This window comes from Rhinolophus hipposideros (assembly GCF_964194185.1).
Source record: "Rhinolophus hipposideros genome assembly, chromosome: 5".
NCBI classification, from domain to species: domain Eukaryota; kingdom Metazoa; phylum Chordata; class Mammalia; order Chiroptera; family Rhinolophidae; genus Rhinolophus; species Rhinolophus hipposideros.
This window is the reverse complement of record NC_138051.1, coordinates 100,843,758-100,965,653: the sequence shown is the minus strand read 5'-3', so window position 1 is coordinate 100,965,653 and position 121,896 is coordinate 100,843,758. Positions and strand designations below refer to the sequence as shown.

General features: G+C 47.7%; 3 protein-coding genes across 27 annotated transcripts; 1 reads left to right on the top strand and 2 right to left on the bottom strand.

Moving 5' to 3' along the window:
- Nucleotides 1-3,892: 3,892 nt before the first annotated feature.
- TRMT61A (tRNA methyltransferase 61A) lies at nucleotides 3,893-15,854 on the bottom strand. Of its 13 annotated transcripts, XM_081050498.1 has the most exons (5): nucleotides 15,716-15,854; nucleotides 14,614-14,758; nucleotides 10,175-10,534; nucleotides 7,172-7,438; nucleotides 3,893-5,119 (listed from the first exon to the last, which is right to left on the bottom strand). In XM_081050498.1, exons 2-5 carry the CDS (start codon nucleotides 14,651-14,653, stop codon nucleotides 4,854-4,856), a joined length of 933 nt encoding a protein of 310 aa, XP_080906624.1. In that variant the 5' UTR covers nucleotides 14,654-14,758; nucleotides 15,716-15,854; the 3' UTR covers nucleotides 3,893-4,853. The 13 variants fall into 13 exon arrangements, with proteins under 13 accessions (XP_080906624.1, XP_080906616.1, XP_080906618.1 ...); XM_081050490.1 differs by lacking the exon at nucleotides 15,716-15,854 and having other exon boundaries at nucleotides 10,175-10,250; nucleotides 10,335-15,577; XM_081050492.1 differs by lacking the exon at nucleotides 15,716-15,854 and having other exon boundaries at nucleotides 7,172-7,384; nucleotides 10,175-10,250; nucleotides 10,335-15,577.
- A 213-nt stretch (nucleotides 15,855-16,067) lies between these two features.
- On the top strand, nucleotides 16,068-19,330 carry CKB (creatine kinase B). 2 transcript variants are annotated; one of them, XM_081050486.1, is made up of 8 exons: nucleotides 16,068-16,193; nucleotides 16,488-16,696; nucleotides 16,854-17,008; nucleotides 17,079-17,211; nucleotides 17,489-17,660; nucleotides 18,322-18,445; nucleotides 18,670-18,859; nucleotides 18,940-19,330. In XM_081050486.1, exons 2-8 carry the CDS (start codon nucleotides 16,504-16,506, stop codon nucleotides 19,116-19,118), a joined length of 1,146 nt encoding a protein of 381 aa, XP_080906612.1. In that variant the 5' UTR covers nucleotides 16,068-16,193; nucleotides 16,488-16,503; the 3' UTR covers nucleotides 19,119-19,330. The 2 variants fall into 2 exon arrangements, with proteins under 2 accessions (XP_080906612.1, XP_080906613.1); XM_081050487.1 differs by having other exon boundaries at nucleotides 16,191-16,393.
- An 11,645-nt stretch (nucleotides 19,331-30,975) lies between these two features.
- On the bottom strand, nucleotides 30,976-111,555 carry MARK3 (microtubule affinity regulating kinase 3). 12 transcript variants are annotated; one of them, XR_013993285.1, is made up of 19 exons: nucleotides 110,909-111,106; nucleotides 98,020-98,211; nucleotides 86,271-86,324; nucleotides 71,882-71,930; nucleotides 68,956-69,021; nucleotides 64,758-64,828; nucleotides 60,144-60,200; nucleotides 56,215-56,451; nucleotides 55,935-56,054; nucleotides 55,589-55,688; nucleotides 55,167-55,279; nucleotides 54,459-54,612; nucleotides 49,964-50,181; nucleotides 47,281-47,384; nucleotides 40,300-40,370; nucleotides 38,576-38,833; nucleotides 35,003-35,029; nucleotides 33,616-33,660; nucleotides 30,976-31,507 (listed from the first exon to the last, which is right to left on the bottom strand). XR_013993285.1 is itself a non-coding variant. In XM_081047413.1 (19 exons), exons 1-19 carry the CDS (start codon nucleotides 110,957-110,959, stop codon nucleotides 31,162-31,164), a joined length of 2,424 nt encoding a protein of 807 aa, XP_080903539.1. In that variant the 5' UTR covers nucleotides 110,960-111,119; the 3' UTR covers nucleotides 30,976-31,161. The 12 variants fall into 12 exon arrangements, 10 of the variants coding, with proteins under 10 accessions (XP_080903539.1, XP_080903542.1, XP_080903543.1 ...); XM_081047413.1 differs by lacking the exon at nucleotides 40,300-40,370 and adding an exon at nucleotides 39,527-39,688 and having other exon boundaries at nucleotides 110,909-111,119; XM_081047416.1 differs by lacking the exon at nucleotides 40,300-40,370 and adding an exon at nucleotides 39,527-39,688 and having other exon boundaries at nucleotides 54,459-54,564; nucleotides 110,909-111,108.
- Between the last annotated feature and the right edge of the window lie 10,341 nt (nucleotides 111,556-121,896).

The following is a 121,896-nucleotide window of genomic DNA, read 5'->3' as shown; positions in this document are numbered from 1 at the left end:
GAAGTGGGAGGGATGGACGGCCAACCATTAACAGACTCCCTTCCCTGTCCCCATCTTCCAAAAATGTGCCCACACTTGGCCTGGCCCCTCTTTAAAGGGACAGATGTCGGGGAGAAAGCTGATTATCATCAAAGGCTGGAGGCTGTGACCGGAACTCTCGGTTAGCGTGACCCAATTCCGAGCTATTCTCAGCCTGGTGGGAGCTGAGTAATTCCCTCCTGCCGATGCTGTGCTTCGCAGGCAGTCTGACTTTGAAATGCCCTCAGCTGGGTCAGAGACACTGCACAGGGAGGATGGCCGGGCTGACAGGGTCCTGCAGTCCCTTCCCTGCTCGCTGAGGACCCACTGTGCAAGGCACCCACTAGGGCAGGAAAGGCCCCACTGGGTCCTGCCCTTGTGCCTGCGGCTACAGCTCCTCCCTTAAACCCACAGGGTCTCTCTCGAGGTTAGGCCATGGGACCATGGACTTGAAAAGTAACCCCCGACTGGGCTTGTCCTTGATGCTTGTGAGCCCTGGACATGAGAAGAACGTGTGCAGGCCAGTCCACGTCCTGGAGGAAGGGGACCTTCAGTCAGCTCAGCCCCCACACGTGAACAAGCCTGGCTGAGAGCAGCCAAGCCACAGATCCGAGAGGAACTGACTGTTGCTTTAAGCCTGAGTCGGGCTTTCTTTGGGGGGAGAGGGAGGGTATTTGTTATGCAGTATGTCTGTGGTGACAGCTAACTAATACACCTGCTTCGAAAGTTGTGGCGGTTAACTGAAGTGCCATCTGTCCATGCCCAGCCAAAAGTTCTCATAATTTTCAGTTTTACCACACAACTAACTATAAGCGGTGACTGGATGACCTGTATTTGTCAGAAAAGTTTCAATGTCAAACCCTCTCCCCTGATTTCCTGATAAACAATTCAAGGGTCCCTGAAACAAAAAGCTATTCAAGTACCTCAAAGCACAAAGGACATTCTCAGATGGACCCACAAGTGGCCCCAAAATTCTGGCCTTTGAGTCTGAGAGAATGGGGGGGCTTCCTAGAGGCGGTGGCAGCACAAATAATAATCAGAGATATTCTCTGACCACCAACTGTGCAAACGTTGACGGGAATAGTCTCAGGCAGGCCCCCTCCCCCCTCCTGTAGGCACTGTGCTCATACTTCTCTGTAGGAGGGAGGGAAGTGGCTTCTCACCAGTGCCAAAGGGAGGGTGTGACCCCCGAGTGCAAAGTGGTGTCTGACCATCCCTGTCAAGGGTGGGCTGCCTGCAGGATCAAGTCCAAACTCCTTGTCTTTTTGTGATGGCAGGGGCCACCTCCTGGCGAGGTCTTCCTGACGCCCCACCTCTCCTCTCAGCACACGGTCCAGCCCCCTTTCCTGGCTTTGCTCCCACCATGTGCCGGTTCCCGGGAGCCGCTCCAGATTAGGACAGGCCGCCCAGAACACCTGGGTCCTTGACACCAGAAGTGTGCGGCTCACAGCGGCTGCTCAGCCCACGTGCTAGGTGACAGGACACAACCAGCCCCCACCTGCATGCCCCACCTGGGGGCACTGGGAGCAAGGGCAGCCTGGGACCCTCTTCACCCAGACCCCGTCAGGAGGCAGAGACATCCCCAGGCTGGCATGTGAGTCTAACAGAGCCTGGGCAGAGTGGGGGACTGGGCTTGGGTGACCGGCCTGTGCAAACAGGGCAGGCGGTTGTCAGTCTAGAAGGCTGATTACAGGGACTGCTGGAGAGTCTCCTGCCTGAGGCCTGCCCATTCTGCCTGTGAAGGCCTCCTGCTTACCCTCCAATTTCCTGTAACCCTTCCAGGTCCTGCATGGTTGTCACTTGTCCTGCACCTGCTCTGGCTACAGGGGAAATCTCTCCCCTGTGGCCTCTGTGCTCACAGCCTAGGGCCCACGCAGGGTAGGAGAGTATGTGATGTGGGGTCTCGCTGGGTGGGCACAGGCAAGAGACCTGGGGCCTGGAGCCACATCTCCTCTGGGCCTGTCCCCCACCTGTGCAGTGGGATGGGGTGGGTAGGCGAGGCAGGGTCTTCTGGGCCTGGGCCCCTTTCAGCTTGCCCACCCTCAGCCTGGAGTCGGGTGTGCAGGTGGCACCGAGAGCACAGACCAGCAAGTCAATCACAGTGAGGCCAAAAGCAGCTCACAAGGAGTGCAAGGCCCCTGGGGCACTTCCTGGGGAGCCTCTCATTCTGGCCCTCGGTGGGATCCTGCCTGAGGCCCTCGGAGCTGGGGAGCCAGGGTCTGAGGCAGCTGGTCTCTAGGCCTTCTGGGGCTGACGCAGGAGTGGGAGCCGCGGGGGACTTGGATGTGCCCCATCTTGTTCAGCAGGGGTGTGGCGGGGCAGCCGGGCAGGGTGCAGGAATTTCCAAGGGAAAACTGAGTGCCAGAGGTGAGTGTCTGGGGCTCGGAGCGGGGTTTCCGGGTGACTCCTTGCCCTGTGACCAGCCCCAGGCTGCTGACTCAAGGAGGTGCCTGTCACTGACCAGGGGATCAGCCACTCCCTCACCCTGGGCCCTGACCCTGCCTCCCTGAGCATCAGGCTCCCCAGCTGCAGAACTGGGGCACCTCTGGGCTCCTGCTTTTCTGCCTGCAGGGGCTCCCAGGCTGGGGACAGGCCTGAGGGGTGACCATGTGTGGGAGCAGAGGACATTGAGCGGGACACTCCTGCCTGGCGCTGGGGGAGGCATGGAGAAGACACGTTTGAGACGGGCCTGGAAAGATGCACAGGAAGTCACTGCTGGCCCAGAGCCGAGCTGGGCCTGGATGGCCACGTGGGGTGGGGTGGATGCCCAGGGCCTACGGGGCCACCCAAACACCAGAGCAGCTCTGTGCCACGTGCACTGTCATCAGGGACAGCAATCCTGGTCCCTGACCTCTAACCTGGGGGCCCCCTGCCCTGGTCATCCATCCTGGGCTGGGCTCTGCCACTGCCCTCCAGCTCACACAGACCCAAGCGCAGGCCACGGTCTGGGCCCAGCATGCGAGTATCAGACACCCCGCCAGCCTTTCCCCAGGGCCAGGCTCTCGTCCCTCCTCCCTCCTCCCTCCCCGAGGCGGGCATTTGGTCAGAGGTCAGGACCCGGAGGGACTCTGAGGGGACACAGGTCTTGCCAGGTGGCAGCACAGGACATGGAGGAGAGGCCACCCGTGGTCCTCCCGCAGGCCACCTCATTGGCAGCCCTCCAAGGACCCACAATACCTGGGGAGTGGCCTCAAGCAGGGATGGCAGGTCTCAAGAGTTCTTGAGTTTTGGGCCCTTCAGGGAGCACGAGGCATCAAGGCCCTGCAGTGTGAATGTGAGGGCAGGTGGGGTTGTGGGGGAGGGCAGAGCTCTGGGGCACGCGCGCACGTGCACACACACACGTACACAGAAACACATGCACACACACACATACATACACACACATGCACATGCGTACACATGCATACACGCGTAGATGTACACAGAAACACACCCATACACACACATACATATACACAGAAACACACGTACACACACTCACACACGTACACAGAAACACACACCCATACACGCACACACATGCACACATACACAGAAACACACGTACACAAACACACCTACACACGCACACACAAGCACACACGTACACAGAAACACACACAAAGGCACACATACACACACCCATACGCGCACATACGCATGTTCACACATGCGAACACATGGACTCTCTCCCCTCCCCCATTCTCCAGGGACAAGTGGCCCTTTCTGCAGTCCGGTGGGGATGGCCAGACTCGCCTCTTTGTCCACTTCATCCCAGGCTGTTGGACAGGGAGAAGGAGCAGGGGCCAGGAGGGCTGCAGGGGCGGTCCAGCCAGGACACTGGTGTGGAGAAGGGGACTCTGGCCTCTGGGACCACCAGAGAGACCAGTAAGCACATGGGGGCAAGAGTGTTTATTTCTCCACCAGACATGGTCGGGGGCTCCGTGCCAGCACAGTACCCTGGGGCTCTTGCTCCAACATGGGAAAGGGGAGGTCGAGGGAGCCACCCAGGCCCTTTGTGCACAGTGGCAGGCAGGGACACCAGCCACATAGCACAGAGCTGGAGGCCAGAGCAGGTGCCATGTGCCCCCAGCCCTGGTGTCCTGCCCTCCGTCCAGGATGCACTTCCCCTGACAACCCCAGGGTTCCTGCGAGGGGCAGGAGCACCTGAGAAGCTGGGGTTGAACAGCTGGGGCCCCACCAGGGACTGGCTGGGTCACTCAAAGCATGCCACCATCCTGCTCCAGCTCCTGAGGGATGCTGTATGTTCTCACTTATTGACACAGCCGAAGGCACTTCCCAGGGGTGGGAAAAGGAGGCAGTGCACGCAGGGCTGCCCCTTCAGCGGGAGGGGAGGTGCAGCACCCAAGGGGGTGGGGTCAGGCCGGGGGCCACACAGCAGGGCCGCCTCTACGTATCCATGGAAAGGCCCTGGGGAGGGTGGGCAGAGAGGCCAGAGCACGGCTGGGCTTCCCAGCAGTCCCACAATCCGCGTCCCTGAGCCCCCAGCCCTCCTCCCTGAGTCTCTGCCCCCCACCTCCCTCCCTGTGTGGGGCCACCTGGGAAGAGGTGAGACCTGGGCCTCAGCATTCAGAAGAGCCTATGGCAGTGGGGACTCCGTGTGGCGGTGAGCAACAGCAGGACTGGGACACAGAGCTCAGTGGGACGGGTGGAGGCCTCCCTCCTGGGAACGAGGCCTGGTATGGACGGTCCCCTCTTGGCCACCCAGGAGGCCCCCAGCTCCACCCCACCATCTGTCTAAACACAGGCCCAGCAGGCATCTGTGACCATATACGGCGCCTGCAATGGACTGCGCCTTCCTGCCGGGGCTTCCAGCACTCCCAGCGGGCAGCGCACTAGGCTGGGCTCTTGGTAGCAAAGGTCAGGTAGCCAGTGTGGCCCACGGCCTCCTTCATGGGTGTGCCGCTGCGGAAGGGGCAGGCATCGGGGCCGGGGCCGGGGCCGGCTCCCAGGTCCGGCGCAGGCAGGCTGACGGTGCGTACGTTGTACACCTGGGGCAGCGCCTCCAGGGTGCTGAGCTCCGAGAAGCCTCTGGCTGCCAGCGCCTGGCACGTGCGCTGCACCTGCTCTATGCAGGGTGAGAAGGAGCAGAAGCGCCCACCTGCAGGGGCAGGAGCAGCGTCAGAGGGTGGGCGCTGCAGGGCCTCGCAGCCCTCCTGCCTGCCTGGCAGCCCCCTCTGTCTGGTGTCTATGGCTGGAATGGCAGGGCAGAGGCAATGCCACCCCCAGCCACCCCCAGACCCTCCAGGAGCAGGTGCCGGTAAAGAAACCCCACTGTGAGTGAGGAGGGTAGATGTCGGGAGCCTGACCTGGGGTCTGACTCTGGCCCTGTGCTTGGACCATAGAGAGGTAGGGTCAGGGGCCAGGGCAAAGGCTGGGTCAGGGGTGGGGTGGAGCCTTGGTATTGCAGCTGCCAGCATGCTGGGCACAGAACAGCTCTAACCAGACAGCCCTAACCAGGCAGCCCTAAGCACACAGCCCTAACTAGACAGCTCTAACCACACAGCCCTAATCACACAGCTCTCATTACACAGCTCTAACCAGACAGCCCTAACCAGACAGGCGTAACCAGATAGCTCTAACCACACAGCGCAGCACAGAGCCGGGTCGGGGAGGAGAGGGGGCCCTGGGGTTGGGGGATACGAGTGGGAGACTGCCATCACAGGGAATTAGAGGCTGTCACCAGCTCCTGGGAACTGGAAGGCTGAGGATGATGAGGTGGGGGCGGGAGCTGACAGCCCCTTCCTACCACCTCCCATTGGGAGCTGCCTGCAATGCCCCTCAGCCTGGCCCAGCGCCAGCCTAGGCTCCAATCCTGGCAGGGAGGGCACAGGAAAGCCAGGGCAGGGAAACGGGTGTGGCCCTGGCAAGTCCTCTACTCTCCGTGAGGCCTGGTCACCTCAACAATACCTGGGGACACATGTCCCCATCAAGGCTGCAGGAAGGAGGAGGAGACATGTGCAGCTTGAGGCCAACCCAGAGAGGGTATAGTGTCACTCTCAAGAGGGAACTCTGTCCCTGTGTACACTGCCAGGGAAACTGAGGCCCCACTAGGCAAGGCCCGAGCTTGCTGGCCAGCCTGAGGTCTGGAGATGGGGTGGGGAAGGGGCCAGGCTCAAGGCAGGCAGGCCCATGAGTGAGTCGAGAGCCTCTGGGCCCAGAACAAACAGATCCAGGGAAACAGCCCAGGGGAGGGCCTTAGAGGGCACAGGGATGGGAGAACAGATGGTGTGGCCCCCTGGGCCAGCTACCAGCAAGGAGTTTCAGCAGCAAGAGGGAGGCCGAGGAGTGTGACTGCCTGGGCTTGGCCAAGGCTAGGCAGCTGGCTCTAGTCTCCCTGGGACCGGGGCCTGGAACCGCCAGTGGCCTGGAGCGAGGGGGCGGTTCAGGGCGAAGCTAGTGGGGGTGGAGATGAGGGGAGCCAGGGCTGCCCCTTTCCCCAGCCCCAGGCCACCTTGGCAGAGACCAGGGACCCAGGAATCCAGGGCCAAGCCTGAGCCAGCTGGCGGGGTCCCACTAGCCTCTACCCTGCTGTGGGAACGGCCTGGCATCTGTCTTTCAAGGGACAGCCCTTCCCCCAGGGCCCAGGGCCTGCCCGCCCCCTTCACACAGGCTCAGCTGGGAGGAGGGAAGGGGCCTGGGGCCCGACTGCTCCTTCTCCAGAAAAGGGCAAAACCCAGGACCTCACCAGCACTTCCCTGGCTTGCAGCCCACTTCCCGCCTCCACACCAGCGTCTTCCCTAAAAGGGACCAGCTTGTCTGCCTCCTGGCTTGGGGGAGGGGAGACTCTGCAGGGAACTGCTGGGGTCAGGGGCTGACCTCTGACCTCAGGCACCCGGGTGGTACAGGTCCCACCATCCCCAGGGGCCTCAGACATCTACTCACCTCTACCCCCACCTCCATGCAGGCACCCAGACGGAGCCCTATTCTCACCCATCTGACTCCTCCAACCCTCACCCTCCACGGGGTGACCTCCCAGTGTCTCCCGGGCCAGCCTGACTCACCCCTACCCCAGGTTAACAGGGCTGAGGGTTGGGGCCCAGCTGCTGTGTGGCCTGGACGGTTCTGACCTCTGGGTCAGACGACGCAGAGCCGAGGGGGGTGGGCAGAGCTCGGCCCCCAGGACACCCCCCTCTCAGAACCCCAGATGCACCTTCAACCTTGAGGGCATCCCAGGCGTGGCCCACAGCCTCCCAAGGGGACGGGATGTCCAGGAAGACAGCGTCCGCCACGTGGCTCACGCCGAAGCCGCTGCGGCACACATCCTGGTTGCGCACAGTCACCCAGCGGCCCACACCGTGCTCCTGGAACTCCTCCCGCGCCTTCTCCGCCCGCTGCTGGTGGAACTCCACCGTGTGCAGGTGGCCTGTGGGCGCAATGGTGCGGATGATGGCGTGGGACACAGAGCCGCTGCCAGTGCCTGGGGGACAGGACGAGTATCAGGCGGACTGCTGGGGCCACCCAGGGAGCAGCCATCCTCACCCAGAGAGACCCACGGGGCCCACGAGGTCAGCCGGCCTAGGCTGCCAGTTGGCCTCACTTGTTAGCTGCTTGGCAGTGCTGGCTGCCGTGGGTGTGGGTCCTGAGGCTCGTCCAGGGAAACACTGGGGTCAGGGGCTGACCTCTGACCTCCAGCTCGGGAGTAGGCAAGCTGGGATTGATCCCAGATGTCTGCTGTGGGTCCGGGTGGGTGCGTGACTGCCCCACCCAGTCCCCATGCGGGAGCAAACATGGCTGCAGAGACCTAGAGATGGGGTTCTGCAAGGGGCAGAGTAGACAGAGCAGCCTGGGCCTTCCATGCAGTGCCTGGGCCCCCGCTCCCACCACCTTCCACGCAGAGCCTGGGCCCCCGCTCCCACCACCTTCCACGCAGAGCCTGGGCCCCCGCTCCCACCACCTTCCACGCAGAGCCTGGGCCCCAGCTCCTACCACCTTCCACGCAGAGCCTGGGCCCCCGCTCCCACCACCTTCCACGCAGAGCCTGGGCCCCAGCTCCTACCACCTTCCACGCAGAGCCTGGGCCCCCGCTCCCACCACCTTCCACGCAGAGCCTGGGCCCCAGCTCCCACCAACTTCCACGCAGAGCCTGGGCCCCAGCTCCCCGAGTTCCCAGCCCACTCAGGTTAGTCAATCTCTGCCCCCAATCTCCTCCTGCCACAAGGGGTGTGGCTCCGCCCTCGCCTTGCTGCACTTCCGGGACCTTGACACCACCTCAGCACAGAGCCCCTCTCCCCGCTGTGTCAGCGTCCCCCCATTTCCCACCAACCACACGGGCCATTCCTCAGCTTCCTCCCCGGTACCCCTCCGCTTGGCCTCCTAGCCTGCAGCGGCCCCCATCCAGCCCGACTTGCAGGTGCCACCTACTTGATGACAAGGGCCATGTCCCTCCACTCCTGACTCCAGCTAGTGTCCATTGAACACTCGCCACGTCCCCTCAGCACCCAAACAGTGCTCAGCACTAATAACTGCAAAGCTGCACCTGATACAAGGCCAAGTCCACTCCCTGCCAAGCCTTCCCAAGCCCGTCAACTACACAACTGCTCGGCAGACAGCACGAGGCCCCTCGACTCTGCCCACTCCCACCCACGGCGCATCCGCCAGGAACTCCTGCCACCCTTCCACGTCTCTCCAGGAGCCACTCCTTGTCTTGTCCCCACCAGCCTGCCGCACCCAGCTGGGCCCCTCCCTCCTGGCCGGCTCTGCAAAACCCACCAGACTGGCCACCTTTTGTCCTGTCTCAACACTCCCCGTTGGACCAGGCTGACTCCGCTCTGCACAAGCAGCAGAACACCCTTTCCATGCAGGGTGGAGTCAGACTACTAATGACGCTCCAAGCTGCGCCCCGTTTCCTCTGACCTCATTTCCTGCTCCTGCCATGCCAGCCTCTGCGCTGTCCCTCTCTCAGGGCCCCTGCATGACCTCCCTTGGGGTGACCCTCTCTCTCGGCTCTTGGTAGGCACCTCTTTCTCATCATTTTCAACTCAATGCCCCCCCTGCAGAGAGGTGTTCCTTAACCACCCTAACTAGAGGGACCCCTCTTGGAGTCACCCTCAAACATGAAGCCCTGTCTGACAAGCCTTCAGCATTCAACCCACTGAAATGGTCACACTGGGCTGGCTTACTATCTGTACCCCTCTGAGAAGCAGAAACCTGGTCTTTCTTGTGCACAGTTATACCCAGAAGGGAAGCCGGGACATCAGAGCAGCTTAGAAGCACGCCCACTGACCGAGTTCTCTCACCACAGGGGCGTGAGGCCCTGGCCGAAGGTGTACAGGGAGCGGCAAGGGATGGTGCTGGCTCTGAGTTGTGCTAGCTGCCCTCGTGCTGAGTACTCGGCCTCTGCCCAGCCCCATCCACTCTGACCCAGAGTCTAGAGTCTGAATCTGACTCTTTCCATTGAAAGAGTTTGGCTGGGCAACAGGGACCATCCAATTGTCCACATGGAGAAACCAAGACCCAGAGAGGCACAGGATGGACTGAAGCCCTCAGAGAGCGACAGCAGTGGTGCTGGGAAGACTTTGTGAGCCCAACTCCAGCTGTCGGGGTCCAGGCACCTCTGGCATGTTTTCTGCCAGGTTGCATGGTTCAATCTCCACCCCAGGCAGTCCTGGCACCTCTGGGTGTGTCTGTATGTGTGACGGCCCAGGAACAGCTGGCCTCAGGCACTTGTAGCTGCACCCCAGGTCCTGGGCTCAGTGACAATGTGCTGGCTGGAGATGCGCATGAGGTAGGCTCCCCACATACCATACACACCTTGGCGCCGCCCTGGACACCCTCCAGGAAGGGGCACCTCTCCGTCCTGGGGCTGGGGCTCCCACTTGCAGCAGTCAGGGACTGCTCTGCCAGGCACCCTGTGCCCTTCTGTCAGCACCTCGGTCAGCACCAAGCAGCACTCTGGCCCCGCCCACCGCGGCAGGCAGGACCCTCACAGGCCACCACCTCCTGGGGGGCTATCCTTGCCAGTCCTGTCACCTCTCACTCAGCTTCCAGCACCGGCAGCTCCCCTGCTCTGCTCTTACTCTCTGCAGTCAGTGCCCCAGAAAGATTCTGTTAAAACAGGTCGAGGGGCCACGCCTGTCCTCAGAGAGGGCATGCTGGGGGCTGTCTACACACTGGGTTTGCATCGGTGTCTCAGAGGGAGAAGCAAAGAACTCACCGGATTCACAGACCACGGCGCCGGGCCGCAGCTCCAGCATCATGGTGAGCAGCGCGATGTCCGTGGAGTAGAGGATCTGGGTGCGGTGTGGCAGGTTCAGCGTCCAGAGCTCCGGCGTGGGGTGCAGCACGTACACCCAGCCACCGCGGCCGCAGGTCACCTTGGAGCCGAAGGGGCGGCCGATGAGGTCTACTGAGTGCCTCAGGACACCGTGCCGGGTCTGCGTCTGTGCCCCACGCTGCACGCGCACTGCCACCATAGCACCATGACCCAGTGACAAGATGGCTGTGTCGCCCTCTTTGATCAGCTCCTCATAAGCCACAAAGCTCATGGTACTGCGGTCCAGCAGGTGCCAGGAACCTGGAAGGGGGTGTGTGGGGGCATGAGCACGTAAGGGCTCCAGGAGGCCGGGCATGCGTGGTGATGCCCAGACCCTGAGCCTGGGGGTGCGGAGAATGGCTCAGGCCTGGCCCTGTCCACCCGGACAGCACAAGGCTGCACCCTAGCCTGACATCTGAAGCCCTTCTTGGTCTGGGTCATGACACAGAAGCCACGAGCCCAATCACAGATGGACAGACTGAGGCCACGCAACGGCAGAGAAGGGGCCCGAGGACTCCCACAAAGTCAGGACCTGACCCTCTCATCACCCTTCTCCAGAAGCTTGGCTCCCATTCTCCACGTGTGAGATGAGAGCGGCAGCCAACGGGAAGCAGCGAAGGGTCACCTCGTTTCCAGGCTCGACTGGGCAGAACCCACCTCTCCCCAATGTCCCCGAAGGCGGGCTTCTGGGCGGACGGGTGGCAGGGGGCTGCAGTGAGGGCAGGGCCCACACGCACAGGCTGAGGACACGCCATGGGCCTTAACCACAAGCAGCCGCTCGGCCTGGGCACACGGGAGGGACGGCCGGCACGGCTGGCACCTGGCGGGGGCGGCCCACGGAGGCTGCAGGGGCGCGCAGGGCCCGCCGGGAGACCCCCGCCCGCGCACGGTCGCGTGGCCCCGCAGAGTCTCACCCGCGACGCTGTCGACTCCTGCGGCGGGAGGCTCCGCACGTGGCACCGCGACAGCGGCCACACCACTTCCGGCTCCTCGGGCCCGGCGCCCGCCGATGACGTCACGGCGCCGTGCCGTCGCTCGCGGGATCGCGGGGCGCGCGGGCTGCCCCTCCCGCCGCGGGCGCGCGCCTCCGGGCCGGCTGCCTCCCGGATGCGCGTGCCTGTGCGTACACCGCCCGCGCGCAGACGAGCCGGCAGTCCCACCGCCCCGGCCGGGCCGGCCCCGACAGCCCCGGAGTCCCAGGACCCCCCGCCCACGGCTAGCTGCCCAGTCCCGTGGGGACACTTTGCTGTGGGCACTTCGTCACTGCAAATCGCTCTGGGAGCGCCCCTGACTGGGCCCCAGGGTGCATTCCAGAAAATGGGATCACGTATCAGAGGGGTGGAGATGGGGTCTGTCTGGCAGGGTCTGCAGAAGTGGCCGCAGGGGCACATTCTCTGCAGTGCAGAAGCCGCTTACACGAGGGAGGGCGTCCTGTGTCCCCTCCTGGGACCCAGGGTGCAATGCGAGCTGAAATGGGCTCAGGACAGGGCCAGCGGCCTGAGCAGGGGGCTGGGGCTGGGGCAGAAAAGGGAAGCAGCAGCTCGGTTATTGCTCAGCAGGGCGGATTCAGAGCAGGTTCCTCTGTGGGGAGTGTATGAGAGGGCAGGGGGGCAGGCGACAGGGACTGTCTGCATCCAGCACTCCGCTGCCTGCAACGCGGGCTTAGCCTTTGGGCCTGGAGAGTGACAGATGTGCCCAGCCACTCAGCTCCCCTGTAGCCGGGCCCTAACCCAGGGCCTGGCAGCAGTGACGCTGCTAGGACACCTCTGGCCCGGCCGGGCTGCTCCAGCCTGCTCAAACGGGAGTGGCTAGGCCCCTGCAGAGCCAGCCCCTTCCCCAGCTGCCAGCCTGTGGGGCTCTCTGAACTCTTCCAGGATGGACCAGGGTGTCTGTGACCCTTGTCATGGGCCCCTCTGGGTCCATGGTGGAAACCCGGGTGCCTGGCTTCAGCCCTTCCATGCCCCTGCCCTGCTGGGCTTGGGTCTGGGAGCTCCGGGGATAGGAAGGTGAGGGGCTGTTGGCGGCTTCCCACTCTCTGGCTTCATGTCCCCGTGTGGCTGCATCATGGCCTCCCCGCCTCCTGCTCTAACACTGGGATAAGCCAGCCCCACCCATGGCTCACCAGCCTCTCTTCCCGATGACTCTGCTTCACCCCCTTGGTGATGTACCGCCTGAATCACTCTCTAATTGCTCCCCTGAGATCTCAATTTTCCACTTCTCCTGGGGGTTCCTCTTTCCCCAGCCACTTAGCTGTGGTATGGAGCTGAGGCTGGACGCCTACTAAGCCTAAATTAAGACTCGGTGACTTGGTGGTGGTTTCCTGTGGTCCTGACTTCCCACTTGCTTCTTTGTCTGTGACTGGCTGACCAGCTCCTCCAACCGCCCCTCCTCCACAGCTTCCCAGAGCTGCCCTTCTGTTCCATCTGAGCCCGCCCCAGCCCTCGGTCGGAGTCATCAAGCACTGGCCTCCTCCAGGCCCAGGGCAGAGTCTGTATACCAGCATTCCTCCAATGAGAATTGATGCTATGTAAGCCCAGCTAAGTGTCACTGCATTGAATCCTCCCCACAATCCTGTGAGGGAGGGACCACTTTACAGATGGGGAAACTAAGACTCAGGGAGGTTAAGTAATTTGTCTAAGGTCACACAGCCAACGAGACCAAAGTGGCACTGGGATTTAAAGCCAGTAAATCTAGCTGCAGAGAAACGATGGAAGGTTTGAAAAAGGTGGGGACAGGCAGGAAGGAGACCCTGGAGGAAAGGGAGAAGCTAAGGATGCCCACCGGGGAGGCTTCTCCACCCACATGCCTAGCAGGGATCAGGTGACCGAGGTCCCCTCCTCTCTGCCCAGTCCAGCCTATGCGCTGAGACCCCAAGGAAGCCCTGCCCCTCAGCTGTTCCCAGCTAACTTCCCCTCTGGATTCTGCAGAGCTTAGGGCCAGGGCACCAGGAGGAACAATGCCTATCAGACACAGATGCTGAGGATGACTAAGGCCTCCAGTGCCCTGCCCGGAGCCTGGCCCACCTCTACCTGCCCTGCACCCCTGGCTGACGGGGGTGAAGGATGGTGATCTGTGGACAAAAGGCCAGCCACTCCTTTGAGGCTCTTCAGAGGCTACGTGGTTAATGTATAACCAGTCATGATACATTACGTCTGAGGAACCTGCACCATAAACTGGCCAGGTGCTGTCACCCAGCTTTTGCCTGGATGCCACCAGACCGACTTTGGTGCACCCTGAGGAAAGTGGAGGGTCCACAGATGAGAGCCAGGTCAGCCAGGGGCAGTTCTGGCTGTGGTGGAGGCTGGCCCCTTCCAGCCCCCAACCCTTGCTGCCCTGCTCTGGGACCAACCAGTCTCCCAAGCAGCCCCCGCCTTGTTGGGGGCCTCACCTTGTCATTTGGGTCTGAAGGCCTCAGTCTCCCTTCCCTTCCCCCATCACAGCTGCTGACCACCCTGCACTCAGTCTGAGGCCCTCCCAGGTTTGGCCTGCCTGGGGTCCCAGGGTGGTCCTTGGGTGACATTAGCACAGGGCCAGTCACTCTGGAATCATTGAGTGATTGGCGTATCTCTGACCTGATCCCTCTGTCACCCACCTTCTGATTGTCCCTTTGCTTATCTGCAAAATGGGGACGAAACACCCATCTCAGAAGGCTGAGGATTGCAGGAGCCCAAGGCAGGAGTATCCCCAGGGCCTGACCCTGGGCAAGGCCACCGCAAGCCAATGGACCTCCTCTCCAGTGTGGACCTCGTTTGTAGAGGGAGCGGGGAGTGGGGGTCCTTCTTCCACCCCACAAAGCGCTCAGGTCAGGGAAGCTGGATGGCCTTCTGAGAAATTGCAGAAGCTGAAGACAAAGAGGAAGCCCTGAGTGCACCCCCCCTTCGGGGTCTGAAAGCCAAGTCAGCCTCCAGCAGCAGCAGCAGCAGCTCTGGTTTCTAGAAACAGAAACTTGAGCCCATCAGGCCTTCGGGAGTGGAGAGGTGGGGAGGGTAGCTGCAGATATTTGTAAAATTGGGGGAAGGGGCTGCAAAGGGACACAGAGTGCAGGAATTCCAGGCTTAAGGGACACCTGCTGTCTGGCCAGCCAGACCATTGGCCTTTTTACAATGGTTTGTTTTGTGGGTTTAAAAAAAACAAAAAAACACTAAACTCAAAATGCTGACTGGGAATAGGTCAAAGCATGCCAAGGTGAGCTGGGGAAGAGGCAGGCGTCCCTTCTGGTCACCACAAGGACAGCGAGGGACAGCTGGGGAGACTCCACCCCCTTTGATGAGCACACAGGCAGAGGTCACTGAATGTGCCGGTCCTCTGGGTCTCTGCTTCAGCGCCCACTCCCCACATACCTTGGAATTCCTGGCTCTGCCCTGCCCCAGCCGCGCCCATCTCCTCCCATCTCCTGCTGGTGTTCTGTGCACTTGGCTGCTCACTCAGGGCCAGTCTTCCCTCAGCAGCAGCCCGTGTTCACCTGACAGAGCTCACCATGCAGGCCTGGGAAGATTTTGTGAAATATACACATGGATAAGGGGTTCCCCCTTTCTGGCTTTACTCACGAAGCAACATATGATGGGCATTAGCTGCAGAAGCTCCAATGCACTCTCTTTAATAGCTGTATACTTGTCCACACGGCAGACATGCCTGCCTACCCGTTGGCTAGTCCCCAAATGATGGGGGATCCAGGTTGGTTTGTGTTTGTTTTTCCCACCACACAACTCTTGGCCTATCTGCAAAGAGAAATGACTGTCCTTTCTATCGGCTGGCTTCCTAGAAGTGGGATTGCTGGGTCAAGGAGTGTGAACATTTTTAATTTTAATAAATCCTGCCAGATTACTTCCCAAAAAGGATGTAGCAATTCACAGTTGCAGGCAGTGTATGAACGCCTGTCTCCCCACATTCCAACCCATAGCCAACACTGGCTGCTGTCAATCTTACATTTTTGCCAATCTGAGTGTGTTGGGGGTAATAGAATGTAGAGACATTGTTGTTTTAATTTGCCTGATTCTGATTTATAATGAATTTTTTTTTTAATCTCACATATACTTATTGTTTGTGTTTCATCTTTGCCAGTCTCTGGGGACTGCCTTTGGGGGTGGGGTGGTGAGACTGAACCTGTCCCCAGCAGAGAGGGCCTAGGGCTGGGGTCTGGAGACGGTGAGACTGTACTCCCCAGCGGCCTCTCGGGGTTACCGTGTTCCTGCGTCTGCCAGGAGGGGCAGGGCCCGGGGTCGCTGGCTCAGATCCCCTCAGGTCCCTCAGTATCCCCCCCGGGTACTTGCCCAAGGTCAAGGCAGCGCAGGTGCGGCGGGGCTGGGCCGCAGCCAGACTGCGCCTCCTGCGCCTTCGCTCTGCACCAAGATCGCCCCGGAGATGCAAGCGGGCACCTTGAGAAAGGTCGGCGGCTCAGAACCGGCTCAGACCGGGCGGGGCGCGGCGGGGCGGGGGCAGTACCTGCTGCAGAAGCCCGAGCCTCTCTCCCCGGCCTCTCGCCGCCGCCATCGCGGGGACTGGCAGAGGAAGGCAGAGGCGGGATGCAGACGAGCCCGAGCGTCCTCAAGTGCCGGGTGGCTCTCCTGCCTCAGTTTCCCGCGGTGTGGGGGGCAACTCCAGGACGTCCAAGGGTCTGAGGTTCCGGCTTCGGGGTCCTGGGCAGGCTCTGGGCGGGCCGGGTGGCTTGTGCCGGGGTCCCAGCGAGGGGACACACAGGGTGGGCGGCCTTGGGGGTGGTCGGGGGCCGCGGGCGGAGGACAAAGCAGCGGCACCACCCCGCAGTGCAGGCCAATGGAATGAATGGGCTATAAATAGCGGCCAATGGGCGGCCCGCGTTGCGTCCCTTAAGAGCCCCGGGAGCGGCGAGCGGCCGCTGTTTGCCAGCGCCGCGCCCGGAGTTGCTTAAGGACCGAGCGCTCCCCCTACGCCCGGACGCCTGGTGAGTGGGCCCGAGCGCTGGGGATGGCCGCGCTGGGCGCCGGGGCGGCGGCGACGCTCACCGAGGGGCCCCGGGCACCGTGCGCTCCGGACGCGCCCGGGCAGGCAGCCGCGAGTGCGCGCTGGCGGGTCCGCGGTCCTTGGTGGTGCCGGCGCCCTCTGCCTGCGCTGCGGACCCCGCTGCCCTTGGCCGCATCCCAGGTTGGCTGGGGGCCAGGGCCGCGGGGTCCTGAGTGGGGTGCAGTCCGGGGGAGGCCGGCGCGCCGGGTCCCGCTGATGCCGCGTCTCCCCGCAGCCCGCCGCCCGCCGCCATGCCCTTCTCCAACAGCCACAACACCCTGAAGCTGCGCTTCCCGGCGGAGGACGAGTTCCCCGACCTCAGCAGCCACAACAACCACATGGCCAAAGTGCTGACCCCCGAGATGTACGCGGAGCTGCGCGCCAAGAGCACGCCGAGCGGCTTCACGCTGGACGACATCATCCAGACCGGAGTGGACAACCCGGGTAGGCGCACCCCCATCCCGGGGTCAGGACACTCCCGGGGCTAAGGTCCAGCGCCCTCCGGAACCCCTCCCGGGCCAGGGTTCCCGCGCCCCCGCAGGGTCCTCGGCGGCTTGCTCAGGCCTGGCGGTGACGTCACTGTCCCCTTGTCGCCCCCCAGGCCACCCGTACATCATGACCGTGGGCTGCGTGGCGGGCGACGAGGAATCGTACGAGGTGTTCAAGGAGCTGTTTGACCCCATCATCGAGGACCGTCACGGCGGCTACAAGCCGGGCGACGAGCACAAGACTGACCTCAACCCCGACAACCTACAGGTGCGGGCTGGCCCGGGTGGCGGGGCGGGCGAGGCGTGGCGTCCGGGCGCTCACGCCGCTCGGCCTGCAGGGCGGAGACGACCTGGACCCCAACTACGTGCTGAGCTCGCGGGTGCGCACCGGCCGCAGCATCCGCGGCTTCTGCCTCCCCCCGCACTGCAGCCGCGGGGAACGCCGCGCCATCGAGAAGCTCGCCGTGGAAGGTAGGGGTCTGCCCGCCCCGCCCGGCCGCCGCCGCGTCCCGGCCCCGCCCCAGCTTGTTTACCAGTCACCCGAGCCACCGCCAGCTCTTATCTGCGCGCGCGGTCCGGTTTCCCGAGAGACCGAGGCCCGGCCCCGCACCGACCGCGGCCGGGCTGGGCTCCCATGGACTGGGCTCCCACGGGGCTGTGCGCGCGTGGGGAGGTGGCGGGCCCGGGCTGCCCGCGTGGGGGTGGCGTCAGGGCCCGCGGCGTGGCCCCTGAGCGCGCCCCTCCGCAGCGCTGTCGAGCCTGGATGGCGACCTGGCCGGCAGGTACTACGCGCTCAAGAGCATGACGGACGCGGAGCAGCAGCAGCTCATCGACGACCACTTCCTCTTCGACAAGCCCGTGTCGCCCCTGCTGCTGGCCTCGGGCATGGCCCGCGACTGGCCGGACGCCCGCGGCATCTGGTGCGTGACCACTCCCCGCCCCGCCGCGGCTCCCCCGCCTCTGCGCCCCGCCCTCGCCCAGGCTGACCGGGAAGCCGGGGAGGCCGCGCTCCTGGGACGGGTTTGGTGCCGCCCAGGCCTCCTGGCAGGTGACTGACCGCGCAGGTGCCCGGAGGGACCGGCTGATGGAGCCGCAGCCTCGGGATCTTAGAGGTGGGGACAGCTCGTGTCGGCGTCTCTCCTCCGCCCCCTCTTGGGAGCGGGAGCTGCTTGTTTTCTTCCTCACCCGCCTGCTTCCCCCTTCCTCTGAGGAGCTGCCAGGTGCTGGGTGACGCAGAGCTTCCCGGTGGAGGCTGGGGGAGGGCTTACAGCCTCCCGTCCCCGCTGTCCGGGTGGGGCGGGCCGCAGCGCCCAGAGACAGCGCTTTCCCCTGGGGGGCTGTCCGGGCTCCCCCGCCCCTTACCTCCTAGGTTGGTACCTGGCCCCAGGGCACGTGACTGGCAGGATGGGGACAGTTCAGGGCTTTTTGGACGCTTTCTGAAGTGTCCTGCGTGGAGGGAGCTGGGCTCTGGGTATATGTGCCAGCAGCACCTCAGGGATTTGTGAACCCCCTCGAGTTTTCCCGGATGTGCGCTGAGACCGCAGTCCCGGGAGGAGCCTTGACTGTGCCCCACCCCCCCAGGCACAATGACAGTAAGACCTTCCTGGTGTGGATCAACGAGGAGGACCACCTTCGGGTCATCTCCATGCAGAAGGGGGGCCGCATGAAGGAGGTGTTCACCCGCTTCTGCAATGGCCTCACCCAGGTCAGGCCTGCCGCCCCCACAGGGGCTGGCATGAGTGGGCTTCCGTGCCAGGGAGGGGCAGGGCCAGGCCCCAGAGCTCAGGCAGGGATGTGGGTGCCCAGTCAGCCTCCCTGGGGAGTCCGGTCGCAGTCACCTCCGGCTCCTGCCTGGGGCTTCCGGGTCCCAGCTGGTCCCGTGGGGGAGGGCGTCTCACAGGCCTTCCCTCTCACCCTCTCCACCGCCAGATTGAAACACTCTTCAAGTCTAAGAACTACGAATTCATGTGGAACCCTCACCTGGGCTACATCCTCACCTGCCCGTCCAACCTGGGCACAGGGCTGCGGGCAGGTGTGCACATCAAGCTGCCCCACCTGGGCAAGCACGAGAAGTTCGCGGAGGTGCTCAAGCGGCTGCGCCTTCAGAAGCGAGGCACAGGTGAGTGGGGCAGGGGCTGCGGGCAGCTTTCTCCCCCTGGGGCGCCCACCCCAGCCCTGCTGACCTGGCTGCCTCCCCAGGCGGTGTGGACACGGCTGCTGTGGGCGGCGTCTTTGACGTCTCCAACGCAGACCGCCTGGGCTTCTCGGAGGTGGAGCTGGTGCAGATGGTGGTGGACGGCGTGAAACTGCTCATCGAGATGGAACAGCGGCTGGAGCAGGGCCAGGCCATCGATGACCTGGTGCCCGCCCAGAAGTGAAGCCCCAGCCCGCACCTGTTACCACCACCAGCCCTGCTGCTTCCTAACTTATTGCCTGGGCAGTGCCCACCATGCACCCCTGGTGCTCGCCGCCGCCCGGCGGCTGAGCCCTTAGCCTCGCTGTAGAGACTTCCTCTGTCGCCCTTGGTAGAGTTTATTTTTGTGATGGCTAAGATTTGCTGATGTCGAAATAAACTAGGGTTTTGGCCTGCCCCGAGTCTCTGAATGCCGCCTCCCCTTTCCAAGGGCAGCCAGGCCATGGGGGCCCGAGTTCTGGGTCTGCCCCTTCCGCTTCACTTTCTGTCAGATGGGACAGTATCCAGGAGGCGGTCACCCTGCTGTTGCCACCCATTCCTATTCGGAGAACCCCTCCTGGCTAGCCTGTCTGCTTGGTGTCCCTATAGGCCTGGGGAGACTGGGCGGAGGGGCAAGGAGGAAGAGCTCCAGGGTGGCAGAGGCATTGGGGCCTGGGGGTGGAGCCTGGCACTTTGCTCAGCCCCATCTTGCAGAGTGGGGGAGGTGTGGACCCTGAGGGGAGGGGGCAGGGAGCAGGAGCCCAGAAACTCGACACCTTTCTGTTCTGTTCCTCTACACCCCCCAATGCCTACCCCACCACGCTGATCCTCCTGCAGTCATCCTGGCAGCCTCTCCCTGCCCCCCCTTCCCAACACCTATCTGCTAAATCTCTCCACTCCCTCCCAACCTCCACTCAAGCTGAACGGACACCCCCAGGCCCCTAGGCCCAGGCCTCCAGTCGCTTCCCACATGGCTCCCTCCCTGCAGGACTCTCAGGTGCCCTGGCCTCTTGGCCTCCAGGGTGGGTCCCCCTCAATAGGGTCCTGGGCCAGGAGGGGGTTGGGGGCTGTTCTCCTTGGTCTGTTTCCCTTTCCAGCCACTCCCCAGCTGCTGCTGCCCCTGACGGAATGGGCCGGGACTGGGGAGCAGAGGAGGGGCCTGTGAGCTGGCCAGGGCTGGGCTGTCTCCCTTCTCCCGCTTCACCGCTTTGAGGAGTCTGTGCTGCCACCTGCTGGCCAAGGCGCCTCTGCCCGGCCACCCCATTGCCAGGGTCGGGCGCCCCAACTCCTCCAGCTTGGGCAGGCTGGCCTTACCCTCCCTGCTGAGGTTACCCCACAACCAGGAGATGCCGGGCATGGCCTCTGCACCCACCATGTTCTGGGCTGGGCAGTCTTCCTGACCAAAGGTTGTGGGCTCTCGTGTGCCAGTACCAGTACCCGGGGGCATGTCAACCAGGCCCTGGGGCTCAGGACCAGCAGATGTGTGTGGGGGGGTGGGGGGCAGTAGTAGAGTAGGAGGTGCGTCCTGGCATCTGTCTCGGTGGCCAGGCTCGGTCTGAGGGCCCCATGTAGGCGGTGTCCGAGCTGGGCTGGCCCCCTGATGCACAAGGCTGGTGGCGGGGAACTCTGCACCCATCCTTCGGGCCCTGGGCTGACCAGCCTGGGGTCTGGGGCCTGCTCTGGGCCCACCCTTTCGCCATGAAGGGCCAGGCCAGAGGCACACATCACACAGGGCTCCCTTTTTCTTGGCTTCAGTGTACATCTCCGGCCAGTGAGGGCTGGACCAGGCCACACGGTGCTTTGCAGACTGTCAAGTCTGATGACTGGGGACAAAGGGTTGTCCGAGCACGCCCCCTGGGAAAGGCCTTGCCCTGCAGAGGGGAGGCTGAGGGTGGTGCCCACCCACACGAGGCAGCAGGAGCAGTGGGAGCTGCCTGGCCTTGCTGTGTCACCAGTACCTGAGCCACTGCCGTGCCCAGGGAGCAGCACTGACAGCACATGGCCTCAGGGGCCTGACCAGCTCTGTCTGCCCCCTCCAGCAGAAGGCCCTCCTGTGTGCTCAGCCCCTCACCTCTGCTTGGGCAGAGCCTGGCTGGGGGCACAGGCTCAGGAAGAGTGACTGTCCCCACCCACCCCGAGGTATGCACAGCACATTGCCTTTTGACAGAATGTTTCAGAGGGCATGTTTCACCGTCTCCACTATCAGGCGCCGGGGCGCTCCGGGAAGACCAGGGGCACGCCAAATGAGCTGACACCTGGACTCGCCCTGTGCAGGCCTCTCGGCCCGTCATCCAGGAAGGCGGGCGGAGTGGCAGGGCCTCACTCTGGACTTCCTCCCAGCCCTGAGGCCTGAGCCCCACCTTTCTCCTCCTCCACCCAGCTCCCAGGGACCTACAGGGCAGACTCAGAGCTACACCTGACTCTACACCAGGACTGCTCTCCTGGGCCACCTGTTTTCCTACCCAATCATTTCCCTCTGTCTCGCTGATTTCTCATTTCCTCGTGCTGTACTGAAACTTTCTGGGACAAGGCCTCAGCTCAGCAGTCCATGGACCCTTTGACTAGCGCCCCCCACAGCCCCCTTTCCTCTGGATTCCAGAGATTCAAACGGGGAGAGTTTAATTTTCCCTGAAATCACGGCCAAACGTGGGATGTCTGAGAAACGCCCTACCACACGCTATTAAGGGAACACACCATTTTCTTCATTCACTGTCTTGGGTGGAGTACAGACAGCATTCAAACCTGCCACTGCTACTGCCACCACTGGTGGGAAATGAGCCCACTGAGCAGCAGGACCATTCTGTGGGGGCCCCATCCCTGCGCACTGCTGGGCGCTTAGCAGCAGCCCTGGCCCCCAACTTCTAGATGCCAGCAGTATCACCCCACCATGTGACATGGAAAATGTCTCCAGACATTGCCAAATACCCCCTGGGGACCAAAATTGCATCCCTGCTCCTTTGAGAAACACTGCCCTGCAGAAATCATTAAGAGACACAATTGCTTAGAACAGGGGACAACTGCCAGGACTTCCAATATGAAGGGTCCATTAACAAGCCAGGCTGCCTCCCTCAGAGACACTACATGCAGCCACCAAGTGTCAGAAGTCAGTGAGACGCCGACACACTTAAAAAGCTGAAGTGTCACACCAGGTCACCAAACAGCCTGTACTCTGAGATCCCACACAGAACATGGACGGAAAAACCCCGGGAACAGCAGTGAGCTGCGTGTGCGGGGGTAACATGTGACTTCCTCCTTTCAACTTTAGCTTTCAAATTTTCTACAGTGAACATGTATTTATTACTTGTATAAGCTGAACCAAATTCTTTTTTAAAGTGTTCTTTCTTTAAAAAATGCTCTAATGTGTCAGTTTGTGGGAGGCCACCGAGGCAGCAGGATGTCACTGTCACAGCTCCTCACTTGCTCTGCTGGGATGGATCACCACCCCTGGGCTGGGGAACTGAGGCTCAGAGAGGAGAGGACGAGTCGGGTGACCAGTGAGGCTACCCGTGTCCAAGTCGAGAGCTCTGTGCACTGCTCTATGACGTTCCAGAACATTCTAGCCCTCGAGTGTGCAGGACCTGCTTTTCTATTTGGAGCGCCTCCTCCAGCACCTTCGGGGGTGCCCACTGTGCTCACACGGGATCTGAGTCCATTTCCTTTTCCACAGGTAACAAAGGGAAATAATCTTTTGATGGTAAGAAGTCAACTTTCTGGGTGTGAGGCTGCCACCAAGCAGGGGACAGTAGTTACACTGGGAGAAGTGAGGCTTTTTACCTGTGACTTGGATGACAAAAATCGTGGTTTTTCCAAGGGTGCCTGGAGGCCCTCTGCAGGACCCACTCATAGGCTGGGAGTCTTCCCACCTTCCTCCCCAACCTGTCTTTCTAGAACTGGGCCTGTTTTGCTGACAATAGAGAAGTGAAGGCGTCTGCTTGTCAGAAGCCCTGACTTTCATAGCCTCCCGAATTGGGGCCTTGTCAAAATTTAAGGCTTGACTTAATTAACATTAAGACCCAGAAAAGCTAAAAGTACTCTTTCCAGCTCCTCCAGTTTCTGCTGAATCTCTGTGCACACGGCTGCTCGTGTGCCAGCAGCCATTTTCCCTCCGCTTTCGTAACAAAGCCCTGGTTCTGAGCCTGCCGTGCAGCTGCCAGCCAGAGGAGCACGCTTCCAGGATGACCCTATGCGGCCGTAACCACAGGGTAAAACGCTGCAGTGGCCATCTTGGGGTGTGAAGACAAGGGCCACCCAAGCCTGGTAGGCCTGCAACCTGGCGACAGCCAGCACCACTCCTGACCTGGCCATGAGGACCGGGGCTGGGACCCTGCTCTGTCATCCACTAACCCTCGGCAAGGTGGGACCCAGCCAGGTGCTGGCTGGTCTGCTCCGGGTCCTGCCAGGCTAGGAGGTGAATTTGTCCAGCAATTTAATTAGAACTGAGACCAGTGGCTCCAGAAACACAGTCTGGGGCCCTGCCATGCCAATGTGCGCCCAGGCTGGCACATGCAGACCCGACACTGATGGCAGTGGCACCAGTACCTCCAGGCTTTTCCTTTGCCAGTAGGTCTAACCTGGGGCTCCCTTCTGCATGTCTGCTGTCTGCCCTGCCCACCCAAAGCCCAGGGCTACCTCTGCCCAAAGCCCCAGGGAAGACTTCCCTGCCTGGCCCAGCCCTCCTTCCGGGAAGGACTTCAGTCCTCCCCCATCGTTCTTGGCAGTTACCCTGTGTCACTCTCCTGTCACACAACTGTACTGTTATGATGTCTCTTGAGAACACAGGCTTTGGGTCTTCTCCCATTCATCCCATCCCACCCCACTGGGCTGCTCCCATTGCCAGAACACGTGGTCTGTATTAACACATGCCCAGATCATTCTGGAAATACACACTTATCAAGAAAACAAGAACAAAAAACAAACCCAAAATCTCTATTAAATTTTCACTAAAATGAAGTCTTGTTTTGTCAATACTTCTGACCCAAACTGCCCCACACACAAGGTTGCACTTCAAATGAAACACTTTCAGAAAGAAACAATACAGTGTTACATAATCTTCCATACTTGAAACAGTTGACGCTGCCGCTTGGCAGGCGTGTGTCTGGGAGAAGAGGTACTGGAGCAGGGGAGCCCAGAGCCCCCGCCGCCTCCTGCTTTCTGAGCCCACAGAGGATCGAAGCGCTCGTCTGCCTGCGGCGAGGACTGGATAACACGACTTTCTGCCCAGGTCAGTCCCAGCGTTTTGGTTCAGTTTACGAATGACACGACACAAGGAAATGCAGCCCAGCACGATGTGTGTACCTGCACACGTCATGCCACCAAGACAAAGGTGCACAACACGGCCTTTCTGGCTAAAGGGCTCCCACCCACCACGGACAGGCCAAGAGCCACAGGACAAGCCCACCAATGTGCTCCTGAGCTCAGAGCTCACGGGGACGACCCAGGGGCAGGGACTGGGGCAGCAGCGGAGGCTGGCCTGAGGACACGAGCAGAGGAGAAGTGGCCCCAACAGGGCCCAGAGCGTTCAGGGGCTAGGGACTGGCGGAGCGGCACGGCTCCCGGTGTAGGGAAATGGCTCTCAGGGGACCCTCGACCAAAGGACTCTTGGAGCCATACTAATGAACAGGACTGCATATGCTACTTCCCAGCGTATTCCCATGCAAATCACGCCTGCTCTGAGAATGCCTCACACCTACCCACGCCTGCTGCTGCTCCCTCCCCAGGGACGAGGGACGCAAGTCAGTGCAAACCTCACTCCGGAAGGAGCCGGCTGCCAGGTGCCCCCACCAGCCTGCTTCCTCTCTGGTCCCCAGGGCCTGGCTTCTCACAGCAGTGCAGTCAGTTATGGTCTGATGGCAGCAGAACTCTACCCCGAAGCCTGCCAGGTCATCCGCGAAGGAAGTGTTGGGCTGAAGTCCCCTTAATAGAACAGAGGTGCATTGTGTGAGACACAGCTTACTGGGACGGCGACAAGACAGAGCCTGCCCCCAGCCCCCCCAGCCTTGCATGTGTTGCTCCTTCCTCTTCCACTGAGCAGACGCGGGGGTGCTCCGGCCTGTACCTGTCACCCTACCTGCCTCCCCCACCCAGACCCGCATTCCTTCGTGTAGCACTGGCCATCCCAGTTTTCACGACGGCGTCTGTCTCTCTCTGCCTGTGAGAATGAGCTCCCGGAAGACAAGGTTTCATCACCTGGTTTCTCTCTGGGTCTCCACAGCTCAGCACCGCTACCCTGTCCTAACCCGCCCAAAGTACGCATGTGGACGAAAGCTCACATGAACAAACCCGTCCTCTCCTGAAACACCTGGAAAGGACTCGGAGAAGCAAAATTCAGCGAGAGAACACAATTTTATCTTCAAGTAGCTGAGTGTTGGCTAAAGTTCCCAAGAGCAGGAGACACCACCGGCTGGCACAAGCAGCTCAGCGCCTTGAGGAAAATGCAGAACCAGCCAGAACTCTCCCCCAGCTCCCTGGGTGTGGGGTGCAAGCACCCTGACACGCGGTGCCCCAGCAGAAGTTTCCAACCAGCAACAGTGACTCCCCTCCCGCCTGAGGGATGAGTTCTAGAACGCCGCTTAAAATAGCGTGCCGAGGTGGGGCAAGTGGGCAGGATGGGGAGAGAGCAGGAGCAGGAACACAAGAGGCACAGGCTGGGCGGGGGGGCCACGTGTGACCAGTTGTCTCTTCTCAGGGACACCCCAAGCGGGACCCTATTTATCAACCCACTGGGTAAGAAGGTATTTTACCACAGCTAGAAACCACAGGAAGGAATATTCAGGGAGCTGGAAAAAGACATGAGAACCTGAGAATCCAACCAATCAATCCACCATACAAATAACAGCAAAGCCTAAACACATCAACTAGGCCAAGAAACCAAAGCCAGCAGTGACCAAGGTGCACGGTGTGGCCCCATTTCCCTGCCTTCAGGTCCTCTTGGCGAGCAGAGGTGACCCTTGCCCACCAGCTGCCTACCCTGTGTGTGGCGGAAGGCGGTGCGGTGCATGGTGCGTGCAAGCGCTACGAAGCAGATCTCACCTTTGGTTTGGTGCCCGCGACACAGCACGCAGCGGCGACAGCTCCTGCCCACACCCACACGCTTCTCTGACCTTCTGACTGTACACCAGCTCTCTCTGCTGCCAAGCCCCAGGAGCTATTCTTTTAACAGACTGAAATCCAAACTACACTGACTGTGGCACGGGGCACAGATTAAGGCCCTGAGCCAGGTGTTTCAACCCCTGACGGCCAACGTCGTCCGAGGGAAGAGCCACGCCTGTCCTTCCACAGCACTCGCCTGGGGACTGGCACGTCTGCCCCACTGAGCTGAACGATACAATATGGGCACTGGCAGGGCAGGCAGCTGCTGAGAGCAGGAGCACACGGACCGCCGGGGAGACCACCTGGCACCTCGGCTGTAAAGCAGGAAGGGCTCAGGGCTGCTGGAGACCAGCGGGACCTGTTAACAGTTTTCACTGAAGCTGTGCTTTCTAGATCTCTCTTGCCCATGCTTTATTATTATTATTACTTGAATACATTTTTTGTACTATAGACCAGGCACTATTCTAGGTACTTGGGATACAGAAAAAAAAAAGACAAAGACCCTCATCCCAAAGGGCTCCCATTCTAGGAAGGATGGGGAAGGCAGACACACGGGACAAGAGAAGCTTGTCAACGATGCTGGCTGCTAATGTCAGAGGCAGCAGGCCGAGAGGGCACAGCTGGGCGAGCAGGAGGGCTGGGTACGATTTTAAACTGATGGCCCGGATAGGCCTCTTTCAGGAGACAGGCGGAAGCTGGAGGGAGGGGAGGGCGCTCTCACCAGGCTCGCTGACTCTCCCTGTTCTCTGGGGACACTAGCAGAGGCTCGGGGTCAGGTAGGTGGCAGCATAGGCCTGCCAGCTTTCCTCACAGCAGCTCCAAGATCACAACTCTACACTTGAGAAACGGGGGGAATTTCCTTCTCAAGTCTGCTGGGAGGGCAGTGTCTGTCCTCTCCTGAGAGCCTGCTGTTCCAGGACTTCCGAGGCCTGGGTAAGCTGGCAGCGGAGAGGAGGAGACGGGCAGCGTGTGCTCGTGCAAGCTGCCGTGTGCACACCTGCCCGGTCCCTGCACCTGGCAGCGGGACTCTGGCGACAGCCCAGAGCGAGGGATGATCACCACCACGCTGACTTTCTAGAGGAGGAAACCGGGGGTCACGAAGCTGACGTCTGAGAACCAGGCTGCCTCGGTCTAGGGTATACACCCCAACCGCTGGGCCACACTGCCTGCTTCCCCTTTAACCAGCTTCGACAGCGGGGTGCCGTGAACCGGAGGTCCTGGAATGAAACCCAGCCTGCAGCAGTGACGAGTGGGGACAGGCGCAGCACCTCTCGTAGCCAGCGACACACTGCTTGGCAGAGAACTTTCCTGAGCTCACCCACACCTCATGGGTCCACTCTGCTATCCCTCCTGCTCCCTAGAGCCACCCAAGCAAGCTGGCTTCCTCCGAGTGTGGCCCAAACATGAAGAAAGGTCTCGGCCCCTGCCATGCCCCCAACCTTCCCCACCTGGGCCCTTCCATTGCTGCTTCTCATCCCGTAATTTCCCTCCCCGGGGACACAGAGGGGCCCAGATGCCCTACTTGAGCTCTTTCTGACTGTGATGATCACCCTGCTGTGACACTTATCACCCTGAATCTCCCCCGCTGCCACACGGCCACACCACACAGCCGGCAGCGCCTCTAAGGAAGTGTCACCTCTGCCTGGGTTGTGGCTCACAAAGCTCAATTTACAAAGCTGTTGGGGCTGTGTCCGCCTCATGGAGGACACCAGGTTCTACTCTCAGGGACAGTGACACCGGCAAAACTGTCAGGACACCTACAAAACATGTCCTCCACGTCATAGTACTTCCCCATTATAGGATCTCAGGGCAAATTATCAATTAACCAAAACAAAACCAAAAGCCAACCAAAGATCCCCTTAAAAGGAAAGTTCTAGGCCCCTCCTCACTCCTGACCTTTCTAATACCCTGGTCTGTGCCTCGCAGCTCTGCCTCCGCACCCCTGGTCTCCCTCCCTGGCACTGTGCTGGGGCGAGGGAGTGCCCAAGGTCACCGCACATCAATTCCTGGGCACCTGAGCAGGAACTGCCAGGACCGTACGTCAGGGACGGGTTTCACGGCAACAGGAGCGCGTTCAATGCACACAAGGTTTTTCTTGTAGATATCCTTCTCTAGGCTCCTGCAGAAACCTATGCTGTGAACTAATCACAGCTGTGCTTCTTTCTGATCGTCAGTCCAGCTTCCTCAGTTCTCTGAAGGGTCTTCATTCTGAGAAATGGAAGGGTGGCCTGAGAGCTGGGCACATGATTAAGAATCGTGGTCTTGGTTCCTCTGATTTGCCAGATCCGAACGAGAGGAAAGTCAGTATAACTGGAATGTTAACCTTATTTTCTGGAGTAGGACAACTCTCTGCTTGGCAGGTAAAGAAAACCAGTAGCACCGGCCTGCCAGGTGCCTCACCTCACCAGGTTCCAGGAGAGTGGGTGAGGAAAAACTGTGGCCTTGTCTTTGCTTAAGTATTCTAGAATATTTCTTTTCAAAATTCATTGTATGCACAAGAAAATGCCGTATCCTGAGAATGCACTATCTAAAGAAAGGGCCAGGGCCCCTTAGTAACAGATGTGATTTCACGTTTTCACTTCAGTAAAGGTAACACTACCTGACTACCTATAATGCCACTAAAATCAAGCGAACGTCAATTAGTGGCAGAGCCTTTCCATAGCATCTCCTCAGACAACTTCTATGGGTGAGCACTGGTCTTACAGACACACATTCATTGCTCATGGGATCAGCAACCTAGTAAAATGCAGGCAATGCTTACGACAAATATTCAATTGAAAATAATATTTCTGTCAGCATAAAGAAGGGCCATTTCATCAGAGCACGTGGCAAACTAATTTCTCTTAATTTAACTTCTAGTGTTCCATGTGTCCTGGAGAACATAAACAAGGTAAACAATCTGAGATGGGTCCCAGGTATAAAGACAAGGAACTCAGCCAGAGCCACACCTGTACTTGGCAGAGCCGCCCCACCCCCCCTTTTCTGTGAACTTCTGCAGGGCCACCCTGCATGGGCAGCCACACGCGACCCTCTATTGGAGAGCTTGTGCTGAACAGCTGGGGTCTGGGGAAAGCAAACATCCCCACTGCAAAAGGGTGGGGGAGGGGACCTATTTAGCCATTTATTTAATAAAGTAAGTTTACAAGTTCCAGTAAGGTGAAAATGATTTGCTCTGCTGAAGAGCTCAAAGGGCATTCAGCTCTGCCCTCTTTTCCTGCCCCATGCCTGGGCTCCACCTCTTCCCCTGGCCTCTCCATGGGTGTCCTGGACTCATGGGGGTACTCTCCTCTTCTCTGGTGAACTTTAAAGAGAAGCCAGCCACCTGCCGAGGTCCTGGATGGGGGGTGTCCTCTCCCCAGTCCCCACCTGGTGTCTCAACCTGTTTTTCTGCCCCTCTTCCCACCCATCCCAAACCTTCCCATAGCAATCCCGGCCTTTCTGCTGCTCAGGCCAAACATCACAGTCACCCTTGGCTTTTTCTCACTCACCCATTTCCATCCCAGGAGCAAATGCAGTTGACTGAATTCAAAACACACCCAGAACCCAACCACCATCTCTTGCCTAATTACCAGCTGCCTCCAGACTTTCCTGGCTTCTCCTGGCTCCCTGGATAAATTTGCAACACAGGGCTCGAGCAGTTGTCCTTGGAAAACCTGCAGCCACACCACTCTGTTCGAAAGCCCCCATAGCTCCCACCTCAGAGGAAGACCGCACTGTAATGGCCTTCGGGGCCCAGGTGCTATCAGGCCCCCCAGCTCCCGGTTGCAGCACAAGGGTGCACTCTGGCCGCCGGCCTCTGCCCCGGGCCGCGCTCACAGCCCAGTCTCTGCTCAAATGCTCCACCCCCACCCCTCACCCTACGGAACACGGCACTGCCCAAAGCCCAGGCCCCCGGAACACCTCACCCTGTGCTGCGACTGTTCCCGGTATTTACCATTTTGTTCCACAGCAGGTACTTGACATCTTACTGCTGTTCTGCCGTCCTATTAGAACATAAGCTGAGACTAGGGATGTGTTTTGTTCACGAGGTGTGCCAAACACCTAGAATAGCGCCTGCCAGTGGCAGACATAAGGATCCGTGATTGAGTGACCGTCCAGACTTGCCTACTTGGACAACCAAACCCACAACCAAACAGCGTACCAATCAGTGTGACACTTTCCCTGTGAGAGTAAAGCATCAAACTGACTGGTGAGTTCACTATCCCCTCACCCACGGTGTAGGTGTTGGAAAAAAGCTGTAGGTTGGATTCATGTACTAAATCACAAAAACACAAGAGGAAAATCACATACTTCATGGAAAACCAACCCCGAACCGTCAAGAGCTGCGTTTCTCCACACGGGGGAACCGGGGCTCCCAGGCCCGTCTTTCTCAGGTGGCCAGGGCCGGCTTCTCTCTTTATTGCCTGTGGGGAAAAAAGATGCTGGTAGCCACCAGACGGCAGGAGCCACGCTGAGGACAAAGTGGCCACCGGTCTCCATGCGTCTTCCAGGTGCTCTTGTTCATCTTGGTGGTGAAGGCAAAAAACATACTTTTAGTCACTGCCTTAATCTGAGTCTTAAATACAGTACTAGGAGACAATTCGAGATTTTACTGAGAAAAAGTGAGTTTTTAATTATCTTGTGAATCTACTTAGAAAAACACACACAAGCAATGTTCACAACTATAAATTTAAACCTTTTGCACTAAAAAAAACACAAAACAACAAACACAAAACCACAGGCATGAACTGTAAACCTGTAATCATTATCAACTAGTCTTAAGGTTAATCCTTAGTAGTAATTCATATTTTCCTCCTTGGCAATTTTAACGTTGTAGCACCAAATCATCTCCCACAGAAGTCACATAAGAACTCTGGCTGCCAGGGTAAGCCAGGAGATGCTTCCGTGTGGACCACTCACACGCACAGACAGGACGCACACAGAGATGGATGTCACACGCTGACTGTCAGGGCAATGGAAATAAGACAGAGGGCACACGTGTCACACATCTTTAATGTAGTGCATTTGTAGAAAAAAGGCCAGCTTTCGCTCCCAGGCGTGCTCTCCTTAGTTTAATATCATGATTTAGAAGATGCAGACGTTATTGCCTAAATATTATTCTATACATTTCCATCTGTGTTCAGGAAAACGGCTACTTAATTTACACCATAATTACTGGGTTACAGCTTTAGCTCATTGGCAATTTTGGAAGCAATATTTTTGAAAGCTATGGATGTCCCCGAGATCCGCTTGAACCGGACCCCGTTCAGAGACAGTCTTGGCAGCTTGCACACCTCCATCTCCCACTGCACGAGGTTCTCGGCGTGCCCATCGCCGTGCACGCAGAAGAGCAGGAAGCGCTCTCTCTGCTCATAGTCGCAGTTATTGGCGTCCAGCACTTTGCGGATTTCCCGCATCATGTCGCCGGGGTCCATGGAACTAGTGGTTTTCATGCTCCAGGTGAAGCGAAGGGAGCGAGGCTTTGCTTCTTTGCTGTCATCCTTTTGCTCGGCAGATACGTTGCGACTGAAAGGCACAGTGGCAGGTTCATTTGTAAGTGCACAAGACAGCCAGCCTTCTCCACTCCAGCTAGGTCACCAGCGAGTCTGCAGCGCAGCCCGAGAAGCCACCCCACAACCCCGCAGACCCCAGGTGGCTCCCTCCCCTTTTCTAACTATGCATCCATCTCCCTCCGCCCCGCCACAATCCTAAGCCTCGCTCGCAGAAAATCTACCTGGCTATAAAATCTGCACCAGCCAGGTACTTACTCAAATTAAGAAAATAATCTGTTAAGCAGAATCCTCGCAAACGAGGGAAAGTAAAGAGCATGCTGAGCGCATCTCCAAGGCCCAATTCTCCCCTCCCCTCCAGGTTGAGTGCGGGGGGGGGGGGGGTGGTGTATGTGGGGGGGGGCAGGAGCCACCAGGCTCCCACAGGCCCCTTGGAATTCAATGCTTCACAACCTCTACCATAACTGTTACACGGGATAACTAGTGACTCAACAGTTTAAAACTGTTTTTCCTGCTAATGGCCCCAGATGCCGAACGCACAGCCGGCTGTGTGTGGGGTAAGACATTCTCTCAGTCCCCTGCACCCTCTTTGATATTTGGCCTTCTCTCTATTTTGTTAACTTACACTTCTAGTTTCAGTTAAAAAGAATTCTTATATGAAATTATCTAATACTTAAGTAGAAAAATAAAATGTTAAGGCTCATTTGCTGTTGAGCACTGAAAACAACCCGTGTGAATGCAAACTGTACGGATTTACAGAGTATATAGGTTTTACTATGCAGAGTTCTCCCTGTCGCCAAACCACTAGAATATTCAATTGGGTTCACACCTTCCAAAATTGACTGGAAACTTCCTATGTATACAATGCCGTGTTAGATACTAAATAGGTTATAAAAATGAACAAAAGCTCTACCTACCTAAGTTGGGTTAGAGGAGGGAAAGACTCCACTAAGGAAACTGCCGCAGCACAGGAGAGGCCAGGGCAGGCTCAGAAGGTCATGGGAGAGGTGGAGCCCACCTCAGGGGAGGAGTGCATAGGAAAGGCAGGACAGGATACGGAGGAAATGGCTTCCTGGACGGGCGTATCTGAGAAGAGCTCTGAAGAGCCCATGGGGTTTCACCACCACCAGAGGGGTGGGGGTGGGAGGAAGAGTGCCAGCAAAGGCCAGGAGGTCCGGAACAATGTGTGTGGGGCTGATGTAGTCAGTGGACAACTGGACGGGGACTGAGGGCAGTGTCACCCTGACAGCCGCTGGCATTACTTTGCACTGTGTGGGCAGGCCGGTGCACTGTCCTCACCACGCCAGGGGCAGGACCCGTTCCCTTCCTGGTATAAAGGGGGAATCAGGCTCATGGAGGCAGGAGCCTGCTCAAGGCTGGAAGGAGCAGGTCCGGGCTGGACTGCTGTCTGGCTCTCACCCCAACATTCTGCCTCAATTTGCAGGGAGCTGGGGCTGCTGAGGCCACACAGGGCCTCACGTGGACACGGTGGGTCAGGCAATGGGACCACTGCAGGTCTGCATTCAGAAAAGTCACATGATCATCGCCGTGCTTTTAGGAAGACCAGGAGAGCCACCAGATTCACAGGGCTGGAAATAGCATGTGGTGACTGGTATGAAAAGGGCACAAGGGGTAGACATCTCCAACTATGGAGAGCCTGGAGCCTACCCAATGACTCTCCTGCTCCCACATCCCTGCAATGACTATACAAAATTTAAAAGGAAAACACTCAACTACATCAAGTGTTCTTTTAAAAAATCTAATTTGAAATATGAAAATTCTCTATTTTGCTTTCACTCGAGACTAGCACTATGCTAGAAGACATCGAGGCGTCTAGAGTCCTATCAACTCCCAGACCTCATTTCAGGTCGGTGGGGCCCAGGCAGGAGGGGCGGTATTTTACTACCCAGACCAACAGAGGCCAGGTCAGGGGGACCAGGCTTTCACCAGGGGACAGTGCGGCGCCCTCATGTGGCCACCGGGGAGCAGCGCAGCGCGGGGCGTGGGCCGGACCCGCCGCCAGGTGGCAGCAGGGTGCACATGCTTCCGGGTCCGCAGCAATCCTACCCCAGCAGAAATGAGGTATATAGCTATAAAACATATTTAAAAAATCGTTCCCCTCACCTTGAGCCCTCATATCTCCCGTTCCTCTCATATTCAGTTGGAAGCCTCAACGAACAGAAGGGAGAAGCACAGAGAAGTGGGAAAGAGAAAAGAGATCTTAACACCAGTACACGACAGCCCGTACGGAAACACAAACGTCATAAAACGAACAGGTCCAGGGCACTCTGGGTGCTCAGTGCTGCTCAGTAACTCTCTCAGTGGTGACCCAGCTAAGGACCACTCCCCTCCGCGCGTGCCTGTGGCCGACCGGTGTCACACATGCCGCGGGAGTGAGTGCCTGCCCGGCTCTGGAAGCCAGCACGCCGCGCCTTCCCCTGCAGTTAATCGGCCCTGTTTTTAATCACTCCCCAGTAAAAGGGAAACGGATTGACCAGTTGAATTGTACACTGTTACAAATTTTTCTGTCCACGGGAAAACCTCGCAACTGGGAAGCTCAATTAAAAACTAATCAGGGAGGGGCATTTCCCGCAGGAAGAAAACAGCCTTCCCAGTTTGTGGTCAAGAACTCCCATTAACAAAGCGTCTCAGAGACCCACTGGTTTCGTCATCAGAAACCGTATACATAGCCTGGCTGGCCAGTGAGCCGAGGGACACGCAGTGTGGCCTCAACAACGGACTTTCTGCCTCATACGTGTGCATTCCAACACAGGGAACGACATTTTTGGTCTCTTATCATCAAAAAATAAGTCATCTAGTAGCAATAGCATTTACAACAGTGCTTTAAGTAGAAACAATGAGACATGCTTTCTTCAGTGGTTGGTGGAAAGTGGCTTTTAGAATACCTTTTACTCTTCAACTCTGAAAATATTAAAACATTTCTGAAAATATATGCTGCTGCCTTCCATCTTAATTTCTGAAAAATCCAAACCAAATGACGCTGTAAGGTTTGAATTTTATGCTTGTTTCCAGTATCAGAATATTGGCTAATTTCCCTGTCTTTTTAAAGCCTTTTGCTAATTCAATGAAAAAAGGGCAACTAACACCACTACCACTTACCTTCTGCATGCTTGAGGCTAACCATTAAATGCACATAATGTTACTGCACACCTCATTCTTCAAACAGAAGCATGCTAAGTGTTATTAGTATGAAGACAGAATTATTTGGATGCTAAATAATTCTACCAAAAAAAGAAAATGCAGAGCATGCGTAGGCCTCGTTACGTGGGTGCCACAGTGCCTTTAAAAATGCCTGACAGAGTTAATCTATTTCTTTCCAGCTTCCTTTCAAAGAAGTAAGTATTTAGTTCTCAGCAGAAAGTTTAGTTTTAAGGAAAACAAAACAAAACAAAAAAACACAAAACAAGGCTAGAAAGCCAAACTTGATGTTAATTGCAGGAGTCATTTTGGGGTGAGGATTGAAAAAAAAATGTGTATATATAAATCCTACCTTTTGATAAACCTGAATGACATGTTTCTAAAAGAAATTAAGCCAAAAAAAGAAATTAACAAAAATGACTTGCACAAAAGAAATAGAAAATCTAGTCAATTATAGAAAGAAAAACAATAAAACAGGGTGCCTCTTCTGTCCAATGAACAATGAAACAGTGACATTGCTGAAAAAGTAAATTATAGATAATTGAGCATGTGACCTTGTAATTAGAAATATTAAAAAGTCTGTACTGGAAGCAAAGATTTAGCAATAAACACTGACATTAGCTGGAATGGGATTTGTTGAAGGCCCTTCAAGATGGATCAACTTCAAGATAATAGAAGTCAACATCCTGTGTTAAAGTAATGACTTAAGTCATTTGCAACCAACAAGTAATACCATTTCTCAATTTTCTTCAGACTATCTTATGAAAAATCTCACCTTCTTATACAGGAACATTACAAATTTCATTATAAAATGTTTAACCATTAAAGACAATCATTACTTACTTCGGGAAGATTTGAACATTAACAGACTGTTAACAGTGGTATGATTTAAGTCACTTTTTAAGGAAAAAAGTTATTGGGGTTTATAATGAAGTCGACTTTTCAGAGTTTTTGATATTAAAATGAATGAAAATTAAATAACAAGTAACAGTGGGGGTTTCATTTTTATGCTTTAGGCAATAAACTGAGAGTTGTATTTAGAAGTGACTCAGCTTGTTAAAAAACTTAAGAAGATGCTTCAATTGTACTGAACAGATGTGACAAAAGAAGTTTCAAACTCCAGATCAGGCCTGTATGACCATGTGACCTGTGTTTCTGGGTCACCGTGCGCTGGGCTTGCCACACCATTTCTAACACCTAGTGCTGTGACTGGACACCGGAGGAAGGCGTATTATTTGCCCACTGATTTAATGAATCCCTGGACTTTTTTTCCCAATTTGGGATAACTCTGCCACTGCTTCAGTTCTGACCAATTTAAAAAGTATCTAACTGCTCTAGATAACCGTCGGCCACTTCATTATGGATCGAAAGTGGTACACAGCAAGGTCATACAGTAGAAAAGGCCACACATTGAAACTATTTTGTAAATCATTAAATCCTACATAAATATAAGGCAGTATTATTCAAAGGATTATTTTTGCTGAATACTGATATATTTTCATTTCCGAATTTTCTACCCGCGAAGTCAGGGTTCCTGTCAAGTACCACAGGGCCGGGCTGCCTTTCCTAGTCTCCCCCACGTCCTCCTGGAGGTGTGAAGAGCAGGCAGCTGCACGACGCTCCTCTGACTGCAAAGGACCTCACAGGTGGCAGAGCCCACTGCTGCCCCAAATGCACAGCATCCAGGGCAGTGCAGGTTTTCTGGTGCCAGCTCTTCCCACCAAGTATCGGCAAGTCTCCTTGCAGATTCTAAGTGCGCACCCTTGAGCCCTTCAGGTACTAGCGCTGTAACCCTAGCAGTTCTTGCTGCGGGAGGAAAAGAAGCCAAGACCGACTACGGCAGCAAGGCCTTTGATTGTTCTGAGGAATGAACCAACTACGTGTGAAGTACAGGACCAAGGGAGGCGACAGACTGCAGCCTGAAACATTAATAAACAGAAGGCTATCTTTCTGAAAAAATGTAGGGGTGGAAACTGTCTGAAAACTATAAGATAATGTCCTAGAATTTCTTTAACAAGAAACCTTAGTCTCTAATTTCAATTCAAACACAGGAAACACATTTAGAGAATGCGGGAAAGGCCCTTCACAGTTTCCCATGGGGAGCACGACACAGTGGCCTCAGGGTCTTTTCTGGAGTCACAGGCCTGGCTCAGACTTTTGCTGTAGGATCTTAAACATGTGCCTTAATCTCTCGGAGCCTCAGCTCCAGTTTCTTCTACATCTACTCCACAGGGGAGACTGTGGAGACAGAGCGAATGTGATAATGAGACTGTGTATATGTGTACACGTACGTTTTATATGCAAAACAAGTACACCCAGAATTCTACAGACATCTACTTAGCATGTAGCAAGCATTCAATAAATGGTAGCTGATATTATTTTTATCAATAATAGAATCAAGATGACTAAAAAAAGAGCACAAAAGAGAAATAAATTCCAGGATTTTGACGATGAGCCCACTGTTGATGCAGAGCCGAGTGCTGCACATCCCGCTGCGCTTGGGGCTCAAAGGGCAACACACACTGCTGTCAAGCAGGGTTACTGAGTGACGTCTGGCTCCGTGTCCTACCCCCCAAGTTCAGAGGGAGATTCCCTTTGGGACTAGTCTCCAGGAAGGCCCGGGAGACGCCATGGGCTGACCCTGAAAGGAACGTGACTTCTGGGGGTCACCGAGCTCCAAACCTGGCCAGACCCTGCAGTCTACTCTGGAAAAGGGTTCTCAGCAGAGCGGCCGGGAAGGGAGGCGGAGGGTAGCCTGGAGTCTTCTGACTGAACTGACCTCTAGTCAGTGCTAACAGATAGCAGAAGTCCTCCCTGATCTGGGTGGCATTCTCCTGATCCTGACAGCACACGATCATCTGGGGAAAGAGTTTAATGCGACTTGTGTAAGTTTTAGATGACTGATTGAAAATAAAATTACTGGAGGAATTAAGAAGACTGAAAAATGGTCTTTAGCTTATAGGCTGAATAATGAAGATGGCACGAAACACAGCAGGCTGATGGGCCAGAGGAAGGGGCGTGAACCCCTGCAGACTGAGAACCACGGTCACGCTGTGTGTGAGATACAGATGGCGACCTGTGAGGGTCTGTGACAGCAGGCCTGCAGGACACCTCGGCCATGCCAGTCCACAGTGAGGCTGAACTGCGTTTTCCTGGCTCAGGCTTCCTGGGTGTGGTGCTGGCTAAAGGGGCCTTAGAATATCTGCTGAGGGTGCAGGGTGGTACCTTCTCTTTTTCTTCTCGTAGCAGCCATTGTTTCTAGGCTTGTGCAACCTCCAATTAGATTATGGAAATAAAGTTAAAGAGCCTCAAGGGCACCAGAGAGATTTCCCAAGGTCCCAAATGACAGGCTCCTGGACACGTGAAGGATTATACATGACCAGACACTAGTTTCTTCCTGACAATAAAGCAGAGATTTTATTCCCATAATGATACCATTTAGAAAGTTACCTTGTTCTCACTGTAACTGGAGACCAACAGAGAATAATTCCAAGATTCAAACTAAGAAACGTAATGCTCCTCAATAAAAGTGAAATGAAATGAGAGATGGGCTGTATCTCTTTCCTCCGTGTCCAGAAGTGACCGCACTGCCCCTGCCCCTCAGGACTGCTGAGGGGGCACCAGCCCCTGCCTACACTGGACCCAGGCTTCCGCTAAACCGCAGTGAACATCTATGTGGACAGATGTGTGACCCAAAGGGTCAGGAATTCAAGAATCGCCACCATCTCCCAAGTACTGGAGAACTTTTACTGTTCGTGAAGGCTCTGAGCTCTGTAATTTCTCTCCTACAGGGTTTTAAAGTATAAAGTTAGACATACGAACCAGAAAAACATGAGCTAAAGACAAAAAGCTGCCAGCAGTGGCTTCACGCACAGAGAAGACATTCTCCTTTTGCTCCCAACAACCAGCGCCACCTGTCACTTACCTCCTTGTGAGTTTTGAGGTTAATTTACTGAAAAGGTTAGTGGAGCCTCGGCTTCGAGTCTGTGACAGTGGCGTGGCTTCGTGCGACAGGCTGGGCGAGGCGGGCGGGCCGTTGTACGTGGCGGTGCGCCGCTCCCGGGGCTGGCCGTGGAAAGTGCTACGACTGGCAGTGCCTCTGGGGAAGCGGATTCGATCCGGCGTGGTTGCACTGCTAATACTGTGTGTGGAAGCAACTGGGGTTCTCTGGTCAGGAATAGTGCTAGGAGATCAGAAAATACAGTTTTACATCTTTGTTCACAAGCCCTGGCTCTGGGGCAAATACGACACACGAAAAATTAGTCCCAATATACCTTTTATATACAGTGGAGAAAAAGTTTTAATAAATCCAGATCCAAGGGGGTATTTCACAGGACTTAGGAGCCAAAGGTGAGTTAAATCAGAAAAGGGACCAGAGGAATAATATACAATGAAACAAAGCCTCATGGAGCTTCAGGGAATAGTACAGACATATTTTCAAGGACAAAAAGTAGTGCAGGGAAATTCTAGGATAAAGAATGGCTAATCCAAGCTTTTTCCTTTGCTTTCCTCTCAAATTGTGTACATGCAGCGAACCTGGCCAATATAAAAGAAACAAAGGCTATGTAGGTGAAACTGAAAAGGCAACTGAAAAGTTCTGGAAGCACACGAATGGCATAAATACTGTGAACTCCACATGCTGACGGCAACGTGTGGAGGGGGGCATCGCTCACCGCACCCCCCTGCAGTGTGCAAAGGCACGAAGCTGCACACGACAAGCAAGGACAGCACGACACAGGATGTGCGTGACCAGGGCACACACAGGAAGCAGGACACTGTGGACAACTGTGACAAATCTGGGACCAGCAAATCCACAGCACGAAATTCAGAAGCAGGGGGTACACATCAGTTCCACAAGGAATGGTGTTTTTCTTACACAGCCGTGAAGTTATCGCCTTCACTGTCTACTGGAGGTAAGAACGTCTTGGGGTGCCCAGAGGCTGACATGGACATGGACTTCTGATGTCTCAGCCGACAGGTGGAAGGTATGGTACAAACTGAGGCAGGGCTAGCTGCGTGAGCGGACACTTCTGTCAGGCTGGGGGGGTGTGGGTTCGGGCAGAGGCAGAAACAACAGTGTGATGGACCAGTGACGAAAAAAGCGACCAGCTGTTCAAAGCACACACCTTCCTCCCCAGACCAGCTCATTTCTGTCAAACTCATTTTGGGGATTCTCGAGCAACTGTTAACCTATAGCTGCTTTTTCAAAAACAGCATTTTTAAGGTTATAAGCTTTAAAGAAAAGAAAACACCTTCCATGTTTGAATAGTTACGTGAGAGGGGCAATGTCTCCATTCAAACTGAAGTGGTAAAGTCAAGTGAGGTGAACATGAACACTCTGCTCCTGACCGGTTCCCAAAGCATAGCGACAACTTAAAATGGACCAGTAAAGGATAGCACGGTGTCTAGCTGTTATTTGTCACAGTGCCCTATGTCATTTAAGTAGAGCTAAGAGTCATCCTACTCAAGGACAGTTACTTCCTTATGAACAACAGTCAAAATTCCCAAGGGGTCAACGAGCCCTTTTTCAAAGTGGGAAAACTAACAAGCTAATTAACGGTTTAGAGACAGAGAAAGAGAGTGACAGAAGTGGCTGCAGTTTCACCCGGCACAGACAGCCACAGGACGAAACCACCTAGGGAGTCTCACCATGACCTCGCCATTCCTTAATTCCAGCTCGGTCACCGTGTCCTCGGAATTCCAAAGGGGCAGTTTCTTTCCTTTAAGGATAACCAGGCTTTAGTATTCTGGCCCTAGAAACTACCGGGCTCTTTTCCTCCAGAGCGAGCACGCCTCTTGCTGGCGTCGGCTTCCTAGCGCTGCAGCTGGCCCATCCTCTGCACGCCTCCTCCCCGGTCCAGAGCACAGTCTCACCTCCCTTGGCACGTCTGTACTGCTCTCTGGCCTTCACCCACACACCTTCCAATCTGTCCACCACAGCTGCGAGCTTCCGAAAATACAAGCCCAACCTTGCACTCGTGACCTTTCAAAAGCACACTGCACCTTAGGATGAAGACCACGTCGCGTCCTCAGGCGCCCACAGCTGGCCCTGCCGTCTCTTCAGGCTTTACCCTCTATTGTGACCTCCCAGAACTCGACTCTGGCCCTCCGACGGTGTGCAGTCCCTTGGTCGCATCAGGTCAAAGAACTTCTGCAGGAGCAACAGCTCTCTGTGCCTGGAGAGCTGGCATCTTTCTACTTCCATCAAAATCCAACCCAGGCCACCCCTCCACGAAGTCCCTCAGGAGTGATCCCCATCTCCTGTGTACTTAGCGTGCAGTGGCCGGCACACATTACTGGGGCATGGTGACCCTTCCCTGCTCCAGCGCCCTGAAAGCAAGAGCTGCACTCGCATCAAGGTGTCCCCAGGGTCAGCAGAAAGCCTCAGACACAGCAGGTGCTCAGTGAGTGCTCCCCTAACTGAAAAGGTAACAGAATGAAATGACCACTGGAATTTTGATGGTTTGGAGGGTGGGAAAGGAGGTGTCTTTATAATCAACTGCTCAGCAAGATGTGCTTGTCCCTGAATTTTTGTTTCAGATTCTGCCCTCTGACTTGGCAGAGTGGGTCTGCCACAGTCACAGAACTAAAAGCAAATGCCTTATAAAGATAAAAGGAGATTGTTTTTTGTTTTGGCCACTTGGCACTCACTCTTTCCTTGTGGTAACAACACCTGAATCCTGCTTTGTGGGAAGCAGGCTCCTCCTGGGCCCTGCATGTCTCTGACTCTACCCCAGACTTTCCCAGCCAGCTGGCCAGTTGGCAGGTTTAGAGGCAGAGCGAAGGGGATGGAGGGAACAGCCTGGGGCTGTGCCTGAGCAGAGCTGAGTGTGGGACAGTGGTAAGTGTACCAGTGCAGGGCCCGGCCAGGGACCAGGGATGTACCGCAGAGGAAGCAGAGCTAGGAGCTGCACCCGACTCTCCCTGGACTTCCACTTGCAGGAATTCACGGGTGCCATTTAATTGTAGCTTATTTGGACTGGGCTTCTATCTGTCACTTGCCACACAGAGAGTCTTAACTGATTTAACTATTTGAAGAAATGTTTGGCTGTTCCCAATACATACAGACATAAATACATGTAATACATACATGTAATAAATACATGTAATACATACAGACATGTAAATACATGTAATTTTATTTTATTTTTAACAAGTTACAGATAACTACAACTCTCTTGTGCTCTAGTATCTGTTCAGGGCAGGGCAAGGGTCAATATACTTTATCCCCTCCGCCAGCTGCTGACATTCTCTTGTGCAAATGAAGAGCCAGGATCAATGGATGCATTAAGAAAGGCAGGGGAAGAAGGGGGAGAGGGGAGGCAGGGTTGTTTGGCTTCTTCCCTGGAGCATATAAATGGTCCCAACGACTGGAAAAGGAGAGAGCTTTCAGTCAGCCTAACAAGCAAGAAGACGCCCATTCCATTGCCCACAAGGCATGCCACTGCCTGGCTGGGCAGTGAGGCAAGATCTCAGGGCACAGAAGCATGGCAAGAGTCTGGACACAAGCTGTGCACTAATTGGACCCCCCTCAGAGGCCTTTCTAAAAAGGAAGTGTAAATGGTATTTTCATTAGAAATGACTAAGTGTTCTGACATACTGATCTTAAAGGCAAGTACACGAATCAGTTCTTTAGAAACTGGATCCAGGCAGCACCGGAGTTCCACCAGGGAGGTAACAGCACAGACGTGCTTTGCCTTCCACAGCAGGCTGCGCCCCTTGGTTTAGGAAACAGTAAACTCAGCAAATGCCTGATTTCCAGTTTGTACAGTCCAACTCACACTGATCCCACTGACAACAGACCATCCCAATGTCACAGAAGCTGCATCTGCTAAGATAGTTCCTTGAGCTGGTTGTTGTGAAAGCTGGACAAAAATTTCCCCCGAAAATATTAAAGACGATGGTTCTAGTCCACAGACCAGCCCATAAGAATGTACAGAACCCAAAGAGCAGCTGCATTACATTTTTAGTAGTTCCGGGTCCGAGGAAGAACCATGTTTTAAACCTTAAGAGAAACAGCAAGGTGTTTCTTAAAATTCAAGTTGCATGAAGTTCCTTTCACTCTTCCTAGCTGATGTGTATTTATATCTGATTTTGTTTTGTTTTTTTAAATTTTAAACTCTATTTCACTATGGTTACTAATGGACAGGTATTTTCAATTTATTTGATATGACATCTATCCCAGATCAGTATATTCTGGTATGAAATGTTTTGGTTGCTGACTCAAACTACATCAGTGATTAGGCAGAAGCAGAATTAAAAATATAATCTGAAATATACATGTGGTAACTGATCAAGCCTTGATGCAAGATAAGTTGATAGATGGGGGAAGTAACAGCCACTTTACAATTTTAGGAATTTACCTGTGATATCAAACACCTAAAACTTGTTTGAAAAAAGTCCTGTTGTGCTTTGTTATAATGACTGACATCACACTACTCCTTTGGGGGTCCTCCAATGAATACATTTTCTATTTTTTTTCTTTGACTTTTTTTTTTTTTATTGGGGAAACAGTGTGTACTTCCAGGACTTTTTGCCAAGTCAAGTTGTTGTCCTTTCAATCTTAGTTGTGGAGGGTGCCATTAAGCTTCAAATTGTTGTCCTTTCAGTCTTAGTTGTGGAGGGCGCAGCTCAGCTCCAGGTCCAGTTGCCATTGCTAGTTGCAGGGGGCACAGCCCACCATCCCTGTGGGAGTCGAACTGGCAACCTTGTGGTTGAGAGGACATGCTCCAACCAACTGAGCCATCCGGGAGCTCAGCGGCAGCTCAGCTCAAGGTGCCGTGTTCAATCTTAGTTGCAGGGGGCGCAGCCCACCGTCCCTTGCGGGACTCGAGGAATTGAACTGGCAACCTTGTGGTTGAGAGCCCTCTGGCCCATGTGGGAATAGAACCGGCAGCTTTCGGACTTAGGAGCATGGAGCTCTAACTGCCTGAGCCACCGGGCTGGCCATGAATACATTTTCAACAGTCTCCTATAGGTATCTAAAAGCATATGAAAAAAGCAGGACAGCATGTCCAACTTACGTGGGTTGGTTCGCGACACTGCTAAGCTGAAAGGCCAAGTCCAGTTAGTGTAAACTAAGACAATTGCTCCCACTCACATCTAATAGCTCCTCAGCAATAAGAAAGGCCAGTGTTTGTAGAGCAGTGTCAGTGCTAAGGGCCAAGTGGTGCAGACTCGCAGGGGCCTATGTGACTTTCGCGGGACCACACACTGCGGGTAGTAATTATACCCGCTCAGGCCCAGCTTCTACGGACTCGTAGGCAGAGCTGGAATTGGGCCATTTTCACAGACTGACACCTGAAGAAGGCAGAATCATTACAACAGAGGATTACAGCAAAAGCTATGCTGGACTTCAGCATGCTTGGTTTCAAAACAAGTCTGACTTAGAAAACTGCTCGGGCCAAAGCAGCAATTGGCTATACCTCCTCCGCCTCAGACACCAATGACTGACTAGCTTTATTTCACAGTAAGGCTGATAAAATAGAAAAATTGCACAGTAAGAATCAATGCATAAAATGAATTTCAAAATGAAAAATTATTAAAATCAGTTATAAAAAAAAAAAAATCAGTTATATTGCCTGTGGTCAGAGAAATACATTTGGGGAGGCCTTGAAACATCACCCCATGTTCAGTGCAGAATGCTGAAGAGCTTGTTTAAGGCATGCGTAAGCCTTTGGTATAAAACTTCATACTGTTTTTAGTATATGTGTTGCCGAAGCGAACACTCATACAGTTTTTATTCGCCATGATCATTCTCATGTTGAAAGTCAGTATAAACACTCATACATGTAAGAAAAAAGTCCAACACAGGCAAGGCTAAAAATGGAAATGAACGCCCTTTCAGAAGTTCGCACAGATCCAGGCATCCTGTAGCTCACCGGCATTTCAGTCAAGCAGGAAGATACGTACGTGGGAGAGGAAAAAGCAATGATCTGCCTAGGAAGCTATCTGTGCACTAAGAGGGCTCAGTGCACGTAATTTATGACTCAAGCCCCTATTTGAAGGGTGAGAAAGTTGTCGCATTTAGCACTTTAACTGAAAGTAAAAAATATGACCACTAGAGTTTGGCACTCAAACCTCCAATAATTTTCCATGTTATTGGAAATCCACTTTCAATTCACTTGTAAGATAGAAAGGTATTATTAAATTATGGGCCCTATCTTGTGTGGTTTGGCACCAAGGCTGTTTGATTAAAAATAAGGACAACACTTTCAAAAGCAAAGCGTTTAAATGACTGACGCTAACAGAAACAGTGAGGCCCAGGCCAGGATAACGAAGGGTCAGCCCCAATGAGGAAGTATTTCCAGGGAGCACACACAGGTAATGACTCCACAGAGATTCAGAATTCTTGAAACAATTTCCACAGAGTGAACTGAATAACTGTGGGAAATGGGGAATTAGAAGAGCGTATGCACACACACAAACACAAAGGGGGGTGCAGATCTTGGTCTTAACAGCCTCTTAAAAAGTCTGTGCCTCAGAGAACTGAACATTCTAAAGTCCAAAAGGAATCTGATAGAATAGTTCAACAATTCAGGAGAATTTGTAAAGAGAGAAAGGGTCATGAAACAACACTTTTCTAGTTCTATAGACTAAAATCCATAACATACTGGAAACATCTGTTTAATTAAATCTTCTACTTATATCATCTATTACATCACTTTGAACTAGAAGAAATTCGATAGATTTGAAAATGTAACAGTAATAAAAGAAATTTATCAGAGAATAGACTACTATTAAGAAATATGGCCAGCCGCGTGGCTCAGGTGGTTGGAGCTCCGTGCTCATAACACCCAGGTCGCCAGTCCAATTCCCACATGAGCCAGTGAGCTGCGCCCTCTACAGCTAAGATTGTGAACAACAGCTCTCAACAGCTCTCCCTGGAGCTGGCTGCCGTGAGCAGCCAGAGATCGGTGTGAGCTGCCTGGGCTACCAATGTGCTGCCATGAGTGGCCGGTGTCCACTGTGAGCAGCTGGCGACCGACTGTGTGAGCCGGGGAGAGCTCAAGGCTCATAAAAGCAGCACGGGCCAGGGAGCTGTGCCCTACACAACTAGACTGAGAAACAACAGCTTGAACCGGAGTGGGAGCGGGGGTCGGAAGAAACGGGAAGGGGGGGGATTTATCTATCATTATTTGTAAGCTACACAATTGCTACACAAGTTAGTAACAGTTTTTAATCATAAGGAAAAAGACAATGTTAAAATAAGCACATACAGGAATAAGAAAAAAGAAGACTGATATGTAAAAATTTCTAAAACTTCACTGAATTGTCAATATAATCTTACATAACAAGCTTTTACCTTCATAGCAATTCAAATTTAAGTGGTCTGTGGAAGAAGGAATGTTAAATACTATAGTCTTGTCTTAAGGATGAAGAAGAAAAGAGGACTGCTTAGTCTATCATAGAAGTTAGTGATCAAACACTGCATTTGACTAATGAGATCTACAGAAAACAAGGCAATTCCAGAAGTAAATCTCAGGGGGGAAAAAAAAAAAGAACCAATTTTGATGCCGGACATGGCAATGTGACATGACCAAATAATGCTCAAGTGAAGAGATCAGGGAACAATGACAGATGATGTAAATTTATTTTCTGGATTTCTACTCCAGAGCTTTATCTGCTCACTTTGACTTTATCTCACAACTATGAATTGTTTATATGTGACTTTTCCAAAAAGAAAGAAAGGAAAATCCAGGCCAGCTTGGGGAATGGGTTCTATACAGAACATATTTAACTACTCTAACACCCCAACTTCTATTTTCTCTCTCCCCACAAACTAATTCTACACCATGGTCTCTGGGCCTACTTAATCCTACTTTTCCAACTCTACTTATTTCTTATTTTGTAACCCTAAGAAAGCTGTTTGCAAAATACGAGTCTCTTCTTATCGACATATTACTTTGTCAGTATTTTAAATCATGCTTATCCTATGTATGCCTGCCTCTCCACCAGATTAAAATCACTCAGAAGACGGCTGCACGCTCCGTTTCTCTAGAACTCATGCGTGCCTCTTTCAAGGTGGAGACTCTGTTACTACTCGGCCACCTGGTCCCTTTTGCAAACTGCTGAACGCTCATCCACCTGGGGATTTCCATTCCCCAGGAGTGGGGCTCCCTGCTTCAGTCCTCATCCTTCCCCCTTTCAGCCACTGTTCAAGGTACTGAAGTGCACAAAATAATCTCGACTTCCCTATTCACTGTTCTACATTGAAACTATTATCTTACTATCTACAGGGTTTCCCCGAAAATAAGACCTAACCGGAAAATAAGCCCTAGCATGATTTTTCAGGATGACACCCCCTGAACATAAGCCCTAATGCGTCTTTTGGAGCAAAAACTAATATAAGACCCGGTCTTATTTTCGAGGATACACGGTTATCTCCTCTGTGAAAGCTCCCTGGTTAAATTCGACCCTTTCAATCATTATATACAGCCAGCCAGGAGGATAAGCTCTGGACAGTGAGAGGAATTTGGAATACTAGTACCTCACTAAAATATAATTTACAGTTAGAGAATACTTACCAGTATTATTTAAATTTTGATTATAAAAATTGAGAAGTAAACAACATGCTTCCATTTCTCTTGGGAAAAACAAACTTTCTTGCAAACAGCTAGAATTTCATACCTGTTCTCTCTGCCGTTTGGAATTACTGAGTGTCTATCCGCTGTAGCTCTTTCACTGCAAACGTAAGTATTCCGCCGAGTCATTCCTCCAGATGCTGTATTACTCTATTTTAAAAAAAAGAGCATTTTTGTCTTAAACTGTGTAGCAAATATAGTACAATGAGCAAAAACTCACCTAAATAAACATGAATACTCAGTCTTTAAATAAACCTACACTGAAATAACAGTACCGGTCAAAAGATCAGAAAAGGGGGTGAAGGCGACAACTCTCCCCTCTCCCCTGGCAGACAGAATGAAGAATGGCTGAGGTAGAGTGACTATGAAAAACTGGCAATAATAATCCATAAAGTAATAACTCATGGATTATTTAAAGTCGGAAGATAGAGATCCACTATTTAAAAAGTAATACTTCCAAAATTAAAAATTAAAAAGAAACCACAAAATGACAAACAATTTAAAAATGGGCAAAGGACTTGAACTTGAATAGGTAGTCCTCCGAAGAAGCCATCCAAATGGCCACAAGCACATGGAAAGATGCTCAACAGCACTGGTTACGAAGGTATGTCACACCCATTAGGACAGCCATAATAAAAAACAGAAAATAAGTGTTGGCAAGGGTGTGGAGAAATAGGGACTCTCATACACGGTAGGAGGTCAATGGTGCAGCTGCTGTGGAAAAGTTTCCTGGTACCTCAAAAAGTGAAATAGACACCGCGATTTCATTCCTAGGTATATGCCCAAGAGAAATGAAAGCTAAGTCCACAGAGAAACTTGTACATACATGTTTATAGCATCGTTATTCCTAGTAACTAAAAGGTAAAGATAATCTAAATGTCCATCAACTGATAAACAGCAAAACTGTGGCATGTAAAATGGAGTGAAGTGCTGGCACACGCTACAATTTGGACGAACTCTGAAAACATGACGCAAGTGAAAGAAGCCGGTCACTAAAGGCTGCACGTCGTGGGAGTCCAATGATCTGACCCGTTTAGGACAGGCCGACCCATCGGGAGGGAAAGCAGGTAGTGGGTGGGGCTGGGGAGTGACCCCTCCCTGGGCACTGTGTTCTGGAACCACAGGCGGTGGCTGCACACTGTGAATGTACTAGACGCCACCGAATACCACGCTTCAAAATGGTTCATTGTATGTCATGTGAGTTCCACATCAATTTTTAAAAAGCTAATACTTTCAAAATTAAAAAGCAAGGAGCAAAAGTCACAACTAAGGAATTTTATCAGTAGGAACAATTTTTAAAGAAAGATAAAAGCAGCCACCTTTAATACAGCATGAGCAGACCATGTATAGGCAAATGCCAAAGACTAACGGGAGAAAATTTTAACATTACTTTTTTCCTTTACAAATAATCAAGTTCGGGTGACAGACAGATAATGCTCAAGATGTATTTTGAAAAGAGTGGTGTGATGAGGGGAGCGATAGGGACGGGAAGTTAGGAAGGCAGAGAACAAGGTCCTTACCGTCCCTGGAAACTGTCAACAAAAGTTGGCGGCTGAATTTATACTGCAGGGCTACAGAATGACAATCCAATTTTACAGCATTAGGAAGCCAAAATTAAAAAACGCTTTCAGCACAGGGTTTACTCTGATAAAGCCCAAGGTCAGAGGATGGAGCAGGCCAAAGAAAGGCTCTGGGCCCCTTTAGGAGCCCGACCCTCAGACTGGCACAAACGGAAGACTCCCTAAGGGGCAACAGCTTCCTGCTGAGCTCCTCCCTCAAGGGATGATGGGGGTGATGGTGTCCGGAGGCCTGTGTCATTGTTAACTTTGTAGGGAAAAGCAAAGCTATAGAATTTCTTGAGATTGTCCCTTCTCTGCAAATTCTTTCCAAAATCAATGTGCTAGGAATAATAATTACTATGTCAGGTCAGATAGAACACACTTCAATTAACGGAAAAGTTTCTGAAGCTGAACAGAATCTATTTAATTGAACAAATACTATTTACTTATTGGGGGGTTTAAGGGTAGGGATTATGAGGTGGATTCAGGTCAGCAGTGTAATTTTAGGCAATTACCTAACTTTTCTTCCTTTTCTTCACCTTAAAATTTAGCTATAATGTGGAAAAGCACTCGACACAGTCCCTGGGACACGGGAAGGACGCACAGTTTGAAAACGCAAGGCAGGGAGGCTGGGTGGCTCAGTTGGTTAGAGCAAGAGCTCTGAACAACAGGGTTGCAGGTTCGATTCTCCCTTGGGATGGTGGGCTGAGCCCTCTGCAACTAAGATTGAAAATGGCGATTGGACTGGGAGCTGAGTTGTGTCCTCCACAACTAGATTGAAGATCAATGGAGCTGATAGGCCCTGGAGAAACATACTGTTCCCCAATAAAATTAAAAAAGAAAATGCAGGGCAAACAGTACATCCCTGGCCCGAGGGGCAGTCAGACCCCCCAGCCCGTGTGATCACCTATCTACACTGTCATCATTTGGTTTTCTTTTCCTGTTAGGCCCTGAGCACAACCTAAAGCTTGGCAGATGTTTGTGGAATAACTAGAAAAGCCCTTTACATAAAAGGGTCTGATCACTCATCTAGTGGCATGGGGCTCAACAAGAAATACCTTCAACACAGAGGTTGATGGCTGCATGGTGGCCTGTGTTGAGGCCACTTCAGGCAGACGAGATCATAGGACGGTTTTGACCCTGTGATTCCAGGAGTTCAACAACACTTACACTAGGGACAGCAGAGCTCTTCTTGCGTTCAGGAATATCCGCCTTGTTGGGGTTACTTGCATTCCCAAGCATGGGACTGGCCGGAGCAATTCCCTTTCCTCCAACAGCACTGCCGCTTGACTTCCGGGAGGGAATTCCATCTTCTTTGAGGTCACCATCTGCAGTGCTGGTCTGACTCCTTTTCGGATACGCCACAACTGAAGGAACAGCCGGTCCAGCTGAAATAGAATTGTTCCCTTTTTAAAAGTCAGAATACAGTTCACATTTTATTCTATTCTGAAAATAAATATATTTTATAAGATGACCTAAGATTGCTTTTCAATTAAGGGAAATGTAAGACAGTCAAATCCTCTATGATGTTTCCCATCCGGGTATGATGTTTTCCCTATGCAATGAATTCAGTTTTGAAATTTCACTTCTTAGTCCCTTTCTCCTTAAGGTTTGTAACAATGATCATTAGTGTGCTGGTACAGCTGTCCTTCAGAAACCTCTTCGGGGACAGTTCCTGCACACGTAACTAATCAAACGAACTCGATGCACACACATCACACAGTGAACCACTTCACCTGGTACATGTGAGTGAATCATCTTTGTACACAAGATACTTTCCCCTTTTGGAACAGATTTACGGGTCATTTCTGTAGTGGTTTCATCCTGGATCTTTTTTAAAGCACTCAATCTTCTAGATAAACAGGATTCTGAGTAAACAGGGAAAGGTGGTATGCGCAGAAGAAAGCATGTTTCTCATGCATTCGATAAGGAGGCAGTGGGTGAAGGCCCCCGTCGCACCTTCACCGCGGGAAGAGTGTGCATCTGGGGAAACCCTGGGTGGACAATTATCGTATGTCCTACAATAAGCCATCTGGAGACTCTGATAGTAGCACAGGCGACTCAGGGCTCAAAGAATTGTGAAAACGAACCAGGTAACTAGTGTATTCATTATATATGATGTCCAGTGGTAAACTTAAGGTAACTAGTATACTCGTTATATGCTATGTCCAATGGTAAACTTAACAAGGTCACTCGTATACTTTCTATATATGACGTCCAGTGGTAATCTTAAGGAAGATACCAAATGCTCATTATTTATGATGCAGCAGGAAACTGTATTTTAGAACTATTAAAGTGGGGTGGGGTGGGGTGCAGAAAAGCTAATTCTTAGACAAAAATCTAAATGGTAAATCTATGTGGAACTGAATTAAAATTACACACGGATTTGATTTTATTTATTGTAGGAGAATAACTAAGCTCTCATTTAGCCATTTGAACATTTTAATGGACACTGACACAACCCTCTGACCTCGGTCATCCTGACTGTCAGTTTTCCCTGCATCACGTGCCTCTGTGTTTGGTGGTACACACTTTTGCAGCAGGTTCAGATCCGGGTGAGTACCGCCTGCCAAGACACGAGACTTCTCCATCTCAAGGGCCCTGTGGGGCCACCCTTCCATAGCTATAGCCACCCCTTCAGCCCCAACCCTCCCCTAACCCTGGAAACCACTAATGTGTCCGCCATCTGTGCACTTCTCTTAGTTCAAGAATGCTGTATGAATGGAATCAACTCTGTGTAATCTTTTGAGGTTTCTTTCCCACTCAGCGTAATTCCATTGAGATCTATCCACGTTGTTGAGTGTCACAGCTTGCTCCTTTATTGCTGATCAGTGTTCCACAGCGTGGATGTGTCACACAGAAATGAGATTTTTATGTAGTCCATTTGTCAAGCCTTTTCTTTCACGGCTTTTAGTGTTTGGGGCCATAGTTACAAGGGCCTTTGAAGTCCAAGTTAAAAAATTACCTCATGTTTTGTTTTACTTTCTGTGGTTTTATTTTTTATATTTACATCTTCCTTCCAGTCGGAATCTACCATTGTATAACATGTGAGAAATGAATACAAGTTTATTTTTCTGATAACTACCAAATTGCCCCAGTACCATTTATTAATAAACCAGTCATTCTTTACTTTTTTTTTTTAAACAAAACAAAGAATCCCTTGAAAATCTGATGAAGATTATGCTTGCTAGCAAAATACACACACACACACACACACACACACAGGTCCCAAAAAGAACCCCAGATAAATTAAGCTGTGACTGTACAGAGGCAGGCATGTATCAATCATTGGTACCTAAAGGGAGGTACCAAGGGGAGAGGTGAGAGCAGGTGGGAGGACGAGCTAGAGGCGTGGCTGTCTCCCTTGGGAATCAAGTGGATTGACCACACAGTGTATATGGCGCCTACCCCACTTTTAGCTCCTAAAGGAACAGTGTCAGCAGCATAATCAAATCGTTCCTTCGTTGGATCACTATCTTCTTCCCCATAAAGAATAAAAAAGTATGTGGAATTGGGTCAGTGACTTTCTATATACATGAATTTCTGGGAATATTCTTTTATGAACTTCTTTTGAATATTAGAGGCTCCGAGACGGAAGAATGACGATTATCATAAAAAGACTACTCCAGGCGGCCGGTTTGCTCTGTGGTTAGAGCACAGTGCTCATAACACCAAGGTCGCCAGTTCAATTTCCACATGGGCCAGTGAGCTGTGCCCTCCACAACTAGATTAGAAAAGAAAAAAAAGAAAAAAAAGACTTGACTTGGAGCTGATGAGTCCTGGAAAAACACACTGTTCCCCAATATTCCCAAATCTTAAAAAAAAGACTACTCCAAGAGGAAATGGGCAAGTTAGTGGACAGAGGACGGGCCCAGGGACCAGGAGTCCTGGGTTCTGAGCCAGGTGTTCCCACGTCTATATAATGGCAGGAGACTTTGTGAGCTCTCTTGGCCTATTTTCTTATTGATAAAATGGGTTTTTGGTGAGTGTATGATACCATGCCTAAAGTTCAACTCTAAAATTTTCTGAGCTCTAGAAAAAGGCATCAGGAACCCAGATAGAACCTATGTGCTTAAGGAAGAATTAATTTACTAAGATAGTCACTAGAGATAGGAGAAAACTCCCTTACCAGCTTTCTTCCAGGATTCAGGACAACTCCCTTTAAACTGGATGGTTTAGAGCAATATGTAGGCATTTTGCTAATTGCCCTGCAGTCCACAAGCATTGAAAACCCCTCCTTGTTAGCAACTGACATGAACAAAAAGAAGAGACCGAGACCCAGATCAATGCCTAGTGTACAAATGCCATGAGCACAGATCCTGGCACCAGAATCGGTTCTAAGCTCTCAGTGACACCCTTGAATAGCAGACATGCAGACAGTTTACTGACAGTATCGGTATAAGGTGCCACTTCAGCCAAACCATATAGACAGGCGGCATCCACAGAAAGAGAAATGGAAGCCAAGCAAAGTGTCATCACTTTTGTACAGAGTCAAAGCCGTCCACACTAGAATGCTCTGTGCGGTTCTAAATGCCAACTGAGAAGTTGAGAGGATGAAGGTGGCCCAACATCCAGAGAGGGAAAGGAACTGAACCAGAGGTAAACAGATGTGCCACGTGAGGACGTACTTTTGGAAGTCAGGACCAAGCCAACATTGATTTGGTTCCTGAGTCCTAGAATCCTGGAGTTAAAAGAAATACCTGCAACATTAACACTCTCAGTTCTGGGCAAATAAACACACACATGCCACAGTCTCTGCATTTCCACACACAGGGGACTGAGTGCTTTGGAGGGAGACTGTCTAGTTTGGTGAGCATCCCCTTTAGGGCCCTAAGTCTCAGAAAAGATTCACTTCCACGTGACGATTTAAGAGTCAGTGTTTAGATGCACCAACAGCTAGACGTGGCTGAGAATGACACAGGTCAAAAATATAAGCCAATTAAGGAAAATCTGGGGCCCATCTTCTTCAGGGCTGTGCTGCACTATGTGGCAGCCACTGACCACCTGTAGCTATATACAGTAGCGCTTCAGTTTTCAAATGTCTCCGCTGATGAACATTTCGGTTTACGAACACTGTAAACCCGGAAGTAAATGCTTCAGTTTTCGGTTTTTGAACATGCCTCGGAAGTAGAACATGTCACGCGGCTTCCACTGAGTACAAGATCCTGAGGCCTAGCTGTCGGCTGTTTTCAAATGTTTTGGAACTCGAATGGTCTTCCGGAACGGATTACGTTCGAAAACCGAGGTACCACTGTATATTTAACTTCACAAAACTGAAAATCGTTCCCTCAGGTCAAGCGCTCCACAGGCATGTGTGGCCACTGGCTGCTGTACTGGACAGCATAGCTCTAGAACATTCTCAGCACCACAGAAAGTTCTACTAGACAGTGGCGCTCCAGAAAGGAAGCCCAAAGCAGAGACAGGAAGGGATCAGCAAAGAAGCAAGCCAGAAGAAGGGGTCCCCAAGGGCTGCATGGTCAGCTTTCCAGCCCACAAGGCCTTCCCTAGCAAAGGCCATGGGATATGCAGGAGACTGAGCCCTGAGAGCGTCAGGCCAGCACCTAAAGGGGGGCTGAGGTGCCGAGAAGGGAAAGCAGCCCGGGAGGCCCCAGCAAGGTGAGGAGAGGCCTCCTGCAGTGGGGGGCCACCAAGGGAACACACTTACCGTGGTCACTGTAACGCCGCTGCTTTTGGCTTGAAGAAACACTTCTCTGCACTTTGTGGTGCGGAGACTGGCCAGTGCTGTTGTTGAGGTCACTGCTTGGCCTAACCTTAGCAAGTGAAAGATTGCTGCTAGAACTGGAGTCACTAGCATCCAGCTACGAGAAAATGAGAGAAACAGAGCAAACCACAAAACGAACCCAAATGGTTTATTAGGAAACTAAACTTCTTTTAACACACAAACCTCTCACAAACAGCTCATTTAGAGAGAAGAATCATAGTGCACAAAAATGACAACCCGAAGCTCAGGCAAAGTGCTTTTCCAACTGCGGCACGTTGGGGGTGGGGGGGACGACGACACCTCACAAAGGAATAGGTATTTATGCTCTCCTTTCCAGGTGTTTTCAAATAACTTAAAGCGCTCAATTTACTTCACCTGATACTTTGTATCAGTTCTAAACTATTCGTGGCTATAGGTTAACTTACAAAGCCAAGTTTGTGACAATATCCATTAGTAAGGATGTTATCTTAAAGAGATTAAAATAGTAGCTAGCTCATCAGTCAGAAGAGCTAAATTTTTCATTTGCAGGTAAACGAAAAAATGATACGCCAAATGTTACACATTGTAAAAAAATAAAAATTAAGAGAAGAGCTTATATAAACTTGTAACTTACATAGAGGATATTTTGTTTTTTTCTCTGATCACTCTTACCTCTGAAGATTTTCTCCCCAACAACAAATATGTAGCTGTGATTTCATCATATTTCATTTTACTAAGAGATTCTTGGATTTCTTCTTGTGAATATCCCATTCCCACCATAATATCTAAAAGAAAGACAAAATATAGTTTATGTGTTTTGTTTGGATAAGAAATCACTGTTACATGTTATAGTATTTTCCTTTATTTGACCCAAAAGATCACACATTTTCTAACATAAATGGGCAGGTGGCTTATTTCTGAGTTACTGAGTGCTAGTATAGCAAACTGCACATATGCTCCTGAACATGACAAAACAGATCAGCTGATTCATGTAACTGACGCTTAACTTCCCATTATCTCCATCTTAGGCATACAGGAGTCAAACCAGAAATGCACTACATACACACACAGGCACGCAGGCACAGGTGAATTACCTATTCTCTTCTGGTCTGAGATGTCTAGTTCTGGTTCAACAAATGGCTTGAGCTCGTCCTCCTCATGGCCCGCGTTGATCCACCGGTCCTTCATGATTTGCTGCAAGGGAACTGTTCATTAGTAGCAGCAAGCAAAACACTCTGATCACCACACTTAGGAAAATTTACTTAACAGTTCATCGATTATAGCTCAAAGGGTAACTTAAAAAAATGTTTTTAATGTCTCAATTCCTGCTTTAAAAGCCCTAGGATAGTTTTCAATATGTTATATAAACCAAGCAAAGCTCTAAAAATACTTTAAAGACTCTCCAAAGTGGTTATTCATCTCCACGTAATACGCGATTACCTCTAGAGTGCCTCGTTTGATTGGATTTAGCACCAGGAAACGTTTGAGAAGGTTTTCACAGTCTGTGGACATGTAGAAAGGAATTCTGTATTTCCCTCTTAATACTCTCTCTCTTAGTTCCTTTGGGGAGGTAGAGAGGAAAGAAAACTAGTGAGCCAACTCTGAGGTTAACGAAGAACCCTCAAAGCCCCCATACTGATTTAACACGAGGAGACCAGCATTCGCTGTGCTGGGAAATCTTTTAACTTTCTAAAGAAGCTGGTGTAAGTGCTTCTTCTACCTTTAGGTTCTGGCCATCAAAGGGGAGCGACCCGCTGACAAGGGTGTAAAGAATGACACCGAGGCTCCACACGTCCACTTCAGGCCCATCGTATTTCTTGCCCTGGAAGAGCTCTGGGGCTGCGTATGGAGGACTGCCACAAAACGTGTCCAGTTTACCGCCAACAGTAAATTCATTGCTAAAACCAAAGTCAGCTATTTTAATGTTCATATCAGCATCTAACAATAGATTTTCAGCCTAGAGGGAAAACACCAAGACAAAAATGAAATTTAACCAAAATGTAATTAGAACTGTGATAGAATTAGGCATTTCATAAAAGCTTTTGTAATGATATAAAGTTAATACATCTTAATGAATAAAATGAGAAAATATTTCTTTCCAGAATAAAATGGAAATAAATCAGAATTTCTGATTTAACATTAAAGACATGAAGTATAGATTAATTCTAACACTAATATAAACAACAAATGCCCACAATAAAAAAACAAACAAAACAACTTTTAAATAGTTTTTCAATCAAGAATAAAAAAGGGCTTTTACCAAATGAATGCTTCTATAAGTGCACAGCCATTTCACAAAACTGCTAAATAGCTGTATAATAGCTATTATTGGGAAGGGGAGAATCCTAAACCTCAAACAAGATACAGATCACGGTCATTTTTATTTATTTCAACAAATATATACCACGTGGCCATTACATACCAGGTGTCATGTTAGTGTCTGGATATATAATGATGAACAAGACAAACACGGTCCCGCCCTTAAGAAGCTCATGGATTAGGAGAGGAGTGGCAGAAAAATGAGCAGCGACACTCTCTGACCTAAGTGTTGGGACAAAGGAGGGGTGGGGGCCATGGCCTGGCACTGAAAGGTGTGGGATGGTTCCAGAGAGGGGGTGAGATTGAAGCTGCTGCTTGAAGGTTTAGTTGACACTAGTGGGTATGCTGATGAGAAATATTTCAGGCAGAATAAACAGTCTGAAAACCCAGAAGGTGAGAGAGAATGTTTTGCTCAAGACACTGAAAGGCAGTGTGTAGAATAAAGATGCAGAGAGAGAGGGAGATGGCTGGGGATGTGGCCATGGCTGAATCACAAAGGGCTAGCAGAGTGACCCGCAGTCAGGAAGTTTCCATTGTCAAGCTAAGGGGCAATGGGAAGCCCCAGAAGAGCTGTTCAAGCGGGGACAGCAATTGTACTTGTGTTCTTCACAGGCCATTCTAGCTGCAATGGGGCAACCACATGGGAGGGAGGCCAAGCCAGAAGCAGGAAAGACCAGGCAAGAAGCTCATGTGGTAACCAAGTACGAATGCTGGTGGTCTGAACAATGGCGTGGTAATGTGGACAGAAAGAAGCAGCAACAGGACCTGGGGACTGAGTGGACCACAGAACAGAGAAAGGGGCACCTAAGGGACATCGATATTCAGGAGATGAGAACTCAATATTCAAGTTCAGGAAGGAAGAGCTTCAGGCGACGAGTCTGCGGACCGTGGGGGCCGACGGACGCCTAGGTGAAGGTGTCTTTCTGTCACTGCATACTGGGTCCTAAAAGAGAGCTCGAGCTGCAAGAATGGATTGGGGCTGACATGCAGGGGCTACTGTAGCTACTAGAAGGGAGCAAATGCAGCCAGCGTGGGGCAGAGAGATAAGCAGGTAGGTGACACGTATGTGCGGAGACAGGGCGTGAGTAACTAGTTAAGACAGGACCTAGACAGTGTTTGGAGAAATATGGCTGTGAGGGTGAAGAGAGAAAAAGGGTGTAATCTAGAAGGGGGTGGGGTGGAGAGGTTTTTCGGTAAAAGATGGTATAGACTCGAGCATCCTCTTGTAAACGCTGCTGGTGAGATCCAGCTGAGCGAGACAGTGAATGGGACACAGGAGACAGGAGGCCACAGAGGGGCAGCAGCCCCTGCAGGGAGACAGGACCTAGAGCGCCGAGGGGGAGCCCGCAGAGACGCCCGACTGTCCTGCAACAAGAGTCAAGTTCTGAGGGGTGAAGGCAGGTGAGGTGTAACTGAGTGAGGCCTGCTGGGAACCCAAGCGGGTTTCGGCCTGGTGCTTTTGTTTCCCTTGTGAAACAGGAAACCTCTTCCTATGCTGACAGGGCAGAGGTGGAGGACTATGGAGCAGGTCTCAAACATCAGTGCCGTGAAAAGGACAGAAGGCTGACGCAGTGAGAGTGGGGGAGGCTCCCATCTGTTTGCTGGTGGGATGATTTTTCTCCAGAGACCAACTGCGAGCTGCTCTGACTAAAATGTAAAATACTTTTCATAAACTTCATTTTTATTTTTCTACAGAGCAACAAAAATCAAAACAGCACGGTATTTGCAGAAAAACAGACACACAGACCAATGGAATAGAACTGAAAATGAAGAAATAAGCCCACATAAACATGGGCAGATAATTTTTGACAAAGGAGCCAAAAACATACAATGGAGAAAAGAAAGCCCCTTCAATAAATGATGCTGGAAAATTGGAAAGCCACATGCAAAAGAATGAAACTAGACTATTTGTCACCATGCACCAAAATCAACTCAAAATGGATCAAAGACCTAAATGTAAGACCTGAAACAATAAACTGCATAGAAGAAAACATAGGTACTAAACTCATGGACCTTGGGTCCAGAGAGGATTTTATAAATCTGACCTCAAAGGCAAGGGAAGTATAAGCTAAAATAAATGAATGGGACTCTATCAAACTAAAAAGCTTCTGCACAGCAAAAGAAACCATCGACAAAATAAAGAGACAACCAACTGAAGGGGAGAAGATTATTTGCACACAACGCCTCCGATAAGGGGCTAATAATATCCAAAATATGTAAGGGAACTCATACAACTCAATAACAAAAAGATAAACAATCCAATAAAAAAAATGGACAGAGGGCATGAATAGAAACTTCTCCCAAGAAGACATTAAAAACGGCCTACAGATATATGAAAAAATGCTCAGCTGCACTATCTATTAGGGAAATGCGAATCAAAACCTCAATGAGATATCCCCTCGTCCCAGGTAGAATGGCTATTATCAACAAGACAAATAGTAACAAGTGTTGGAGAGGCTGTGGAGGAAAAGGAACCCTCATACGCTGTTGGTGGGAATGCAGACTGGTGCAGCCGCTATGGAAGACAGTGTGGAGGTTCCTCAAAAAATTAAGAATAGAATTACCGTATGACCCAGCAATCCCTCTCCTGGGTATCTACCCAAAAAATCTGAGAATATTTATCCATAAAGATATATGTGCTCTGATGTTCACTGCAGCTTTATTTACGGTGGCCAAGACATGGAAACAACCAAAGTGTCCTTCGATAGATGATTGCATAAAAAAGATGTGGTATATATACACAATGGAATACTATTCTGTCATAGGAAAAGATGAAATACTGCCATCTGCAACAACGTGGGTGGATCTTGAGATTATTAAAGTAAGTGAAATAAGTCAGAAGAAGTCGAGAACCGTATGACTTCACTCATATGTAGGATATGAAATTGAAAGCAAAGAAAAAAGACAAACAAAGGAAGAAACAAAAACTCATAGACACAGACAACAGTTTAGTGGTTACCAGAGGGTAAGAGGGAAGGAGGGTGGTAGAGGAGGGTAAAGGGGGTCAAACAGTATATGGTGATGAAAGAGAACTGACTCTGGGTGGTGAACACATAATGCAATATACAGATGATGTATTACAGAATTGTACACCTGAAAGGCATGCAATTTTACTAACCATTGCCATCCCCAATACATTTAATTAAAAAAAAAAACCCTCATTTTTATTTTTAATTCTCTTTACTGTAACTTGATTAAAAGGATTTGACTATTATAGGATTTATTTTTTATTTAACAACACAGTCTAAACGAGGCCTCATTTGGGTTGTAACTGCTGGGAGAACTGAGCGCATACAAGAAAAGCACCCACTAGTGGGGACTGGCACCCACCTTGAGGTCTCTGTGAACAATCCGCTTCTGGTGGCAGTACTGGACGGCAGACACTATCTGAATAGGAGAGATGCAAGCAAAATGAACAGTCATCATGGGCGCAGATTCATCAATGAGATGAAAATACGTCATTAATGTTCACACATGCTAAGTGCTCAGACATTCCACGTCTGTGTGGAGCTCTAACTACAATTTTCTGAAGCTCTGAACTTTTCAATTGGGAAAAATTCAGGGGTGAGGGCAAGAAGCGATAGGTGAGTATGTTCTTCCTGTTCTCTCTAGTTTAACTGGAAAAGTCTCTTCTGGGGGCCTCCCCCTTGACATTCCAGTACTTTTGAGTGTGGTGCCACAGCCCAACAAGTCACCAGGATCTGGAGGGCCCAGCTGCCCCCAGGCCCAGGCGCTCTGGGGCGACCTCCATGCCCCTGTGACCAACTCAAGACCAACGGGCAGTTACAGACTCTCCATGGCCAGGTGTTAACCCAGGTTGGTTCCCTGTTAAGTTACTTTTCTCCCCAGTCAGCCTGCTCCCTACAACACTCTCCTCCTTTTAGCTGATGTAGGTTCAAGGACAGCAGAAGTTACTTCACTTCTGGGAGGATCAGTTTCCTCTTCCTTAAAATGGAAGAATAAATGCAGTTTGCAAACTACAAACTATGGGAACTATTTTGTGCTCTCTCAATAAGGGTGCCCGTTACTCTCGGCAAATGGTGTGCTTTTAGTCAACTTCTGATTGGTCCTGGGGTCAGCACTGTTAAATAACTGTTTTGCTGAAATTTCACACTTACTAGTAATTTTCTCATCAGTCTCCTTTTCTAAGTATACAAGTTTTATATGCTCATTATAGAAATTTTAGGAAATACAGAAAAGATTATACAACTATATGCATTACCACCAGAGGTAACATCACTGTCATTTTGGTGTATTTGCTTCTAGTCTTTTCTTTGGTGTTATGCACATGTATTTATATACATGGCTTTATATATACAAAACTGGCGTTACAATGAAAATACTGCTTGTTGCTCCAAATCATTACCAACCTTGAAATGTAAGTCACACGCACTCACCTGGACTAGATATAAAAACTCACAGGGCTGTTCTATAGGTTAATATTTTGGTTCAGAATAAGCAGCAAAGAGGAGCTAGGCTGGGATGATGTCAAAATCAGGGCTTCATACTTTATAATAAAGTGAATATTCAAAAGATCAGACCTACTAATAATCAACTAAAGGTACAAAAACTCCAATGCCAAAATAAGCATTTTAGGGCATCTGTTACGTTGGAAATGCTGTTTCTATTCTGTCGGCATGGAAAATGGGAAAGTGAAATTACTTTGTTTTTCTAAAACAAAGCAATAGGTTTACTGCCTAGGACATGGGTAACTTTTATCTTACTTCTGCCTCATCCAATTTTCTTTCTGTCCCCCACCCTCATATTGAGTTTTCTCTTGTAGATATTTTCAAATTCTGCTGTTCAATCAGATTTGACAATTTCCTATGCTTTCTCAAAGAAATCAAAGAATTTCTCGCTTTACCTCCATACAGCTCAAAGTTAATGCAATGCCACAATAACCTGAAAATACTCAACTTTAAATGATTGTTTTTTTGGCATTCTGCTTTTAAGCTAGAAGCAATTACTTCTAAAGAAGGCCGAGAACCTGGATGTTTTCCAGGTTAGAATCTGAATGCAAGCATTCATACATGAAAGGACAGAAGTTGTGACATCACCAAGCCACCAAGACAGAGGCCAGGAAAGAAGATGGAGGCAGGAATCTATTCTCTTTCTTTGAGAAGAACAAGAGCTCAAGCCAAAAAATGAAAACAGCATAAGCAGTAAGTAGGCTGAGAATGGTGAAGTGGGAAGAGGAAAAACCCTCTGCTGATGAACACGGAAAGAAGGGCCAACCTTTGACAGAAAATAGAGCGGTAGTGTACTCTGTGTGTGGCATACCTTTCACTTTGTCATAAAATGGAAGACTTTTTATTTAGTCAGAGTAATGACAACATAAACTTTTGGAAAGCATGACAACTAGAAACAGAAAGAGAAACACCGATATCGTGCTGATCCTTCCAGGTTTAAATGAGATGTCTTAAGGGATACTGTAGCTAGGAGAAAGAATTACATTAGCTGGAAGCACTGTAAATCAAGTCATGAATTGTAAAAGCATGTAAACTCCCTTTCCTGGGTCAATAAAGGTACTTCAAATAAAAGCTTCAGAATTTCTGCAGGAAATTTAAAATAAAAATCTGAGCAATTTCCTCAAAATTTAGGTTAGGAAATGTCCAAGTACCCCTGACAAGTTGGATCCCACCGAGGGGACAGGTGGAGATGGGAGAAGAGAAGGTTCCGGTGTAAGTGCTACCCAGCCTCCTGAGTCAGGGTTCAGCTCCAGTGGCTGCTGCCGGCCTGCACTGGCCTTCTCCTCCATCAATAAACCACATCTGCATTAATGTGCACATAGGGCAGATTCATCTGAGTAGGAGGGAATTTAAGTTTTGTCAGACAAAAAAAAATACTGGTTTATAGGCGGCTAACTAATAGAAATTAAGAGTAGTTATGAAAAGGGTCAAACAATAAAGAGAAATTTGAGGGGGGCAGCTGGCTAGAGCATAGTACTCTTAACCACAAGGTTGCCAGTTTGATCCCCATATGGGCCACTGTGAGCTGCGCCCTCCACAACTAGGTGGAAACACCTACTTGACTTGGAGCTGATGGGTCCTGGAAAAACACACTTAAATAAAATAAAAAGTTGAAAAATTTGAGTTTCCTTCCATAGATCACAGAATAAAGTGATAACAGAACTGCAAAGAACTTCAGAATTCCTCAAGTGTAACTTTCTCCTTTTTATAACTAGAAAAACTGAGGATCAGAGAAGTTAACTAATAGCCAAAAGTTACTTTCAACTTTGATATTTAATAGGTTTTATTTCAAAGTACCATTATTATGTTTAACGCTTTTAAATTATATTTAAGCAATGGCAAAAGTTAACAAAGTTATGAGTGAGTCCATAACTATAAACACTAGACTAAGCAAATCAAGGGAGGCAGATGTCAGGAGAAATCTTGAAAATTAGCCAAAACTGCCTTTCCAAATATTGTGAAACCTTTAAAGACTCCTGTCTATATGTCCACCTTGACAAGCTTATATGAGAATAAAACAAAAATTTAAAAGTTCTAAGATAAATGAGTCTATACTTCCATTTGAATAAAGAACTTACGGCCAGCCTGGTGGCTCAGGCGGTTGGAGTGCCATGCTGCTAACGCCAAGGTCACCGGTTCGATTCCCACATGGGCCAGTGAGCTGCGCTCTCTACAGCTAAGATTGTAAACAACAGCTCTCCCTGGAGCTGGGCTGCCGTGAGCAGACGGAGGTTGGCGTGAGTGGCTGGCAGCCAGTGGCCAGCATCCAGCCAGTTTGAGTGGTCGGTAGCCAGGGTGAACGGCAATACGTGGGCTACTGACAGCCACAGCCACTGTGAGCAGCCGAGCTGGCGAGAGCCGCTGTGAGCGGCTGACGACTGACTGCCTGAGCCAGGGGAGCCAAGGCCCATAACACCAGCCTGGGCCAGGGAGCTGTGTCCTACACAACTAGACTGAGAAACAACGGCTTGAACAGAGTGTAATAAAGCACCTGCACCTTCCCTTCATATAAGGCAGGGTGGGCAAATTATGGCCTGGAGGCTAAAGGCGGCCACCACTTGTTTGTGCAAATAAAGTTTTGTTAGAACACAATAATGTGAGTGTTATCTGTTTACATATTGTCTACAGCTGCTTCTACACTAACAAGAGGAGAGTTAAATAGTTGCAACAGAGACCACAAGGCCCATAAACCCGAAAATAATTACTGTCTGCCTTTTGCTGATTCCTAGTCTAAAGAATCGCACAACGTAATAATTAAAGAGTTTGAGATTTGGAGTCACAGGACCTGGGCCTGAATCAACGGCAGGTCTGAATCTTGCCAGACATCAACTTAGGGGTAAATTATTTAATCTGCCCATGCCTCCGTTTCCTTATCTTTAGCAAATGGACATCATAATACGCAACTCACTAGGCTGCTGTGAGATTTAATGCAGGGAAAGCACTTATTCTAATGTAATGATCAATCAATAAATAGTAGTTATTATCAATAAAGATAGGAGAGTGAAGTCACTTTTATGCTTAAAATTTGCTTATTAAAATGAGTGTTTCCTTAAACGGTAGGGTAAAGATAAAGCAAGAAGGTTAAGTCATTAATGAACAGATAAAGTTCTATTTCGTTTTGGCTTGTGCAGGACAAAACCAATACTGAATTTTGGGATGGTGACGCTCTTCTTGCTAAGAACTCAGGAATGGTTTTAATTAACACAATCATGTGTGTTCTGAAAGGTTCTAGTTTTTTAAGGCTCGACCGTCAAAAACTAAGAGTGAGACGAAAATTCTAATGATGAAGCAGTTGCCTCTAGCACAGTGCCGTAGGCATGAGAGGTACTTCATAAATTTTTGTTGAACCGAATGGCCAACCCCTGTTCCATCCAAGGGCCTCATAACAAGGTACAGAAGCAAACACTTGTTTGCTTCAGGGTTTAAGCGAGTTAACATTATTAAATCAATCAACTAAAGGCACGTTAATTCATACCTGTCTAAATTTAGCTCTTGCTTCTTTTTCCTTCATTCTTCCATGTGCAACCAAATAGTCAAACACTTCACCTATAATTGAGAGAAATAAAAGTAAGCAGAAGTCCTACTTCTAAGCATTAATTTTCCATAAATTGATGATGTTTCACTTTTAGCCATGCTCTCATTTTTATTTTTAAATATAGGTATAAACAGAAACATGTGGAATTTAAACTAAACTAACCTTAACTTTAACTACAGGCAAAGTTCATTCACAAAATCTTTAAGCTAGTGAAAAGCCTTGAAATTAGATTCTCTTATGTTTAAATTACACGTTTTATTTTAAAGATTATGTTTTTAATATGCTTCAATAAAAACTTAGCAGTGAAAACTGAAAGTTAAAATTGGTAAGTTATTTGTGTTAAAAGAGGATATCTATACTGTAGGATTAGGATAAGAAAGCATTTCCTGAATATAGTCATTCATTCAACAAACATTTATGGAGTGCCTACTAACTGCCAGGCGCTGGTCTAGACTCTGGAGACACAGAGCAGTGAACAAAGCCAAGTCCCTTTCCTCATGGAGTTTAGTCCAGAGAGGAGACAGAATAAACAAATGAACATACAGGATGGAGATGACAAGAAGGACGGTGGCGGCAAAGCGAGGAAGGAACAGGAAGTGCGTGCGCGCGCGTTTAGCTGATTGCTGTGAGCAGGGAAGGAGGCAGAGGGTGAGCAGAGATGAAGAGGAGGTAAGGTCATGAATGCAGCCCTGCAGGCTTCCGTAAGCACTGGGGCAGAGCTCTGCGTGAGAGGAGAAGCAGAGGACAACATGAAATGACTGGCCTCTTACAAGGACCACTCGGGCTGCTGCCCAGAGGAGAGGGTTAGGGCTGGGGGAAGGGCAGGGAGACTGGGAGCAGTAAACATTCACGACAAGAATAAGGGCACTGGGCTGAGAGTGGGGAGCGCAATAGTGGTGAGAAGTGGGGGATTCAGGACACAGTGTGAACCAAAGGGTAAAGCCAGCAGAATGCGCAGGCAGACAGCTAGGCGGGAGGTGGTTCCCACGGTATTAATTTCTCAGAAGAGACGTGACCTTCAGAGAACGTATCAGTAGTGCCAATTGCGTACCAATTTAGAATAAAGAAACACCTCTGAAATCAACAGAAAAGAGTACTAACTTAGCAATCAGGTAGAAAATGTGTTTGGAAAAGAATCATGTCTAATTCATACAAATAAAGAATACCTTCAGCTTAGTGACGGCATTCAACTTAAATATTCTGATACTTTAAAAAGCTGTTTCAGAGCACAACTTAAATACTTTTGAAGAAAAAGTCATTCTGAATTGTACATTAATATCTGACAACCTTTAGCCTTGACTGAATACATTTTTAAATAATGGATAGGCATAAATATTTCAAGTTATTGCTTGATTATATAATGATATTTTAAAACGCATTACATGTTGTTAATTTACACTACACAATTCATTTAACTATGATGAATTACGAAGTTAAATGTCAGCTCAGTAAAACGTCAGCATTTTCTAAGCAAATGACCTTTGTATTTGCAGAGTAGTATACAATGTCAAAACAAGTGTTTAAAAAGTAAAAACAACTAAAGCCGTGTGCATATCATAAGGAAAACAGTTCTGACTTAAAAAAAAAACCTAACGAATTAAAGACACTAGTTGTAGAGTAACACAGATAAAAAGTCCAGGTCTATCAATATAATTTTAAAATGTTTTTATAAATTCAAATACAATATAAACCTCTTAAGAGATTTTGGAACCATAAAGTCACATTCACTGTGTTATAAATCAGTTCAACCCAGATTTCTTTTTTTTTATTAAAAATGTATTAGTACTCAGATTAAGCAGCTAGACTGAACCTCTACAGGCTATTTGAGAAAAAATAGCAAACAGTGGCTCTCTCCACCCAGGGCAGGGACATTCATGTGGTTGATGGAAGGATAGTGGACAGAAAGCCCACTAGAAGCTCGATTCTAGTTTAGGTCCTGCCACTAGCAATGGAACTGTTGGCACAGAACACCTTTCAGGACTTGAGTTTCATCTGTAAAACTTACAGTGTTGTCCTGGATGATTTCTAAGATTCCTTCCTTTTCTCAAATTCTATGGTTCCACCAAAGTGAAAAATACCAGGCTAGGGAGGAGTGGTCAGTTAACAAAACTGCTGTTCAAAACGGCAGACCTATCAACAACAAACCGATGTCCAGGACTTTGATAGTCTTTGTTGAGCTGATTAAAACAAAGAGCCCAGGCCAAGAAACCACCGCCGATCAATGAGTGCTGTTATAATGCACCTCAAAGTGGGGGGGCTGTGTTACATGGCTACTGAGAAACTCAGAGACATGGAACTTAGCAGGTCACATCGCCCACGAGGGGGGCTGCTGGACTAACTCCACCTCTGTCTTCCCCAAAGCCCACCCTCTTTCTGCTAAAACTGGATGCTTCTCAGATGTTCTTGTTTTGCCCCTATGTAAGAGCAATCTCTATGAGCCTGGTACCTAAAAGAGATGGAAACAGAAAGCCATGACCAACTAACAAAAGCAGGAGAGGCTACATGGTGCCAGAAGACTGGGGCTCCAGGCCTGGCAGAATATCACAGTGAGACTTCCCAGCCTCTATTTTTTCAAGGGTAAAAGCCCACCAGCCCACCACTCACTGCCTGGCCACCGCACAGAGTCACTGTGAAGGTCAAAGGAGAGACCGGGTAAGAGAAAGCACTCGTGCCCTGCGGAGGCTACACAAATGAAAAAGTTATGAACGTTACTCTGTAAGATGAGCAGAAAGCATTACAACTCTATATAGATTTTTGGTTCTGCAATTAACTTCAGCTCTTCCTACTACTCCCTCTTCAATCGTGAAAATCTCAACTAAATTCTAAGCCACACACTTAAAACATGAACCACACAACTAATCATGAATTAGGAGCATGGCAAAGTGGTGACAGGTGTGCCTAGATAACCTCTTCTTGCTCACAACAGGCTTACCATCTTTTATTTCATGGTTAACTCAATGAGGTTGTGATTCTGCTTTTTGTCTTCAGGTTTTGCAACCTGGATCAAAGTGCCTGTGATAAAACTCTCCTCTTACCAAAACGATGTAAGCTATACTGCAGAGTTAAACACAGTGTATCCTTGGTAGTTTATAACTTCATAAATTCAGTTCAATCCATATTTGTGGAGAATCTGCTGTGGCCCAGGCACGTGTTAGAAGTAAGGAACACGCAAAGACAGGCAAGGAGAGCTTCTGACCTTCACCGACAATGAAACTCACACATGGTCCGAGTACCAGCGTCGCGCAGCCCAAACCCTAAACGAGGAGCTTTGTAACAGACAACGGCTATCTACATTCATTTCAGAAAAACATCTCCATTTAAAGAGCCTTGTAGGCAAATCATTACTGGTCTTTAACCATTAAGGACAATCTAACTATATGCACTATAATCACTATTTCTGGCCTTGGGAAAAGATGGACACCAGTGGCATTAAAATCTAACAGGGAAAAATAATCCAACATACAGTACACACTTATTTCAAACAGGCTAATACATTGATATATTTAAAAATCCAAATACTTGGAATAAGCAAAATGTGTACATACATAAATATTTATACAATAGAATCCAATTCAGGCCCAAAAAAGAAGGAAATCCTGTCACAAGCTACGACACAGATGGACCTTGAGGACACTTTGCTCAGTGAAGCAGGCAGTCACAAAAGGACCAATCCTGTGTGAGTCCACTCATCTAAGCACTAGAGTGGTTAAATTCAGAGAGACAGAAAACAGATTGGTGGGTGCCCGGGAACAGGGAGTCAAGGTTTAATGGGGACAGAGTTTCAATTTGGGAAAATGACAAAGTTCTGGAGGTGATGGCGGTGATGGCTGCACAACAACGTGAATGTGCTTAATGCCAAGAACCGTACACCTGAAATGGTTAAATGGCAAATATTATTTTATGGCTATTTTACCACAGTAAAATAAAAACCAAGTATTTGGATATTATCGATTAAAAACGCTAATAGTGCAATACTCAATAGCAACCCCCAGAAGTGTAACAGTCAGCTTTTCTGATTCTTCTCCTACTATATTATTACTCTGGATGTTAAAGAAGCCATAATAATTATCCATGTATGCAGTGTGGTTGTATGCTCTTCTAAAAGGGAAGAAAGAAAGAACATACATAAATTCCTTACCTCCACTTGCATACTCCATGATTAGGTAGAGTGTTTTGTCAGTTTCGATGACTTCAAATAACTTCACTGGGGGAGGGGAGAGGATACAGGAGAAAAAAGAAACAAATGTTTGTATGCATGTACATAGACACTGTAACTGTGAGAAGGAACCTTCCCCCCCACACACCCCCGGTTAAAGATTTTAATAGTTGGCCCTCTAAAAATCGCTTTTAGGAAATTTATCATATATTACAACTGTAGAACGATTTTATAAAAGCATGGAATTCCATAACAATAAAGATTATTTCTGGGTGCTCAAACGATGCACTCAGCAGCCCAGTGAAGTGTCGGTTCTCACTGGCTCTGTCACCGTCCTGTATTGTGTCTATGGTGGCTAGCTGCCGTCCCAGCAGCTCTTCTTTTGCACCTCAGGAAAAGTGTTCCTATCTCACATTCGACCTGCAGGATCTATGACTTGGATCACCTCTACTCCTGCAAGTACAAGTCCATTCACTTGTCATTCTGGCTTTAAGGATACATATAATTCCACTTGAGACTTTTGTTGCTTGGAAAACTTACCACAATTCTCTGAGAACAAGGTTCCTTTGTTACTATTCGGAAGCCAGAGATGGCAAGAAGTAGAAGGGATACTATAATTAATTAATTGAAAAGAACTTTTTTAAAGAATTATTTTTAATGGGTTAATGTGACTTTGCTATACCAGTCCCTGTTACACATAGAAATATTTCTATTACTGCTAATTCATAAAACCATAACAAATCAATCAGAAATATGTACTTTTTAAATGAAACAAATTTCTAAAGCTATCAAATCACTATTTTGCATATCTACCTTATTTTGGTAAAACTTTAAAATTTGCCGAAGGTGTGTAGATGGGAAATGCTAGTTTCTCATATTTTGGGCTATTTCCTGATGCTTTAACATAGACTACTAGACCAAATAAAGTCCCTAACATATATGCTTGTTGAGCTGATGAACAAAACTATCATATTTCTAAGATGATATGTCCAGTTTGTCAAGAAAAATCACTGAAAAGAAATTTAAGACATATATGCTGGTAAACCATGAATGTATAAATAAAGCCTAAATTCCAATGCAAATTTTGGCTCTCCTGGGAAAACTATTTTAATCTAATAGTAATTTAAATTTTTAGACATTTAAATCTATTATCAAAGATATGTCATTTAATAATAATTAGAGAGAACTCAATTAGGGTACAACTTAAGTAATTAAAAAACAAAATAAATGTGTTTAAGTCAGCTAGTTCTAGGCAGTAGTGATAAAGTGTTTTTCGGTGAAAAGTTGGAATCCGAAATCCAAAGTGGGCTAGCTAACCCCAAAGGGTTGAAATGAAATGTGAAGATGGTTTTCTTCCAACTCTTATATTAATATTAATATTCCCTATTATTTTTCTTTTCTCCAAGCAGATCATATTTTATTGATTAAGATGTATAGGGCCGGCCCGGTGGCTCAGGCGGTTGGAGCTCCATGCTCCTAACTCCGAGGGCTGCTGGTTCGATTCCCACATGGGCCAGTGGGCTCTCAACCACAAGATTGTGAGTTCAATTCCTCGAGTCCCGCAAGGGATGGTGGGCAGCGCCCCCTGCAACTAACGACTGAACATGGCACCTTTAGCTGAGCTGCCACTGAGCTCCCGGATGGCTCAGTTGGTTGGTTGGATGGCTCAGTTGGTTGGAGCGCGTCCTCTCAACCACAAGGTTGCCAGTTCGACTCCTGCAAGGGATGGTGGCAATGGCAACTGGACCGGAGGCTGAGCTGCGCCCTCCACAACTAAGACTAAAAGGACAACAACTTGACTTGGAAGAAAGTCCTGGAAGTACATACTGTTTACTGTTCCCCAATAAAGTCCTGTTCCCCTTCCAAAAAAAAAAAAGATGTATAATTTTTTTACATTTTAACTAATATCACTGGTAATGGGATGATGGCTTGGTGGCGTTGTTTTTTCTTAGTTCGTAAAATAATGCTTTTTAAACAATGGTGGCTTAGATTTGATGAAATAGGGTATAAGCTTTTTCTCTCCTGTGATACCATTTTATTCTTCTCTTTTTGTGCCAAAGAATTTCTGATAGGATATCCTTAACATCAGACGTCACCTCACCCCTCCCACTTCCTAGAAATGATTTTGATAGTAAACTGATACAACTGGCTGTTTTAAGGGCTATTTCACTCTTGAAATACTTTTAGCTTGTAAGAGATATCATTGTGTAAAAAAAGCAATTATACTATTTTTTAAAAGCTCTACTATGATACATGGGATCAAAACTATTCACTGTGCTATCTACACAAAAGGGTCAGGATTTGGTCCCTCACTTACAGGACCACGCCCTTTCCTCTCCTTTACACCCACTTCTTCACACCTAACCCAGGGCTGTGCACACGGAGGACACAGAACGAATTGGTGCTGTACAAGCAATTCATACTGAAATTCAAGTAGATAACAACTATCTTGTATCTTTTAAAATATGCTTCAGTGTACAAATACTTTCTTAGGAACACAGCTACTGCAAAAGGTGTTATAGCTTTGAAAATCGTAACTCTGACTTAACAGTAGAATTCCCTTCTCTCTATCTACGAATTAAATACAATTATGATATTTTCTAATATGTCAAAAAATTAGATTCTAACCTGATTATAGATGTTTCTACTTGTATTAAAGCTTTAAATTCAAATATTTAATACCTAAGTTTTTAACCTGTCTTTAGTAATTTCAAAAAGTTAATAAAAATGAGCAACAATTTGTGTGTATATATATTTATATATATAAAGTGTACCTTATTAAAAGTGTATCTGGACTGGGAGGAGGGAAGGAATCCCTTATCACTGCTGGAATATATGTTTAGCTTTATAACAACATACTTGCAAGAACGCATTTAGACACAAAAATATTTAAGAAAGCAGAAAGTACCTATGTTTGGGTGATTTAAAATCTTCATTATTCTTACTTCTCTGAAGAGCTAAAAAACAAACACAATCCCCCCAACACAGGTTAGTAAACATTATACGTCACTGTTGCAATATAATTTAAATTTTCTCTTAGATTACTGATTCACTGATAATGTTTAGCAGCCCACACCTAAGACTAGCATGAAAAGTCCAGGCTAACTGTGAAGTAGCTTTATAACCCAATACTAAGTGCTTCAGTTCTATCTTGTGAAAATGCAGATGTCCCAGAAGAGAATGATACCACAATGTCAATTACATTTTGCTATCTTGAACACAGGAGGTCAGACTTAGCAAGAATATTTTGGGAATAACACTCTGACTCAGTATCTACCCATGGGTTCTAATTCTGCAAATGAAAACGTGCCCAGTCCCAATGAACTACACATCCTGAGTATTAGACTGATAATTCCAAGTAATTCTAGGAAAAGATTTTGAACAAAACCACTACAGGAAACCCTCACTGGAGGCAGGCCATTGAGCATGAAGGCTGTGAGAAATTGTTACATGAACGGCCCTGACGAGTCCTGCCTCACATGTTTTGCACTGGCTGTGTGACTTGTTTTGGCCAAAGGGACATTATCAAATTTGAAGCCAAGCAGCAGCTGCATAAAATGCTGGCGCATCTGGCCTTACTCTCTCAGAATGATGTCGCATGCTCTTTGAGAACGAGAGACCATGTAGAGACCCACTGTTCAGACTGAGCGCAGCACCTGCCAGTTCGCCATCTGAATGCCACAACACAAAGGAGACCTGGAGAGACCGTAAGAAAAACTGCCCTGTCAAGACCAGCAGAGCTGATCACACAGAAGAAGGAGAAATATCACACTGTTGTTGTATGTGCTGTGAATTCAGAGCAGGGTCAGAGCATTATGGCCTGGGCTCATATAAGACCTCAGAAAGTAGCAGCATTTTAGAGGCCATCGTATCCAACCCTCACCAACAAGTGGAAACAAGAAAAAGAAGAAGATGATCCAAAGTCCTGCTATCGTCCCATGGGGAATTTGCCCACAACTAAGTCTCCCAACACACGGCACACTACCACCCCCAGGAGATGAGGGCTGCAAAGAGCTTGGAAGATGGGGAACAGCTGACAGTGGAAAGGAAGTTGGTGAGAAGCCCCGGGGCTCTCACTGTGCTTGTCCTTGCCCAGCATATCTAATCTACAACTCAATCAGCAGCTGACAACGGATGGCGCAGACAGACAGACAAAGACACATCTGACCCCAAGCTGAGCACAGAGCTTCCAAGTCTGGCTCAGGTGAACAGCCTTCCTGGCAGGGGTGTGGGCCATCTCTGAAGCAGGAGCACTCCTACGACCGAAGTGAGCACCTCCTATCTGTCGCTGGTGTGCTCACCCCTCATTTCACGTTCCGAGACAAGCGACAAGCGTGCAGGCTTGAGTTTTCTTAGCTCCCCCTGTCGAGCTAACACAAAGTCCCGTTTCCCACATGCCATAGTCGAATCCGTAGCTAGAATGTGTACCCCTCAGTCATTCCCACGGCTACATCCGAAGAGCCCCAAGCTGGGTCCCGTCCTGGAAACATGGCGTGTTTCCAAGTGCCATGTGCTTCTGATACTGGAACAGACGGAGCTCTCCCCTGCCTCAGTCTTTGCTCCTTTCCATCCTTCAAGGCTCAGGCAGATTCTCTGAACACCTTTTCTAAGTAGGTCTCCGTTGTTTTACAGCATAGCATCGTCTGTTCACTTCCTGCCAGAATGTCTTTCAAATGTGCTGAGACTTTCTGTGTGCCTGTTGCTGTCACCTCCTCATGCACAGGGAGCACGTCTGTCTCCTTTGGCTACTGCATGCTTGAGACCGAGCATGGCACGCACACGTTTGCTAACTGCCTGCAGGACAGCACTACCCACCCTGTGGCTGGGCGCCTAGGTGCTCTCAGCACTCTAAGGGCCACGCTGCTTTGCAACCCCGAGGAGTAGAATGCTCGTCAGAGTTGTCACAGTGCTGCTGGCAGGAGAGCAGGGCAAATGAAGGCAATCATTCTTCAAATTCCTGCTACAGCACTGAAACCACGTCATCAGAACCAAAGAGCAGGAAGTAGAAGGGACATTAGGGACAGAATGCTCATGCCTATCTGGGGCAGAGGGCAGCACGGCCGCCACTGGCTGTATGGAGGACTGAAGAAAAGGACGTGTACAGCTGACAACGGGCTGTGTGCTCCGTATTTGTGAGCAAAGACACGGAGGCATGACCAATGAAACCTGTTTAAGGAGGACCAAGTGACCCAAGGGGCACAGCAGCGTGTTTCCAAGTGCCATGTGCTTCTGAATCATGAGGGTGCTGGTGTAGCTGCGGGTTCCAGGTCCTGCCTGGCACCGGATCTGAAATGGACCTTGAGAAACTTTACAACAAGCACCCCAGGTGTGATGGTCCTTAATTACATCCACGAATTCCTTGACAATCCTCCCCTCAAAAAGCAGAACCTAATACCCCCCCGTTTGAGTGTGGGGCGCTTAGTGATTTGCTTATAAGAATGGAGTAAGGTAGAAGTGATGGGGGGGGACCTTAAGAGACCGACTGGCTTGATAAAAGGCACTGTGGCTCCCTCCTTGCTCTCAGATCACTTGTGTCATGAGGACATTAAGCATCTCGATTGACAGGCCCAGATGGCAAGGAACTAAATAAGGCCTCATGTCCACAGCTGGTGAGGAACTGCAGTCTTCTGCCAGCAGCCAGGTGACAGGGCCCTTTTGGAAGAGGATGTGCCACCCCTAACCAAATCTTCGGATGTTTGCAGCTATGGCTCTTATCTCAAACCTCTTGAGAGCACCTGAGCCACCCTGCTAAGTCACTCCCAAAGGCACAACTCAAGGAACTGTGACATAAGATAAGGTTTTGTTTAAGTTGCCAAGTTTTGGAGTTATTTGTTAGAGAGCAGTAGATAACTATACGCTTCAGACAACACAGAAAAGTCTGAGAAGTCATGAGTCACAGCAGAGGTCACACCAAGGGACGCGCTGTGAAAACAGGAACGATGGAGAGATGAGCAACACAAGCTTAATTCCAGAGGCAGAAAGGGCAGCAAAAGATCCTCTAGTACAGCAGTGTCTAGATATTGCGAAAAGAAGTTTACATGTGTACCTCTCAGAGTTACATATCAGGTAGAAATGAGTTCACAGGCGCTATACCAATTAAGGGGGTTGGGGGGAAGCCAGAAACTAACAGTTATCAAGTGCCTACTGTGTGTGGGGCACAGCTAGACACTTCACATCTGGGATCACATCTAACTGGATTTTCCCACCTGTCAGGTGACTGACAATTCATCTCCAACGAATGGGGAAAGAGGACTGAGAAATTCAAGGAACTTGACCAAGGACTCCCAGCTGGGATGTGCCAGAGCCAGGAAGACCCTGGACGCTAATCGGAGCCGTCTGACTCCGAAGTCCAAATGCATCCCAGGATTCCATGCAGCCGCTATCAAAATTTACAAATAAATTGACAAGTTACCCACTGCTGATACGGAACACTAGAGAGCAACAGGTGGGCTGGCACAGAACTTTTATAAAAGTTGACAACTCGGGCCAGCCCAGTGACTCAGGCTGTTGGAGCGCCGTGCTCCTAACGCCGAAGGCTGCAGGTTCGATTCCCACATGGGCCAGTGAGCTGCGCCCTCTACAGCTAAGATTGTGAACAACAGCTCTCCCTGGAGCTGGGCTGCTGTGAGCAGCTGGAGGTTGGTGTGAGCTGCCATGTGCCGCTGTGAGTGGCCGGTAGCCAGCGTGAGCTGCTGTGGGCTGCTGTGGGCTACCATGTGCTGCCATGAGCGGCCGGCAGCTGGCAAGAGCTTCCAAGAGCTGCTGTGAGCAGACAACCGACAACTGGCAACCGACTGCCTGAGTTGAGGGAAGCGCAAGGCTCATAACAGCAGCCTGGGCCAGGGAACTGTGTCCTACACAATTAGACTGAGAAACAACGGCTTGAATGGGGGTGAGGGGGGAAGAAAGGGGAGAAAAAAAGTCCCTACTAGGATTATACAACATATTTTTTTAATGTTATCATAAAAGGATATTTAAACCATAGAAATTCACCTATTTCTACTATCTTTTTTTTTTTTTTTTTAAAGAGTTTTTTTATTGGGGAAGGGGAGCAGGACTTTATTTGGGAACAGTGTATACTTCTAGGACATCTTCCAAGTCAAGTTCAATCAGTTGTGGAGGACGCAGCTCAGCTCCAAGTCCAGTCGCCGTTCAGGGGGCACAGCCCACCATCCCTTGCAGGAGTGGAGGTATCGAACTTGCAACCTTGTGGTTGAGAGCCCACTGGCCCATATGGGAATCGAACCGGCAGCCTTCAGAGTTAGGAGCTTAGAGCTCCAACCACCTGAGCCACCGGGCCGGCCCTATTTCTACTATCTTAATTCAACTTATTTTTCTACATTCCCTTTCAATTTTCCATAGATGCTAGTTATAACACAAACGTATAACGTGAAAATTCTCTCCTCACTGAGCAATCATCACATCTTTCTGTCCTCCAGGAACTGCAACACGGGAGGAGAACAAGTATCTTTGAAGGGAAAGATTCGGAATCCTGGTCATCAGAATACCAAGGACACCAAACCTACTGCACCATACCGAAATGTCCTAAATATCCCAACAGCCAGGACATGGGGGGCCCAGGAATGAGCTTTGGCAAACGACAATTGTACTAAGCAATATAAAAATAAAATGAGCACATAAAAGCAAGCATGGGGGCACGGCCATTACAGACATGATGAAAGTGTTCAGACTCCCTCCTCCAGATAGACAGGTATGAGACAAAGCAGCAGCCCAAGACGTTGAGAGCCTGGGCTTTTCATGGCAGCTGAGTGACAGGATGAATGAAAACTTACGTAACAGAAATAATAGAAGGGAATATAATGACCGCCCTTTTCTTTAACAGAAAATAGCTGTATTGTAAATCCAAAATTAATGAATAAAAATCAGCAGCCTTGAGTGAAGAGAAGGGGACACAGAGCTATTCAGGAGGAGTGGGAGGGAGGCCGCATTGAAGCTGACAACCATGTTTGTGGATACGGTGTCACTCTGAGACAGAGAAGACACGACAAGCTGAGAGGTAGGGCAGGTGGGGTCTGGTTTGGGACATCCTACCGGAGACAGTTAAGTGAAGACAGTGAAAACATAGCTTGTGTTTGGTATTTGGGTCTAAAGCTCAGGGCAGAAATCTGGACTAGAGATACATAAATTCTGGGCTAGAGATTATCAGCAGATATGGCATCCTTGGAAGGGAATGGCACCGCTTAGCTGCGGAGAAGAAACAGACAGAACCAACAAGGAACAAACATTTCAGAGAGAAGAGTCCACCCTGCAGACTCAGAATAGGCAGACACTGGCAGCTAATGCCGACCACAGAGACACGTGGGGCCAGAGACCTGTTTATAAAGTTCCCCAATCCCGAGCATCTCTGCATGCTTCATGAGGAAAGATGGAGGTAGGGATGATATGGCTGCTTCCCCTCAGCGCTGTCCCTTTGTGTTACTCACCACACTGATCACAGCACCACTGCTGAACCAAAGAACAAAGCAAAAACCCCCTCAGACCAAACCGAGGCTGGCAAAAGCCCAGAGCTCGTGGAGCAGGAGTTGTCGAGAAACTGCACTGGCGTAAAACAGGAAAAACACACATCTTTGCATCTCTGTACAGAAACATCTCTGGAAGGACCAGTAGAAACCGATGCCACTGGTTGTCCCAGGGGCAGGGACCTAGGGGCTGGAAGTCAAGGAGTAGATGAAGACTTTCTCTTCTGTACTTTTTTCTGACCTTTGAACTTTGAATTACATAACTATATTACCTATCTCCTCTTCCCCAATTAATCTGAATTTTAAGAAAAAAGGTTGACAATTGTGGGGACAGAGTCCCAGAGAGCAGTTTCCAGGCTCTCGGCCTCACGTGGAAAGGTGCTGGCTCGGGTAGTAAATGGCCATCAACTGTGATCAGATGGCCAGCAGCTGTGGCCGTCAGCTGTAACCCGCAAGCCATTGGCCACTAATGTAAATGTGGCTGTGGCTACACTAGCAGAAGATGGGGGCTAGCAAGAGCGGATTGCAGAGAAGCGGATGCCGCCAGCAAGAATATATTGGTTTGACTCCCCTGTCTATAACTCCGTGGGTGTTCCTTTTTGGCCTCACCATGTCCTGCGTTCTTATGTGGGGAGCGGGACCAGAGACCCCGCCGGCCACCCCGCACGACAAATGGTGCAGCGAGCAGGGTACCCTGCACGACAACAATGAACAAAGGGGGGAAAAAATTTATGTTTTTATTTTTTTGTCTAAAAGGGGAGTTCCTGAAAAAGAACAGGGAGCTGAAACCCGCTGTATTTTGATCACTCTTAACAAGAAGCCAGTTTACTCCTCCTTTGCATCATGTGAGTCAAGGCTCCTGGTGAGTGGAAGGCAAGCAAATACGAGTAGTGAGGCAAATTTAAGGCATATTAGAGAGATTCTAATGACTCTCCAGAACCACCTTAACATTAAAGAACGGAACAGGCAAGTTAACAGATGATAGGGAAGTAAGGTCATTAACAGCATGATTCCAGACCATTTGCTGAACACTAGCCAGAGCCAGTGACTTGTCCTACCCAGGGAGCTATGTGCAGACGCGTGGGGAGAAGGGTGTGTGTGAGTGCACTGCAGGTATCACCCAGAATTCTCCTGGCCTTGTGTAGGGGACTGCTAGCTTTCTGCTATTGTAACACGCAGTGCTCAGCCCTGCTCTGGCAGGAAGATGCTCAGAAATCAAATGGGAAGCCGAAGAGCATACATGCTTTTAAAACTTAGTGTGTATACTCTCTAAAAATACAATAATTTACACTATTGTCAAAATTATGAGATTTCCTGTTTCTCTACACTCTTGCCAACAATATTTATTATCAGTTTTTTGCAGATCTGATTGGCAAAAATTGGGATCTTTTAGGATGTTGAACATTTTTACTCAAATACTGAGAATCTGTCACGCCTAGGTGTATCTTCTAATATTTTTTACTAGGTTACATATTCCTGTTTCTTACTGATTTATAAGACCTTTTTATATACAGTTGATCCTTAAATGCGGGGGGTTAGGAGCAACGATCCCCCATGCAGTTGAAAATCCACATATAACTTTTGATTGCCCCAAAACTTGTCCCTCGGTACCCACAGGAGACTGGTTCCAGGACCCCTCCCTCCCGCCCATGGATATCAACATCCTCAGATGCTCAAGTCCCCTATAGAAAATGGCGTAGATCAATGCATACCATCAGCCCTCCACAGCTGCGGACTCCCAACTGCAGCTCAAAAACAGTATAGGTATGTATCAGAAAACCACGTGTACGTGGACCCATGCAGTTCAAACCCGTGTTGTTCAAGGATCAACAGTATGAGGGAACAGAAGCCCCCGGTCTGCCACAGCAGACAGTGCTGGGTACTCGGCCAAACACCCTGTCCCGTTTGTCTTAGCTCACCATGCAGGAGCAATCCTTTCAATTGCTGTTACAAGTTCAGCTATTGTTTACGCACATATTTCTAAAAGCCAAGTACTGATGCCTGATTTTCCACTTCACACACTGTCTTGCGGTTTCCTACCTGGATTTAACTTTCCTAAACCCTTCCAAACACACACTTATGCATACCCTTTCCATCCTCTTCATGAAGTGCTATCACATTTGGGCTAAATATTGTTTTGAACTTTTATTTATAAAAGTAGTACACATATCCAGTTTTATGAGTCAAGCCATGTCACATGAACGCTCTCCCCACCCTCAGCCCTTGTGCATAATGGCAAGCACGTGCAGCTCCTCTCTGGCTGCTGCTACATGGCACGCTGGCTCGCGGGGCCAGGCAGTGATGTTTAGCCCCTCCCCCCGTACTAACCACCAACTTGCTCACTTACCCATATCCCTTGCCTCCTTCCTCCTAATCAGTTATCATAGTATTTAGCTAAATCACTCAGTTCACATCATATAAATATTACTTACAGCCATGCTAGAAATGTGTTTTCATTTGTTTTACTTATTTTCAATGTTTTTTACTTTCTGGGAGCTAATAACTGCCTCAGTTATTTCGGTCACTGAAGTTTTTATGTATTTCTCATTTTACTAAGTAACCCTTAAAATCTGTTAACAGAAGTGTAAATCTCTCAAATACTTTCAAATAGTCAAGTAATCTTGCTTTCCCTCTGCAGATATCCACATTCTGGAAGCCTCTGTCCTGTTCTCAAGGCCCATTGTGTTGGATTTTCTGTTCTGACTCCTATGCTTTTCTCTTTCTCGGTATTCTCTCCTGCTGTGGTGAAATATAGCCCACCAATAGCTCCTGAGCAAGGGTAGGTAAATGGTTAATTTTAAGACCTTGTAAAACTCAGGATGTTTCGATTCTGTCTTCACATTTGACAGTTTGACTGGGTAAAGAATCCCAGGTTAGAATCATTTTCTCTCAGAAAAAAATCACAGCCCCCCGCCCCACCAGCTTTAATGAGACATAACTGGCATATAACAAACATTGTGCAAGTCTAAGGTGTACAATGTGATAATTTGATTCACATGTATATTGTGAAATCTTTACCACATTAAGGTTAGTTAACATCCTTCACCTTACATTATTACCATTTTGTTGTAGTGGTGGTGGTGAGACGATTTAAAATCTACTTTCACAGCAACTTTCAAGTATACAATACAGTATCGCTAACTGTCGTCACCACGCTGCCTACTAGATTCCCAGAACTTATCCATCTTATGGCTGTTTGCACCCTCTGACCATCATCTGCCCATTTTCCCTACACTTCTACCCCTGGCAACCAACTCTGCTTCTATGAGTTCGGTTTTTTAAGATTCCATGTATATGTGAGATCATACAGCATTTGTGTTTCTCTGACTTATTTAACTTAGAATAAGTCCCTCAAGGTCCATCCATGTTATGACAAAGAGCAGGATTTCCTTCTTTTTTTTATGGCTAAACAATATTCGTGTGTGCGTGTGCGTGTGTGTGTGCGCGTGTAATTTTTGATTTCTGCAAATGGGTCCATGCTATGCTCTAAGTTTTAACCCATTTAACATATTTGGTTCTTCAGTGACTTTTTAAAAATAGCATAATGAATCACTGCTACAATTAAAAATAAATTATAATATTCTCAATTCATAATGTACTCTAAATATCAAGCTTATTTCCTGCCAAAGCAAAAATAAGCCTGGCAATCAATTTAAAAGCTCCCCATTAAGCAGTAACACTGAAGCTGGGTTTTCTTGCATTTCTATTACCAATTTTGAAATCTAACAATAAAAAAATACCTACATTTTTAGTCTCAACACTTTAAGTATAATCAAGAAGAATGTGTCTTAGGTCGCATTTACCGCACCCCGTTTCGATTAGTTTACCAGATCCATTACACTGACCTGAACGCAGCTGCTGGACTATAAATAACAGTCAGGACTCTGATAACTACGTCCTTCCATTGTGGCCTGAATTGTTAGCCTTCTACGAGTCCACATGAAAAAAGTATTTAGAAAGGAAAAGATGAACAGAGTTGTTCAATGAAAAAGATTCCGCAAAGTGACTTGTGCTTCACCTGATGGGCAAGGGGGAGGAAAGAAGAAATTGGGTATCCAGGCATTCATTCCGAGAGAGAGGGGGAACTACTCAGCAGTGGCAGCAGTCTGTAAGACTGAATGCTGGAAACGGGGCGTCTTTAAAACAGGGTACTTTTAGGAAGAGAGGAGAAATTATGAACACTGAGGGGGAACCAAAGAAAGTCTGGGAGCCATTCTCACACCGGCTGTGCACTGGGGATCCCTCAGCCTCACCTTGGAGCCATCAAGCCAGGCGCTCTGGGGCTGCAGGGATGGGGAGTATTTGGAAGGAAACATGTTTATTTGTTTTTCCTGAACTCCACAGATGATTCTAATGCAGAGCACGGACTGAAGATAACTAGTTTAAAGAAGCTGAAGCCAAAGTGTCGCAAATAACCAGAGGTGGTGGCAGTCAAAGTAATTACACCACAGACCACAGGAAAAGCATGAACTGGTTCTCTCTGCCTTCAAATTATAGTTTCCTGATTTGTCCCACAACTAAGATTCCCTGAAATGCCAAAAAAGGCCACTGGTGTTATAGAAGAGCTCTAAGCACTAACAGTGGCTCTAAAACAAACACTGGCTTTGAAAAGAAAACAGACTTAGTGGCTATGATGTTCCATATCAAACATGTTTCATTTCGCATTCATTCATGCTCGACCCAATGCTAACTACACCTAGCACAGAATGACTGCCCAAGGATCCATCACTATTAGTTAGGGGACTTTGGGCAGGTTCTTTTATCTCCCTGGCCTCTCTTTCCTGAATAACAGAACTCGACAACTTCATGAAGTTGTAAAGATTCAATGAATGCTAAGAATGAATTGTGTTCCCCCCAATTCCTATGCTGAAGCCCTAACCCACAGTGTGACCGCATTTGGAGATGGGGAGTGTGGGAATTGAGTAGGTTTAGATGACGTCTTAAGGGCAGGTCCTTGCGATCGGCTCAGCGCCCCTACAACCAGAGAGTGTGCGTGCTCCCCCATCCCAGACACAGTGAGGCAGCAGCAACAGGAAGAGCACGCTCCCCAGAATCCAACCAGCTACACCCTGATGTTGGATTTCCCAGCCTCTGCACTGTGTGAAATAAATGTCTGCTGTTTAAGTCAGCCAGTCGGTGATGTTTTGTTACAGCAGCAGCTTGAGCAAACTAACACAGTGAGTCAATACAGGTAATAAACAGGCTTAGAACAGCACTCAGCATACACCAAACACTCAAATATTAGCTGCTATCAGAGGTAGTCTACAGCAATTAAGTCCTACAAAAGACACTTAGCCAGAACCTACCATTCAGTTCTTAATTCCTTTGAGAGGAAAATTGTAAACAAACAAAAAACATCTCCCACCTCCCAAAACCGAGCAAACAAAAAGAGAATCTTCAGCAGGACATATCACAATGGCACACAGTCCTGACCGTGTGTCGGGTCCTATTCTCAGCTCCTCTGAGAGGTTTTGAATGCTAACTTCTTTAATTCTCACTACAGCCCTATAAGGGGTTATTATTCCCATTTTACAAATGGAAAAGCTAAGACCCAGGGAGGTTAAAAGACTTGTCACACAGCTAGGCCAGGTTGAAGCCTGGATTTGAATCCACGTGGCCTGGCTTCACCATGCTCCTAACCATTACTCTACTTCAAGACTGAAAAAGAATGTTAATAACTTTAGATGGTTACACTTAGTGGACTGGCACTTAGTGACTTAATAAAGTCCAGTATTTTTTAATAGGTAAACACAGTTTTTAAAAATGAGCCATGACTTACTTATTAACAACAGACTCAGATTTAATAAAACAAGACCCAGCAGTTTACCTGCATAAAACCAAATTAAAGCTAAAAATGACTTGGTAAAATCAGGACAAAGACTAACATTTGTATTATTCCCACTGTTTTCAAAACCATTATGGGGATATAACATTACAGTTTTTTAAAGGTTGACCTAAAAGACATTTAGGAACAGAAAATTTCCAATGGAGAAAAATGTATCTCTTACTAGAATCTAACATTTATTAGCTCAATGGCTGGAGAAATAAAAAGTAAAAATGAAGAATTTGCCTGTGAGGGGTGGACGGGTGGCTCAATTGGTTAGAGCACGAGCTCTGGGCAACGGGGCTGCTGGTTCGATTCCCACATGGGCCAGTGAGCTGCGCCCTCCGCAACTAGAATGAAGTCAGAGCTGCCACTCAGCTCCCGGGTGGCCAGATGGCTCAGTTGGTTGGAGCGCGGGCTCTCAACCAAAAGGCTGCCAGTTCGACTCCCACAAGGGATGGTAAGCAGCGCCCCTTGCAACTAGGATTGAACATGGCACCTTGAGCTGAGCTGCAGCTGAGCTCCCGGATGGCTCAGTTGGTGGGAGTGTGTCCTCTCAACAGAAGGTTGCCGGTTCGACTCCCACAAGGGATGGTGGGCAGTGCCCCCTGTAACTAGAGAGCGGCAACTGGACCTGGAGCTGGGCTGTGCCCTCCACAACTAAGACTGAAAGGACAACAACTTGACTAGGAAAAAAGTCCTGGAAGTACACACTGTTTCCCAATAAAGTCCTGTTCCCCTTCCCCTATTAAAAAAAAAAAAAATTATAAAAAAAGGAATTTGCCTGTGAAAATAAAATCAGTTTGCAAATATGCTGTCAACTCGGGTTTACCTGTATGCACTGATGAAATGTGCACGCGTCAATGTGCAAGCCTGAATACCTGGAACATTGTGAAATGGACACTATTTTAAAACCTGTGTTCAAACACTGGCTGAATGAGCCAGTCCACGTTCTGTGGTGGTGGCAGTACAAAAAAATTACATATTGCTGATGGCACGATGTTCCTAACAGTGAATGTTAGCTGCTAAGGCAATGCTCCAAACTCCCCGGCTCCATTCCTGATGCAGCTGCAATACAACTGGGACCGGTGCTGGGAAAGAAAAAAGGCAGCAAGAAGCACTACTACAAAGGCCGAGATGCCAGGTCTACTCCATCCACCCTGCTGCTCCTTTTCCACAGAAAATGAACTCAGTGGAAAAGAATTCAAAACATATACAGAATCCTTCTAATTCATAAGAAAAGACTATCAACATATACACACGATTTAAAACAATGCCCTATAAACTGAAAGGTACACTTACCAAGTTATTCAACTTGAACAGATCTGGCTTTACTGTAAGTCTTTTGTGGCTGGTTCATACCTGAACTGTATCAAAAACGACCTCCAGGTCTTACCTGTTCGATTGTTATGTGCCAACACCAACGCTGAAGCAATCCTGCACCCTCACACTATTAGGCCGGCCAGACACCCTACCAGGCACTAAATGGATAATGCGATGACAAACAGTAAGTTTTAACACTAATACTGATACTAATACTAATACTAATACTAATACTAATACTAAAGAATAGCAGCAATGAAAAACTCGGACAAAAAATAATGAAAAAAGCAAGCAAGAAAGCAGGAAAAATTACCAGCTCGAGACGATATTATGATAAATTCTTCCTAGAAAACTGCTATAATTTCATTACCTGCAAGCATACTCGGACAGTGGAAGACTTGTAACATTAGAATACTGACTAGAATCCTCAGTAAACTTTTTTATATGCTAATTTTAGGTCTGAATATCAAATTTTAGTAACCCTTAACTTACTTAGAAAGACCACTTACACATACATGAAGAAACGAAAGTTTAAGGAAATGAACACAGTGTCATCTTCAGAACAAAGGGCTGGAATTTTCAGATCTGTTCCAGGGCCCCCTTGAGACAGACCAGAGAACCCTTACGACCCACTATGCCCTTCAGAACCACTTGTTTAAATACCACTTCTAGGTCAAGGTAAAGTCTGTCTCCCTCCCCACTCACACACACGAGCAGGACTTCAAAATTATGATGCCATAAACGGAGAATGACCATTAGGAATACATCAGGAATGCATATGGGGCATTATATATTTTATACGTGCCGTGCTTTGCAGTGTACAAAGGTTTTATATGCATTATTTCATTAATGCATCCGTCCTGAGAAAATGAAATTATCTCCATTTTAAAAAACGAGAAACCCGAGGCCCAAAGAGTTAAGGGACTTGCTCAAGGTCAAGTTAGACATCTGGCTAAGTGGCAGAGCCAGGACTACCAAGTCCAGAAAGTGCATACAAAGGCTTTGCCAAACAAAACAGAAAAACTAGAAGGGTTTTATTATGCAGATCGTTACCACCTGGCAGGTGCACCAGGGAAGTACCCACACCCAGGCCCTACCTGCGCATGTGGGCCCATCACCAGGACTGTGGAAAGAGGCCCAGGCAATGCCAACAGGCACCAGGGTTGGGAACTTCTGATCTAGTTAGATGACACAGATGGCGGCAGGGCCTTCCAAACATGGTTTTCAACTGCCATCAGTTTTACTTTCATGTTTGCCTTTTGTAAGAATTAATCATCACTCCTAAATTAGACACGGTGTGACAGTTTTATAAAGCCAAAGTGCTGACTTTAAAGATCTCAGGATAAGCTACACGATGTGTAACTGCACAACACTAATTAAATGAAAATATGTTGTTCTGTCTCATTTTTTAAAACTATTCTAGTCAATACTGAGAATATCCAGTTTAAAAGTACAGACTTTAGTTTGCTATGAGAACATTTAAAAAGCATTACCTTCATATGCAGAAAAAAATCCAACAATACTACGGTTATGTGCATTCTTCTGAGGAACATAAAGCTTTACTGTATTGAACATAATAAATAAAAATAGCAGGAGAGGTATTTAAAGGGCAAACTAGATGGCAATTAGCCCTGAAAAATTACAAACACTGGATATTGGACCAATCTTACCTTTTGAAGACTTGTTGGATTCAACTGTGTTTTGTCAATTATTTTTATTGCAACCTAGAAAAAAATAAACTAGTAAGTATTTCTAGATTGGAAGAATTTGGTAATTACAGACAAACTGGTAATAGTTTTGTAAATCCCCAGACACAGGTATTGTGAAAAAGCAAGTAAACAAACCTAAAACTCAAGTAGTTATTTCATAAATATGTTATAATTGAAAAGAGGTGCTTTGTACAAATAAGGGTACTATTATAATATTTTATATTAAGTTACCTGTAGATACAGGGGAAAAATTTTCCACAAACCGAAACAAAAAATACAGAGATGATAAAATGAAAACACTTCTAAAAACATATGAGAATGCAGCAAATCTATTCACTATTTACTGACCCTTCAATTTTATCTGACTCTTGAATACATGGGCAGGAACTACAGCTTTTATAGGTGTACACAGCCCAGAATGACTGCCAGACTGTCTTGCATACAGTGGGAACTTGGTAACTGAATACATTTATGAACAAATAGGCTGATGTTGAATCTGAAAACTTTAAAAACATTTTATTACAGAAAAGATGTACCCCTGTTCATTGCAGCAGTGTTTACAATGGGCAAGATACGGAAGCAACCTAAGTGCCCATCAATAGATGACTGGATAAAGATGTAATACAGATACACAAAGGAATATTACTCAGCCATAGAAAAGAATGAAATCCTGCCACTTGCGACAACATTAATGGACCTAGAGGATATCATGCTATGTGAACAAGTCAGACAGAGAAAGACAAATACCGCATGATTTCACTTATAAAAATGGAAAAAACCGGGGGGCGGGGGGGTGGAATGAAAAAAAACAAAACAAAAACAGACTCATAGAAAGAAAAAACAAACTGACAGTTGCCAGGGGACGTGGTGGAGGGATGGGTGAAAAGGTGAAGGGGAATATAGTTACTAATAGTGAAATAACTGCACAGTGACAGATAGCTACTAGACTTAGTGTGGTGATCACATCGTAAGGTATAGAAATGTCGAATCACCATGTTGTACACCTGAAGCTAATATTATATGCCAACTACACTTTAATAAAAAAAATAAAAATAGAAAAGTCCTTTAGGCAGTTAAAGAAAAAAAAGAGACTAGTTCCAGACCAATCTGTAGGCTAACCAAGTGAAATATATACAGAGGTAACAAATGGGCCAATAGGGTGTGTACACCCCAGGCAATCTAAAAACAAGTCATTAAGATTCAGAAAGAAAGAACTATAGATTCTAGTTACATGCACTTATCTTAAAAAGGAACATAAAATCAGTTTGATTAATATTTACTAAGTGGACCTGTACCAGCATCCTCACCTGGTCGCTTTGTCATTTCTAGCATACAAGTGATCTGCAGGAGCCATGGATCGCCACAATGGGGGGATGGGGTTGACAACAGAGGACGGAAGAGAACATACACGGAGAGAGAGGCTTTGTCATGAACGGGGGAACATAATGAACTCAGCTGGGCACCGAAGGTCCAGAACAACAAATGACCTTGGCTCATGTCGGCGACGCCGTGTTCCCCACTATGCATCGTTCAGGACACACATCCAGGAAGAAGCACCACTGAAGAAAGGGGCCGCGCTTGGAGATTCTCCATGTCAATGGTTCTCAAACTTTGTACTCCCCCTTCCACTCTTAAAGATTACTGATGATCCCAGACATGGGTTAAATCTACTGATATTTACTGTGTTACAAAGGAAAACTGAGAAAGTGTAAAAGTAAGTGCTGAACAATTCATTTTAAAATAATAATCGTCAACATGTGGTGCTGAGATAACTGGATAACACATGCAAAAGAATAAAGGTGGACTCTTACCTAACATCATACATTAAAATTAGCTCAAAGTGGATCAATGATCTAAATTAAGGCCTAAAACTACCAAACTCTTAGAAGGAAAGGGCAAAAGCTTCATGGCACTGGATTTGGCAATGACCGCTTAGATGTGCCACCAAAGGCACAGACCACAAAAGAAAAAAAACAGACAAACTGGACTTCACGAAAATTTCTAAATTTTGTACATGAGAAGATAATATTAACACTTTAATTAACACTTTACTTCCCATTCTGCAAGTAAAAAGGCAACCCACAGAATGGGAGAAAATATTTGCAAATCCTATAACCAGTAAGGGATTAATATCCAGAATACATAGAGAACGAAAACTCAACAACAACAAAAAAAACTGATTTAAAAATGGACAAAGGACTTGAAGAGACCTACCACGTTTCTCCGAAAATAAGACCGGGTCTTATATTAATTTTTGCTCCAAAAGACGCATTAGGGCTTATGTTCAGGGGCTGTCACCCTGAAAAATCATGCTAGGGCTTATTTTCCGATTAGGTCTTATTTTCGGGGAAACAGTATCTCCAAAGAAAAGGTACAGATGGTCAAAAGCATGTGGAAAAGATGCTCCACATCACTAACCATCAGGGAAATGCAAGACACTACTTCACATACATCAGGATGGCAACTGTCAAAAATAAATAATAATTTAGTTACATAAGCTCTGATGAGGATGTGGAGAAAATGGAACTTTGCACATTGCTGGTAGGAATGCAAAATGGGTACAGCCACTGTGGAAAAAAGTATACAGTTCCTCAAAAAATTACCGTATGATTCAGCAGTTCCACTTCTGGATGTGGACCCAAAAGAACTGAAAGCAGAGACTTAGATATTTATACACCCATGTTCATAACAGTATCATTCATAAGAGCTAAGACGTGGACACCACCCGAGTGTCCCTCAAGAGATGAATGGAGAAACCGAATGTGGAATTATCCATACAATGGAATATTATTCAGCCTTAAAAAAGAAGAAAATTCTGGCAAATGCTACCACAAGGACAGATCTTGATTGAGTACGTTATGCTGAGTGAAATAATCCAGTCACAAAAAGACAAACACTGTGCGATTTCACTCATATGAGATACATAGTAAAATCATGCATGGTGGGTACCAGGGGCTGGGGGAGGGGAAGGAAAGGAAGTTCAATGGGGAGAGTTTCAGTTTTACAAGAGAGAAGAGCTCTGGAGATGGATAATAGTGGTGAGAAGTATGCAACACTATGGATGTCTTTCATATCACTGAAACAAAAATGGGTAAGATGGTGAATTTTATGTGCATTTTACCACAATGAAACAATGAAAAAAAAAATAAGCCCACTACACGTTATTATAAATAACATTTTTATGAAATTCTCTTATGTCCTTCTGTATTCCATCTGTTGTGCTATCACACATCAATCATGTAGCCTCTGGAAAATTCTTTATGTTCAAACTTTATGTTCATGAGAGAAAATGGAAAAAGCAAATAATGGCTTAGTATTACAAAAATAGTTTTGACTTTGCAGACACTCTCCAAAATGGTCTCAGGAAACCTCCAGGGGTCCCCATGCCTACTTCGAGGACTACTGCTCTACTCCTAGTAACACTTAAAGAAACGCTTAACTTAGCCTAAAGCCTCCACCTGCCCAAATTATTTGATGACTCCTACAAACCTATTAGCTGCACATGCTGCAGTAAGAACCCAGTGAGTCTGCCCCTGAAGTGGAAGGAGCGCACCACCGCTCGCCCCTGCCTGGGGGAAGAAAAAGATCAGAACTGGAGGAGGAGTGGAGAGTTAATGAGTGCGTGTGCCTGAAAACAGCAAGGTCAGGATTCCCATTCTGCATTTGCAAAACATAGCACCTTGCTGGAAAGTACAGTCAATACAGCCAAAGAAGGTGCAGGCCGCGGGACTGCTCACGCAGTGCCGACCGGCCACGGGCCCAACCAGCACGGCCGCACACAGCGCGCTCAGTGACACCGGATGGGCAGCGTAGGGGCCCGCACACTCCGATCTGCAGCTGCACTGTCAGGGGTAGAGACGAAGCACTGAAGAGACAGTTTCTGGCATTTTAACAGATACCAATGTGGCTTACAAATTATTTCAAAGTTGAAAGAATTAATTTTCTTCCAACTTCACTTTCAGAAGTAATTTGATATGGCATACGTGGACCTCCCCATTCCAAAGAAACCCCTTAGATATGCTGTTTGTTTCTGGCCGATATTCTGTTTTCTTCCTCCTTCTCGTGGCCAAGTCATCAAATATGCCGCCTTTCCAGTTCCTCTTCCCTCTGATCTTCTGAGACCTGGTTTCTATTCTCATGACTGGACACTTAATCACTGGTTTCTTCTGGCTCTGCTCGATGTCTACTTTCTATTCTAAAGCTTCTATTCTCATTCTGTTCTTACACATTTTCATTTTCAAGTAATGCTATCCAAATAGTATCTACAGCAAAAACGGGAGCCGAATATGTTGCATTCGGCTAAATCAAACTGAAGAAGTCATTTTATCAAAAGCCAGTGTCCTCAGAGTGAAACACAGTCATTTAATGACGTGTGTGCGCATGTGCGTGTGTGTATGTGTGTGTGTGTGTAACTGAAGCCTGAGGAGGAAGCTCCTAATCCCCTCTTCCTTCCAGCTCCCTGCTGGGATGACTCAACTACCAAAATAACCTTGGCCCAGAGCTGGAGCCTGGAGGACAGCTCTGAACTTGAGGTCACCAAAGCAGGCAACTGTGGGGCATTACTGCCTCCGAGAAATGGAGACTGGCAAGAAGACCACCCACTCATTCCCAAGATTGTGAAGGTTTTTTTTCGGGGGGAGGGTGCACGCAGCAAAAGGGAGTTCACTAGGTGAGGGAAGAGGAGTGTCCCTGCCACTTGCGTAAAGTTCTGGGAAATTCCATTTCTTCACCCTGATGCCAGAAGCAAAGTGGAAAATTACAAAACAGGGATAAAGAGAGCTCATACATGAGAAGGGCTTCCCCCAGCATTCCTCAACCGAAAGGGCCCAACACCCCTAGCAAACACCCACCGGAGAAAAACCCTCATCTTCCACTGCCTGTCAATTCACTACTGCTCATAAGATCCTGACATCCTGCTCCTGACAGGTGTTAAAGCATCCGCTACCACTCAAAGAGCAGACGACAAAAAAAGAGCCCAAGTCCTTTAGGACACAAGAGCCCGGGAGATGCCATATTACTCAGCTTGGGCCACCATAACAAAAAATACCACAGACTGCGTGGCTTAAACAGCAGAAATGTATTTTCTCACAGTCTGGGAGGCTCGAAGGCCGAGATCAGGCTGTCAGCTGGTCAGTCCATGGTGAGGACTCTCCCCTTGGCTTGCAGGTGGCTGCCTTCTCACTGTGTCCTCACATGGCGGACAGAGAAAGCAAGCTTTCTGGCGCCTCTTCTTATAAGGACACAATCCCTATTGGATCAGGGCCCTACCCATATGACCTCATTTAACCTAATTACACAGAGATGGAAAACAGATTAAAAAAAATAACCCAAGGCTCTTTTCAACAATTCCAGTCTGATCAATTAGAATTCAGGAACAAATATTTTTAAATAATAAAATCAGACAATTTTCCAGAACTGAAATAAATAAGAATATTTATATTGAAAGGGTCCAATGAGCACTGGGAACAATGAATGAAGACCAAATCCTTGGTACCTCACTGTGAAACTTCTGAACAGGAAGGATACATGAGAATAGTATAAAAAGCTTCTAGAAAGAAAAATAAAAAGATTATGTAATTTAGCCACTCACATTGTTATACTGTAGTCTTTGGAACTATATATAAATGAAAACTTTTATGAATCTGAATTTTGAGTTTCTCACTCTCAAACACATTTCTCGAGTCCATTCACTCTCCTCCTCGCCCAGTACTTCCTACAACCTTCTCAGATCTCTAATATCGCCTATCTCCTTGTTCATCGCACTCTCAGCTGCTGATCGTGCTTTCCATTTTACTGAAAAAGAATAGGTGCAACGAGAAGAAAACGTCTCCAAGCTCCCACCACCATGCGGAGCCCCTCACCTGCGCCTGTGCCAGTGCACTCCACCTTCCTCCTGTTTCTGTGTAAATACTGTCCTTTACCCAAGGCCAAGGCCTTCCACCATCCCCTCTTACTCACTCCAATGTCTCCCACAGCACCCCTTTCTCCCTTTCTGTTACATTATTCCCACTAGCACACAAACCTGTTGGTATTTTGCCCATCTGTTAAAAAACTTCTGGGCCTGACATCTCCCTGTAGCTACCATCCCATTGATGTGGACCTCGAGTCATCTTGTTGTCTCTAACCTCCACCCATCTATTCTCTTTGAACTTACTGTTACATGATGTACATGGATACGGAAAGATGTCTGAAAGCTACGTTGGAACATCTGGAACAATTAGCAGTAAATACATAGAACCATAAGGAAGTAAAAAAAAATTCAGGCAACTATTAATTCTAGACAAGTATAATTACATAAGAAAATAAGTGATCGTGGTCCAACACTGAACAGTATTTACAGCTTAAGTAAGTAAAAAAGTCCAAGTTTAACCAAATATAGTGTTGCAGTGGAAAGGCTGAGGAAAGAAAACCAGATGTGGAGGTGAGTGAGGTAAGAAAGTCATATCCTCGTCTCCCATAGGAAGGAAGTCAGTGCCGTCTAAGATTATAAATCTGGACATAATCAGAAGAGCTGAAGAACTGAAAGTGGGAGCCTCTGAGTAATGGTGCTGAGTGATAAAGAGAGGTGGGAAAAGAAAGTTCTGGTTTTAGTTAGAAGCTTTTTAAGCTTTATCATGCATTACGTAAAAAAAATAATTTAAGACAATTAAAAAAACAGCCTAATTAAGTACCAAATGATAGATACAAATGAGTTCCCCTGTAGTTCATGAGGGGAGAGATCCCTGAGAAGCTATGAAAATAAGTGTGTGGGGGGGTGGGGGATGGGGGACGGAAGGGAATGAACGTGAAAGAAAACCTGGGCTTGAAAGAAAACTGTGGTATAGAAACAGACAGCATTTCAGAAGCTAAAATAACCTTCAGCTGTGAAAAGTTCGCCAAAAACAAGACAGCAGATGGAACCAACATCCTCGAATCAAGAGTAAATATGGGATAGATGCTGCCATAACGCTAAGGATAATGGGCGCCATTTTCATCAAAAGAGCTAAATAAAATGAATTTTATGACTGGTGCTTGTGTTTTGAAATATACAAAACAAGGATTCTGGTGTCTACTCCTGATTGGTTCCTGGTCTGAAAATTAAGAACCATCCTAGAGAGTGGCATCTCCTCTAAACTGGATTTATACCACAATCATTCTATTTAAAGACTTGGTTAGAAACTATTCTCTAGATGTACATAGTATCTACCTTGGTTATGATTCATTAATTTAATTTGTCTGTTCAGCAAAATACCACTCTTCCCACAAATGCACTGATTTTCGTGAGTGTCTACATTCGCAACACCCCGTGACCTGAGCACATGGGAGAGCCACTGCCAGGCCGCCTACTTCCCGGGAAATTTTCCACAGTACAATTCCACTACCTCTATTCTCACCCCAAGGACAGCAGTTAAAACTGTCTCATAACATATAACTCTTAATCCTATGCTGACTCAGAAGGAAGAAAGTGTACGAATCACCAATACCAGTTCCTGCAACAGTTTTCTGTAGCGGTCTTATTACCACCGTGGGCAAGATACGCCACATTCCCATCAAAGGGTAAGAGAATGCTGACAGAAATAAAGATTTTAGCTTTTAGTGGGCTGAGAACACTACCAAAATAATAAAAACACTTTAAGTAGACTAGAGATTTTAAGTTTCTATCTCTTGGGACTAGCATACTACAATAAACTTGGAAAAAAAACAAACAACTTTCTAATCAAAATTCACTTAGTTTTTTAACCATGTGACACAGCAATTCCACTCCTGGGTTAACCATCCTAAAGAAACTAAAATTTATGTTCACATAAAAACATGTACAGAAATGTTTATCAGTTCTCTTCGTAATTGCCAAACATGGGAAACAAGTCAAATGTCCTTCAGGGGGGAATGGATACAAAGTGTGGTCCAGCCCTATAGTGGATACTACTCTGCAATAAAAGGAAACAAACTGTCAATATACGCTACAATTTGGATGACTCTCAAAGGCATTTGCTGAGTGAGAAGAGGTCAATTTCAAAAGGTTACATATTATATGATCTCCATTACTTGACAATCTTGAAAGAAACAAAACTATGCAGAAGAACCAACAGGTGGTTGCAGGAGGCTATGTTAGGGGAGAAGGAAGGGATCAACAAGGGAGTTTACTGAAATAATGAGACAGTACTGTCGTGATTATGTCAGTGGTAACATGAATCTATAAATGTGTTAAAATTCATAGAACTGTACACCAGAAGAAAACAATAATGTATAATTTTTAAAATAACATAAATTTGCTTATTCTTGACATCCCAAATGAGAGTGAGTTCAAAAGGTGCTCAGATAAAAGATGCTATTCAAATGTTATAGCCTTCCCATATATTCCCGATAGCTAGGGGGAAAATCCCATTCACAACTGTAACAAAAATTATAAAGTACCCTGAAATGAACTTAAGAATCATGCAAAACCCAGATGAAGAAAATCACAAGCTCTGAAAACAAAACTGAGACACATTTTTCATATTCCTGGATAAAAAGACTCAGTATCATTAAAATAGCAAATTTCTCCCAAATCAGTTTATAAAATTCAATTAAATCCAACCAAAATTAACCTAATCAAAATTATAGTTAAGACTGTTTTCAGCACATGGCAATTTGATCCTAAAATTCATTTGACAGAGTATATGGCAAAAAAGCTAAGAAATTCTTGAAAAATGAGAATAATCAGCAGGAAACTTTCCCTACTCCTAAAAACCAAAATGTATAACCAAAAGCTGCAGTCATAAAAATACGATGGTATAGGTACAAGACTAAATGAATAAATCCAAGTAACAAAAGGACATTATGGGAATTTAGTATGTGATAAAACAGGTATCTTAAATCTGGGGGAAAGAATAGATGATTGTGGGACAAGCTGTCATCTATCCACTTGATGGGAATAAAGTTGATTCCTACACCTCATATTAATCTCTCAAAATACACACCAAATGAATTAAACATTCAAATGTAAGCAACAGGAGTATTTGAAGAAAACAAAGATTGTTTTAAATTATGAGACGAAGTAAACCTTTCTCATCAAGACATGTAACCCAGGCAGATCACAATTTTGTCTGAAACACATCAAGGGCTTACATCTCTAAGATTTCAAAGAAAAATAGATAAAGGATATAGACAGGAAATTATTTTAAAAAGAAAACAAGAATGATGAAAATATCATCAATTTAAGTAGTTTGCAACTTAGATTTCGCAATCGAAAATACCATTTTTTGTCCATCAGACAGACGAACATAATCTATGCGGTGTATGTAGCAGGGGTATAGGAAAACAGACACCTTATTCATTTTGGTAGGTTAATCAAGTACAACATGTTCTCTAAAGCAGTTTAACAATACCTATTACAATGTTAACTATTCATCCCCTTTGACCCAGGAGTTCCACTTCTAGGAATTTATTCTACGAAAACACTCTTAACAAGAGCACGGAGAGCTATGTTAAAAGAATGTCCACTGCAGTCGTCTGTGAAAGCAAACAATCAGAAGCCACCAATGCCCATTGACCGGGTGAACTAGGGACCCAGCATACACCGGCAGACGACGTTCACTAAACAGAATGTGTCGGATCCGTGAGCACTAAGATCCAAACATAGTCGGGTAAGTTGCTAAGGAAAATTATCCTTGTGTTCCATGAACCGCTTTTTGTTAAAACAAACAAGTTAATGTCTATATAGAAAACTGGGAATCTACACCAAACTGCTGAAAATGATCCTGAGGAGGGAAATTTCAAGGAACTTTCACTTTCCACATAATTGATTTCTACAATGTTTACATTTTATATGATTCTGGGTAATACCCACAAAGGGGGGGGAAATAATAAAATGATTTTGTTCAGTATTTCAAAATCTGAAAAAAATTGGGCCGGCCAGGTGGCTCAGGCAGTTAGAGCTCCATGCTCCTAGCTCCGAAGGCCGCCGGTTCGATTCCCACATGGGCCAGTAGGCTCTCAACCACAAGGTTGCCAGTTCAATTCCTCGAGTCCTGCAAGGGATGGTGGTGGGCTGTGCCCCCTGCAACTGGATCTGGAGCTGAGCTGCTCCCTCCACAACTAAGACTGAAAGGACAATAACTTGAAGCTGAACGGCACCCTCCACAACTAAGATTGAAAGGACAACAACTTGACTTGGGAAAAAGGCCTGGAAGTACACACTGTTCCCCAATAAAGTCCTGTTCCCCTTCCCCAATAAAAAAATTTTTTAAAAAAACTGAAAAAAATTAAATTTAGCCACTATCTCGTCGTGAATTCAAGCATTTCTGGAGAAAGAACGTCCTATAGATGTAAACATGGTAGGCCAGACTCCAGCCATGTAAGTCAAGTACAAGGAGAGACGGCCTGTCTGCCCCACTCCTGTCACCCACCACCTCTGCCCCTGGAAGGAAACTGGCCGAGTCACCACCACCTGGGATTGGTGGAGACTAAACTCAGAGGTTTTGTTCTTTATTTCAAATAGCTTTATCAAGGACAACAGGAAGAGCTCTACCCACTCGTGCTGTTTACTGATTCTCTGAGCAGTCCAGGCATCACAACAAGGAGTCACTAAAATTGAGATGAAATTCAAAGGGCAAATTTTTAGTTCTAGTCTTTACTGAAGACTCCGGTTAGCACTGACCAGTGCTTCCCAACCTTCTTCAGGTTCCAGCACACATAGAAGATGAGAGTATTTGTAAGGCACACTGCAGCGAACAGGCTGCTTGTGGGCAGAAATGGCTGGCCGGCCCAGGGTCCTGCCCCAGCAGTCCTGGGCACGGGGGGCTGCAGGCATCAGTACCACGGCACATCTGTACCACCAGCATGGCACACACGACAGGAGGCTCTGGTACAGAGAAAGCATTTCTTCAAAAAGCTTCCTTCAAAAGTATCATTCCATTCACTCCACAACAGTAAGTACCTAGTGTGCCCAACACTGTGGTAAGTACTGACGTCCACCCTCAGGCTAGAGGGGGAAGACAGGCAGACGAGCAATTCCAATAAATGTAAAACGGGCTACCTAGGGGAGTGTGAGGGTTTTTAACAGGAATCCCAGGCCTGGAGAAAGAAAGTCTGTCAACGACTACTTCCCAGAAGAAGTGATCCCCACACAAAAGGGTGGAGGGACAGCGGAGGGACAGTTTCAGGCAGAGACAGTAGATACACAGATCAAAATGCAAGAAACTATGTCAAAGGGGCAAACCGGGTTCTGCGCCACACAGGCAGGACATGCGGAGGGGTTAATTTAGCAGTCTGCATGAAGTGTGTGATAAACACAAATGTGGCTGAGCAACAAGTCAGCAATACAGAAGTCAGAGGCATGCGCCTTCCTCCACGACACAGCCAGGAGAAAGGGTTTGGGGAGATGAAGAAACTTCTCGAGGATAAATCTGTGAAAAGACAGCACTATTCGTTTGCAAGTACCACGAGCTTATACATGAAGTTTAAAACAATTTCTACTATGGTGGCAGATATTTACTACTAAAAAAGAATAAAACACTACCCATTTTTAAAGGCAAAATGTTATTCAAAGACAATTATAATATTTACAACATTTAAAGAAATGGGAAAGCAAAAGAACTCCCAGATAATTAATACATAAATCACTCATTCTTGAAAAATGTTTAATTAGCTTAGAAATAAGCCCAAATATATACATTCTCTTCCTCTTTCTCTCAAGTGGAACTAAACAGAGCAAGGGTCATAACAGAAATTAAGCATCATTCCTATTTACCTCTCTGCCTGTAAGGATGTGTCTTGCCAATTTCACTTTTGCAAAATTCCCTTTGCCGATTGTTTTCAACAGTCTGTAGTTTCCGATGTGAGGCTGCTCATCTGCACAGGAAGCTATAGAGTTTCTACACCGAGCTCCAGAGCGCCCGGTGCGAGAGGTAACTTCTGGCCGCCCATCTCCGTGTGATGTGTGCTACAATACAACATACAACAAAGATAAGGAAATGAGAGAACAAATACACCTACCAAGTTTTAAGAGGCTTTAGTTGAAGAAACAAAACTTTACTGCTTTAATTCTAATACATCTAGCACTTTGAGGAACTGTGCCCACATAATACAAATTTATGAGGAAAATAAGAATGCTGAGAAGAAACTACCACGTGTTGATGTTCAACTGGGTGCTCAGAAAGAGATATTTTCTGTGTATGTGGCTGTAACATGAAATAGGAGTAACAGGGCTGCCTTACCACCACCAAGAACTTAGCTTTTCCACAGGCCATTAGGTACACCAGCACATGTGACCCACCACACATCGTGAAGTGGGACCAACGGCCATCGTCCCGTCACATGAGGGTACTGCTGTAATTTACATATGGCCACATCACTGGTGAGAAACCCAAAGAGAACCTGGAGTCCCAATTTCTTTCCACATTATGCTAACAAGTAATTCAAAAGGATGTTTGAAAAAACACCCAAACTGTGAGGTGCTTGATAAGTAGTTACTGAACAGATGAATCAAGTAGCCAGTATGCTCCATAAGGCAAAACACATCATACGCGCCTCTGACTGTGTTCAGTGTGAATGCACTAGAGCTACAAACGCCTGCACAGTCTGCATGTACAAGCTTTCAGGTACCCGGCGCTTCCTCTTTCCCCCCAGGTGGCAACGGATGCCACACCCACTGCCACCTGTCGCCCGCTAACTCCTGGCTCAAGGAGGGCTTCTTGCTCTCAGCACTCTCAGACACTCTCAACCTCCTTCATTCTTATCTCTTTTCTAACTTTTTCATCAGGAAAACGTCCTTGTCAAAACAAGCCTGATTCCAGCCAACAAACATAAGAAAGCACTCATATGAAGGAAAAACAAGCGTATTTTTCACTGATGTACCAGGGGTTGGGATAGGTTCTCTTGTTTCATTCACTATCATGTAATACCACATTACAAACAACGCCTTCTATGCTTTTGTTGTAAATGTATACTTTAGGTCAGTAAAACAGGATTTTATGAACTCGGTACAAATTGAAGCAACTTGTAACATTGTTCCTGTAACAAAAAGGATTCTAATTCCTAAATCAATTTAGGGAATATAGTCTATTTACAAATGCTGATAAAAGAAAAGACTAATTTCTAAATCAGAATTTAGGGAAAATAGTCTATTTATAAATGTTGATGAAAGAAAAGACTAAAACGACAGCTAAGTTATGACACTAAGGCTTTACACAAACAAGATGTTGTACAGACTTGTGGTGATGTAACGCAAATGTTGTCCATCAGCTGGAGTACGGTTTTAGTTGGCACATGACAGGTATTTAATACATATTAGAGTAACTAAATAAATGGTATCAAAATATAATAGTGTTCAAGTGGTTAAATTATGAGCAATTTCTGTTCACTATCTTCCAAATTCCTTCTATTCATTCATTCAAACATTTACCAAGTGCCACATTATAACAGATTTTATATAAACACACGCCAGGCAGCTTGGGGTGCTGGAAACCCAGCAGTGCATGCCACAAAAGCCCTATCCCCGTGAGGCATGTGTCCAACGGGCTTACTATTCATGCAATGAAAATATGGCCATCAAAATCATACTACTACCCAAAAGTGTAGTTAAAAATGCTTTTGCAATATAAACATACATTTTTTTAATTAAAGTGTTTTATAAATTCAGCTGCTCATGTAGTAAGTTATCCAGAGTGAGACACAGTTAAATAGACAAAATACGAACTTTTGTGCAAATCTATTGTCTTCTATTTCATGTAAAATAGAAATATCATGAATCTCAAGATTCACAGGCACCCCAAGTCCGCACCTCCGCTCGCCCCCAACCCATTCACACTGAAAGACTGACTTCTGAGCATCCCCCAGCACGTGAGCTTCAGGAGGCTGCGGATGCGCGTGTGCGTCTGTTTGCTCATTACCAGACAGCTACTCCTGGCCCGCGGGAGCAGCGCCTGGCCCACAGGAGCAATGCAGTACATTGTTGCTGAATGAATGTTAAAGGAATTCAAGGCCCTCTCTGGTCTTCCCCATTCCTCCTCTCCCGCTACACCATCCGCTGTTGTCCCCCGTGATCCTGGTTCCCAGTCTGAATGCCCTTTTTCTCTTCAAACCTAGAAAATCCTACTCATTCCTTTGTGTTTGGTCTTCTGCCACCATCTGTATGAAGCCTTCCATGACTCTCCCTGCATCCTATCAGAATTTCTTTCTTTTCCTTTGGGCTCCCAAGGTACTTTGCCTGTATCTGTCTCTATTATGCTTGATTGACAATACTATTATCCACCTCATTGGCTCTTGTGCTTCTGAGCTCCTGGAGGAACTCACTCCCCTCACCTGAGGTCAGGTATAGCAATGTGCCTAACTCTGGCCAATGAAACGCAAGTCAAAGTGACATGCCAGTCACCTGCTGAAGCCCTGTCTTCTGCTCTCCTGAACGCTGAGCATTGTGCAAAGACAGAGGGCCACAGGACCAAATCCACCTGGACAAGATCAGTCTTCCCAGAGCCAATGAGCCCTCAGGCAAACTGCATGAACAAGGGTTTTTTACTGTGTTAAGCCACTAAGATTTCGGTCACATATATTACCACAGCATAACCCCACCTAACATAATACATATTCATACAAATAAACAATACAAGCAAAAAGAAACTTGTATTTCCCCATTAGATTACAAATTCACACAGCAGATTGAAATATCTGATATTTATTAAATCCCACCAGGGTTAAACTTAGTATACTTAGTTTTATGTTTCCCTACATAAAGTCCTTAAACTTAAAAATCTAATGTGTTTAAAAAATTCTCTCAAAACGGAAGCAATTAAAAATTGCCTTTTGCTTCTACGTGGCCTTCATTTTTCCCCACGTACCCATCAGTGGCCCTAAAGAAGAAAAAGGTTCCTGTTATGTATCATAGCACTCAATGCCATACTAAACATTTTAACAAATAATTTTGAATTCTTGTACTGTTTGTCAATTATTTCACTCATGAATTTTTTTTTCTCCCTAAGGAGCCAATAAACCACTTGAGGACAAAAAAAGGTTACATAATTCTTCTGTAATCAGTTTATAACATTTTGTGGCAACAATAAGCACATAACAGCTTATGTGCCTGGCGAATTTAATTCTTGAAGATGAAAGGAGTCCTGATCCTTCTCCTTCCCATGGAATTGAATTGATACCACTTCATCTACTATGAAAACTAGACAGTGAACAGTGCTACGGAAACTAATGCAGAATCAAGCCAAGACAGAAAACTAACAAATTCACAAAGCGTTCATTTTCAAACTAAAATCTCTTTAATACAAAACATTTAAGTTGCCAGGTAATATTATTAGGGATGGAGCAGACACTGTAGTTATCTACTTAATATCCGGATATTCCTTCTTCATTTCCAAGAGAAGCTGGATGTGTGTGTTTGGGGAGGCAACATGGCCAGCTAATTTCTTGTTTTCCCAACTGCCTTGCAGCAAGAGGTAGCATATGGCTTAGTTCTGGCCAGTTATCATTAGTGAAAGTCTACTGGGGGATTCTGGGAAAACTTTTGTTTCTCAAAAAGGGAGACAGATACACTAGTACAGTCCCTTCCTCCTGCACTGAATGCAAGCATAATAGCTGGAGCAGTAGAAGCTATCCTACAGCCATAAGGTCTCAAAAATGTGAGAAAAGACAAAAATATTTTTAAAAACCACCAGCTCCAATATTATTGAACTGCTGAACCAAAGCTAGAGGCTGTCTAGATTTCTTCTGTGAGCAAAACAAACCCCTATTTGGTTAAGCCATCGTTAGGTTTTATTACTTTCAGCTAAAGCACTACTAACTATTACAGGGGCCGTAACCATTTCGATACTAATGTAAGAAGCAGTAAGAAAATAAATGGGGAATGCATTCAATTTTATGTTATATGTATTAGTTCTTTTAAAAAATGTGTCTATATAGTCACAGAATACAGATCATATAACCAGAACATAATATGGTTCCAGGTTTGCCCTTGCATCTATCCGGTAAAGCACAAACTTTAAATGTAAGAAGCTTAAGAAATCAGGTTTAAAAGTTTACCACAACTTTATACTCTTTTTCAACTGTCTGAACAGACCTCCATCCCTTCTGTAAAACAAACACAAGACATGTGCCCACACATCCTTTCTAATCCTTAAAATAACCAGTCACCTCCCTAACATATGGGCAGGTTTTTCAAATGTAAAAAAAAAAAAAAGAAAACACCTACAAAGCCAAATTGTGAAAATAAAGGACTATTCCCCAAGTATTTTGTAATTTAGAGATATTCATAAAATCAATTTTCACTTTTGAAAGCAGCTGAACAATTATTTCATTCACTACAGAGAAAAACATTTAAGATTGAACAATTTGTGATTTAAAAAACTCTTAGAAAGCTAGGAACAAAACTTCCTTAATTTGATAAAAATCATAGGCTAAAAACCTTCAACAAATATTATACTAAATGGAGAAACTTTAGAATCATTTAACATCAGAAACAAGAGGAAGCTGCCTATTATCACTACCATTATTTAACATAATACTGGAGGCCATGGCCAACACTTTAAGAGAAGAGAAAGTTTTAAGATGTAAGAATTGTAAGAAAGATGTAAGATGTAAGAAATTTAAGATGTAAGAAAGGAAAGAGATAAAAATGTCATTATTTGTAGCTGATATGATCTACCTACAAACCAACAGAATCAGAAATACCATTAGAACTCATGAGAGTTTGGCAAGGTGTTAAGATCAACCAGTAACTTTTCTCTACACCAGTAGTAACCCATCACAAAATTTAATTAAAAATAGTCATTCTTAATACAGTCGTCCCCTCTTATCCACAGTTTCACCTTCTGCAGTTTCAGTTACCTGTGGTCCAGAAATATTAAATGGAAAATCCCTGAAATAAACACACAGTAAGCCTCATGGAGGGGGTGTGATGTACATGGAAAAGGAGGTGAGATATATCTGTGGATATCTGGAAGAAAAGTATTCAAAGAGAAGACACAATGCCAAGACCCTGCAGTTGGAATGTCTCCTGGGTGTTCAAAGAACAGCAAGAAGACACCTGGGTCAATGAGGTGAGTGAGAAGAGGTAGGAGATGGGGATAAAGAGGAAAGGCAGGCCAGCGCATGGAAGGCCTTATCCTCAGTAACAGTCCTAAGAAGTCATGACTATTACCAATCCCATTTTACAGATGAGGTAACTGGGGCACGAAGAAGGTAAATAACTTGTCCAAGATCAGAAATAAAATGCTACGTAGGGTTATAAACCCAAAGAGTTACTATTATAGTGGTTTGAACACATGACCCCAAAGTCTTTGGCACACCTCCCATTATGAGGTAAGGTCCATGTCCCTTCTGCTAGAGTCTGGGTGCTTGTGGCTGCTTTAACCAAGAGAAAATAACAGAATCACAGTATTCTGTGATTTCAGAGGCTAGGTCCTAACAGGCAGGCAGCTTCCATCTTGTTTGCTGACAAACATCGAGCCACCTCGGAAGTCCAGCACACTGTGGCCTCCATGCTGGAGAGGCCCATGTAGCCACTCTGGCCAGGAGTCCCAGCTGAGCCCAGCCTTCTCACCATACCTGCCAACCACCTGAGTGAAGAAACAGTCTAGGATGTGCAGCTTCCAGCCCAGCTGTTCAAACCCCACCCCTAGCCTTTCATGATCCCCCAAACTGAAGTCCCAGACATAGTGGAACAGAGAGATAAGCCACCACTGACTGAATCTGTGAGCATAATGTTAAGTTGTGGAGCGGTTTCTTCCACAGCAATAAGCAGAACAACTATACAATAAGCAGGAAATAAACGTTAAGAACTTGAATAGAAATGGGGAAAAAATCGGAATACATTCCCATGACATGAGGAAGGTTCTTTATCATTGAATATCTTTACCATCTACATGGCAACCTTCTTTTAAGAGAAGAAACCATAAGCTCCACCAGTCCACTTCACTAGTAAAGCTAATATGTGCCCAGGGCACGCCAAGGCAGGCCTAGGCTAGGCAGGGGCTAGGCAAGGGAAGGAGACGGGAAAGAGGTGGGGACAGTACGTGAACTGGGAGTCGTCCAAACACCTCCAACGCCTCAACAACAGCTGCTTGTCCCAGTTTAAATGATTATTCTGGATAAAGAACAGGAAGTCTAAGGGCAGAAGACTGAGTGAGGAAATGGTTCTAGGTCTACTCCTCTCCAGGATTCTCATTCTAGAACCAGCTATTGTAGTCAATAAAATTACAAAGGTCCTGACTGCATACAGGATGGGGTGATATAAAATTCTGGAATAAAAACCTTTGGGTTCAGTTTATTCAAATTTCATATTAAATTCTACCAATACAGGCTTTCATGTAAAATAGCCATAATACAAACCCCACAATATTTAACCTCCACCCAAAAGCAACTACCTATTAGCAAGAAATACAAATAGCCCCTTTGTTCAAGATTCCACTAGGAGGGGCCGGCCCGGTGGCTCAGGCAGTTGGAGCTCTGTGCCCCTAACTCCGAAGGCTGCCGGTTCGATTCCCACATGGGCCAGTGGGCTCTCAACCACAAGGCTGCCAGTTCGATTCCTCGAGTCCCGTAAGGGATGGTGGGCAGCGCCCTCTGCAACTAAGATTGAACACGGCACCTTGAGCTGAGCTGCCGCTGAGCTCCTAGATGGCTCAGTTGGAGTGCGTCCTCTCAACCACAAGGTTGCCGACTCCCGCAAGGGATGGTGGGCTGTGCCCCCTGCAACTAGCAACGGCAACTGGACCTGGAGCTGAGTTGCGCCCTCCACAACTAAGACTGAAAGGACAACAACTTGAAGCTGAACGGCACCCTCCACAACTAAGATTGAAAGGACGACAACTTGACTTGAAAAAAAGTCCTGGAAGTGCACACTGTTCCCCAATAAAGTCCTGTTCCCCTTCCCCAATAAAATATATTAAAAAAAAAGATTCCACTGTGAACGCCAAGATCCACATAACCCACAGAAATAATGCCTTACCTAGTCTACATAAGATTATATAAAACTAACCATGGCTGAGCAGCTCAGGTGGCTGGAGTGCAGTGCTAAAGACCTCTAGCTGGAAGAAAAAGTTGGTGCCCTCCCAAGTATTACACAGGCAGGTGCATCTGGGGCAGCACAAGCCCCTAATTATTGCTTGCTGACCAACTCCAAGCACATTCTTGAAATTTTTGTGTAAGACAACATTAAAGTTGGGATATTCCCAGGAGAGATGTGTTTTCTCCTTCCGGTTTAATTTGAAAGTTTAAAATGGATGTGAGACAAGTGAATTTCTGCTTTAGTCCTCCCAGTTCTTATCAAAAGGGGCCGCATTCCCTGACTCTTACTTCCAGCTTCGGAACAAATTCCCGGGACAAAATTTAACTATATATCCAACATCCTCTTTGAAATTAAAGATAACAAGTACTATTAATCTATATTAAGCTTTGTATGTCTCTTGTAAGCGATTGCAATGTAAATAATAATGTGCTACATAATAAAAATGACTAATATTTTACCCATTGCAAATTTCTACCTTCACCTAATTTACATGCAGAATAAATGAAAATGACCCTCAATTGAGGTCTATGTTTTCCCGAATACTTTGACCCAATAAAAGAATAATTCTTCAGAGATCAACTTTTTTTAAGGCCCAAATAACTTGACTGAATATAATTTTAGCAGATTAAATGAAATCATATTACATATTTTAAATGAAATATTATATAAAGTACTTAGTACTGTTGCCTAATGTATAGTAAGTGATCAATAAAGGGTAACTTTTTCTTCTCCATAACCACATTTTCATTCAAAAAACCAATTTTAAAAACTCGTGGAACTTGAAAATTTTATTGAATCTATTGGAAACCTATCTTTTATAGACACAATACAATCTACAGGAACATAATTTAATTGGCAAGCCTTCACTGAATACTAAAGCAACTTAAAGTGTGGTCCCTGGACTTTTAGCGTCTACATCACCTTGAACTTGTTAGAAATGAAAACTCTAAGACACCAACGTTAGAATCAAGGCCTGGGGATGGGGTCCAGCACTCAGCACTTGAACAAGCTCTCCAGGTGATTCTGTGTTTGCTCCGGTTGGAGAGTTTACAGACTAGTTCCACCAAACTCAGGGTGCAGTGTTCTTCAGGGACTGGAAGTCCTAAAGAGCAAGAGTATTATGGTTCCTAAGCACATCCTCTATAGCACAGTGTCACACACATAGTAGGTACTCATATGTGAACAGGCGATTAATAGTCTCATATAACCAGCAGCTGGCTAGACAACACCATCAGTTTCTGTATTTCACAGATAAGAAATTCCAATGACTCTCTGCATTAACTAATAAGTACATGGTGCACACACACCAGGAGCTGTTAAATAATTGGCAAAGCCTGGGGCCTCCAGTACTTTAGCAAATAACCCAGGTTTACAAAGCGTCACTCGCTTTGAAACTTAAGTGAAAAATACATTTCTAATTTTACCACTATACAAACAGAATGTGTCCATGGCTCTACACAAGTCAACTGTAGAACAAACTAAAATGCAACCTTTTCATCAAATTTTAAAACACATCTTATTTCACATATTAACCAACTATAATAAATGGATTCTAATTTGAACAAACTGTTTAAAAAGTAGTCAACTAAGGAAATTTGAACACTGGATAATTGATATAAAGAATAATGATAAAGGGATTATGATTATCCTTTTTTAAAAAGCTTTATCTGTACTAAAAGCTTTAGAGATTGAAACGCTAAGATGTACTGAATTTGCTTCTTGGGGAAAGAACAAATGCAATTAAGCTGGCCATTGACCTGCGGAGTCCACAGATGGCTAACTACATACCTGGGTTTCTAAACCCTGGCACGACTGACATTTTGGTCCAGAGATCTTTGTTGGTTCGAGGGAAGGGGTGCTATCCTGTATATTGTAAAATGTTTAGCAGCATTTCTGGTCAGTAGCAACCCTCTTCAGTTATGGGTATGACAACCAAATACGTCTCCAGACACTGTCAAATGTCCACTGGAGAGCAAAATCGTCCTGGTTGAGAACCACTGACAAATATTTATTAATTCTCTCTACTTATTCGTTTGAAATTTTCCGTAACAAAACATTTTTTAAGTCCTATTTAATTATACGCTATATCAGTACAACTACATCTCTCTGCCTGGATCATTAGTACATAAGCTTTTGGGAAACAACCTGATATACAAAACAGTGAAGAGCTGGAGAACTGGGGCCTAGTAGAGGTTCTGCTACTAAATTGTCAGTCACAAGCAGCTCCTGTCACCTGTCTGAGCCCCAGCATCTTCCCTATGTCAGACTGTTTGACAATTCCTTTTGAGTTATACAATCTTTTATATACCCATCAGCTAAAGGAGTATATTCATATTTGGAAATAGAGTAGTATACTAGGAAGAAAATATTCTTATAGCAAATTATCTGCCTTTTATCATTCTTGATCTATAAGCAGCATTCTTATCACAATTATATGTAACTACTCATATTTAAAATTTAAATAACTTTGGGAAAAAGATGGATTTGGGGACAGAGTCCCAGAGAGCAGTTTGGATGCTCTTGGCCTCACGTGGAAAGGTGCTGACTTGGGTAGTAAATGGCCATCAGCTGTGACTAGTTGGCCATCAGCTGTTACTGGTTAGCCGTTCGCCACTAATATAACTGCCGTGGCTACGCTAAGGGTTGGTAGGTTGGCGGAGAAGCGGAGCGCAGACTGCAGTTAGCAAGTTGGGATGGTTGGCGGAGAAGCAGAGGGTGGACTGCGGATTGTGTGGAGCCTGCTTCCTGTGTCTCCAACCCAGCCGCCAGCGAGAATATAGTGGTATGACTCCCCTATCTATGGCTCCATTGGTATTCCTATTTGGCCTCACATATCCTGCGTTCTTATGCGGGGAGCGGGACCAGAAACCCTGCATGACAATGATCTTGAGAGTATTATGCTAAGTGAAATAAGGCAGATGGAAAAGGACAAGAACTGTATGATTTCACTCATATGTGGGCTACAAAACAAAAGCAACAAATGAACAAAACAAATACAGACAACACAATGGTGATTACCAGAGGGAAAGGAGGGCTTGGGTGGAGACGAAGAGGGTAAAAGGGGGTCAAATATACGGCGACAGAAGGAGACTAGACTTCAGGCAGTGAGCACACAATAGAGTATACAGATGTCTTATTATAAAGTTGTACACCTGAAATTCATATAATGTTTTTAACCAATGTTACCCCAATATATTTAAAAAATTTAAGTAAGATTCGTAGGGTAAGCAAAATGGAAAGTCTTTTTACAAACTAGAAAGACAAGCTGTTCTAATCATAATAGGCAAAATGTCCATCAACTGGTGAATGAATTTTTTAAAACTGTGGTACATCTAAACAATGAACTACGAAGCAATAAAGAGGAATGAACTACTGACACACATAAACATGAATCAACCTCAAAAGTATTAATGTTAAGTGAAACATGCCAGACATGTGATCATATACTCTTTGACTCCACTACACAACATTCTAGAAAAGGTAAAACTATAGGGACAGTAACAGATCAGTGGTTGCCAGAGGCTGGGGAAAGCGAGAGGGGATTGACTGTGAGGGCCACAAAGGACCTTTTTGGGCAATGGAAATGTTCTCTATCTTTACTGTGATGGTGGTTACATGACTATACATTTGTCAAAACTCATCAAATTGTACACTTAAAAAGAGTGACTGTTCTCTCAATAATCCTGACTTTGATAGAAGAGCTGCTCAACTGAGAGCTCCCACTCATTCTTGTACCCTCACCACTCAATTGTCAGGAAGCCTAATACTTAGCAGCAGTTCAGTAGATAAATAATATGGTATATGCCAGACGTGTAACATTGACACAAGGGCACCACACTGTAAAAGATATCCAACTACTTCCAGAACATGCCAATACCTGAGTTAAAAATGGAACAGGGCATGATAAATTAATCCATGATGTGTTACCAACCTCTGATTGTAACACTGTCAAAAACTCAATTTTAAGTACATTCTGTGAGAATAAAGACACACTCCATACCCTACATTGTTTTGGAAGAATATAGTACCAAATAGTCACGAGGATGTGGGGTGCAGCATGGGGGATGTGGTCAGTAATATTGTAATGGTTATGTATGACGTTCGGTGGGTGCTGGACTTGTCAGGGGAATCCCTCCATAAATTATATGGATGTCCGGCCACTGTATTGTACACCTGAAACTAATATAATACTGAATGTCAGCTGTAAGAAAAAACAAACAAACAAGAATAAAGTTAGTAATTACTAACAATACACAAAAAGACTGCAACGCAATTCAACAAAATCACCAAGAACAAATGCGCTATGATGGTTTGTGGTTTCAGTTTATTTAGAAAGTATGGAGCTCCTGCTCTAGTTCAATGTAAGATTTTGCTTCTCTAAGTGAAAGCCAATGACCAAAGCTAATCAACTCACTTTTTTGCTTGCTCCATTCCAGGGCGCCAAAGAACAGGTTGATCAAGTCAGAAATCGGTTCAAAAAGGAAATAAATTCACTGACACACGTACAAATTTCTATTACACACTTGATGTAATTTTCTAATCCGTCTCAGGTAAAGGAACACATACCACTGTACTATTTACTTACTAGGCTAAACAGCATTAAATACTATACATTAATATACCACAGGGACAATTCAAACCGAGGTTTACATAAATAGATTAAATCACCTGATAGCTATCCAGCAAACAAACGGCATTTTTAAGATTAAAATGAAGGCACTGGATACCACCAGCTCACAATGTCTCAGGACGTTACTGAAATCATGAAAACAGGCCGAGCAAGGACGCTTTTCCTAAGGGATGGCATTTTCTTGCCAGGAATTACCTCATCACACAATGAAAAGCTAGTGAAGTTTCTTCACAAGGTATTTTCTAGATATTTTGCAGAAGATACCAGCTGGACTGGAACAGTTCTGAACGCAGGGCTAGAGAAGAGTTCAGAAGGCATTTGGGCAGAGTCAACATTTTTCCAATAGAATCTCCACTACTAGTTGTCATTCCCTAACAATGGTGCTCCAGGCCTTTTTAAAAGGTTTAGGTGAACAAAAGGAAAGGAACCTTTCAGAGGCTCTGAGGACGCGAGTGCTGGGGGGGACCTGCGAGCTCGTCTGAGCCTCCGTTTAGGAAGGAAGGACGCGCGCCCCGGCCGCGCGGAAAGCCGAGGGCGGCCTGACTCCACAGCCTCCGGCCACCGACGCGCAACCGACGCCTTCAAAGCGGAGGCGTCGGGAAACGGACGCCTAACGCCGTCTGCCCTCTCCCGAGAACGCCTCTCCTGCACAGCTCTGGAGTTCCTTCTAAGGAGGCCGCAAAGATTCCTCGGTGGCCATTTCGTTTTAGTGACTGTCCCCAAACTCAGTGCCAGACAAGTTTACAGAACGAGGCACGAAGGGCCGTCCGCGGGACCCAGCGGACTCCTGTCAGGCAGCACCACGGGCACGTCCGCGTGTGACGGCGCCCCGGGCGCCGCCTGCCCACGTGAAGGGAGCCTGGTTTGCACGAGCCCACACTAAGGCGACGGCACACGCCCGCGGGAGCCCCTCGGCGGCAGCCCACAGGCCCGTGAAGAGCGCGAGCGCGGCGCAGCGGGGCCACCGGCCGGGAGCGCACACGACGCCGGCTGACTTACGTTCTCGGCGTCTCGTTCATTCACCGTCGGCAACGGGGTCCGCGTGGACATTTTACTTCACTTCACTCCGCACAACGTGAGCGTGAAACCAGACAGCACGGCCCCAGGGGCCGGCGACCGCGTCCTCGAGTGGCCGGCGGTTCCGGGGCGGCGCGCGGGAGGGCGGCTCCCCTCCCCCACGGCCGTCTAGATCCCGGGCCGGGCCCGGGCCGTCCCCCGGCGGGTCCCGGGGCTCATGCTCCCCCGGCCCCGGCGGCCGCGCCGAGGATCCCGCGGGCGGCGGTGGCGGGGCCGGGCCGGCGGCAGCGGGCGGAGGTCGGCCCGCCGGCGTGCCCGCGCCTCACGGCGCCCCGCGGCCCGGGAGCCCCTCGCCTTCTCCTCCGCCCCCGCCCGTCGCGCCGCGGATTTCAGCGCCGGGGCCTCCACACAGCGCCGCCGGCGGCCCCTGAAGAGAAGGCGGAGGAGGATGTGCAGGAGGTGGAGCGCAAGACAGGCCGCCGCGGGGTGCGGGCGCCGACCATGGAGGGGGCTGCGGAGGCGGCGCCTGCGCCCAACTGCTCTTCTCCCTCTGGCTCGCTTTCCGCCTCAGCCTCCCTGCCGGCCGCCGCCGCTGCTCCCGGCACCTCGGAGCCTCACGGACCCAAGATGGCCGCCTGTCGGCTTCCTCTGCTGCCCCCGGATGCCGGAAGTGACGGCCCCGCCGCCTCCCGAAGTTCGGCCAATCAGCGCGGCCAAGGAAGTCGGCCTCGCTGCTGTTGCTAGGGGCGACTTGGTCCGTCTGAGGCCGAGGGGGCGGTGCCCAAGGCGGCTCCTGGCTGGCGCCCGGGGCGGCGGGTTCCCAGCTCCCAGAGCACGCAAGCACCCGCAAAAGATCCCGCAAACTGCCCTGGGCGGCGGCCTGAGCCCCACTGATGCGTTGGCATTTGCAGGGTTGATTGAGCGCCTGCTTTGTGCAAAAGCTGAGGTCACGGCCCCCTGACCGCGCTGCCCCGAATGGAGTCACCGCAGCAATTATAGGGCCAGGGATGAAGGGAGGTGCTGGGCTCCTGCATCATTAACGGTGACCCAGGAGTCGAAGACTCAGTCACCCTTCCTGCTTCCGGCTCTGGGCAGCCGGACTGGGCTCGGAGTCGGGATGGCAGCAGGCGCGTCTACCCTCGAGGAGCCTGCGGTCAGGATGGACGCGGACCTGGACCCGGCTAAAGGCCATTCCGAAGGAAGGGGGTTGGCGAACGAGGGGGTGGGGGCAAAGCAAAACCCTACAAGCCCCCAGGGACCTAAATGCCCCTAGGGATTTATACTACACAAGCCTGTAGCTTCTGGACGATTGGCAGCCTAGGATGGGACTTAGCTCAGTGGACGCTTGCAGGCTGTGACATTGGAAATGCTGCCTCTCCTGGAAGACTTCCTTGTCCACTCTTCTCTTCATGTGTCCCGTGGTCCTGCCTAGAGTTTGGCCAGCAGTAGATGGAATCCATTGATGCAGGATCCTGAGGAAGGAGATCGGTATGGGTTGTAGTAACATGAATTTTTAACTGAGAGTCTACCTTGTGGGTCCATTATATTTGCTACCTCATTTAAGCCTCAGGATAATACCTTGCGATCTGAAGTCTAAACAGGTTACAGTGACTTGACCAAAGGACCCAAGTTGGTTAACCACAGAGCTGGGATTTGAACCCATATGCTAAAAGTTTCCTAGCAAATAAGCCGTTGTAGTGGGTATGTCTTGCCTTTCTTTTTCTTTCATTTTCTTTTTCTCATTTTTCTCCAGCATGTGAACCATCTTGCTATATCTAGGCCATTTCCTGCTCTGTGAAACATATATGTCTTTAAACACTAGAATCACCCCCAGAGAGGACATGCTCCCAACACAAAAACATGTGAGGATTAACATGCAGGTGGGGCTCCCATCTGACCCTCTCTGGCAAGTGTTCACTGGGCCCAAGGCAGCCCTGTTTAAAATGTTAATTCTTTCTTCCTCTTTGGCCAAGCAGAAATGATTGACCTCTCGTTAGTTAAATGTGTGTGTCATACAGTTGAACTGAAATGTGGGTGAGCACAAGATTGTGGGAGCCCCAGCAGAGGCATTTAGCACACCATGGGTTGGGTCAGGGAAGCTCCCTGAAGAGAGGTGTTTATGCTGAGTCTGAAAGCATGAGCAGGGCTAGCCAGGTAAGGATAGATGGAAAGGTAGGTCAGGCAGACTATGACCTATGCAGGGGCATACAGATGAGAAACGTAGTGGGTCTGGGTAAATGTCAAGAGAACAAGAGGTGAAAGGAGAGCCTGGAGGGGGAGGCAGGAGCCAGGCCAGGTTTGGACAGCAGGGCCATTGGTTCTGCCTCCTGATAACAGGAGTGTCAACTAGGTCAGCTGGGAGAACACCCGGAGGACCCATAAAAGGGTGTTAGCCTTGGGCAGGAGTCCTGGGGAATGAGGTTTCCACCTACATGCTTCCTGGAACCGCTCATTAAATAATGAGTCAGTGAATGCCAAAAGGTAGCAAATTAAGCTGACACTACTTCACTCAAGATGCTTCTGGTTGTCATAAAGACTAGAATTAAAGAAACACTTCAAACTTTCCATTACACCTATGTCAAATGACATCATGGAACTATAAAGAGCTGAATTGGGAGGCAAGGTGTGCCTGTTATATGCAAAAAAAATAAAGGAAGAGGAGGAAGAGAAGGAAAGAAAGAAGAGTGCATTCCTAACATATACCGACACGTAGAGTGGTCATATCTGACCTTCATGCCTATGTTCTTTGCACCACATCAAGTTTAGACAGGGGTGGAACGGCCAGTTTCATCCTGGCCACCACACCATCACATTCACAAAGCACAACTGCCCCACCAGAGTGCAAATTGGGAAGTACTGGGACCCAGGAGCCATTCCTCAGGGTGTGTGTGTGTGTGTGTGTGTGTGTGTGTGTGTGTGTGTGTTGTTGTTGTTGTTGTTCTATAATTGATAAGGAACAGAGAGCTGAGCAATGAAAATAAATGAAGCCACAGAAACTAAGGAGTGTGATACTTGTGGGTACCTGAGGTCATCAGGCCTGGAGGCAGGGAAAAAGTTGGGGCTGGGCCAAGTGTGTCCCTACGTAGGCCACAGGTGCTTGGAGGCTCTGGGAAATATGAAATGGATTCCAGATCCAGTCCTCCTGAGGCTGTTCCCCAACATGTCGGGTCAGAGCAGGCCTGCTACTATTCTTTTAATTCACTACTCTGGTCCCCTCTTCACTCCAATGAGGCCATTGTAGCCATCTGTGAGGGCCGGCAGGCAGCTTTGGAATTCTCATGTCTAAGACTTTGTTCCCACCATTCTCATGCCTGGAACGGCTTCCCAGTCTATCTGAATCCTCCTTATCGTTATACAGCCCTGTCATCTCACTTCTTCCATGGATCCTTCCCAGAGTAGCCCCCTGTGAGCTCTCCCCCACTCCCAGAATCCTTGATTTTACTGCCTGAGATCACAGTACATTTATTGAGCTCCAGCTGTGTACCTGGCACTGCAGTAAGCACCTGGGATAAGACCACTTAACCTCTAACAGCCCGTGAGGGATGTCCACAGCATGTTAGAGCGGGGGGCTGGGGCCTGTAATTTGTCCAATGTTGCCACAAGCAAGAGGAGAGCCAGGATCAGACTCCAACGCTGTGCTCTGCCCTCCAAGTGTCTAGTGGTCACTTTCATTCTAGCTAAGCAGAGGGCCTTCCAGCCTCTCGAGCTTCACTCAGCGAAGGGCCCCATTAGAAACTCAGCATAGATCTGTCAGTGATTTCCCCCCTTCTGTCTTCCACAGTATTGCATCCTTTCAGGATAATTGTGGGTGGACTGCTTCTGAGATGGATTACATACTTCCCAGCCTTCCTAAACACACTATTCTGAAAAATTCAGGTTTTATCAAGCATTCACTGTTACCCTTTTATCAGTTCCCATGATGTACTTAGGATGGCCTTGGGGGATATGGAGATAGAAAGCACCATTTGCCCCTGCACTTAATGGCCTCAGGCTATGAAAATGTTCTATTCTCTGATCTGCTAGAGATTATAGATCCAGATCTAGGTGCATCTGTATACAGACGCAAACAAAAGCCACTTTAGCCTTCAGTGGCAGCTCTCTCTGCTTCCCTCCTCTTCCTTCCTTCCACAATGTTATTGAGCACCTACTTTGTGAGAAGCAGTGTTTTAAGACTTGGGAATAGAGCTGTGAACAGAAAGTTCTCATTCAAGTGTTAAAGCACCTATGTAAAAGAATTCATGAATAATAAAATTTCAAGACGTGATAATTGTAATAAAAAATTAATCAGGATAGAGTGATAGAAACTAAGCTCTTTTGTTTTAATTCAAATTTTATTCATTTTTTTTCTTTTGGTAAGAGATGCACATGGTGCAAAATTTAAAAGGAGCAAAGAGGTACACAGTTTTTAAAACGCTCCCTCCAGCCTTTAACAATTTCTGTTTTTCAAAAGCACAACCAAGAGGGTGAAAATACGAACCCCACACTGACAGGAGATGGATCCAATAAAGGATTCATATCCATACTGCGTTAAAGAATGTCTACGATTTAATAACTTAAATGACCTGATAGAAATATGGGCAAGACGTAAGAACAGGCACTTCACGGTGGCTGATCAATTGAACAAATGCTGACACTCTTTGTAACGCAGATTCAATCAAGACCATAGGGAGGTAGCATGTAACTGTCACCAGACTGGGAAAAGGAAAAAGGCGGGCACAAGTGCGTATTGCTGAGGGTGTGCAGCCAAGGAAACGCTTAGACACCACTGGTGGGCGTGGACATGGACCATCAATGCAAGAAAATGATGAAACACCACACAGACACCACACAGAGGACCAACAAAGCCCAACACTGGTTCTTTGGCAAAAATGAACACAGTTGCCATCTCAGGAAGCACCCTGGCATTAGCGAGTACAGTTGGGGTTGTGCATCTCCCACAACCCAGCCATCCCATCCGCGACATTGCCCCGAAGAAGCTCCGGACCGTGTATGCGGGGGACACGCACAGGAAAGCCACTGCATTGCCGTTTGTTATAGAAAACCCTGGAAACAACCTCTGCCCCTGAGCTGTGTGAGGAAGAATATAGCACATTCACAAAAGAAACGATATCCGGCAGAGAGAAGAGCTTTGCTGCAGCTACACACCACAATGTGAAGGAACTGCAGGAACGGCATCTTGGGAGAAAAACAGTTCATAAACTAACACATGACTTCATTTACGCAAAGCACAGAAAGGAAAACATGCAAAACAGACATGTTGTTTCAGGATGCAAACATATGCAATAAAAAGATTGAAAAAAACACAATGGGACAATACACACAGAAAGCAGGGTCGTGTTTGTTCAGTGGTTACCTGTGAGGAGAGGAGGAAGGAAACAGGCAGGTCCAGGAGCGGTCTGGGTATCACCATTCCTGATGGATACTTGACATGTTATTTTGTATCTACTCAATTTAAAAAAATAATGTATGGAGGTGAAAGTCACATATCATAACATAGAATTGACATTTAAAGTGAACAATTCAGGGACATTAAGTACACTCATAATGTCGTGTAGACACCTCTTCTATCTAGCTCCAAAACATTCCCCTTGCCCCAAAGGAACCCCTCCCCCACCAGCCATACGCAGTTTCTCCCCTTTCCCTCCCCACCCAGCCCCTTGGCAGTCACCACTCTGTGTTCCAGCCGTCTTTACCATTTATTCTGGCTATTTCATACAAATGGAACCAGACGATATTTGCCCTTGTGTCCTGCCTCTCACTTAGCATGTTTTCAAGGTTCATCGCTTGTAGCATGTATCAATGCATCACTGCTTTTCATGGCCCCATGACAGTCCACCGTACGACTAGACCATGCTGCTTTTCCATCCATTCACCATCTTCGCTGTCTCCACCTTTTGGCTATTGGGAGCAGTGCTGCAATGGCCCGCGTATGCATGTGCACGCCTGTGTGAGTACCTCGTTCCAATTCTTTTAGGTATGTATCTAGGAGGGGCAAAGCAGGTCTCCTCAACTTTTTATTGAAAAAATAGTAAAAAAATATGGTCAAAAGTAAAATCAAAGGGCCCTCTGGCTAGGTGTGGAGGGGCCGAGAGGGGAGCTTCAAGCCCAGTGAAGAAACTGTTGTGTGTCCAAGAGAGGAGGAGCCGGTACTGGGGACGCATGCTGGGTTGGACTGGGGAGGGTTTAGCCCCATCAGAACAGCAGGACTTGCTGATGGACTGGATTCTTGGGAAGGAGGGGGAAACTGAGGCCAACTCCTAGTACCATTTACCAAGATGGAAGAGATGGGACTGGGGGATGGCAACAGAGATTAAAAATTGGGTTCAGTTTTGGGAATGTTGTATCTGAGATGCCTATCAGACTCATATGCCTTAACTTGGGACCTAATTTGAGCCCTAATTTCCATGTAATGGAAATTGGGTGGGGGAAAGACAGTAACGGCACTTGTAGTGCTATTATTCTAACTGCATTGATTGAGGAATATGAACTCAGTAGGAGGTGACTATAAATCTATTTTTCTCGGCTATTTTCAAGTGTGTTCCCGTCAGTCAATTCCTAACTTTCGGGACACTTACAGTTATTGAGAGTCCTGGGGAGTTTAAAGCTGCCAATTCAAGCTTAATGTAAGGATCGGATTCCCCCAACCCCTGCCTCAGGTGAGCCCCTGGTGGAAGAAGAGGGTGCCCCCTGGTTTTGGCACATATCCTCCCTGTTGTGGGCTGGATGTCCTTGGGGAGGTGGGAGAGGGGCACACACTGGGGTGGGCCAAGTAGGCTGCAGAGAACATTGACAGTCAAAGCAGCAGCGACAGCCCACTTAGAGCCCGCACGGCACACCCGGTCTAGTGCCCCATGCCTGAGAGACCCTGCCTATCCGAGGTCCCACAATCACCCCGTGCCCAATGGACTTCCCTGCATATCCCAAAGGAAGTGCTTCCTGCCACCTCCCCAAATGGACACTGGACCCTCTCTGGATCCTTAGCCTCTCCCTCATCAGCACCCTCTCCCTCCTTACAGATGTTTCCATGCAGCCACAGATGCTTTTCTCATATTCTAAAACAAGGGGACCCTTGTTTGTCCCCCACTCCCATCTTTGGTTCCCTTCTCTTCCATCCTCTGCTGAGGTCAGACTTGTCCGTCCCTGACATCCCCACCCGAAGCCCCAACAGCTCCCAGGTTTTCCCCTCCTTCAGGCATTCCTGGCCCCATCCTCCCTCGACCACCTGTGGCATCTGAGAAGGCCCAATGGCCTGCCTGCTTCCCTCTTATCTTCCTGGCCTCTCTTGAAACGAAAGAGTTCCCATTTCACAGATGAGGCAACTGATCATACTAAAGTTTAAGAGGTTTGCTGAGCTGCCCCAGCTGGTCAATGCTCGCACCAGACTTTGGCTGCAGGACCCCGACTCCATCTTCTGTGCCCTGGAGTGTATGTGTGGGGTCTGGCGAGTATCTGAGCTCACCTGCGAGGTAGGTCTCCTGTCCCATGCATGTCACATCCCCAGCATCAGCTGGCCCTGGGCAGCAGCAGGCTTGAACAGATTTAAGAACCGGCACCCCTGAATTTGGGCAGCGAGACAGTGACTGGCGAGGATTGACTTATCCATCAGAGCTGGAAGGAGCCTCCGAGTTGGTCCATGTGGCTAAACCCTCCGCTGACTAGGAGGAAGCTCAGGCTGAGGACTTGCCGGGACAAAGGTGCGAAGAGGCACCTGCATCGTTTCCACCTCTGAAGATGCAGGAGCTTGCAGGACCTCCAAGGCCTCCTAGGACTTGCCAGACTGGGCTGCTTCAAGGCTCCTTCTGGATGGAGCACCAGGGTGTGGACAGAGGAAACCCCAGCAGCCCACATCAACAGAGCAAGGGCTGTGGGGTTCCTGTGGGGACCCCGTGTGCAGCATCTCCAGGGTGCCCCACGTGGGCCTTCTCCCTGGTATCAGCTTAGCAGTTTCCGATGGCCACATGATCAGACTGTGTGGCTTTAAATAACCTAACTTTATGCGCACAGTCTGAAAGCCAGAAGACTAAATTCGAGGTGTCGGCAGGGCCACCCACCCTCCGGGGCTTCAGGAGAATCTGCTCCTGGCCTCTTGCAGCTCCTGGGGCTGCCCGAGCTCCTTGCTTTGTGTTGGGATCACTTGGATCTCTAGTCACAGTGCCATCCCCTCTTCTGTGTCTAATCCTCTCTGCCTTTCCTTTATAAGGACACTTGTGATGGCATTCGGGCCCCCTTGGATAACCCAGGATAAACCCCCTCCCATCTCAACCCCCCCTTACCCTTAACATAATCACATCTGCAAGGTCTTCGCTGTGTAGTCACTGTCAGTCACAGCGATCAGGACCTGACACCTTAAGGGCCATTATTCAGCCTACTACACTCAGGCTTAGTGGGGCTCACTCGCCAAGGTCACCAACTTGAAGTGACAAGATGGCCATAAGAAGTGTGGCTAAAATATGCAGGCAATCTATTGGCTATTTGGGGGGTTTTGAAAGAAAGGAGGGTAATTTTTCACTTGCTGGTAATGGGGTTAATTTTATCTTGAAATCAGTGCACTAGGACATAATCATGGCCAACCCACCACCTTTCTATCCCTCATTATGGATTGCAGCCTTTGCCCCTGGCTGGCGAGTGGCTTTGCCTAAGACCCTCCCTCCCACCCTGCATTTCTGTTTCCCCATCTGCTGATCACAGTGTTTTGGATAGTTCATCATATTCCTCAGCTGGGAATGTGGTTATCACGACTGCATTTGGAAAATATTTGCTGCCAGCATATTCCAGGTCAAAGACAAGGGCAGAATTGAAAGAGCAAAACCCTTAGAGGTCTAGCCTCTCATCCTGATGAATCCCTGACCTCACACAGACAGCTCAGAGCTGGGCATGGCAAGGCAGCACGGAGCCCACCGAGTTGTTAGAGCAGGACTGTTCCGGCAGAGCGACCTCAGACATGAGCTGTCCAGGGCTGGCCTTCTGACTCAGCCCTGAGTCCCACCTACACGCCCTCCCCGTGGGGCTGCCGGGCTCAAAGCCTCCTTTCACAAAGAGGAGCATGGATGACTCGGAGTGTGTAATGTGTCTAAGCCCCAATGAATAATTGATGTGCTTCAATGTTAATAAGCAGAAACTGATTTCTGCAGCCAGGGAAGCCCAAAAGAGACTGCTAAAACAAACTCTCAAATGTAGATGTAAGGCAGGCAAACAAACATGAACAACAAAACCCCCAAACTACCCTAAAAACCTACACACAACTCATATTCACGGAGAATGTATAGGTCAAAGAAATCGAGAAGAAAAACAGACTTCAATGATAATGGAAACTTCACATCAAAATTTGTGGAATACAATGAAAGTGCTATTTAGAGACAAAATTATAATATTGTATGTTTAAGGAAAAAAGGTCTAAAAATTAATAAGCTATGTGTTAATATTAAGTAGTTAGAAAAAGAATATAGCATACCCAAAGACAGTAAAAAGGACAAAATGAAAGCAGAAATTAAATGAAATAGAGAACAAAGATAAAATGAGATCAACAAAGCCAAGAAATAGTTATTTGAAAAAACTAGTTAAAAAGGTAAAACTCTAGTCGGACTAAGAATAAAGGAGAGAACTCATGAGTAAAGCACTAGAAAATATAAAGGAAGATACGGTTACAATTGCAGATGTAAAAGATAAGGGAACACTATCAACAAATTTGTGTCAATAATTTTGAAAGCTTGATCAAAACCAATTAATTCCTAGAAAACTTAACATAACTACCCAAGAAGAAATAGAAAATTAATAGCTCCATAACTACTAAAGAAGTTGAAACAGTTTTAGAAGTGCGTTCTACCAAATTGTCAATGAACACATTTCAGTTTTACAGAAATTCTTGCAGACAAGAAGGCAGGCTGAAAATCCATGACCTACGCAAGCACCTCAAAAAGCTTGAAAAGGAGCAGAGAAAGAAAGCAGAGGAAAGGAAATAACAAAGAGGAGAAAGTAATGAAACCAAGAGAGTCAACAAAGCTACAAAGTCTCAGCTCTGGTGAGATTAATCCAGGCAGGAGTCACACAGATAACAATGTCAAGGGTAAACAAAGACATTACTAGAGATCTTTTAGGCATGAAAACAGCAGTATGAGGTTATTATGAACAACTTTATAATACATTTAAAAATTCAGATGATATGGACAAATTTCGAGAAAAACACACCTTACCAAATTGGCATGAGAATAAATAGACACTCTTAATATTCCCATAACCAACAAAGAAATTGAACCTGCAATTCAAAACTTTCCCATGAAAACTCTAGGCTCAATGACTTCACCAGCTGTTCTACCAAACATTTGAAAAGAAAGAACACTAATCTCACACACTCTTCTGGAGAAAAGAAAAAGGGAAGACACTCACAAGTCTACTTTAGCTAGACACTGTGGCCTTTTTCCTAATTCTGATGAGGTCATTATGAGAAAATAAAATTACATGGCAATATTATTGCTCAGGAACACAGATAAATGTAATTCTAAATAAAACATTAGTAACTGAATTCAGTGATTACTGAAAAGATAATACATTACAACCAAATTGGGTTTATTCTAGGAATGCAAGTTTGGTTTAACATTCAAAAATTAAGTAATTAACCAAAATAGCAGAATAAAGGAGAAAAAAATCATATAAACACAATACATGCAGAAAAACTGATTACACATTTCTAGCAAAACAGGAATAGACTGGAACTTCCTTGATCTAAGACCATCTACAAAATCCTGCAGCAAATATCATCATCCCTAATGTATTAAAAGCATTTTCAGCTTTCCCTCTGCCATCAGGAAAACACAAGGGAGCCCACTTTTGCTGCTTTCCCTTAAGATTGTACTGGAGCTCCTAGACAGTGCAGGTAGAAAAGAGAAATGAGATAAAGGGATTGGAAATAAAACTGTCATTATCTGCACATTACAAGGTGTGTACATTGAACATCCAAAATAATATATGGATAA

Bases quoted from the DNA above. Each gene is read 5' to 3' on its own strand.
- MARK3 (XM_081047413.1), bottom strand. From the start codon at position 110,959: ATGTCCACGCGGACCCCGTTGCCGACGGTGAATGAACGAGACGCCGAG. The intron at 64,829-68,955 runs GTAAGGAATTTA...TCTCAATTATAG, and splicing joins CATGGAGTATGCAAGTGGAG to GTGAAGTGTTTGACTATTTG. The intron at 47,385-49,963 runs GTAAGTGTTGTT...TTTTTAAAATAG, and splicing joins AGAGCTCTGCTGTCCCTAGT to AGTAATACAGCATCTGGAGG.
- TRMT61A (XM_081050493.1), bottom strand. From the start codon at position 11,664: ATGTGCCCCTGCGGCCACTTCTGCAGACCCTGCCAGACAGACCCCATC.
- CKB (XM_081050486.1), top strand. From the start codon at position 16,504: ATGCCCTTCTCCAACAGCCACAACACCCTGAAGCTGCGCTTCCCGGCG. The intron at 17,661-18,321 runs GTGCGTGACCAC...CCACCCCCCCAG, and splicing joins CCGGACGCCCGCGGCATCTG to GCACAATGACAGTAAGACCT. The intron at 18,446-18,669 runs GTCAGGCCTGCC...CTCCACCGCCAG, and splicing joins TCTGCAATGGCCTCACCCAG to ATTGAAACACTCTTCAAGTC.